Consider the following 121,896-nt stretch of genomic DNA (forward strand, 5'->3'; position numbering starts at 1 on the left):
ATAATATTAAATCTGAAAGAAGTGATTCAGTATTTTTTAAAAGTGAACAAGGGAATGAATAAGCCACCGGGGTCCTTTGAAGGGGTGACTTGCTGGGCAGATGCAAGAGCTAGAAGTCAAGACTGCATCCAGTTTTGGGGTGGTTTTTTTTTCCACTGGCATGGCTCGTAGGCAGAAAACAGACGTAAGTGGCTGGAGGTCCGTGGCAGTGAAACCAGGTAGCGTAATTACTGGCAAAAGTAGCTAATAAGGAAAAGCCAGGCTGTGATAGAAAGAAGCATTGTAAACACAGTAATTAGCCAATTTCTGGAAATATTGATCTTCAGGGTAGAAATGGGGTCTGGGGCATCAGCTGCTGAAGTGCTGGGTCCCCCAACATCTCTGATGGGGAATTCATAAGTTTCACCGCAACTGGGACAAAATAGTGAAAAGCACAAAAAGGAGAGCGGAAAGCTCTCAAATTTGGGTATTTTCCCACTTTTCCAACCAATTTGGTATTTTCTCCCTTGAAAAATCATTTCAAACGTGGAAATCAATGCGAAAGTCATCTTGCTGGGTTGCACTTCTTCTAGCACAGGAGCCGTCTCTGTGCCAAGCTGGGATTTATGAATTCCCCGTTCACCGGAGAGTCCTGCTTCAGAGGCAGATGCTTTTCCGAAAACAACAGATGCCAGTCGAGAAAACCACCCCGTCTTGTGCTTCAACCCGTCCCCACGTCCCAGCCTCAAGGTGTATCGTGCCTTAGAGCTGCAAACTCATCCCATGCCCCAGCCCTCCTCCACGGCACCCCGCTTTCATCCCCCCCACCGGCGTGACATCCCCTTTGCTCTGCCCCCATGGAAGCGCCCGCATCCCACCGTCCGCTGCGTTTTAGGCTGCCCTTGGCGGCACGCTGGTTTAGCTTTTGCTACGGCATGAAGCAAACCACCCCGTGCATGGGAAGCCTTTGTTCCTGCCCTGCTCCCTGCCTTTGCACAGAGGGAAGGAGCCGGGAAGACACGGCTTGCGGGTCCCTTCATCCCGGCTGTGCTGCTCATTGGTGCTCTGGGAACCAAAATTTGGCTCCCTGTTCCCCGTGGCCGTGGGAAAGGCTTCGGTACCCACAGGCATCCCGCACCCAACCCTGGGAGCGGAGCCCCGGCAGCACCTGGCTTCGGGGAGAAGGGGTTGAAAGCGGGATCCCCGGCAGTGTTTCGGCTGTGATGGGCTCCCGGTGCTTTTCTCCCCCCCCCGCCCACATCAGGGAAGCCGTGTCCCGGGGTTACAACTTGCATGTCCAAACATCAGTGGCAGAGGCAGAATTTGTCCTGTGTCCCCATCTCCTTCTTGCAAAGGGCTCTGGGGAGCAGCTGCCCCGGTGCCCCCCCCGCTGCCCTGTGCCTCCTAGCATCACGTCTCACCGGCCGGCCACGGGATGGGGACCGGGACTTCATCCCCGCAGAGTTTCTTCCCACCTTGTTCCCACCAGCATCCATCACCGCCACGCCATGCTGCCCACCAAGGGGCTGCTCTATTTTTGGCTTCCCCTAAAAAACAGCCACTGGGAGAAAAGAGCCCTGGGGGCAGCGCCGGGAGGGGGCCAGCCGTTTTGGCACCGAGTGCCCCAAACGGGCTGGCCCCAAAAGCAGGGACACATAGGGATGTGACATTGAGCTCCGGCCCCGACATTTGTGTTTCTGAGGCGGTGAACACAGATGCCATCCCATCGCCAGTCCCTTTGCTCCCGGGGGGGGATGGTTTTGCCACTCGCTTTTTGCCCCATAGCATCTGGGGGGGGGAGGGTGGGAAGGATGGAGGGGGGGTAGAGAGATTTTGTGCGTGCACTACTTATTTATTTTTTTTAAAAAATGCTTTAAAGTGGTTTAGGTTCTTTTGAATAAATAATAATTATTAAAAAAAGGTGCACATCTTGCTGCTGTAGGGTTCTCAGAGGGTTAATTTCTTTATAAATATATATATATCACAGTAAATATTTGTATAAAAATGAAAGAGAAATAGAGATGTCTTTAAGTAAATTATTGCTTTTAAAGAAACTTCTATGATTGTACAGTGTTACCTGGGAGAATAGAATAATATATACAGATGTATTTTTAAACTGCTGTGTAGGAGGATGTGAACTGGGCTGGGGAGCGCCCGTGGCCAGCACAGCGAGGGGGGGGTTCGGACCCTCCCCGGCCCCCGTTCACGCACCCCCTTCCCCGAACCCCCGCTAGTGAGGATCTAGCTCTGGCGAGTTGTCATATATATACATCATACAGTCCTCGTCCTGGCCATGGACCACGCCGGTACATAGTGTATAAATATTATTTTTGCCTATGTGTGAGTGCTCTGAGCTACTGGTCTTTTTTCCTACCATCAGGGAGCATTGGGAAGGCTGCCCAGCAGTAGTTTTAATCACATGAATTATCAAAGAAAAGGGGGAAAAAAAGAAAAAACAAGGTGAAAAAAGCCCAAAAGTGGTGTTTGTTTGGCACTCAGGTTCCCCGGAGAGGCTGGAAAGGCACAGGGATGCTCTCGGGATGCGAGTTTTGGTGTCGATCACAGCAGGGATGGAGCGAGATCCCGTCGGGAAGGGGCTCAGAGCCGTGCGAGGGGACACGTTCCCCCCCAAAACAGCTGCCGGCCATTTCCTCCGAGCCGAAGCCCGCTCCATCCATGGAGTTAACTCCGGCATTACACTTGATCTTTGGAGGATGGCAAGAGTCCGAGAAAGGAAAGAGCCGCTAATCTTCTTGGCCAGCATCCCGTAGGGATTGCCCTCGGCCGGGGCTCAGGGCAGCCTCCGGCAGCAGCAGCCACCCTGGCTGGGGACCGGGGGCCGGACCCGCTGCTGCTCCCACTTGGCTTCACCCCAAAAAGATTCACGGGTGAGAGCAGAAAGCGGCCGCAGCCCTGCACCCCAAAACCACCGGCTGGGAAGAGCATCCCGTGGCCCCGACAGACGCGCGGTGGCCCCCGCTCGGCCGGGCGGTGGGTCCCCCGGGCTGGGAGCCGTCGGGACGAGCCTTAGCTTCTCATAACCGAATTTAGTGCACTTAGTCTTTTAGGGCTGGGACAATCACTTAGCGCTTAACCTTTTGCGATTCGGTGCCTGCTTGACCTTCAAACCTTTTGTAGGAGATGAATTCAGAGCCACCTTTTCTATCTTTAATAAGGCAGAACAAATACGTTTATTTTTAAACCCTCCTGCTCTTTCCTTTCCTCTCGTGCTGACAACCAAAAGAGTCCCCTGTGTGCGTGTCCCCCCCCCCATTTCTTGCACACCGAAACGAGTGTGTGGCTGCCGGGTCTGGTGCTCCGGCTGGATCCTGCTCTCCCACCGCCCCCAATTCAGGAATGCTGCTATGGGGGGGTGGCGCAGGGCAGGATCCGGCCGCGTTAGGAGCAAGGAGGGGACGTGGGACGGTGCCTGACCCGATGCCACCCATCACCTTGCTGAGCCCCGGTGCTCACCAGCTGTGCACATCTGTCCTGCTGCCCCCTCCCGGGGGCACCGTCTTTCACCCATTCCCCCCCCCCCCCCCAAAACACACCCCGGTGCTCCCCCAGGCTTGGCCCCATGTGGTTTGGGGACCGAGACCCAGCACCAGTTCACATGGGCAAGCTGGCAACTGGGAGCACTGGTTTCCCAGGGGTAAAACGCCAAGTCCGTTCGCTGGGGCGATGGTGACCTGCAGTGATAGAGAAGCTGATGGATGCAATGAAAGTATCTGTACCTTTTCCACCTCCGGTGTTTCTCTGTCTCATTGCACATATATTTGAGATATATGTGACAATGTATATATATATTTGTAAAATGTATTTCAGATGACAAAACTGGCCAATTTTATGTTATTTTAAATATATTATATATATTATATATAAGAGTCTCCAAAAGATATAAATAGACTAGAGAAAATAATATAAATATGTAATAAATGTATTTTGATCTATTTAAAATATCTCGCGTCATGCTGTATATTTTAAAGATCATAGGGAAGTGTCTGCCTGTAGCAAAATTCAAACATGGTTTCGAGTCTGTCAGTTGTCACACATATAATATATACGTGCAGCAAACTTTGCGCAAGACTGGGGGAGCCAGCAGGACAAACACAGGGGTTTTTTTAGGAGCTTTTTAGCAAATGTCCATCCTTCTGCTTCTAGGTAGGAGCAGAAACCCCACATCTGAGTTTTTCTTGTTATCCTGCAGGAGAGGATAATTCTTCCTCTCTGCCAGGGAAGGGGCTGCAGGGTTGCTCAGCGGGACGGGGGCTCTGCAGTGTCCCCCCCTTCCCGCACAGCCCCGTGCGTGGGTACCATTTGCTCTGCTGCAGTGATGGGCTTTTGCCAGGGGACCGGATCGCGGCAGCTCAGTCATGCGGGGAGTCCGGAGATAGGAAAACGTGTCTGGAACCTAGGCAGAAAGAGCCTAGTCATCCAAGACTGACCCAACAAATCTTCCCAGAGTGACCTTTGCTGCCCTTGGGCTCCATGAGGAGCTATTTCCTATGGGCATTGCTTCCTCCAGGGACCTCAGGGGACACCGTGCCGCGGCCAAGTGACAGTTTAAATGTCTTTAATGGTACGTCACGGCTGAAGGAAAGCAGAGCAAGTGCGTGGGATGCTATTTGCGGAGAGGATAATGGCCTGGTGGACACGGAGCCCCTGGATTCGCCATCCTGGATTTTCCTCCTGGCTTTTGCACCTGACTGCTGCAGGGAAGGGGGCTCGTGTACCAAGATAACTTGGAGAAATTATTCATCATCATTTTGCAGGCTGGTCACGGGTCTGAATCCGGGTCGGGCGACTAATGACCGATAGCTTCCACCCACCGATGATGGTCGGTTGGGTCCCATCAGCTCCATCCCTTCCCTCATAAGGGAGTTTTTTTACCCATTAAAAAAAACATCACTGCCAGTCACTCACTCTAATCACTAAAGATAGGGCTGGGGCTAAGCATGATTTAAGAGCACAGCCTGTTTAATTTATCAAAGGGGAGACTGAGATGTGACTTGATTACAGCATTTATGACAGGGAAAATACACTGGTACAAAGAGGTAACATAACCTACCAGGGAAAGGCATAATAACCACCTCTTCCTGGAAGGTGAAGCCAGACAAATCTATCTTGGAAATAAGGAGCGATCTTTTAATAATGATTAGCTATTAGAACAAGCTACCAATATCTATCTCAATGCCTTTAAGTGTGGACCAGATGCTTCTCTGGAAGCTTTTCTCTTGCTGAGGAGAGGAGCTGGGGTTATTGGGGAAGGTAATGGCCTGTTACAGGCAGGCAGGAGGTGAGATGGGAAAAACCTCCCTGCTCTCCTCCAGAACATGGGCTGGATCTCAGAAAGGAAAATGCCAGGGAGGGCGCGGGGGATGCTCTTGCAGAGACCTGCGAGCATCTTTCCTGGGGACAAGTACCCAGCAGCTTCCCAAAGCTCTTGTGCCTCCGCTCTCAGGATTTGCTTTACCGTGCAGCAGTGACTCCTCGCGCAGCAGTTTGCACTACAAAACCCATCGCTTCATTTGTGGAAGCATTTAATGATTCAGGAGCCGGCAGCTCCCCAGGGACGATTTCCACTGCCTCCAGAATTCCTCCCTCAGTGGCTGCTTGTAGCAGAAATCCCCAGGGAGCTGAGCTGACGCTGGCACCATGGGAAATGTGCTACCAGGACGTTTGGTCCTTGCTTTATTTCCACTCCCACCATCCTTGTCTTTGGTGGTTAGAGCTAAACCAACGGGCTGTGGTGGTGGCCAGGAGCAGTGGGGATGGGAAGGCAGTGGCTGCCTCCACAGGGAAGGACCTTGCTTACCCCTTGCAGGCATGCCCAGGGTGTTTTCGGCAGGGATGCTAGCCAATGGACTGTGGTTGGGGCTGTTTCTTAGCTGGTAACCTCCACTTTTAATACTCAAAATGTCTTTAAATGCTAAAACCCTCTCTAAACTCAGCATTACACCAGCCCTCGCTGACTGCCCTCCTGCCTCTTTACCTTTGGCTTCAGGGGACCGGGGCATCTCTCTGTGCCCTTGCAGAGGTTTCTGGTCTCCCCAAAAGCAGGGTGTCTTTTCATCGGCTTGGATGGATTTGGCTCAAACGCACCACCACGGAAATCTGGGTGGGCCAATCCCTCTTGATGAGGCAGAGAGTGGGCAGAGGGGCTGTGAGCTCTGGGTTCCCACCAGATGGAGCTGGCATGGGTTTGCACGCTCTGCTGCCCATCCCCAGGGCAGGACTTGCTGTGTTTTGCTGGCCAAAAACATGGTGCCACGCGGGGAGGGCACCACATTGGTCCGACTTCTGAACTGGTGCAGATCAGTGCCGGGCAGAAACTCTCTGAACCAAATCCTTAGCGTTTCCTAATGAATTTTCCCCAGCCGTGCTAAGGCGATGCACCATATCTCAGAGTGGGAGAGGCAGGAACTTTGCCTTGGCCCCCCAGGAGATGCTGCTCCTCCACCCAGCCTGGATGCAGCCTCTCTCCTGGCTGTTTCAAGAAGCTCAGACCCTACAAACCCCTCCAGATTTGTTCCCTTGTCTACCTGAGTTGCCCCAGCATCATTCTGGGTGGCCGGGAGCAGCTCGGGTACCGCAGGGCGATACCCAGGGATGCTCGGTTGTCTCTGGGGGTAACCATAGTAACGGAGCAGCATCTCTGCTCTCCTGCTGGCAATTTGCTTTTTCATCCTGCATTAAGGTGGACCCTCTCCGACTCCTTTCTCCCCCTCTGCCTGCCCTGAACGGCAACACCAAGAGCTCTCCCACTGAGGGGCCAGCTCTCCGGCTCCTCGTGCCACATCCCACCCCATCCCACGCCGGGTTTCATCCTGCTGTAGAATGGGATACTGCCGGGGAACCAGCCCGCAGCATTCTGAGGGGAGACTGGGAATGTGGCAGCTGGAGTTTCTCCTTAACACAAATTTATAAGTGTGAGTGGGACAAAATTAGGGGTTTCCTTACACTTGTTGTTAAAAGGTCACTGTCAAGGTTAAAAACCTTAAATACTCTTTTTTTCTTAATTGTAAAAGGCCTCTATTAGTAATACCATGCCAGCTTATTAATATGGATTGAATTTTTCAGCGCTGAATGTAATTATCACCCATTAAGTACTTTGTTCACCTTTCACATTTCTCCCCACTCGGGGAAGGCAAACACATGAGTCAGCGTCCCTTTTTCTGTCAGTTTTAGGCAGTTTCGGTGACAAGCCATCGTGAATCAGCACAACGCTGCAAAGTTCAGGTCACAAACGCTTGCCACGATGCTGCTCCTGGAGAAAAATGGTGATTTAAAGGAGGTGAAGGAGACCCCCGTCCTGACCCTGGGCTTCGGGGAAAAAAAAACCACAAATGAATAAATTTGGAGTCAAACTGGGCACAGTGGTACTGCTTTAAGGAAAGATGCGCAGAAGGCTTTCCGATGGGATATCAGGGTTGTGGATGGAGAGGGAAGAGGAGACGTGTCCGAGCTGGCAGATCAACACCCCTTGCCCAACCAGTCGATGCTTCCCCTCCTTTTCCCCTGCAGCTGGCACACTTATTTTGGCAATACCTCATTAGCATGTAATTAAGCCTTCCCCTCTTTGCCAGCACTGCCTGATGACCCCAAGCATCACGCCTGTCCCCCAGGCTGGGACGTTTCTCCTTGTCCTCTTCCAGGGTCCCTGCTCACTGGGCTGCAGCACCCACGCAGGCTCCGGGTGGGGATGCTGGACACTCAGGGATGGCACTGGGGGGGTGGGTGACCCCAAAAGCCTGTTATCCGGGGGCTGGCATCCCTCCCTCGTGGGCTTGCTGTCCGTTTGGGTTCGTGGCTGACTCAGCCCCAGATGGTTGCTGCGAGCGCTTATATAACGGCGTGTTTTGGTGGGGGCCGGGGATGCGGTGTGCGGCGAGGAGGTGGGCGCGGGGGCGAGGGAGGGAACAGAGCTAAAGATAAAGCCTGGCAGCTCTGGCAGTGCTTTGCCAGGCCCCCCGGGAGCCGGCAGGGGAAAGGCTTCTCGGGATCGGGTACCCCGCTCGCAGCCACCGCAGCCGCAGGGACACGGCCCCGCTCGTCGTCCCGGCTGCCCGGCGTGTGGCCGGAGAGAAATAGCTTTTGCATCCCGCTGCCAGCAGCTGCTTTCTCCTCCCTGGTACCCACGGGGCACCGCAGGTGCTGAGCCGCAGCTCGCCCTTTCCGCGTTCACCTTCCTGCAGCCTTTGCGCTGCCATTCGCAAACGGACACTAAACCAGCCCTGTTCATTAAAACAGGTTTGGTTTTTTTTTTCCCCTGGTGTTTCATGACTTGGGTGCAGCAAGAAAGCAATTTTGCGTGATTGCAGGACTGAACCAGACTGCCTAGAGCCCCCCCGCATCCTTCACCCCCATCGCTCCCTCGCTCCCTTCTGTACCCTCTGCTCTGCTGGTGACTGCCGACCAGCACCAAAGCTCGCGATCGGATCAGAAAACTGATGTTTATTTCTCTTAAAGGGATGTTCTGGGTGACCTTTGACCTCTGTAGAAGTCTTCCTCTTTTGCTCAGTTTACAAATTCAATGTAAACACAAAGATGACCCTTGTTTTATGGGAGTTTTATTTTAATGCTCTGGAGATTTGCTAAATAAAAAGGATTCTAATACGAAGGATGCGCTGGGTGTGATGGCTTTTCTCAGGCGGGGCAGCTGTGGGGTTTGGGCCAGGTAATTAATAACTTGAGACCCTGCTCTGTGCCTGGGTGGGTGCTGTACATCCCTCAGCACCGGAGTTAACCATGAACCCCCAGGGATGGCTTTTATTTGCCTGGAGCTGCCCTCCGGAGGAGCTTTCCCCAACCCCAACGGGGCTGAACCCGGATTTAATCCCCAAAGCCCTCTTTTGCCTTGCATCAGGCCAAACACACGGGTACGGGAGTAACCCCAAGAAGCCTCGGAGGCTGCTTGCAAGCCCTGGAGCAAGGCAGATCCCCGTGCCGTGGCGGGGTGTCCTGGATGCTCGAGGGTCCCTGCTGCGGGAGGGATGGAGAAGGTCCCCGGCCATGCCCTGGCGAGCAAGACGTCGTCCGCGGAGCGCTCCATACGGCAGCACCATAATGACGCCGGGTGTGGGGGCGATGGCGAGAACAGGCGCTCGGTGTCGGCAGGAGGAGCCCTGCGGGCTGGTAACAGCGCTCAGATGGTAGGGGGAAGTCCGCAGCTCCTGATAATTAGGAGAAAGACTAAATAAATCCCTTTGAAAAAGACAATGTGGTGGGGGGGGGGGGAGAGAAGCTGGGGCCTGGGCTCCTGCCAGCGATGGATTTGCAGAACGTTGTTGCCCACGCTGGGCGGGAGCAGAGAGGGGTATCGTCCCCGCAAGGTCGGGGTGACAAGGCTGCGGTGGGAGCGGTGACGACCGGCACGCGGAGGGCTAGCGGTGGCCGTGGTGGTGGCAGCGGGGTCGGGTGGTTGCTAGCCCAAGCGGTGGGTGTCTGGGTGCCCCCTCCCGTGCAGGTCTCTGCATGCCCCCTCCCTGCCCCGGGGCAGGTCTCTATCCCACAGCCCCCGGCGCAGGGAGGACTGGATTTATGGGGAGCGGGAATCTGGGGATTACGCTGCCGGAGCCTGACCAGCCCAAAATTGTTAAAAATCAGAATATCCGTAGCTCAAATCCAGCTTAAAAGTCAAACCAATCATCCAAACCATCTGCCTCACCATTGAAGATAATACTACTTTTATTGTTTCCATAAGCTGCTAAGCAGCTTTTCAGCAAGAAAAACCCTCTCTGCTGGGACATTTGCTGTGGTGGGACGGCACGATGGCCTGCCTGGTGGCTTCCAGGTCCTGCTGGGCCGGGGAAGCAGGGCACGATGCGGTGACGTGGAGGATGCAGTGCAGGGACGGGAGAGCAGGAGTTGGTGCTGGGGTGTATTGCATTGCTCCACACCGCGGTGGGGATAACCGCTCACGGCCGGCTGCCATCGCCTCCCCTGGAAACCTGCTGATGGAGGAGGGGGCTGCAGTACCAGCTCTCCTCCAAGACATCCCAAAACTTTTCTGGAGGCTCTGGCAGCCGAGGGTGATGGGTGACAGCCTGTAACAGGAGCTGCCCTTGCTGCTGCCCACCTGACCTTCTCCCCAGAGGTATTATTAGCCCGCCGAGAGCAGCCAGCCTGAGCCACGAGCTTTCCATCTGCAAGCCCTCCCCAACTGCGGGCCAGGGAGAGGAGCTGTGCAGGGTCCTCCCCATTTCCCCAATGAGATGCACCCCGCTGAAGGCTTCGAGCCACTCTCCAAAGTCTGCTCTCAAATACCTGGAAGATGCCTGTGCCCAGCAGAGACACCAGCCTGTCCTGCCTCTTCTAGACCCTCCCTATAGTGTCCCACTGAGGTAGCTGCCACGCAGTCCACCCGCTCCCAAACCATCACCCCTCTCCCAACACCTCATTCTAGCAGTCTCTAAGGCAATATAAGCTGATGTCTCTATTCCCATCTCCGGCTTCTCCAGGTGACAAAAGCATCGTCTACCAAGCTCTTAACTGACATCCTTCCTGCCATATAATTAACACCCCCCTTGGCCCATGGATTTCAAAACAGGACATGTACAGGTATGAAAAGCTCTAAGTCATGTTATTTGCTCTAGACTGAGAGAGCAGGGCACGTGCTTGGGTTGAAGATGTGTCTAGGGTGAAAATTCACTGTTGTCTGTGAGTTTGTACTGATGCAGTAAGAGCCACAAGAACTTCTTAATGAAATTACCCCCGGAGTCACTTACATTATACATTCGTGCTGGCATTTGGATGCTCCTGGCTTTCCTTAGGATGACTTTGCTTGGAGAGATTATTATCCCATGGGAAGACATACCTGAACCAAAACTGAGTTGTCCTCACATGGAAGTAAGGAAGGGGAAAGAGCTGTTAGATCAGCAACCAACAAGCCAACAGGAAACTGCACTTCTAAAGATCATCAGCTTTTACTTTGTCTTATTTTAAGTGCCTGGCAGCGAGCTGGCCCTTCTTTTCCCCTGGGAGAGGCAGAGTGTTGCCAGCTCACACAAGTCTGTCGTGGGATTTGCTACCTCTGCCGCAGAGCCCCAGCTCCCAGAGCCGTATTGTTAGCAGAGACTCACTATTGCTACCTGGAAAGCAACTTTGCAGCTACCACGGAGCATTTCACTCCAGCTCAGCACAATGGCTCAGGGCCGGAGCATCCCCCGGCTGCCCCATGTCCCTGGCAAGGTTGGCTCTGATTTTATTCCTCATTTTGAGGACTCTCCTGGATGCTTGGCTCCTCTGCAGCATCCGACCATGGCTTGGCAGGGAGCGTGCTGGGCTCCAGGGATGAACCCATCCTTCCCTGCCACCCAGCCTCTGCCCAGGGCTCGCCTGGGGGACCTGGCTTGCAGTTGCCAAAGCCACATCACTGACTTTTAATTAGGGAGAGCTGCAATTAGTGGAACACCAGCAGAGTGGGAGGAGAAGCCCTGGCCTCTCAGTCTTGGCTGCTTTACAGTGTTAGACTGCAAGGTCCCTGACACCTTTCCTAATCAGCCCTGACCGTGACAGTCCAGTGACTGGGGTGTGCGTCGGATCCCCGGTACAAATCCTACCTGGACGCACCTTGCATGCAACGCAGCTAGCTCCCGTGGGCTAAACGTCTGCAGAATTTCATCCAGCAGAGCAGTCCAGTAATCTTCCCCACAGAAAGACTGATGGGTGATATCCACAATCTTACTTCTCTGTGTGTGCTTGTGTCCTTTCTCCAAACAGCAATGTAAGGGTTATGCTGAGAGTGCAGAAGAGGACGGTGCTTTGTGCCTGCATCCCTTCCACTGGGTGTTTCCAGTCCTGTGGATGAACACAGGCTCTTTGATCTCAACGTCAGAGATATCCAAACACAGTGATCCAGGGAAACGCAGCTGGGAGGCAGCGGCAGGGTCTGTCCCTTGGAGCTATGTTAGACTCAATGCAACTGTTGCCAGAGGTGCCCATAGATTTCCATATGCCACAAGCCATAAAGCATTCCCTGGAGGCCCAGCGTCAACATAAATCATCTGTCGTACACATGACAACAAGCCACAGAAACCACAGGGAGCAGCAGGTGAGGCCGAGATTGTCACCATGCCTCTGCTGCACATGAGAACTCGGTCATGAGTTCCCGATGTGGGAGCGGGGACCGCTGCCTCCTGCTCAGCGAGGACGGCACCAGGCTGGCGGAGGGAGCTGCGCCCACTCCGTCCATCCTCATCCTCCTGCTGCAAGTAGGATTTGCTGCTCCGAGCTGCAGAGAGCAGGTCCTTGACCGACGGAGTTGTGCTTGGGCTGCAGATCCCACCGGTGCCATTTCCGAGATGCTGGCAAGCATCCCCTCAAGAGGAAAGAAGCTCAGCCAAGCCTGAAAAGACCTGCAGGGGCAGGGTAGGCTCCTTCCACTCTTGCATGATGTGCTGGGATTTATATGAAAGGGGATTCTTTGCAGGATGGCCTGACCCACAGAGGGTGATGTTCGCAGTGTGTTGCTCACAGACCGCAGCTTGAATACCCCCTGGATCAGGGTGAGCCCCAGCCTCTGCCACAGAGCACTTGGCTCCCTTTGAGGTCAGGCTGGACCCGTGCGTGGAGTCACAGGACAGGGCTCTGGGCCGCTCATGCGCGTCAAGTGATGCTACGCATGCCTCTAGCGCTGCCCGGACCCCCAGCTGTGGCACAGCACCCTTGTCCCTCTCCTCATCCCACGCCTGAAAAATTAAGGTCTTGTTTCTCGTGTTGCCACGGTGCCACTCGCTGAACAAACCCCCAGCCCTCCTCACGCCCCATTTTCCCAGACCCCAGTGCAGCTCTGTCCCCTCTCCAGCACAGAAGCCTGTGAGCTACCTCCAGCCATAGCTGCTCCTGTGCACTCTCCAGACTTTGGTTAACTCCAGGCTCCTCTCTCTTCACAGCACCCTGGGAAATAAAAACCTCCAGGGATGCAGGTTGTTTCCAGCTGATGGAGAAAGCAGGGAGTAAACCTGCTCCTGGTGGCCACACTCGCTTCCAAGAAGGCTCTCTGCTGCGGCTGGGGATGAAGCTGGGATGGTTTCTTGTCTGCAGAGTGTCCCTGTGTGGCCAAGGATGCTGGCAGCCAGCGGGGTGTCCCTGGACCCCCGTGGGTACCTTCACGTTGCTTCTGGAGGACTGAGCCCAAGCCATATTGCTGCAGGACATTTTCACTTAGAGCATCGCAGATGCCACAGCCTGAGGTTGGCTCCTTGCTGTAGCAGCTTCACTGGGTCCTTTTGGAAGAAGATATTTGGGGGTCAGGGGGAAGTAGGCTCCAAAAATCCCTGCTCAGGGCCATGATCAGTCTGGGATTGGTTCATCCTCGCAGACAGCTCTGATCCAGGCTTTGAACATGTCACAGTCCAGGGCTGGCATGACCTAGATTTTGGGTTGATTTATAGCAAAGGTTGGGAGGTTCAGCTCCAAATAGCTTGGTTGCCAGCCTGGTCTGCATGGCACAGCTGACCACTGCATACTGGGAATGCACCACATTCCCATGGCACTGAGAGGGAGCAGCGGGGAAACACCCTATTCCAGCATCCCTCAGACTGGGCAGGACCGTGAACCCAGCTTCTGCCCCAAGCCCCTGTGTCCTGGTGCTTTCTGGAGTCACCAAGAAGCTCAGGTTTCTCGATGTGCCTCAGGGACCCTCAGTATTTATTGTTGTGTCCAAGACTGCTGAGATTTGGCTACCTGGCCAAACTTGCCAACTCAAAGGTTACCTCAGCCACATCTACCAGGCTGACTGCTCTTCTGGAACAGCATGGGGGCACCAGGAACAAACTGAGTTCCCAGTTACTGCTCAAACACAACCCAGTATGGAAACCATATGGAAAGGAAGCAAGCTCAGAGATGGAGACATTGCACTGGTCCTTGGGAAGCTGGGCTTCCCCGGCTCTGCCACAGTCTTTTGCATTTCTCCTTGCTCACCTCCCTTAATGCCCATGACTCAATTCCATCAGAAATTGGTTTCCAGGTCCTAATCCCAGTGCCAAAGCACAGGTGCTGGTTTTGATTCCCTAGGCTGAGTTGCAAAGCTATGAGCCGGGGCGATGGGAGCATTAGTGGTCCCTGCAGTGTGAGAGAGCATCCCTTCTCCCACGAACTGGTCACCAGAGCGGGCTAAGCCAAGAGAAAAGGATCCAGTAACGAGAGTGCAGCCACCCTGCCTGATGAACCCCGCTCCATCATCCCTTTCTGCTCATTACTCCCACGGATATTTGCGCACACGGCAGCAGGACAGGCGATGCCAAGCGCTCCTCGGGCACCGTCACCTGATCTCCGCAACCCGCTCCAAGCCCGGACAAAAATAAATCCGGGAGCGCTGCAGCGGAGCTGCTCTGGCAAGGCAGGTCTGGGCTGAGCCCATTGTTCCAGTGATAATGCTAGTTCCAGTGACTGATCGGGGAGAAATGCAGATATTCCCCTCGCGCCTCTCCAGCCTCCTGCTGCAGAGAAACCGTGGCTCAGTGTCCAGGAGCGGGTGGAAGCATTTGCTGCTGAGCAGAAAAGGACATGTTTTTTCCCACCATGTGAATTTTCTTGTTGATAGAAAGTTCCTTCCTTGTGGGCGAGGCTAAAGTTACCACTGGGATTATTTTTTCCTTGGAAGTTCTTATTTGTTTAAGTAGAAGGGCAAAAAGCTCCTCACCTTGTATCCTGAAAATTAAAAGTCTGAAGCTCCAGCTCCCCCCATTCTGGCAGGGCACATCGGCCCTGCTGTGCAGCATCCTTTTGCTACATAAAATTGGCATCTCCTCGCGGCTACCATGGTGTTTCCAAGCACGTAAAGAAATACCCATGGAAGGGAGTGCTGAGGCCTGCCAAACTCATTTCAGTTGTGCCCCAAGTTGGTGCTTGGTTGCAAGGGTACAAAGCTGATGCAGTAGCTGTGGCTTGGGCAGGAGCAGAGCTAGAACTGTGTGGTGACTGAGGGGACAAGTGGCTTCCAAGGCCCCTGCCCTGAGCAGGAGACATCAAAGTCCCTCACATGCACACTCCTTCCAAACAGCCCAGCGTGCTCGCAGCCTGGCACGGCGATAAAACAGGAGAAAAAGCCAGATCTGAGCAGCAAACTAAGAGAGGAGGCTGCAGCAATATGGTCCTGGAGAAAGCAGGAGCACAACCCCTTGGCTTCCCTTCCCTGCTGCTACCCTTGCTTTCCAGTGTGCCTCAAGCTCCGAATGTCTCGGCTTTGCAAAGAGCCGATCTCCTGGTGTTTGCTGGGCCACAGCCCCATCCGCATCACGTGAATGACAGCTTGAACTCTGGTGCATCCACCAAAGAGCCTCCTGCCTCTCCCAGCAACATGCCGGGGAAATCACAAGGCGCGGGGGTAAGCAGGTCTCCTTGTCCCAGCATGATCCTGGGACAAAAACCCTGCCTGTCCCCATCATTCTGGCTTTTTGTCCCAATCCCCCAAGCCTGACTTCACTCACCCCCTCTCCCCAGGCCATACCTGGTTCTTCTTCTGAAGGCGTCATGACTTCACTGTCTATTTTTATCCAGCCCACTGCTAAGTAAAAGCAGAGTTGACACTGGCTTTTGTAAAAAAAAAAAAAAAAAAAAAAAAAGGCATTTTTCTTATTGTGTGGGAAAAGATCCATGGGTTGGGTTTTCTTTTTCTTCCCCCTTAACTTGGAGATCTCCCAAAGCAAACAAGTGCGGTTAACTGGAAAATAGGATGATTCACCAGTCCCCTGGGCAGATGGTACCCGGGTCCTCTATTCTCCAGCTCCTGGCAAGGGAAAATGCCCCCTATAAAACTTAAAATAAATAGATGATCCTGTATCCATCACGGGATCTGTTTTGCAAAGCCAGCATGTCTTCAATGACCTCCTGCATGTGCCCAGACCACTTGGTTCATTCCAGCTTGGTGTCCTGAACCAGAGGGGCACTTTGGGGTAGTGCAGGGACAGATCAGGGGCACGGGAGGTTTCCAAAGGTTGCAGCCTGCTTGTGGATGCTGGAAGCCGAGCAACGCGCTGGGTTATATCCCCGAGTGAAGGGATGGAGCTGCCTTGAGCTGCCGTAGGAGCTGGAGCAGAGCTGTTGCTGCGTAACAAGGTGTCTCCTCCTCCGTGGAGCATCTGCCACACGATGCCCTTGCTCTGGGGTGGTGAGAAGATGCTGACATAGCGAAAAGCTGGCCAGGAGATCCCTGTGGGTGAACGAACAGTGGGGCCAGAGCAATGAAGCAACATTTATCTTCCCTGCAGCCTCTGACATGTGCCACGGAGAGATCGTTTTCTTCGCGGTGTGACTCAAATCCCATCTGGATAGTGCAGGAATCCACTGTCCTTTCCAGAGACGGGGAAGGCCTGTTTTAACTGCCCCCAACTCCTCCCTCCTGTGGGCAATGGGACCACTCAAACTTATTCGTCCTTCTTACGTTCCCCTTACAGATACCCAAATTCTGGCCTCACCAGCAGCAGGGCTGGCACTGCAAGGTGGCCTCATCTCAGGGGCATCCTGAGCCAGTGATGCAGCAAAGTGAAGGGCTTTTGTGGGATGTTAGGACATCACAACCCCTGAAGAACATCCCGCAGGGGAAGTGCTGTCCATCGCCAGTGTCCTTTCAAGGCAGGAGCTGTGACGGTGATGATGGTGCTGGAAAAGACTGGGGTGAAAACAGGAGCTGAGCGGGTCTTGGGGTGACCCGGGAGTGAACCGTTCCCTGTTGAGATGCTGGTTCCTGGACAGCAGGAGCAGGGCTGCGGTCAGGGTCTGCCTTTCCCTGTCTGGGACTTTACGACAGCAGAGGAGCCCGAAGCACAGGCTGAGAGGCCAAATTCCCAGCGCTTTAAAATTTCCCCTTGGAAGCTTTTTGGCTGCTGGAGGCCTGGGTTATTTCTGGCTGCGCTCGGCAGGAGCGTTTTTCTCTTGCTTCGTAGCAGGGCAGGGATGAACAAAGAGCTCAGCTCTCTGCCTCCACGGGGACAGCCCTGGCAGCACCGACTTGAGCTGTGTGCCCTCTCCCAGCTCTCCAGGCCAGGGCTGAGCTCCCCGGCATGGGGATCAACTCATCAACTCAGAAACACACAGAAGTTTTTCCTCCCTCTCACCTTTAAATCAGACCTTTTCAACCCAAAGAGGCCAGCAGCCCCCATTTGTCAAAATGGGCCCAGTCCTGCTCCCTGGATTTGCTCCTGCATCACTGCTGGAGGCAGATCAGAGACATTTGGATTGCAGAAATGCTTCAGCTCCTAAGAGGGCTCCTGGGACAGAAAGAACAAGGTTTCTTAAGCAAGCCAGAGGTGATAAGCCTCAAAACAAGCGACAGCCGATTGTGGTGTCACCTCATTGCCCACACTGCCACAGCTGCTCTGGGCATTTTTATCAGCTTTGCCCTCCTCCTCTTGCCTCAGTATTTTATTCAGAAGCACCCACTCACCCCCCCTCATGCCTTGGGGTGGGCAGCAACCTGCTGCCTTGGTACCCACTCCTCCGCCTCTGCCCAAATATGAGGCTGTGACAGCCACTAGGTCACCTCTGGGCATGCCTGGAGAGGGATCAAGAGGAGGAATCCCATTTTTTATGCCAAATATCTCAAATAAATTGTGCTGTTACAGGTTTAGAAAGAAAATACAGACAGCACCCGGGAGTTCTGGTTTGGCAGCGATGTCGGCACCCTGGGGGCAGGAGGTGTTTGGGTCTGGGGGGTAGGGAATGGTTTTAGGGCTACGATTGCTCCTCTGAATTCCCCCTCCTGCTCCCAGCGAGGAGGCTGGGAAGTACTGGCTCTGCAGAAGGCTCTGATTTTGTACAGAGATGTTCAACAGAGCCAGGCTTGTCCTGGAAAGGTCAAACCCACCCGATGGACCGGTCCCATTCCCCTCCCCAGCGCCCAGCGGTGTGGTGGTCAGCTGCAGCAGCAGGAAGGGAGTTGTAACCCCTGCTCTGCACCACCCACCCAGCTGCTCCTCCCAGCCAGCTGAACAAGCACCCAGCGCCGGGGGATCGTGTTCTTAGTGGTCCCGGGGGCAGAGCGGCGAGGGAGGTGGGAAAGGCACGGGGCGAGGGAAGACGGGGGCGAGAGAGAGAGTCGTGACCTTAGCCCTGGCATCTGGAGCGGGCGGGTGGCTGGGAGGAGGTGGGTGGTCTCTGGTCCACACTACATCCCTGGAAAGGGCAGAGATGTCCACTCCGAGCCTTCCTGCGTGGGGAGCTGGCAGAAGTGCAAACGTCCCAGGGCTGGGGTTTGGGACTTCCAGGATTCACTCTGGCCACAAACCTTTTCTGGCCTGGCTGCAGCTCAGAGCAGAGTGATCTGGCACCCAGGATCCCAAACTGCCCCGCAATTCACTCCAAATTCAGCCCCAGGGACTCCTTGCTTGGATCCAGTCCCCAGCTGAGCCACAGCAACCTGGTAGACACCAGTTAACAGCTTTCCAGAGGGCTCAAGCCAGCTGGAGGGCTCCTTTGGTCATACCACAGCCAGTGCATGGTGGCAGTTCCCGTGGACACTGGGGACAGGGAGCCTCTGTGATGGTGGCTGCTGGGGTGGGAAGGCTGTGTGTCTCCTCTGCAGAGGGGTCAGCATGGCATCAGGCAGCACCGGGCACCCTCACGCTGCTGTTATCACCCCATGGGAGCTGCTCTTTTGACCTTTCCTCTTCCAGACCTTGCTCAGAGGGAAGGGGAATGGCGGGGGGAAGAGAACAGCCTATTTTAGCCCAAGCTCCCACTGCAGACACACCTGGAGGAACCCATTGCTGCCACAGGCTTCTCACAGACAAGGACCTTCTCCCTGTAATAGCCCTGCAAGTCTAAAACGGGGTCCAGCACCAAGCCCCACAAGGTGCCAGGAGACGTGGGCACTGTCCTCCTGTCCCCGCTCCACCACACCTCCTGCCTCTGCCATCAGCTGCTGCTCTCCATGGAAATATGCTTTTTTTCCCCCGATAACAAACCCTGCTCAGCGCTGGGTCTAACTGGACCCCCCTGCAGCACTTCAGCCTCCCAGCATCAATCCATTTCCCAGACTTGGTGTCACAAGCACATCATGGAAAATAGTATTGATTCAGCAAGGTGGCGACTTAATTTGAAGGCTCCAGTGAGGCGTGATTTAACCTTATTACCCAAAGGTAAGTAGAGCTGCTGGGTGCCCTGTGCCAGGGGGACCTGGTTGTGCTGTTGCCCAATTCCTCACGTGGGAAGGTGCCTCCAAGGACACGTTAGTGTTAGGGAAGGGCTGGGGTTATTATGTCCAGAGCTGAGTCAGCACCTCGTCGTGCTGGAGTGTCCAGGCTCTTGATCATGCCCAAAGTCACAGGGGGGGGTTCAGATCCAGCAGACCCTCTGAGCCGCATCTCTTAGCATTGCTCTCTCCAGTGCTTCCCTCCATCTCCCGGCTCCTTCCTTCCCACCCACCTCTAGGAAGCCTCTTAGTGTTGAGTTAATGTACTGTTTCAAAACAGCACGTCCTGGCTTCACAAAAGGGTAGAAAACCCAGGGGAGAGCACCCATTAGGAGACTTCCAGCCTGCCACCAACTCACTTTACAACCCTGATGAAGTCCTTTAACACAATTTCCCCATTAATGCATCACACCAACATGACCACCCCCTAACTCAGATGTATTTGCCCTCCCTTCCCTCAGGCCATGCAGCTTAGCTGTCTGGACATCTCCTTTGGGTCTCTGGGGCCTTTGGGACACAGCCGGGACAGAACTGAGCGTCCCCAGCACTAAAGCACTGCTGTGGGATGGAGCCAAGAGCCCCAGCTGTGCCCAAAAGCAGCAAGGAGGGCAACGGAGGCAGCTGAGGTGCTCCTCACTGGTGAGCAGCGAGGCAGCAGGTAGTGCAAGGAGGGAAGCTACAGCCTTTACTGACCCATAGGCTGGGGAACATGTCCTCTGTGGCCTGGGGCAGCTCACACTTACACCAGCAGCTCAGTTCTACAAATCATCAGGGTGATGACTTCAATTCTGAGTCCTCTCCTGCCGACGGCAATGATTTTTCCAACTGCCCTGACCACAAGCTTGCAATATCAGTCTCTACCATGCTGAGCCCAACAGAGCCCTGATCTTTCCTGGACTCCTGAAACACCACCACCATCCTCTGCTCCCTCCAGAAGCATTTCCTATCCTCAGCTGGAAGCAGGTGCAGGCTCCTGATAACTCTTCTTTCTGTCCACAAAGGAAATGGGGCGTGAGAACAATCCTGTACATGCACAGGGTAACAGCCCTGCTCCCGCTGATCTGAACTCAGACTTGCAGTTGACTCTTCCCTGCTCTCTGCCAGGCCTGGGAAAGTAAGACAGCATGAACAGAAAACAAATGCTTAAATCTCCCTAAACCAGTGATCCCATCGATGTCTCAGCACAACCTAACAACAAGGATCTTCTTCTCCTCCTCCTCACAGCTGGTGGAGGCAGGACACAAGCACATGTTGGTATGACTGTCCCTGCCTTCAGGACTGTTGCTGCCAGCTAGAAGAGGGTCTCAGCACACGGAGAGCAGGCTAGTGCTCTCGCCAGCCATGGCAGGTGCTGGTATCTCTGGGACACTGCAGGACTATATTGTCCTATGAGTTCTTGGTGTAACCAACCTCAGCAGGTTGGTACTCAGTGAAGATACTGTCTTAATGGTCTCAGGAGCAGGTGGCTGGAAGCAACATCCTGAGGTTCATATACTCTTCCCAGCTGTGTACGAGCATCTTCCTGGCTCTCCTGCTCCAGGAGATCCGGGCAGTGAATGTGGATCCCCACAGAGAATTGTACCATAGACCTGGTAGCCACATGTGGGAAAAAAAAAAAACCCAAACAAAAAACAAAACAAAAAACCCAACAACAAAGCAGAAAAACTCCTGGAAACTGGAAAGAATCACAGAGTGAAGGGAAGGAGGGAAAAAGCTCCCTGCCTTCTAGTCCTTCAGGCAGGTGTCACGTGTAATGGACCCAGATCTCCTACAAAACCTGGGCAACTTCATCCCTTCTCACACGTGTACACAGGAAAAGTGGACCACCAAGGAGAGGGTCAGGGAGGGATTGCCCCCTCCACTCTTTCCTCCCACCCATCACCAGCTGTGGCCGGCAAGGACAAGGAGCAGGGTTAGCGGGCTTTCTCTAAAAGCAGGGGCTGGAGACACCATGCTCTCGCCTGGTTAACCACCAAACCCAATCCACTTGTCTCTGCACGTTCACCAAACAGTCACTGCTTCAGAGACACGTTCTCCCAAACACCCTCCCCTCACCGCCTCCTGCATGCAGAGACTCGTACGTCACCGCCTGTGGAGGAGAACCGGTGGGCTGGGGACCGAACTTTGGTCTGCGTGGGAAGATCCCCGCACGCAGCAGTAAGGGCGAAGTTTAACAAGGATGTTCAACAGGATCCAACAGTTTAAGAAACCCCAAGATCTCTCCCATGATGGCTGGACGCTTTAATGCGGCAACAACTCATTAGCGGCATAGGAATGCCAAAAGGAAAGCTGGGGGGATGTGGGAAGGGGGAGAGAGACTAGGAGAGGATAAAGAGTCTGGAGAACTGCCGACCCCTGTCCTTTCTCACCCTTTGACATGCAAATCACATTTCCCTTTCAAGGAGCAATGAAAAACCTCTATATCTTGGCAGGGCTTGGAGAGACCAGGCTAACTCAGATCCATGGAGTAACTGCCCCCTGCAGCCAGCCTGAAATTGTACCCTACAGCGTATCACACTCCTGCCTACATCCCCAGCAACCCCCATTTTAAACCCGGGCAGCACTGGGATTTCTTTGCAACCACAGGAGTTGCAAATAGGTTGCCGGGGGAGACAGATGCCAAGGGAGAAAGGTTAAACAGACATTGCACTCTGAGGGGGAAAAAAGAAGGATCCAATTCAGCTTTGCAGTTTCTAAAACGGTCTCATTAGATCCTGAGTGAAGTGTGCGCAAGCAGTTTTGGCAAGGAGAAACAAAAGACCCGAGAGGAGTTAGAAAAAGGATGAATGAACAAAAGACAGGAAAGCTGCACACGTTTTCAGTCCCTGAAGTTCACTTGTCTCTCTTTTAATGCCCAAGCACTTTTCTTCACGAGGCACCTTTGGGAAAGGTAGGAAATGGGGGGTGGGAGATTTACTACTACCGGTTTTCTCACTAGATCCTATTAAATAAAAAGAATGGGAGCAAGGAGAAATTCCCAAGGCGAGAAAAAATCCATCATTAATTGACGGGCCCCTGGGGGACTGAAGCGGAGATGTTGAGCTGAATTCAATTACAGACCTGGTCAGAATCAGGCAGGAAGATGTGGCTTCTTTCACTATGTCAATTAAAGAAGTGACTGGGAACGATAGACTTCCCTGCACAGCCTCTGACCCATGAATCAAAACATGCTTCCATCCGGCACTGCCTGATGGCTCCGTGGCTCCCACTGGGAACATATGGGCTCATGGACAGTGCAGGGATGCCAGAAGGCATCTTTACAGGCTGGGCACTCGACAAAACTAAGCCTTGTGCCCTCTGCAGAAATTGCTGTGCTCTGCAGGAAGGTGGCATCATTAACAGTAATTAATTTGCAGCCAGTGTCCTTTTCCTTTGTGTTACCTGAGCAGAACAGAGTGCACCGCCTAGCTGCATTACAGAGCTTAGTGCAGCGGAGTGCCCGCAGCTTACTCATGGGATTTGGGTATATAGTTTCTCGGGTCCCTGTTTAGCATTTCCCTTAGGGAACTAGGAAATAGCTGGCCACACTCCCCTATGGCCCTGTGAAAAGAGACAGGGTGGAGAAGCTTTCAAAAGGTATCTATCTGGGCACTAAAAGCATAGCATCAAATCACACACACACCTTCCTGGCTGATGGAAGCAGGTACAGCTCCATTTATACCAGCTGGGTGCTGCCCTGCTTGTATCAGGAACTGAAAGCTGGAGGGTGCAAGAGCAAAAAGCAGATGCCAGGGAATATCACATCTTTTCCCCTTCACCGTCCTCCACCTTAGGCTAGGTTTGGGTATGCCCAGTTTTCAGTCTTCCATCATTTCTCTTGCAAGACCATCACACAGTTTAAGAGCTCCTAGACACACAGAGCTGTCCTGTCTAATCCACTTACCTTCTCTCTTCCTCCTGTGCCTTGATCCTGTCCCTATGGCTCGCCTTTAGCATTTGGAGAACAGGCATTGATAGAAGATAATAAACCAGCAGCAATCCACACCTCAAACAATACAAAACCAAAGCACATGGATGCTCCCGGGCTGAGAGAATTTGCTAGGTGATGTCTTAAATGCAAGGCAGTGTACATATGCTGGGAGAAATAAGCAGGACAAACCATGGAAAAGGGAGAAAAGCAGCAAGGAAATTCCAGGCTCAGCCAGGCAGGGCTCTAAGAGCATGGCCCAGAGAAGAGACAGGGCCAGAGACATCTGTGCTGAGCCCTGATAAATCAGGGCAGAGCTGTGAGCATGGCCACATCCCCTGCTTCTGATTCCTGCTGGGTACAGGCAAGCAGGAGCGTGTCCTTTCTTTGCAGGACCAGAGCACTTCAAAGGAACCTCCACTCCATTGCCACTTTCTCCTCCTACCTGGGGTAACCTGCAAGTCTTCCCATTTTCAGCTAACTGCTCTCATCAAAGGATTAACAATACTACGTTCCTACTGACACCATTTTACACTTTAAAAAGGATCTCTCTTTCTCCAGATTCCCCTTTAAGGGCTGAAAGCATCCTTTCTTCTACTAGTTCCTGCTACTTTCCTTCTCCTTTGAAAACATTTATTTTATCGAACAGTCTCCACTACAACACATACAGCTTATTTCTTACCATCCTGGATCCATCACACCCGACCAGGTCACAGGATACCATGGGTTATTTCAAAGCCTTCCTAGCATCCTCACACACTCCCTCCAATAAAAAGCAAGAAAATTGATGCCAGAAGGGTCTGATTCCCCTCTGCCAGCACAGCCCAGAATGCAGGACTCCTAGCAATAAGAAGGATATGGGCTGACCCTGAGCTCTCTGTGGACTAGCTGAAAGCAGGAGCACCATAAAATTAGCAAGAACAAAAAGGTCCTATACAAGCACTTACATATCTATATATCTATATATCTATATATCTATATCTATATATCTATATCTTGAGTGCTCCTTTCTTGTTGGTGCTAAAGTAGCATTGCTAGCACCCGGAGAAGCAGATACTCAAGAGGCGGGCTAATTGACAGAATTATTCATGGCCAGTTAATGGATAACTGCGAATTGGTGGAAGAGGCTGAGCAGGGTGGTGTGTTGTTGGAAGAACTTCTCTGAGGCCTTGGGAGGGAGAAAGAAGCCAAGAACAAAGGATCTGTGCAGTGTCAGGCAGGGCCTGGAACGGGAGGAATTTCTGTTTCTCGTGTTCTCGGCTTATTTACAAAGATTCCCAAAACTCCTGTGATGAACGGATGAGCAGGATGAGCAATGCTTCATTCCCGGCTCCAGAGCACAGTTCCAGCAGCCAAGGCAGAGGTTTGTTACAGTCAACAAAACTCAGCAGTGTGTAGGAAAAGGAGCTTTTCTGCTGCATCTCCAAACGTTGCCTCCAGCTCTACCTTTGCAGTGACCCAACCCAGACCCTCAGCCTGGGGGAGGCTGATGGTGTGGCTACCATAACTCGAGGTCTGTGAATTCCTCTGACCCCCACCACTGGAAGGGACAGGTTGTGGTTGTAAGTCACAGCTCTGGGGAAGAGCAGAGAGGGAAAATGCCATGCCCCTTCTACCTGGAAGCTTTTGGGCTCATGCCTGAATCACTTCTCCATCCAACAGAGCATCTCCATGCTTCAAGACACTTCCAGCGTCTCTCCCCTTCTTTCCCTGCCTTTCTTAGCTTCCTTGGAGCTCAGAGGGTATCGAAATGTCCTGGAGGTGAAAGAGAAGGCAGCCCCCACTTGAGATGGTAAGAAATGCTCTCCTGCCCCAATCAATAGGCTCATTACTAAGGAGAGGCTCCGGAGCTGAGCAGACACCACGTGTTTGGAGAGAGCTGTCAGCAGGAATGAAAGGAGGGGAGAGAAGGAAGAAGCATGTGCTGTACCCGCTGGCGCTGACTAAACCCTGGGGGTTTGTTTGCTTGGTCTCTCCAGCCCTCATAAAAGTCAAATGAGCTTTTTAGCTCAGAGCCTGTGGGGGAATGGAGAGGGCTGGGGTAAGTGCGGCAGCATGGGCCATCACCTCCTGCATCTCCCCGTCTGGGGGGGCCCAAGGGAGCCATTTCAAGTCCTTTGGTCTTACAGGAATACCTTGGTCTGGAGCTCCTTCTCCTGCAAGTTTCTCCTTCTGGGAGCAATTCAGTAAGGACATAAAAAAGGTGGCCAAATCCTGGATGTCCCAAGAGGCTGCAGAAAGCACTGAACTTCTGAAGGGCTCAGCCTGAAGCTGAGCAGGGACTGAGGACCGACAGAGAGAGGAAGGCAGGCTCACCGACTCCTTCATCTCAACCTTCCCTCCCTGCTAAGATGTAAGACAGGACCAAAGGGCTGACCAAGACGAGGAGCATTTCGGAGCGATGAGGCAAAGAGCGCAAACACTCGCAAACCCATTCCTCCAGCCTGGGAACTACCATGGCAGCAGCTGAAGCAGCAATTTCCCCTGTCAGGAGGAAGGGAAGGAGGAAGGAGTGCTTAGCAGGGAGGTGTAAAGGGAAATCCTATTTTACAAGGGCCCAGACAGTCCTGCTTGTACCAAGTGACAGACCTGACAGGAGCATTTAGTGACAGAACGCAAACAGTGTCTGGCGGGTAAAAAACAACAGCGGGGACTCAGTGATCTCTGCCCCAGCGGGTGTTTGGATGGTGAGAGACAGTTCCCAGGTAACACGTGGGGCTTTTTATTTGAAAACTGCTCCTTTTATTATTATCTTTCCTCCCACTGCAAAAGGCAAAAAGAGACAGGGAGAGGGAGAGTTGTTTGACAAGCTGAAAACTTTTATGGGGGAAAAAAATGAATAAGTGGGGAAAAAAAATGAATAGGGGGGGAGAATTAAAAGTACAAGTCACTTTGTAAAGAAGGAAAAACAAAGTCAAAAGGCTCAGGGCTGAGTCAGTGTGTTGCAGAGTTCGTGAGGGAGACTGACTTTTGGAAATCAGTAATCCAAAGGGCTCTGCGTGTGTGCATAAAGTTATTGACTGACTGCATTACATCCACTTATCCCCCATTAAGCAGCAGGCTTCAGTTTGATCCCAAACAGCAAGGAATTAGAGTAACTCTACCCTGCGTTTCTAGAAAGGTTTCCATCTCTGAGGAATCCAAAGTGCTCCAGCAGCCCTCCGGGGAATGCAGGACTGATATCCAGATGCTTCTGGGGTGGAGTCTGGCAGTAGGACAGGCTGGTGTGTACAGCAGTGATGGGAGGGAAACCCTTGTACTTCTCTAAAAAGCTATAGGATCTCTATTATGCAAGCAGAGTAGAAAAGGGTTGGCTTCCAAGGACATAGAATATAATTAGCCTATCTCAGAACAAGCAGCGATTCCTCCCCTGCTAAGCTTCTCCCAGTTCAGCTTCGAACAAATCATCTCTCCTCTCTGCTCTGCTGGCTGTGTCTCCGCACACAAGAACCGGAAAGCTCGTAAAGTCTGGAAGGGACAAGCGGCTATAGGTCTCCATAAAGTTATAGAAAACATTCAGTGGTAGAGCTGACTTAGAAAGTTTTTGTTCCTTTCTGCACCCATTTCAGTCTTTCACCCCCTCAGCTGTACTGATGCAACTGCTTGTGGGGAAATCAGACCACAGAAATGATCTATTTTTTTTTTTAAATGTCTTTTTTTTTTTTTTTAAGACACATTCACTTGCATCACTTCAGCAGAACAGGTTCCTTGCAGCCCTCAGTCTCAGAGCAGCACAAAGTTTGGTGAAGAGGTGGGAAGAAGCTCCCAGGGGTGAGAAGGAAAGTGAAGGGGCCTGAGGGTCCCTCCGCAGCTCCTGGTACCCCGAGGTGCTCTGCTACGGAGTCACCCGTGATGACCCCTGCAGCTCTGCCAAGCCAGCTCCATCCAGATGTCCCTGCAGCTGGCACAGGGGGACACTTACACTCTCTTGTTTCAAAGATGCTTTGCTTTGTGTCTCTGGCTTCACTGCCATGCCCCAGCTGACTTCCAGTACAGCAAAGCCGCTTTGTAACGGATGCCACTGAAACTGCTGCTTCTTGTGGAGCTAAAGAAGAACTGGGCAGCTCTAAAGGAAGAGGAAACTGCAGCTCCCTCCAGGGGAAAATGAGTCAATTGGAAGTGCAGGGTTTCCAGGACATCTCAGACCTCTAGTGCAGAATTGGGGAAAGACCTTGAAGGAATAGATGAAATCAGAGCATTTAAGCCCTGCTGTGACAGCAGCCATGGAGGTCCCAGCACCTGCATACTTTATGCCTTAGCTGCCTCTTCTCACAATACAGCTGGGAGGCTTCACTTCTGCTACACCATATAGCAGCTTTCCTTGACTACATTGTCTCTGTCCCGCACCACTCTCCAAATCCTCCAGGTGAGAGCTGGGGAGGATTATGTTTATTGCCTTGAAAATAGCTGGTGTCCCAATGCCAACTAGTCAAACAGGGAGCTGTCAAACTTCCCTGGCCACCCCTCTGCACCCTTCAGACAGTGCATGAGAGGCACCTTGTTTATGGGCTTGACACTGGGTATGACTTAACTAGCTTTGACAGGAGTGATCCTATTTATAGGAGGAAGTCCTAATGCCTCTCATGCAATGTCATGTTTGGGAAAAAGTGGAAAATGAAACAGAAATGACCCCTGAGTTTCTACCTTCAGTAATGGAAATTTTAGCTGCTGACCTGGCCAGGATGGGCAGCATTGAGCCAGTTTCCTCAAGGTCACCCAGAAGTTCCCATCACAGTTCAACTTCCCCTCTTTGAATGTCCTTCCCATCTTGGTTTGGCAGTCCTGATACATTTCAACTCTAGACCCCTTGCAGTTTGGAGCCTCCCAGAAATTCAACCCTGGCTCAGCTCATTCCATAAGGATAGGCATATGAGGAGCTGAAGGAGAGGTGCTACTGTCATAGACTACCACTCAGGAGTTGCACAAATGCTTTGCTAAACACCCCTGAACACAGGTCAAGCAGAAGAATATCCAGTCAACTACATTTGTTCCTCCATATACACCAAAGACTTCAGCAGAGATCTGCAAACAAGTCTGGTTTTTTTTTTTCCTGTGAGTTTTTCTAGCATCAAAAAGGATGGCTGGCCACCCAGTTGGCCACCAGTGCTAGCCCTTTCAAAGGCCTACGGTCAATTCCTGCCTCACAGGGCCGTATCCAGAACCCACCAAAGGTGCACTGCTCTGTGATAAGCTGTGCCGGGAGACAGCACGCGTGCAAGGCATCTTGAGCTCCAGGCGGCTAGGATGAGTCAGAGCCAGTCGCCTTTTCCCCTGCGGTGCAATTGTACCAGGCCCTGACAGCATCAGCTGGCTTTTATCACTGCTCCACATCAGAGCTGTCAGTTCTGAAGACAATGGAAGGTGTGTGGAGGGGGAGGAATTGAGCATCTCTGCGCTCCGTTGGCTTCCCAGAATGATGCCAAAGTGGCGAGCAAAGAGTTTTTGATTAGCAGCCTGCTGCCGCAAGAGGATTAGCGAGGACGTCAGTGGCTGTGGCAGCACTGAAATGAAAAAGCAATATTTCTTGAGCTTCCTCCGCTGCTGTTTTGTGGGAGAGAGCTTGACTGATGGTGATGAGCGCTCTGGAGGGCATGTAGCCACTGGAAAATTCGCCCATGCTCATGGCCCCATGGATGGAGAGCAACTGTCTTCAGATCTACTAGCTCCAGAGGGGTCTGCAAAGGATTCAAGTCACCTCCTCAGTGCAAACTCATCTTCCCCTGTGCGTAACTTCTCAAACTCACATGTTGCTGTGGCAGTAACAATGAAGGAGAAGGAAAAGAGCCTTGAAAAGCAAGGTCCAGGGGCATTTAGTGAACAAACAGAAAACCTCAAGTGAACAAAAAGATCAAATCTTGCCAGCTGAGTTCTCTGCCAAGGAGGGGTGTGTTTGTGCCTCCTTCAGGCATATCACGGAGTCTCCTGTCCCCCAGGCTTGCTGGGAAGATCACCCACACGGATTCTCAAACGGCCCCTCGTGTGCGTTGTCCCATGCCTCTCCCTCGCGCTCGGGGGTAGCTTCCTGTGAACGCCCACGGAATGATTCGTTCTCCCCCTGCACATCCCTGACGAGATGCCGATGGAAAGGCTGACAGCAGCTAGGCAGCTGGTGGGCAATGGCCAGAGTCCATTTGCCCATCAGCTCTGCCTTGTTTCATTGCTTCTCAGCAGACCTGTACCTGCCTGTTGTCCCCATCTTGCACTTACGCGCTCAAGTCCCTGCAGCATAGAAATCAGCTCTTTATTCTATTTGTAAAGCACAGAACACAAGGACTTTGATGCCATCTAGTTACTATGTTTATCCTCCTAAAACCAGAGGTAGGGAAAGTGTTGTTATGTTGGTTATTTTCCAGATACAGAAGTTATGTTCAAGGCAGGGTAAGTGATTTGATAAAGGTTTCGGGAAATCTGTGAACACTGTCAGAACAGGGTCTGTTTCTCCTGGATCTCAAACCAATACCTGAAGCATGAGTCCATCCTTCCCTCCAGAAAGTACTTAGAACAAGTCTGTTTCCCTAAAGTGCCGAGGCATTGCGTAAAATAAATTGGCTTGGTCTGTGCAGGGCCAGGTACAATGGGTTTCTAAATTAAATCCTTCTAAATGGAATTTGTAAGACAGGTGTGAGGGAAGATACCTACAGGCTGGAAAGCTTAATCAGAAATGAAAGTTGCTGAACGGTCCAGACATAGTCATTTTAGCAAGAATCACGTGGTGTTGCTGCAAAACAGCAACGAAATGGCTGTTGTTTTAATGATCCCATGCAACCTGCTGTGCCCATGTTACAGAAGTACTCAGGCACTGCGTCACCATGTTCCTGTGGCCTGCTGCAGTGACAGAAGTGGCCAAGTGTCCTAGGGCCCTCTATGGTCCTGGCCTATGGCTTTTCCATCCAGCTCCCACAGGTAAAATGCCTTGTGATGGCTGAGAGGCATTTCACCTCCACAGTGTTCCTCTGGAAATGACACATGGGGGGAAGCACTCATTCAGCATCAGGACAAAAGCTACAAAATAAGCAGAAAGAGAGGAAGTTTAATAATTAATCAGAGCTCGAAGTGCTGTCAAGTTTCTCCTCCTCCCTCCCTGTGGGCACACAGAGCCATCACCAAAGATTAGAACTGATTGACTGATCAGGTCCGGGCAGAGAAGATGTGACAATAATGCAGTTTTCCAGTAATCGGCAGAGAGTAAGAAAAATCGTAGTGCCCAGCATCCTGTGTGATGAACAGGTACCATATATTCATCATGCACTGTGCTGGGACCAGGCTAGCTGAATGCAAGGTCTCAAGCACAGGACAGTCAGAATAGAGGCTTGACTCCCTTTGATAGAACCATGCAAAGCCAAACCTGTCCAGCTTTCAGAGCATGGCGTTAGACTCTCCTAGAAGACAATTTACAGATCTCTTCCTCCACCCTCCCTCCTCTGTAGCTAGTTCCTGTTCCCTTGCTATGAAAAGTTTGGTTGTCTTCTCCTTTTCCTGGCTGAATCTTTCCACGGCAGTTAGCTGCCATGGTGATAGAAGTTACAGAAATTAGTAAGAAGAAGAGTCATAATTAACAATTGACTGACAGTCCCATCTGACCTAAGACAGTAGCTGAAAGCTACCTCCCACTTCAATCTGCTTGCCACAAAACAGCCAGGAACATGCAGATTTGCTAGCCAAGGTGGTTTGGCTATTTGGCTATATTCCTACAGTAGCTGTCCTCAGCTGATTTGGTGCTCAGAGCATCGGTGAGGATGTGTCACCGTTGCCCTCTTCTGGATCGGCAACCAAGTCCGCTCCAAAGCTTGGGAGATGTCACCGTCTAGTGATGGCAACATGTGGTGACTCCAAGGGGACTGTTTCATAGGCGACCGCTGGTACCTCATGCAGGTGCTTTGCATCATTTCATTCAAAGAGCTTCAAGTTCTTCTGCGTTTCTCCTTCCAGCATGGTGACAACACCGCAGTGCAGATTTACAGCAGATAGTGGATTCAAATGGATGGAGAAAGTAGAAAAACTTTACCACTAAATATATGGCTAATTCAAGATCTTTGTGAATGTGTACCACTACTAGCTAAAAGGTTGGTGGTTCAAAACCTCCTGGGAACAGCGGGATTTCAGGTTCAAATGAAAGGAGATGTGTGGTTAAGCTGAGAACTCCTTGCCACACGATGTTGAAGAGGCTAAAAATGTATATGAACTTCAGGGGAATCTAGAAGTTTGTGGAAGAGAAATTCACTGAAGGTTACTGATTACACAGAACTTCTAACCATTTATATAAGTTATATTTCCAAATGAAATACATATTTATGGAAGAAAAGTCTTCCTAGGTGCCCTCTTTGGGGCTATACATAAGACAGGATACTGAATCAACCCTTTGCTGACCCAGTATAAGCACACTTCTGTTGTTATGAATATGGAAAAACACACAGATCTAATCAGGGGTCAGGTCCTCAGCTTCTGCCTCAAGGTTTTATTCAGCTTGAGGCAGGCGGGGACTCAGTAACTGCTTAGCGACACACTTGGGGCCTGGCCCACCATCAAGCTCTTGAGACCTGGTGTTTTTGTAATGCACAAAATTAAGCAGAAACTGCACTGTCTTATATGAGGAAGAAAGTTGGCTAGGCTCAACAAAGCACATTACTTATGGACTGAGCAAGGCAATTTTTCACACTCAGCTGGAAAGTATTTCTCCACTTGTCTGTCTGCTGGAGTACGTGCAATACAGTAACACGGAGCACCAAACCTAACTGACACTGGAAATTATGGGGCTGTTGTCAGCATCCAAGGACTGAAAATAGGCAGCAAATAGGAAACTGGTGAGGAGTTTCAGCAGCTTGACCCAGCTCCGTAATGGACTTCAGAGTCAAGAGCGGGTTGATGACAGCTGTTAATCCCTTCTAGCACAACCCAGCCTTCCTCTCAGGTCTGCCTGTGTTCCCTACTCTATGAATAATGTATCATCTCCCAAACAGGGAAAAAATGCATGGGTGAAAGGAAAGATGGGGGGAATGATGAGCCCCTGACAGCAAGAGAGAAGTCGGGATAATGATGGGTGAGAGAGGCAGAGGATGCATGGAGTGCCTGGCACATGGAAGGAGAATGGTGGATGCTGGGTGTATGAGGACTAGTGGGGACATAGCAGGAGGGCACATATATACCTGAGCCAAGGATATAGGGGAAAAGATGGCACACAGACCTCTGCATTCAAGGGATGGATCAGAGGGATGTAGGGTATCTCTGATATTGATCTGGCAGACTGGGACTATCCAGAAAAGTAAGAATGGAAAGCAAAGTACTCCTAGTCCGGTGCAGCCAGTCCCAGCATGAAGCCCTAAGTCTGAACAGTGGGACAGAAGGGACAAACCTACAGCTGAGAGATCTCAACATCATCTCCAAGGGGTCTCTGCCAAGTGAAGACCCAGGCACTGTACTGCAGAGGTCTAGAGAAGAACTTCAGATGGAGCTGTTCTCTGTCATTTGTCAAGGGTGATAAATGGGATACAGTACAAGTAGCACACAACACACATAAAAGATCCTCTGTAGGGTGTGGATGATAGAGTGCCTGGCAGATAGATCAGGGACTAAAAGTCAGGATTCCTGACCCCTGTTTAAACTTTGGCACACACAAATTTACATTGGACAAAAGATCCTCTTTAGGGTCTGGATGATAGAGTGCCTGGCAGATATATCAGGGACTAAAAGTCAGGATTCCTGACCCCTGTTTAAACTTTGGCACACGCAAATTTACATTGGACAAAAGACACACTCTGTTCCAGCTCCCTGCTTTCCAGCAAGTGTAACAGTCATCGCCTGCCCTAGCAAAATAGCATTCTCCATTCATGTTTGGGGAGCTCCTGGATAGCAGAAACTGTGCAAGTGCAGAGCATTATCTCTTCAGCACCCTGCAAGAGCATACCAGCAACATTTAACCTCCCCTTAAATCCGGTGGCAGGTCACAACGATTGGCGGGTCTCGCATGTGTGTGACTGTGAGTCACCCAGTATTACCGATCTTCATATTAATCTATTGTTGTAAATGACTTGGAGCTGCCTACAGATAATCCTTCAGAATACAGAACAATGGAGAACCTGCACATCTGAAGAAAGCCTCCTCTGCATGGCAACTTATTGCCATCGTAACCAGTATAAACAAGAGCAATTAAGACAATTTCAGAGCATCACCTCCTCCCTCTGGGGTCTTAATGAGAGCACGCTCAGAAGGGGGCTGGAGCAGAAGCAAGCAAGGGCTGGGAGCTAACTTGTGTGGGAAAAGAAGGGTAGGAGAGTTATGGATTCAGAGGATTGCTTCCTCTCCACCCCATAGTGTAATGCAAAGAGCAAGTAGGGGGAGAGATTCAATCATCAGCTCTGTGGTAGATAGAAAAGGCTCAGAGAAGCAGAGCTTTTCTGCTGCCTAACCCTCACAGCAGGTGTCAAGACCCTGCAGAAGTTGCTGCTGACATACCCAGGTAACTAGGAGTAGCTAGAATGGGTGAGCGCCACGGGCATCACTCAGAAGTATAACAGGGTTCAGAGTCATAACTCTTGGTAGAAAACAGGGTTGGATCGGACTGATGGCCTTCTAGAAGCAAGGTGTTAAGGAAGAAGCTTGTCTAAAGGTGGTGATTATCTATCCCAGAAAATAAAGACAAGCCTCAACACAGTGCTGTTGGATTAGTATATAGGTTGTTTCTGCATGCTCCTTAAAGCTTTGCTATATGCTAGTGATCTACGAGCATTCAGATGACTGAAAGGCTGTTTGTGGGTGGCGATGCAGTGAGGAGAGAAGGAAAATTCGGAAGCTCTCCTATGAGGAAACTGCCAGGAGATGAGAGCTTATGTATTAGAGAGGCTGGCCTGTATAAATACTCCAGGGAAGGAAGGGAGACGGCTTCTATCAGTTTGGTGATGACACCTCTTCTTTTGGCAATCTGGACCCTTGCAATGGAGATGAAGTGGATGGGGCTATAGAGCGAGCTTTCATTAAGGTTTTCATATGATCTAATACTGCAGGAACTATGTGATTTTCAATTGACTTTTCTCAGATTGAAGGCATAAGTCAGAAACTAGGTTCCTGCATTGTCACAGTGTATAAATAGCCCTGGTGGAAGCATAACAGGAGCTCGGTTAGGTTTTATCCACTACAGCAAATGGTATATCATGGACTCAAATATTTTGAGGCCAGACAGGACCACCCACCTGGTCTGATACCCTGTATATAAAAAGCCATAGGATTTTATCTAGCTACTCTTGCAACAAGCTCACTAGCTTCTGTTTAATGTGTGTGGAATGACAGCTACCCATGCCTCTGGTGGATCACAAAACTCACCCTACAGCCAAAATGGTTCTTTCCATTCTCTGCAGAGACAATCTTTTCCTTTTAACTTGAAATTTGCTATCACAGATTTGATTGTCTGCCTAAAAAAAAAAAGAAGAAAAGTGGCACATTAACTTGCAGAGAGAAGAGAGGAGCTAAATCTGAGACCTCTTATCTGAATCTTCTCGATGCCTAAGTGCTGGATAATTAGAATTGCTGTCTGAGCCAAGAACGCTGTTTTGCTCAGATCTTGCTAACCTCATACAGTCTTCTCCTTTCTGCTTTTCTAGCACAGCAGAACCCTGGTTCTAGGATCTCAGAAGACACACGAAATCTGACCTTCAACGGAGAGAGATCCTACAGAAACTTCCTATAAACCAGCAGGAGATTAGTGCTTTGCAAAATGAGAAACCCACTCTCTCTGGAGTCAAGAGCTGTTCAGAAGTAAAGCGTCACTCAGCCAAGCCACATGGACCAACTCTGCCTTAGCTAAGACTTTTGACAACCATAGTTCAAGGCCCCCCTTGGCCAAAGGACTTCCTATATTCAGGTAGGTATTTAGGAGGGATGTGCGAAATAGTCACGTTGTTGTTAATAGCAGTTTGGGAAAGCGGGGCTATCTGCTGTGGTCCTCCTTGTCTTGTGCTGGTTCTACGTGCATCAGATTGGATAGGTGGACAGAGCTGGGTCCACCTGCAAAAACATATACGAGTGTATGAAGAGGAATAACCATTAGCGGTTGCTGATATTTAAGACAAGACAGCTTTCCCTACGGATATCTTGTTTAGGTACTGCCTGGAGGGGAACTAGTGACAACTCAGCAATTCTGAACATCAGCTTACACATTTAGGAACCTCATGTCAAATGCCTTCTAAAAAATAGCAAAAAGGCCATTTGACAGAGAAAAATGGGGAGATGTAGACAGCTGAATCTATTCTCCACCACTGACTCACCAAGGGACATGGAGCAAGACACCTTATTTCTCCATGATTCAAACACTCCCTTGTAAAATGAGGCCAACAGAAAAGCAGGTACAGCATTTTCTGTAGCACCCTGGTTTGTACCTGCTGATGTGTGTGTCTGGGTGGGCTGGTTTGCACCAGAGTTTTCAGTTCAGAAGAAAGGCCTGTAGAGAGACATCAATGTTTGTTAACCCATGTTTATAATGTTCTGACATCTGGAGGGGCAGAGCAGAATCATCATTGTTAGGATGATGACCACTGTTTCCCTTATTAAGAGGAAATTAAAAATAGGAAGTGGTTATAATTATCATTTTGGACACCATTCCAGTGGCATCACTCTCAACACGCTGTGGGATTATAATGTAATAGCAAAGTGATTGTCCTCCTACAATTCCTTTTTTCACTGCAACACAAGTGTGAGCCAGTAAGATCCCTGCTATCTCCTTCCCCAACATCCAGCCATGCATTTCCCAATATGGCTAGTTCTCCCTTTCTGAGGTCCATTGTAACATTAACAAAGGCAGCCAAGTGGTATTCTTAACATCCAAATGATGGAAGGGGACACTGAAGAAAAAAACCAGCATCTCTAGAGATGAAAACAATCAGCTTGCACCATTCCAGAGGCGAAGAGAAGAATTTCCCAGGTAAAGATTTATCACCGTCCCCGTCTCCTGCTCTAAGGTGAAGTGTTGTTGCCCGTTCCAAGCTCACCGGTTTTGCTCGCTGCTCCACGCAAGAAAGAGAGAACCTGCCTTTGGAAACTGATAACCTTTTCCTGCATGGAAAACCAAATGAACGCCCTTTGTTTGGGAACGGCTTGCGCTGGGATTCATAATAAGCCATCGTCGACGTGACAGACCTTGTTATTGACTTGGAGCCAAATCTTGAGGTCCTTGCCTGAAGGATCAGAAGGATTTGACCCCAGGACTGTTATTAGCCTTGACATCACCAGCTCCTGACATGGGATAGTTTGCCAGTGAACTTGCTTGAGAATGTTTAGAAATGTCAAGTGGCTGAGCCACGAGGACACAAGAACGAGAAGGTGTCAGATTCGCCCAATTGAACGGGAGAATTTCAGTCCTCCCCCTTGCTCTTGTTGGCGATGGCAGCCCTGCTGACAACGTATGTCAGGGTTACACTGCATTATCAGACCTTCTCTCAGCCCAGGCATCCTTTGTCAGCACAGTCCACGTGTGAGATCCCTGCTAAGTGAGACCAATGGCTCAGAGACCCGCAAGAGCGCTTTTTCAGCTCTAATTGTATTGTGGTGGATGGAACTTGTACCAAACCTGTTTAAACAGAGGATGGACACTGTGTAAGCTGGACAGGAGCCTACAAGTTCTGGTTGTGGTGTGGTAGCATTTTGCCAGAGGATACCTGGTGTCACGTCCCACTAACTGACAGCTTTGAGGGTGAGAAGGAGAAGGGCAGAGGACACTAAAGAAGCCAGATAGCTGTAGGCACCGACGTACTGCTCTTGAGGTGCAGCGATCCCCACACGTTTCCTCTTACTTCATAGAGGCAAGACTTCTGTGTTTGAACTGTAGTGGAGGAAAGGCTGTGTGTTAGTTAAAACCTCTGGCCAAACTCCTTCTTCATGCTGGGAACAGCTACTGCACTCTCTCTAATACTTGCAGAAAAACTCAGCTCACCAGAGTTTAAACCAAGCTTCTCAACAACCTTTTCCATTCTCCATTGTCTTCACTGTGTTCAGTGCTGCCAACTTTCCTTGTGTACACCCACAGCCTCAATTATACAGTAGATCTTACTGCTGTGCTCACAGACTCAAGCTACCATTCTGGTTGCTGACACTAGTCAAGGTCTAACAGGATCTACCATTCATGCCTCCAAAAGACTTATACCATCAAGATGCCATTATTGAGTGATACTCACATTGTATTATGCAGCTAAAATCAGTTCCAACAAAACCAATAAAGGGTCAGAATCGGCATCGATCATATATCCACCCATCTATCTTGCCATCTCTCCATAATTTCCATAATCCTTGAGAGCACCACTTGTTACTCTGCTGCAGGAACTCATCCAAAATGCTTTAAGATCCCTAAATTAATCATGGAGGATTCACCTTCCCTTCCATCAGGGAAAACAAAAGCTTGAAATTCAAGGGGAGGGCTGAAATCTACTCGGCTGATTGGCTGGAGGATGCCTTCTCGCCCACACGTCCTGCTCGGTAACATTTCCAAATATTTTTGAGCAAGCTGAAAACAATTGTGTTGGAGGGGCAGAGAAGGCCTGCTAATACCCTATCGGTTTCACATTCTTAGGAGAGTTCCCAGCCCACCGATCTGCCGTCCTATATCAGGCAATGAGCCTTCAGCTGGAAACTCTACCCTGGCTCTACCTATTGTCCAATGTTTTCCTTCCTGCCAGATGATTGGAATCGCACCAGTTGTTAATTTTACACCTGCTGTTTGTGAATATCCCTGGGTGACCTTTCCGACAACAGCTAGCACAGGGGATTTCTCGGTGGAGAGATGCACATGCATGCATGCGGGAGCAGATAGAAAGGGAACAGGAAGGGGCCTCCCGATGAATGATGAGGGATTAAAATAGCTCTTGTTGGGGCCATAGTGGGATATTGGGCAGCAGGAATGATGAAGCGGATGTTTAAAACAGAATGAAGTGTCGATCTAAGCACAGAGGGCAAAATAGTGTTATCAGATCCCTTCCTCTTTCCAGCTGTCTCCTTGTGCCCAGTTGGCTGAGCATGCCACCCCCAGAGCTTCTTACAAAAGAAGAATGTCTCCCTGAGATGCTGAAGCCAAGGTCTGGAAAGTCTGAAAACTTTTTCATTTGGGAATCTGAAAGGAATATCTGCCCTATGGCCCCATTCATCTCTTCCCTACCTTGGTGTAGCTGACCTTAATGCCATCTCTGGAAGGTATTAATCACCCCAAGAGGGATGTGTCAGTACAGCACGAACAGGAAAAGCCATTGGCTTCACAGTCCTGAATTCTAGCTGGTCTGAGGAAGTCACAGGTGCTCAGATATCACTGTGACCAGCTTTAATACTCAGATTAGGTTAAACAGATCTAGCCCACATTAGAACTGCTGCATTAAGAGCACTCTGGTTATTAAAAATGATTTATGGGACCAGAGATGGATCAGAGGAGAAAGTGGCCGTGGGCTGTAGCCAGGTCACCTCGACATTTCCTACGGCAAGCTGGTACTTGGCTGTAGAAAGTGGAGCTAGTACACATGTAGGAGCAGGAGATGGCACATTTCCCTGTGAGGGAATACTGAATATTGGATAAGTATCTCAACACAGTGGTGGATGACTGCTGAATGGTAGCAGATGTTCGGGAACAGGCAAGCCTGACCCTTGCAGAGGAGAAATCACTGATGTGGGTATCAACACAATTCTGTGTGTACAGAGCTTAGCCACAGGCCTCCATCCTTCCTGGTACAGCAGTGATCAGAGTGCCAAACAATCCCTCCCCCCGCGATCTCAATTCGGCACAATGCACCCTTTCACCAGAGAATGGCTCTGGCTCAAGAACTGATTCCGTTCAGAGATGATGGGGCAAATCTCGCTGTTTGCACAGCTCCTCTGCCCTCTAATCTGGCCAAGCACAACTCAAATGGAAAAAGCCTTCTCAGATCTGAATCCCAGGTCCAAACCAAGCTGGAAGAGCCTGGGGCAGCAGCCCCAACTCCTGTAACTTGCCACTACAGGATGAGGGGACCCCATGCTGTTCTAGGTGCCATCCTGCAAGTGAGGCTTTCACTGCATCTAAGCTAATGATCAGCCGCACTGTATCTTGTGCAAAACAGGAACAACTCTGAGAGTTGGCCACTTCCCAAACTGAAGAACAACATTCTGACAATCTAAACTCCCGCTGTAGTTTTAACCCCAGAAGACATTGCTCACATCATCTTCTGATGAAGTGTGGAAGACAGGACCGTTTCTGCAGAAAGCCTGTCTACAAGCACCAGGTGAATAATCTCAACAGGCATGTGACATGTCTCTCAAAAGAAAGGATGTCCCTGACTAATCGTTTTGCTATGGTGTTCTTGTGATTCCTTCATCTGAGACTTTCAGGCCAGCAAGCCACCACTTCCTAAATACTCTTGGCCAGAAACTCACTCAAATGCATGGACAGCTGCAAATGGTATGAAGCACTGTGGGCAGCACTGCAAGGGGTCTCTGTGTCACGTATCTCCAAACCCCTGCAAACCAGGGGAACAGCAGTTGTTATCTCCCCAAAATGATCCCTCAGCTAAGTGAAACCCATCTTTGAAGATCTGGGATGGCAGATGAGCTTCTCTCTGCAGCCTCACCGACATGCTAACAGCCATCTGCAGCTCTGGATTCAGTCCTGTCCTTGGCCAACTCAGTTTAGAAAAGGTTTTGTTTTTCTTGGGCTGGTTTTGTTTACAGCCGCTTGACCGAGGCAGAGAGTTCACCAGCAGCTGAATGCAACCCAGGCTCTCCCAAGTGTAAGTAAGTTCTCCAGTGAAACATCTGGTTACAAGACAAGGTCAAATGGGCCTGAAATGGGAGAGGGCCATAGCCTCTCTCTACAGAGATGCAGCCAGCTGGGAAAAGAACAGGCTTTTCTGGGTATGTTTGAGCATTTGGCTGGGAAAAGGAAAAAGAAAAAGAGAGAAAGAAACAGATACCGCAAAAAAAGCCAAGGATCAAGAGGCTGGTTCTTTTATTGGTTAAAAATCAAGACCACCCTAGTTGCCACATGAGTTGCTGAGTCTTACTTAGCAGGAATTCTAGTTGTTCCCAAATAGACAGAAGGTCTCTTCAAGTCCCTCAGTTATACATATTTACTAGTGTATATATATGAATCTCTCTATTCCCCACTATCCTGGAATTACCTCAGATACACGTCTTGGGCAGACAACCTTCTTCCCACTCTGTTCTTTCTATTATTTACTTCTCACAATTGCACTAGAGCTGGAAGGATAAAGACAAACCTGACCTGCAGCACACTGCAAACCTTGATGTCCTAAGTAAGTTCCTTAGGACAAGGACCACCCAGTTGCTCTGTGTTTGGTGTGCACCTAGCACCACTGGTGCCCAAGTCAATGTCTGGTTGCAATAACAACACAAATAACAACATCGTTCATGAATGGTGCGAGAGCTGCTGAGAACCAAAGAAACTATTCAGGAAGCCTAAAGAATGAATCCTTCCACACAGCCCCAGGGAATGTTAGCAGCAATCTAACATTTAGGATTTCCTTGTTTTTAAAAAAAGCTTCATTCCTCAGAACAAGAATCAGGAAAACCCCCATGTGAACCAAATGACCAACCAAGCACACAGAACACCTACCAAGAGAGAAAGTTTATCATGGACACACAGCAGGAACTGTTTGGTGAACTGAGGTTGATTCATGGACTACCAAAAAATAGCGGAAAAGACTAAATTCACGTTATAGTTATTCTATGGCATAAGCTGACCAGCCGTACTAACACTAATCTTTAGTACATGATTTTCAGAGAGAAACAGGTGAAGAATAATTGAGCATGGGAACAAGCACTACTTCTGAGCTCTGATGGTTCCTCCTTTAGGGACCTTCACTAAATCTCTCAACCTTTTCGTGCTTGAGCATCCTCCTCTAAAAGGATAAGGACAACAGTCACTCACCTACTTCACCGGGTAATGAATGATTCAGATAGCTCTCATCGACCTCTTCAAGTCCTATACACAATATCCGATGTGTCATGCAGCAGTTCACATCAGCCAGAAAGTTATCGTCTCTTAATGGGACTGAGTTTCAAGGGTGATGGACAGGGCAAAGCCTGTGGAAGGACCTGGCCTCTGAAACTTTTTCCTCTGGCATCTCTCTGTCCAAGCTGGGACTGGTTTGCAGAAGGATCCACTTTCCTGGGGAGGGAAGTACGGAGGGAGTGGGGGACAGCTTGCGCTGAGTGTGTGACTGTCATTGCACTGGGTCATGCTGGAATCCGGACGTCAGGAGCAGAAGCATCTTTTGAGGCACAGCACATCAGCTGCTGCCTTCATGCACCAGAAATAAAGGACTCCAAATCCGAACCTGGAAGCCAACCAAAATACCAGAAGACTGTCATGGTTCGCATGTACATAATCTGATGCCTAATTTGCATGCACCACTTGTGTATCTTAATCCCAGCTTTCCAGAGGATGCTGTCCCATCCCTGATCCCATCAGCAGATGGACTACATCTGCCCAAATGAAAGCCACAGTTTCACCCTACTCAGATTTTTCCCACCAAACTACTGGATGCAGCTGTTACCCAGGCCCCTGCCTTATGCAGTCTTTGGTCTGAATGCGGAGATTTTCTTTCACAAGCTCATTACCATTTCAGTCACCCTTCAGGCTGCCTGGACATGAGCAAGCTCTGATCTGGAGTCACTGTGCTCCAATGAACACAATCAGCACTTCTGAGCACATAGTACTGGCTAGCGTTGGCTTCAAAAACTTCTTTGCAATCCTATTAAAAGCCAGCCATGTAACTTTGCAACTCTTTGCACCCCTCATCCTGTAGGTAGGATCCAATGCAAACAGATGTTTGCTCTGACCCTTTGGTATCTGCAAATAGTATTGGAGGGATAAAATGGAACCTGGTCCCATGCTTTTCCCAGGAAGTCTGGGGGACAACCCAAGACGTATTCCATCCCCTAAATAACAAGAACACACAAGAGTAAATAACAAGAATAACAAGAGTCACACCCTTATTCCCGAATTAGTGTCTCCCAAAATTGAGACAGTGGCATTAGGAAAAGGTGTATTTGCAAGCCCACAGACTTAGATTTTCTAGGACAAGCTGAATAGTTAAGGGTAGGTAAACCCAATTTAGAGCACTAAGCATGCACATGTTGGAACCCATTGTAGAAACTGGGCTTGAGAAGCAACATAGTAAAATATTGATTCATCCTCATCCCTTTCCTTCTCTTCTGTCTTTTCTCTCACAATGGGGAGAGTCTCTCTAGAAAATCTCATCTTATATCTTTCAGTTGTGATAAAATTACCTTCCAGCTGCCTACCCCAAACCTACGTGTGAGAGCATTAAGAGCGGAGTTTTGCCATAACGTAAAGGGTCAAATAGTTCCTGTCTCCCTCTACTTATTTACCTCCTGGTAGGTGGATTCAGGTCATTCCCATCCTCTACTGGGCAAAAGGGTTTCTTTGCTTGTTGAAGTTGTACCAAAGTAGCCAGCAAAGTTTGGCGAGGAGTCCCCTCTCTCTGCTGCCAGGAGGGAGTGAACCACACTGACAGAAACTGTCTGTGACTTGGGCATTTTTCTTCCTCTTCCTTTAAGCAGAAGTGTTTCGTTTAAATTAGTAAGACTGTTCATTTTCTCTGGTGCTCCTTAACTTTATTTTTGTTACGTCTAGCCAGCTAGAAACATCCTTTCCTAGGTAGCGTTCACCACAACTGTCTCAGAAGCCAAACCTGCTGCCTCCCTGCACCCAAGCAACAGAGGCACTCCTGTGCAGTCGGATCTGGTATCGGCTGGGGAGCAGGAATGAATCCATCCATCCTCACTTCTCTGCAGTGAGCTCCTGCTGCCCTCCGGTCCTGGGAGGTGACCGTCCTCCAGCACTGCATCCCAGCTGGGAAAGGTCCCTGCCCCACTTCCCACGGCTCTCATTTAGGAAGCATCATCCCTGAGCCCCTGAGCTGAGAAGAGGGAGTCCTGTGGGTACACCTCCATCGCCTCCCCGTACCAATGGTTTAAGGGTGCTGACTGAAAGCATCCGCTGTGGCTGGGCAGCCGTCCAAGCACGCTGAATGCAAGCTCAGTTGCACTTCCACGGGCTAGGATCACACTCCTGGATTGCCAGCCCTTAGATTGCACCGGGCAAAATACTGAACCAGAGAAATGGTCCTTAAAGCTTGTTCCCTCTCTAGTTATTCACAGCAGGGATAAGTAAGGCCTCATCTATAATCACCTAAAAACATCACATGATTCATGCTCTCACAGTACAACAGCTGAGCACGCTGCAGGATACACAGCAACATACATTGGTGATGCACCATTACACACTTTCCCATCGCAAGCCCTGTTGAAATGCTGCCATCAAATTATTTCAACTGATCAAAGTAGGAAAAAAATAGAATATTAAAGCCCCAGATAACAAATTAATAAGAATAAAAGCATGTAGGTGAGAATTAAGAAGGCATTAACATTCTGATGGCATCTGCTGCCTAAATTAAACTACAGGGAAAAAAAATGAGTTCAGCTGACGCTCAGGATCAGGACAAATAGTTCTCAAATGGAAATTACAGTTTTGAAAATTATGCACCAAAAAAGGATCCAATTTAGGACATTTCTGATTTGTGAAGTTCTTTCTCCAGGTGGGGATCTCAGGCTGGAGGGCTGGCAACATGATTGGCAAGATGCTGGAGTTGCTCAGTTCCTGCATCCCACAGCAGGACCAAACTGGCCCATAGCCCTGCTGGGCCAGTGTCTTGTCACCTCTCTGGTCCCTCTGGGGCTCTGTCCCCTTTTGGAATTGGACCATATGGATATGGTGTGTAAAGCGTGTTTCGTTCATGCGGACACCGACATGGAAAAGGAGTAGGAATTAGGCCTGGATTTTCAAAGAGGCTCGGTGTTAAATTATGTGGATAACTGCATCTGTAATTTACATGAGCAGTTACTGTGACAACTAATAGTGAACGTCGTAAGTAGCCAGTTGAGCATGTAATGACCTGAGTTATATGCACCATCATGTCCCTTTGGCACACCAAATTAGGTGTGCATACACATTTTGCATGGCCCAAAGGACTTCTACCTCAGCAAAGAGCCTTAATTTCACATCACAAGCCTGATCTCAGCAGCCTAGCACAGCACAGACAGTTTATGCAATGCAAAGAGCTGGCACAAACTCCATGGCCCAGGTCGGAATGGATCCTCAGACAGTTAATTAATTTTTACTGCTCCTTTGTGAACTGTAAATTACCCTTCATTTCCTAGATTTCTGTCCCATTTTTTGCCTGCCTTTCTCTAGCGAAGCAGTAAAAAGGGAAAAGTGCCAATAATGGGCTCTCGTTGTGATAAAAGCAGCCACGACTCACTCGCACTTTGAACAATGCTCTGCTTATGACCAGAATACAAAGGCAATTGGGTTTCAAGAAACTGTCCAGAGATAATGACTTTTCCTGGAGATGGGAGGATATGAGGAATATTTTAAAAAAAGAGGGGTGCGGCAGAGTGTCTGGTTTTGCAGGACAAACACAACCAAGCTCCTCTCTTGCAGAGGGTTAAAAACAAGATAAATAATCTTCACTTAGAGACCAAGTTCATCAGTATTGCCTGCACAAGAGCAGAGGGAAACTGCTTACAACGCTGAACCGCTAACAGCCTCCCCTTCTCACTCAGACAGGAAAGAAGAGCCTCGCTCCGAGAAAAAGTGACCTTCAGACCACACACACACCAGAGTCTTTAGAGAGCAGCCCCTGAGCAAACGGTGCCGGAGCAAGGATGGGCGGCTTTTTTTCAATACTGCTGTGACCCACTTCAAAGACTAGAGCTGCTGATTCTGTTGAATCCAGATAGCAACACCCTGCCAAGGAAAGACCTACTAGTATATACAAACCTGCCAAGACGTGGTTCCAGTGTATGTTCTTTGCTGATGCCACTGTTATCCAAACCCGTTACCTTCAGCAGCACACCTATCAGAGGCAGAAGTAGCTGTAGGGAAGAGACCATAACACACCTGAGACGAACTTTGCACAGGCTCTGCTGAAATTCAGGACAGCTTCAGCATGGTGAGAATCACTTCACCCTTGTGTCAGGACACCACTATTTGCATTAAATCTGTGAATAATAAAAAGGTATTACTGGAATTTTTTTGTGGTTGCATCTACCAAATGCCCCTTGAAAGGCCATGGTCACAAGAACGTATGGAAGATCTCCGGGTCCATGCTGTTGGGATGCTGCAGGAATGAGAACACAGCATTGCTGGGGTGCGTTTACGGGGCCTTCAGCATATTAGATACTTACATTGCGAAACACCGCATTCTTCAGCTCTGACAGAGCCTCTTTTATCTCAGCTGCAGATTCCTGAGTCGAAATCGCTGCCAGATGACTGTGCACAGTGAGTTAATGGCCACAAAACCTGAGCTCCTCTTGCCTCAAGTCATTTACCCATAGCATCAATGACGTTATCATGTTCAGCCTATATTTACTACAGCTACAAACTGATTCAGAGAAACCTGGAGTACAGGATTAATCATTACTCTTGGGATGTTGAAAATGGATACCAGAACGGACTTCCAAATTAGGTATCTAAAAGTCCTGCATCTCCCAGGAGAGCCCCATTACATCTCCCTACTCGTTCTAATGGAATCTATAGTATGTGAGCACGGCTTTGCCTCCCACAAACCCTCCCTGCATAATTAGCCCCAGCTCAGATTGCTGCTTTCTGTAATGGCTGGAGAACCACTTTCTTCAGGCTACTGAGATGTAAAGAGGAAATGTTTATTGCAAAATGCAAGTCAACCACAGCCAGTGGGTCTGGGCCATGGTGGAGGGATACAGAAATGGCTGCTTCTTCTTTTTTTTGCCTCAGAAATAGAACTCACTAAAAATAGCAGTTCCTCAGGAACAAGACTGCCTGAAAATAGCTGTTTCTCAGGAGCAGGGCTGGCTGCTTCTGAAAGAAGTAGCTATTAATGTATAATTGTCCCTGAGGCTGGTTTCTGAGAAAATGCTGTACATACAGAGGGCTGTAAAGAGATATGTTCACAGGCAGGCAACACAGGCACCCCTCTCTTGTCAGAGGTCCTGTGAACTCCAACAGCTCACGTAAGTGCATTTGGTTCACTAATCTTAGGCACCGTTAGATCCATCACAGCACTGGGAGGTATTTTCCTCTGTACTGGTTAAAGCAGCGCTCTGGGATGCTCTTATTATCTAGACCAGTAAATGACAAAGCCTCCATCGCTCTAACCAAACCCACACTGATTCTTCTCTCAGGACTGAGAAAGCCTTAAAATCTAGAGCCAGCTTTGAAACTCCAGCACTCTCTTTCTACAGAAGGTCCAAGAACTTTGTTGAATTGCAGGTTGTGCAATCTACTTCCAATTTCCTGCTCTACTCAGCACTTAGAGTTTTTTCACACAGATGCTACAGGGCAATAAATCTTCTGAAGAATGGCCCTACATTTCTCCCACTATGGTGTTGCCTTATAATGAAGAAAGACAAATTGCTTGTGAGAGTGGTTGATTGGTTGGTTATTCCCTACAGTGTCTCACTCATCCCTCTCATATCACCATGAGTTCAACAGCTCATTTCTTGTGTCTTTTTTTTCCTTCCTGGCACAGCCAGCCAATATCTGCACAGAGGTCTTTCTCCTCCTCTTCTTCTCCCCTTAAGGAAATCTCCAGCTGACCAAAAGAAGCAGAGATTATCAAAGGTCCAGAAAAGGCAAATTTTGCAAAGCGGCAGCTTTAAGGAAACGGTTGTGCAGATGACGTACAGGGGACTCTGACTGATTGCTGCCACTGTTTCAATCCCACACCACCAGTGCCAGAAACCGTAGTAGCCTCTGCTGAGAGCATCCTTGGATCCCAAAGACTGGGTAGGACTGGCCTGTGTCATCACTGGATGGAAATCTATAGACTGCTTCTTCCAGGCTCTGCTTTAAGTGCTTCTTCAAGTCATATCTCTCCTCTGTTCACCAGTGATCTGATACTTCAGCATTCTGATAACAGCAGAAACAGCTTTCTGGAAGAAGTGTAAGGCTGAAGTTCTAGCCACCGAGTAGCCCAAGGCAGGTCTTTTAGCTCAAGAAATTACTCTCTTTTTTCCTGACCAAATTCCAGCAAAAGAAACCACACTCTGCTTGCAATTACAGCAGGCTGCAATTTTCTGTATGGAAACTACCTTTAGTTCTGTGGATCGGCTTATATTGCAGTGTACAACAAAGACAGACATTCCCAGACTTCATTTTAACCTTGTTTGCTTAGGAGGGAGTACCAGAGAAGCTGCAGCCAGGCTGATTTCACATCCCCACAGCTGTGGGAAACTTGTAAAACACAAAATATATAGTGCCAGAACTCTGGTGCCTGGCACGGCCAGGCAAAACTAGGGCAGGTATACATACCCCTGCCACACAGCCATGACATCTAGCCACACTGTTAGCAAATCTTTCCCTTCCCTATTGCTAAGCGGTATTGTTATATAATCTAAACTGCATACATAAAGGGAGAGATCTATAAAATACAGGTATATACATATACTCCTTGCCTTTTTGTTTTGTTAAAGTTTCAAAAAATGCCTTGGGACCCTCAGATCAAATAGCCTATGCAAGACAGAGTGCTTGGCAACATTTCTGTTTGATAGCAGCAGGGAGAGAATTTTTGCAGCTCAGATCGGTTTGATTAAACAAGCATTTTGCTGCAGCCGTCGTACAATGCTCATTAAAAAATACTCTACATTTGTGTAGCATTTATCATCCAAGAACCTCATCATGTTTTACAAAATGTAATTAATTAAACTTTACAACTCCCCTCAGAGAGGGATAAGGAAAATGGAGAGTTGCCTTAATCCATCACCGAACTGCAGCAGACACTGGGTTAGAGGAAAGCAGCTGTTCAACAGCATGCAGCAGCACTAGAACAAGAAGAGAAGATCTCCAGGCAAAGTCACCCAGGGAATGTACCACACACCTTGTTTGCCTGAACTGTGCACTTCCACTATAGGTTAAATCCCAATTCTTGCAGATAAGAGGGTGATTTTTCTCCCCCACCCCGTACCCCAGGTTTATATCTGAGACACCTGGCAGTACACTATTCCATCTATTGAATCCCCAACAGTGATAAAGACCAGGGGCAGCCGCAGCCCTGAGCAGAACTGAGGGAGGCAGAAGATATAAAGCCATACAGCCACAAATTGCATCTCACAGTGCTGGAATGCTGTGCAAGCTGGTGCTTAAAGTGGAGGGAGGGTAAAGTCCCCTTAATCCCTCGCTTACTTCCCTCTCCCCTCCCCATCAGTAAATCCACACCTGTTAAAGGTCACCCTGAAATGAAATACATTTGAATACTTCCCGCTGCAGCTTGGCTCCCCTGTCCCAGTCCCCTGCGGTACCTCCCAGTTCACGCTGCAGAGCAGGAGAGGGAAGGGGGGTGCCCATGTGCCCTGCCTGAATGTCAGGGTCGCATGGCTGAAATCCCACCCGACTCTTAGCTGATCTTTAGTGAGGAATCTCTTTCTCACCCTGGCTTTAAGATCCTTTCTTGCCGAGCGTATAGGATAACATGGCCACGGGGCAAGCCTGATTAGACAGATCTGTTATGCCACTTCCACTACCTTGGAAAAAGCTAGAATTTGATCTGGTGCAAGTTGGGGAGGGGTGCAAAGCATCGCTCCTTTGTGAGTGAAGTATGACAACAAAAACACAGAGGTACGTGCGGGGGGAGAATGATGTGAACAAACACACATGCATCCACGCTGCACCATAGAGAAGCACTGAGAAAAGGGAGAACAGATGGAGGAGCAGGTATCTTACCAACTCACTCACCAACTAATCAAACACAGCTTCAGATTCAGCTGGGAAGGTCAGATAGACAATTTCCACGCAAAGCTACGGAAGTGCTGAGTATTTTCATCAGACATAAATGTGGGAAGGGAGGAAGAGTACAAGGATTGTGCTGGAGGAACTGACAGTGGATTCAAAGATGGTAACAAGGTGATTTTTTTAAGCCTCTGTCACAAAATTTAATTAGTCTCCAAATCCTCCCGCGATAATATGAGGCCCATTTGTACAACCCTCCTGCTGGGCCACTCACACTTAGCCAGACACATTGATAAGATGGGATTCATCACACCAGTCTTTCCCATGCTCATGAAGGCAGATCTGCTCGCACAGATCGAAGATGTGTTCAGCCCTGCCCTTCTGGATTGATACCACCATGGTTTTCCCAGTGGGTACATCTCTTTCCTCTTTTTAGCATGAAGAAACTGTTTTTTACTGGTCCCTGGTTTTATTTTCATGTTTGTCTGTGGGAAGCAGGCAGTCGCTGCAGCAGACTTATCTTAGTGAAAATTCTTGCTTTGGTTTTGCAAGTGTTTTAATTAACGTAAATTATTTTACAACACTTTACTACTGATAGCATGTAATTATCTCCCCACAGGTATATATTTAGCTAACCAGCAGGCTGATCAAAGACCTACAAAATGAGGTACTTTTGCAACTGACACTAGATACAAGCAAAGGCCAGCAAGATGCGACCAAAGGAGGTGGGAGGAATTCCCCCTCCCCAGTCCTAAACACAGGGCTCAAATTTCTCTACTTGAAAAGATAATCATAACATTAACTTACACATTGTATCAGAGGAGCATGAAGGTGCACTGATACTCAAGTGCTGTGAAGGAGAAAAGAACTATGTACATGCTGAACTATTAATCATTGGTAAGCAATCTCCTTTGTAAAGTGTTTTGAGGTTGACTAAGGCAAATGGCTCCATAATAATGCAGAGCAAGCAATCTGCTTACAATCATAGGTTAACTCTCTCAACTGCTTTTGCTGGGTCAATCCCTAGGTGTTGTTATCTATGCAAGGCAGTTCACTGTTTTCCTGAGGAAGTCTGGCCATGGAAGAGATTCCAAACTCCACACCCCTTTCTCATCCTATTCTACTCGGGAGTCTGGTTTCCACTGCAAGTACAATTTTAGATGAATGAGGTTGAGACCTATGCTGAGCAGCTGCCCTGCTCTCACGACATCAAACTGTTCATACAATTAAAAACCAACAGACTGGATCAAGATACCTGGGACCATAACCTTTCTCCAAATTACTGGTTGATAAAACATGCATCTCTCCATTGAGCTTCTGGAAGTGCTGGTAGCCCATGATTTGTCTTTCTCCTTGACGGCTGCAGCCGCTTAACCTGTGCTGGTGGGAAGACATCAGATTGAAATAAGTGTTTAGGAGCCAAGAAGCATCCTGTGCCAAACCTCAGGCTTCAGAACCGTATCTGTCCACTTGTGTAGGTTTGATCCTTTATTAAAAGCACTGGGTGCTTTGTCATCAGTTTCAGTGGGTGCAGGATCAGTTAGGTAAATCCTCGTCTCTTGACCTTCTTGAAGGCCACTTTGTGCTACTTTACACACCTATGGACACTGTGTCTGCATATGACTGTAGCATCACTGACCACCAGGCCCAGGTGAGACCCCAAGTTTTCAAAGGATGGCACACAGAACAGAAAAAATGATCCCAGCCTCTAAGATCTTACAGTCTGACGGAGGTTGTGTTATGCTTTTTACTTCTCCTTTTCAGCAGCTTTAATGAAGAGTGTTACTTAACTTCTCAGGCTACGACTGAATCTTTGGACTGAAAGCTGCAATATTATGTGTTACGGTTGCTACCGGAAAAAGGAAACCTCTTTCGTATCTATTGACGTCTTTTGCAAAATACTCTGGGTTTTTTGAATGATGTACTCCCTATTATTTCTATGCCATTACTTATAAACTTCACAGCATTTTCTAGAGGGGTCTTCAGTAAGATGAAAACCTCAGGGCAACACTCCATTAGGCTTTTATTTTTATAGGTTGGGTTAAACCTTCTTGAAACTGGTAGGTTTAACTGCATTCCTTTATTTAGGGTAGCTGAAGGAGACATTAAGTCTGTTTCCACCCACAATGCAAGATTGCTCAAGTACCTGAAGGCTCTGGGAGGACAGTTTTGGGTAGGATATTAAAAGGAAAGAAGGTTATGTGTGGATGGACAATACAGTTCAGGTGGAGGAGGAGACAGAAAGGCAGCTTATTGAAACAGGCAGGGAACGGAAACTTCAAAGAGCCTGAACAATCATTGATATAAAACCTGGACTGAATACAAGAAACAGAGGGATTTGGGGTCACATTGCTGCCTGGAGCAGGTCTGGAGCTATAAGCAAGGAAACTGGCTCTCAACTGCGTGATTTCTTCTGTGTTCAGGAAACAAGGGCTCTGAGCATTCTTGTAAGCAAACAGAAATACATTAGAAATACCTTTCTTCATCACTCCTCCTCCCCTCTGGATCAACCAACAAGACCCTGAATTTTGGCTAGCAGCACGGGTCAAAGGGAGGAAACATGTGCTGCAAAACCTCCTGCACATCTGTACCATTTAACTCTTCCTGCTTGGTTCAGGATTAAGATGGCATAAAGACAACAGCACTATTCCTCTCTTACTCTACCAGAACGGGCAGTTCAGGCCAAGTTTAGGTCACTGCTGTCCCTAATTGCATTGGAGGTATATCCTTGTTATGAACTTCCATTCCTACCCTAACAAACCAAATTTCCCCAGACCTTGCTACAAGCAGTTTGAGCAACTCGATGTGCTCTTCTGCTCTGCAGGGAACTCTTTAAAATGAGGCACCCACCATTGGCTTTTTTCCTGTAGGTGAATTAATCTGCCTTGCATGAGTAATCCTATTTAAAACAATAAGTTGCCTTGCAAGAATGAGGGAAGCAAGTTTGAAGCATGCTTTTATGCAAGTACTGTAAAAAGGCCACATAGTAGTTCATCAGGGGACACTTCAGCAATAAAATGACGGTTACCGGTAAAGTCCAACAATATAATAAAGGATAATTTAATAAGGGGATTTTTAACCCATTTAACAGGGACTAAATTTGGACCCCTTTCTTCAAGTGATCAGGTACACTATACTTCCCTAATCCTACTTTCTGTTAATAAGTGAAAGAAAAAATAGGTGGTAATCTATTCCTTCTGCTTTTATTTTTATGTTATGGGAGAGCACTATTCAATATAAATAAATTAATTTCAGTAAAATAGAGGCTGAAGCTAGACATGTAGACCAGCCTCTGAGTAAGATGCATTACAGAGTACCATACCTCTTGAGACAACAGAGGTCCCATGCCTCAACTCATTTAATACCAAGTAAGACAAACCCTACAGATTATAACGCAAGAATCCTGCAGTGGCAGGAGGAAGGCATGTGGAATAAGACTCTGCGACCTAAGAGAAGTAAAAGCTGTGGAGATTAGTAGCTCAGTGTCTATGTAGGAGCCCTGTGGGCCCCCTTCAGCGTCCTTACTTTAGTCTTCATCGTCTCTGATCCGTTCTAACAGTCCTCTGTGGGATGGAGATTTAATATCTAGGAAATGTGGGGTCCTGGCTGACCTGTCAGAAACAGCGGTGGATGGCTGCTCCCTGTTTACTGCTGTATCACTTTGCTTTTCACATTCACCACAATAAACAACAACAAAACCTGACACTATTTTATGAACCTGAATGATAACGCTTTAAAACCTCTAGAGGTCAGGCTAATGAGAGCATCCTTCCAGCAGCTGCATTCTGCTAAGTGCGAGTGACACCTGCTGGAGTCCTCTCCCCCATAACCCACCCTGCTCCCACCACAGCCAGCTCTGCAGGTGTTTGGTCTGCCCAGGGGAGGACATTCTGGGGGCCTGTGTGTGCTAAATCCCCCAGAAAGACGCTTGGGAACAAGAAATAGGTCTGGGTGGCTCTTTCCTATTGCAGGATGGCAAAAGTTGTCTTTATCCACGCGTTACCTCTTTCACCACTCTGGTTATGCAGGTTTACTTCCACCATATACCCAGACCCTGCCTCTCCTTTTGCCTTTGACATCCTTCCAGAGGAGCTGTAGTAAAACGCAGCATATTACCACAGGGAAAAGTCCTGAGTGGGCACTGAAATGGGACCACACAATACATTATTCACCTGTCACCTAATCCCTGTGAAAAATACAGGCTAACATTCCTCCTCTCGCCTTGAAGCCACCTAAGAAGACTGCAGGAGAGGGCAGGTGACCCCTGGAAGAGGTCTGAGAAGCCCTCACTTCTTATGTTACAATATACAATAACAAATTTAAATGTATGTTGCAGTATATGTTATCTGTGAAGGCACATTTACAGTGTTAAGAGTTGCCACTTCTTCAGAGCACGTTGGAAAAGGTTGATTCGTTGGACATCAGCAGCCCCCGGAAGACTGCTGATGAAGTCTCGTGACGGTGCTGATGAAGACCTGTGAATTTTTCTCTCTGCTGTTTTCACAATCTGCAGGAGCCTTCACCTCCGCAGCCCTGGCAAGCGCTGGCACCCGACAGACCGCAACGTACAGCGGGGATGAAGAAGCAAGGCGCTGGCCTGCCCTGGGGCATCGGAGGACAGCCTGCGCAAGTCATGGAGCGTCGGCTGGGCCAGCGTCTCCTGACAAGGGTCCCGGCCGCTGAGGAGGCCTGCTGGAGCGGGACAGGGAGGGAAAACCCCTCAGGGTGCCCCCAGCCCTGTGACAGGCCCTCAGACACAACAGGCCTCGACGCAGCGCCTGTGGCAACTGAGGCAAAGCGTGCAGCCCCCGTTGGGGAACCGACCCCCCCCCCCCTCGGTGAGGAGATGGGGAAGGGGACAAGGCGACAGCGGGGCCAACACCTCCTCAGCGCGACCCGCCCAACATGGCGCCAGCCCTTCGCCACCCGCCCCGACATCCGGGAATCCCGCCTGACCTTCTTCCCGTGAGCCTCAGCGGCCCGCCCCTTCCCGCCTTCCCCCCGCGGCGGCGCAGAGCAGCAGCGGCAAGATGGCGCAGCCGCCGGGTGAGTGAGGCGGGCCGCCAAGGTGACCGCGGCTCTTTCCCTCCCTTCCCCTCTGACCGGGCTGTGTCTCTCTCTGTGCCGCAGTTCCTCTCAAGGACATGAAGCTGATGGACGTGAAGCTGGGCCAGCTGCCCACCTGGCTGGCCATGAGAGACTTCACCCCCCGTGGCATCCTGGGGGCCCTGCGAAGAGGTGAGGGGGGCTGAGGGGAGGGAGCCCGCCCGCCCTGCCGAAACAGCTCCGCACCCCCTCGGCCGGCGAAGTCCTGGAGGGTGTGAATCCCTTCTCCTGACGGAGCTAGGCAGATCAGTGCATAAGCATCTCTGGCTGCTGGAGCGGATCTTGGCCGTGGCAGAGGGATCCGGGAGTAGAGGGGCTGCTTCGGGGAGATTTTTGCTTTTCCAGAATAGTGCCTCCTGTTGCGTCTTGTGCTCCCATCCGTAAATTTGTTTCTCGCGTGGGCTTTATCCACCAGAGGTTTGTTTTCAGTATTCCTTCTGGTATAACGAGTAAATATGGTGACCTTAGTCCTCAACCTACTTGCTGAAAATCTTGAGGTTTCCCAACATCACAAGTAAATTTAAGAAGAAAGCAAGTGATCCCTAAAGATGGTAAGAAAGGACACAGGGCTTTTACAGATCACTTGGCAAAAGTTTTGACTGATGCCCTTTGCTATAGTTACAGATATGGCATTCGGGCAGATTTAAACACACAATATCAAAGGCCAGTGTCTACATAACGTATATACACTAGTGTGAAAGAATTAGATAATTCCAAAGAATTAGATAATTCCAAAGCAGCTTGATCTCATGATGGTCACAATAATGTTTAGGGAAAAATGCTAATGGGCTTTTTTTTCCTTTTTTAGGGCTTAGTGCTACTAACTTGAGTTCACCTTGCTTAACTAACACACAGGTTGTCTTCTCTCAGACTTGCTTCTGAGACCCTCAGATGTTTCATTAGAAAGAATTTCCTGAAGTTCTGTGAAATCAGTCTGCTGCTTTCTGAGACAGAAAAATACGCAGCTCATCTGGCTGCTATGAAAACTTTTCTCCTACACAGGTTACGACAGATACTACAATAAATATATCAACGTCAAGAAAGGGGGGCTTGGTGGTATCTCGATGGTGCTTGCTGGCTATGTTGTTGTCAGCTACATCTGGAGCTACAGTCACCTGAGTAAGTAAAAGCAATATGGCTGAGTGCATATAGTGCAGCTTGAAAGAGTGCTTGGGGCAATAAAAACAATTAATCTGCTGCTGCTTTTAGAAATAAAATGAAAGACTCTGCTAACCATTGCTGCTTGAATCCGAGACTGTGGGCAAGCAAACTTCTTTTAGCCATAGGGAACCTGAATGCTTACTCAGGAAGTTATCAGATGGCCAATATTTTCTTGGTGACAAAGAAAACTGAGATCTTGTTGCCTGTCTGACCTGACAGTACTTAGAAACTACACGCTCTGATTTTTGTGGAGTGCTTTTTTTCCTGTAATTTCAGGTGTGGTGGTTTTTTTCTTGTGACTTCAGTAAAATTAACTTGCTTTACTTTGAATGATACAGAGCATGACCGCCACAGGAAGTACCACTGAAGTGTGAATTTCAGAAAGTGAAGGTACAGCTCTTGAACAGACTTGGCTACTGGAACAATTACCCTGACAGAAGACATCAGAACTATTCATATTAAAAACTGTGCTATTATGACCAATAATAAAGTGCATACACGCTATGTTACTGAGCTGACACTCATAGCTGGCTTGTTAATTGTACTGTGCAAATGAGTTTGTTGTCTTAGACTTTCAGCCCTGAAGGCTAAGTTCAGAGATGGCTGGGAACACATCTGCTACTTGGGTTACATTATGAACTGGGGAAAACTATTTAACTGTTTAATAAAAGTAAAAAAGCATTGGTTTGCTTCTTAATGGCCATTATGTACAGGTTGGACAACTAGCTGAAAGGAGGTAGTATTTTGATTTGAAAGAATATCTGAGCTTTAGGTGGCTTGTTGGTGTGGCCATGTTTCTCAGTCAGGCTGTCTCCTGGGGACTGTAGGTGTTTGGGCAGTTTTCCATCATTTTGGAGCACCGTCTTGAGACGAGATTGGTTTAGCTTTAAGGAGGTCTGCAACTCCCATTCTGTCACTGGGATTCTAATGCTTCTTACCTCCGATAACCCAAAATTTCTATCAAAACGCTACCTACTTTCATTGCTAAAAGAAGCTCGAAGGTTATTCTGAATGCGTATGAGCTTAAAAGAAATTTAATGGTCCATGAAGTTAAAATGAAGGAAGACTTTGCTTCTTGACTTAAACGCAGCGGTGAGAAGTTTAACAGGAGACACGATGTGGTTAAATGGAGCTTAAAGGAGCATCTGTGGCTTTGGCCCCTGCTGAGAACCTTCCTCGAGCACCCCCCTAAGCAAGTGCATCCCAGTGTCCCAACACTACCTGCTGACACTTGCAACTGCAGCTGGGCATTGCAGGTACAGCCTGCAGGATCCTTTTCTGAATAGGAGGGAGAGTGAAAACCACTTCTTGAGGCATATGAAGATTCTCAAGAGCTTCAGTGGTAACAGGAAAGCTTTCAGTTTCAGAAAACATCTGTTCAGATAGTGAAGACCAGAAACTCCTGAACTACATCGGGAAGGTAGCCAGACACCGAAGTGTCTTGGTTCCTTTTACACGTGCCTAGTTAAACACAGATAATGCATCTCAAATTTTGGCCACTGTGAGAAGTGTCTGATGGTCTGTCATACCATAGTCACTTAGACGTGAAACTTCTATTTTGACTGACTCCGACTCCCCACAGTGAAATAACCACAGTCATTCAAACCAACATAGGCTCTGGTCACTTCTCTTAATCTAGTCATATGACCTTGTTCTTAAAAAAAATAAATTCACAGCCAGCTTTTTCCATCAGTACATGTCAATAAAAACAAAGTATAAAGGCAGTCAGCACATGAAAGATGGGTTAGAATCAATAAGGCTCACATTGTAGGTGCACTTTTTTTTTTTAATTCACATTTTATCATTGGCCCTTTTGAAATAGTCTTCTCACAAAATGAATGGGTTTTGGCTTGGAAAAATTGCTCTCAGAAGAATGCTCTACCACTTTTAAAAGCAGTCTTCTCTAAGAATACACATCTCCACTTCTTGGTCTTCTCTAGGCTATGGAAATACCTGCTCAGTGTGAGCTGGACGATGGGGGGGCCGAGACAAGGCTCTTCTATTCCTACTCTTCAAGCCGTGTTCATTTCCCTCCTTGCTTTTTGCAAATGGAAAATGAGCACAGATGCGGCTTTCCTACAATCATTGTTCCTATTGTTTGGCTAACCACAGAGATGCCAATTTATTCTCCCCTCGATCGGTTCTCACCCAGAAGATTAATTTCTAACCTTCAGTATAGCAAGAAGCACAGAAACAAAGCAAGTGGACGAGAGTTTTACAGCCTGATGTACATGATGTGTTAAGTCAGCCACCAGGACAAGCTTATCGACTACAACAGGCTGGACCTGGGAACACAACTTCGGTTTTTAAGAGCTACGGGACAGCAGAATCCCTGCTTCCTCACTGAAGGGAAGGCATTTCAAGCATTAGCTTTCCCAGTCAGTCTTCCTGCTTCCACAGGGAGGGCTGAAACGCTGCAGGTTCTCCAAAGAGAAGTGGCAGAAGGAAAACACTTTAAAGAAACACTGGCGTAAGACGCGTTTACGTAGACTGCTGCACCGGTGGGGGGTTTGCGCATCTATTGGCTTTTAGATCTACCTTTCACAAGGGCTCAATGAAAATAGGCGGAGGCCAAAATCTATTTTAAAAAGGTTAAAACATAAAAAAAAGTTGTGGACAATTACAAAAACGTTGCTTAGCAGCAGCCAGCCTCTGACCAGTTCTTTCAGTAATGGCATTAAAAAACAACCTGATTAATAGTTCAAGACATAGTGCTAGGCAGAAACCTTTTCTCAGTGTTAATAGCTCCCTTGCACTCTTCGTTTTGCTCTTTCACTGTCCACTGAGAAAGGCCAGATGTCCTTTGGTGCATCTGTTGGCATAATGACCTTTTTCACCACACTAAGAGAGAGAGAGAGAGAGAGAGAGAGAGAGAGAGGAATTATTACACATTTACAGCTTTTTTCCTCTAGCTGCCTTTATTAAGGTAGCTGGCAACTGTCCCGATTTGGAAGCTTTTCCGCATATGGAATATGCAGTATTTAGCGGGTGAAATGAAACATGGTGTCACAAGGGACACCATTTATGGGCTATTTCCACTCCTTGGAGCAAAAGCTGCTTCTGTGCTGAGAGCAACCTGATGCCATGTTGTTATAATGCACTACAAAGGAGAGAGCTCTCAGCGCACCGCTACGAACAACAAAGGGCTGTAACACAAGAATTTCAACACTGGAGGCTTCCAAGACTAGTCCCTTTGATAAGCACTACATCAGAGATCTATGGGGACTCTCCTGATCGGTTATCCTGAATTAGACAAAGAAAAATGCATCTGAACAAGAGATTCATGACTTTGCACCTTGAAGTTATTCAAGCCCAGAGAGAAATGCCAGGGTCTGGTGCAACAGCATGCTTCAGATATGTAATTTACTTGCAGCTAAAATAATAAGCAGCTACTAAAGGTTTTCAGTGAAATGGATTCAGCTACTTAATATCCCTGTCCAATCACAGTAATTTTTACCCAAACAAGCACTAAGGCACAGAAGTTGGCATGTACAACGATGTAACTGTCAAAGCTGATGGGACAGGAAGATTCTTTGCCCTTTTCTAGTGGCTAGGGTTGGGGCTTTTGTGGAAAAAGAGAGAGATGGAAGCTCAATGTGTCAAAGTTTTACTGGTGCTCCTTAATGAGCAACCAAGGTGAATAGCTCATTCCTTGGTTTGACAGCAACGGGGTGCATTTACAGCTGAACTGCTGAACAGTCTTTGCATATTCAATTTCTGTTACTCGCAAGGACCTTCCAGGCTAACAGGGGAGATGAAAATCTTTCTACAGTCACCAAGTGTAAGCAAATTAACTCATGAGACAAAACTAGTATTAACTCTTACTTTGAAATGTACAGTTCAGCAGTCTCCTTTAACTGTCATTGTGGTAGGGTTTCCTATTTATTAGCAGACAAGCAAAGTCTGTCCTACAACAGCCTTAATTGTCACAGCAAGTCCGTGAGCTGGCAAACCAGCGACCTAGAGGCCTCAGAACTCAATGCTAATTCCCACAGCTGTATCCACGTGCCAAAACACAATGTCTATTGAGCAGAGCGCACATTTCATGAACCTGTTTACACAGCGAAAAAACCTTTTGCAGGACCAACACACCATGTTCCTTTGCCCGTGACAAGCAACCAGCAGGAAAGCAGCATGACGTAGTCCAGGTGACGTGCACTCTGTACTTCTTAAATCTAGCACCCTCTGCTTTCCCTCCTCGTCTCCCTCCTCTCTGAATTACCTTGTAGCAGGTGACCTGCTCCAACGGCCGGGGTCCTCTGTTCCCAGTGTTGTTATTTTGAGACTGCATGACTCCAATGACTTGGGGTGTCCTCTGTTGGTTAGAAGAGTTCTGACTTGTTAAGTGCATCGAGGATAAAGACCTTTATGGTTGTTATTTTGTTAAGAAGGGAAAAGAGCACCCCATATATCAAATGATCAATTTTCCTCCAAATCTGTGTGTGGGTGCTCTGCCAGCTGGAGCACCAGAGAGAAGAAATCAAGCAGTGAGGCTTACAAAGCCCAGAGATCCTGCTTTTCTTTGGAAAGCAGATTTAGAGAGTAGGTTTAGGCTGCTAAAATACCACTGCTATCCCTGAGAGATGTCACGCAGATTACAAAAACTAGCAGATTGCTGCACAAGCACATATGATGTGCTTCTATGTAATGTGGGAGCATTCTGTGACTACATCTCCACGTAAAGTTGGAGCAATTGTAGGGCTTTCATCACTATAATGGCACTTGGGGTTTCTCACTGCTTAATTCTTGCATAGCACCCTCCCTTCCAGGCAGTGCCCCAAGCAACAGAACTGCCACTGCTGGCCTCTGAGCTGGAGGACAGTACTAATGACTGAGAAGGTTAACCAAGGCGAGGGGAGCAACAGAACAAAGCAAAACACCACAGTCCCAGGACAAAGGCAGCAGCAGTCCGTTGTGATCAGACAGCGGACATTAGAGGGCTGGGAAGAGGAAAGAGAAGGGACAGTGCTTTGCGGTTTATTAGGATTTGTCTCCAAGTTCTTAATTACAAAAGACTATCACACCCTGTTGTAAAATAGGAAAGGTTTTCCCTCATTCAGTGAGTCTTTCTCCAAGACTTTCCAGCAAACTGGATCCAGGTGTCCAGTTTTGACCGCTAGACAATATACCCTCTTTTAAAGCACTGTGGGAAACGCTTTGAGGGTGGGCGTGTAGGGGAGGCAGGGGAATTGTGTACCTTTTGCTGTGTTTGTGTCGGTTGAGGCAGTGGTGGTTGCTCTGTGGTTCCCATTGGCAGTTCAAACCGAGGGCTGGTTTAGATGGAAACAAGAAAATTGATTCTCAAATCATATGCCAACGTTTTACCATCAGCTCAGTCAAGTAACTCCAAACAACAAAACAAACATTCAGACAATTAAATTTGGCTCACAGGAAATGGACCTCCCCCTCCCCACTCCTCTTTGCATTCTGATGCTCAGCAATTACGTACACAAAAATGACGATCCAGTATGTAGCACATCCCTCTACCTGTAAGGTATTCTGGAATGTAAACCCATGTGATCCCACTGCACTAGTGGCATCTGATCACCACTCTAGAGTCTTACTGGTAACTCCCTGAAGAGGCGCTGCCCCATATCCTCAAATCGCTACAACAAACTAAACATTGGCCAAATCTCCAACGCCATTGGGAAGCACTGGAGCAGCCTCATTTGACATACACCGGATTACAAGGGAAACACGAGATTACAGGACAAGCCTGGAAGCATACTCACTGCATGAATTTACAGGTAGGCCCCTCTGGACAGAATCCTACTAGGTAATTCACACAAATGACTCTTCGAGTGTGTCGGTGTCTGCAGAGGGGACCTGCAACACAAAGCTCAGTAGTTCACGTTCCACATATACGTACCCCAGCACTCAGTAGTAGCAGGTACACAAGCAGATCGCGCAAAGAAAGAATAGCAACACCCTACCCTTGATTATAGCCACAGAAGCAGCAACTGTGTGACATACATACCATGTTTACAGAAGCCTCTGTCATACCAGGGACAGTCTTTGATCTTAGACTCCGGGTCAATGTGCAAGAATGGACATTCTTTGTTACTGCATTCCCCTGTACCAAAGGCAAACACACTTCTTAGTCAATTGTGCAGGTTTGAGATCAAATGACTCTCAAAACATTACCTGGGTCATGTAGCTCCCACAAAGCTGTTACCAACATTTATAAATTCAGGCACAACAGTCTTACTGCCTGCCTTAACCTAGATGAAGAACACCAAGGACTCGCCCCTGGTGGGTAAAGTTCTACCAGACTGGATTATTTATGTGTGCTTTTAAAAACAATGCGGAAACTAAATTTGAAAGAGCAGTCATGATAACAAAAACCAAACATTTAGTGCACCAGAAGTGTGGAGAAACTACAAATTGCGCACTAACCTCAATCCAAGGAAACCTACAAGACTGTAAGTTTCTGACAGCAAGTTGCCTCATTATGTCCAGATCTCCAGAGCTGGAAAGCAAGTGCATAAAAGTTTTGCACCCCCATGCCCTCTGCTGCTCATCAACTCCCCAAAATAAGAGTCATGCAAAGACCAACTGCTCAGCCTACTCATCTCATGCCCAAAACAGAACATAAGGCATAAAACCCAGTAAAAACTTGGAACTTCCCCCCTCTTTCCCCAAGGGACAAGCTCTTGAGAGAGAAGACATCTACGATAAGTCACAAATTTTGAGGGATAATAAGGTGAAGGACTAAGCAGATCTGAAAAATTACAATCTAACGATATCATCGGACACAGAAGAACTGTAATGCTCTGAAGACGGACGAGAGGGATGTATCAGGATCCTCTTCACTAGACTCCCACGCTAGCAAGGAACACTAAGTAGGAGCTACAATGCCCCTTACCAAATTTGGAGTAGAAGTAACACTCAGGCATCTTGGTCATGTCATACTCGTGCAGAAACTCGCACTGGTCTCCCTTTTTGCACAGTCCTCGTAGCCAGTGTTTGCAAACAACTGTCTTTTCCCCGCTGATGTGTCGGAACGGGCACATGCCTCCTGCAGAAGGATGGGGCAAGGAGAAGGCAAAAAAGAACAATTAAAACCAGCGGCACAAGAAGGCACAGGGCAACAGCAACACTTTTTTCCCCTCTGCAAGAGGTCTTTCAGAAGACATCACTTTTTCTTATGAATTCAGCCTTTAGTGGCAGTAGCAAAACTGGGAGTTCCAGACAAGTCTTATGTTACTCTCTAACAAGCTAAGCAACGTAGTCTCCAGCTCTTAATTCTGGCAACCACGAACCACAGCAGCTAATACAGGCACATCCACAGCAACATCTGCGTGTGGTAAGTTCAAGCCTTCCTTTACCGGTAGCTTTTTTTATTCACCTCCCAACTTCTTGAAAACACCACCATTATTTCACAACTGCTGCAGTTATTCCAACATCCTTCAGTTTTATCCTCAATCTAGGTTATCCCCTCATCTTTACAAAAAAGAAGAGTACTGTAGACAGTGCTAGAAAATCTAGTTCCCCCCCCCCAGTCGTATTGGAAATATTACTTGCCTTTTCCACAGGCCGCTTTTAAAAAAAATTCACAGACAGCTGCGCCTGATTCTGCAGAGAGAACAAAGAAACATAATTCACTTTAACAAAGTTTCGTGACAACTTTTAAAATACTTCCTTCCCCAAGACACTCTGGTCCTCAACATCAAAAGAAAAACAGCGTTTTGGTTTGGGGAATTTACTTTCCCGCATTAAGTTCCTTGTTCAAGTCTGGCCCTCACAAATACCTGTATTCTTCTTGGGGGACACCAAGGGGAATTTGCAGAGGTGCTTGTTTTGCTTTTCAGATACTTAGGTTTTGTTGACTGGGTTTTCCTGCGCTGTTAGGTCAATCATGTCAGTGAACCCTGTATTTACAGCCCTGGCAACAACAGTCTTAGATTTTTTGACCAGAACAGCCTGAAACAACCATTAGCGTGTTATCCCTTGCTGATCCTGACCAACAGAAGCCAGAACATTTGAGGGAGTTAAAACACAAGTTTAGTAGCCTGGCCAGAAAATTTCAGCAAATGGCGAGTCCCCTAAGACTACCCGTGCCAGATTATTAGACTGGAGGAAAAGGTTTAGAGACCGGGCCAGGGATATACCTAAAGACGAAGTCTCCCTGCCATTGCAATGCCTCATCTATCAAAAGGGAATGAAAAAAAATAATAAAGTATGGTGCAGGACAGCGATGTTTATTCATGGTAATGCCTCAACTTTCATTTTCCAGCCTGGCTGGCTACTAACTATAGCCTTCATTAAGTAGGAAAGACAAACACCCGGATTAAGACGGAAACCTCGCAGGAAGCGCAGAAGTTGGGGCGGATCTACGCAGGAGACCTGAGCAAGGCGCTCCGATCCCCTCAAACCTCCCTCCCTCCCTCACCCCCCCTACCCACCCCCGACAGGCACCAAGAGCCTGCCCCGAGCACCCCGGGGAAGAAGGAGCCGCGCAGCGCCCGCTGCCCGCACGCACTGTCCATGCCGGGAAAGGGCAACGGCTGCGCCCCCAGCTGCTGCTCCACGGCCAGTTCCAGGTCGAACTTGATGTGGTCCACGCTGGCGATGAGCTCCTGCATGGTGGCGGCTGGGGGGCGGCGGCAGCGGGAAGGAAGGGGAGGTATGGTGGCGGTGGTGGTGATGGCGGTGGTGGTAGCGGTGGCAGCGGGCGGCCGGGCCCGGGCTGGCCCGGCCCGGCCCGCTCCGCTCCTCGCCGGCAGCGCCTGAGGTGAGGGGAGGAGGCGGCGGCGGCAGCACCTCGCCGCCCCGCGCCGCCCTCCCGCGGAATGCCGGGAGTCACCTCTGACCTTACCGCCCGGCGGGCAGCGCGCGCTGCTCCCCGCCCCCCCCCGGCGCTCTCCGCCAACCAGCTGGGCGCAAGCTCGGCTTCGTTCCCGCCCCTTCCGTTCCGCGCAGGCGGCGCTGGTTGAGGGGAGCGGGGACCGGGCCCGTCCCGTCCCCGCTCCGCCGCCTCCTCCCGCTGGCCACGGACACACCATGAGGTCTGTGCGGCTCCTTTTCGCCTCGCGGTGCCGTTGGGTCTCCTCCGGTCTCCCGCCGGGGCGGTGGGCAGGCTCCGAACAGCCCGGGAAGGCGCCGCGCCTGCTCCGGTCCCCGGGGGAGGGGCCGCTGAACGGCTGGAGGCCGTTCCGCTCCTCACAGGCGTCCTGCAAGCCGCCCGGTAGCGACTTGAGAGAGGGCGAAGCCGGCAGCAGCGCTGAAGCTGTTGGGGAGGAGGAGGAGGAGGAGGAGGATGAAGGCGTGGAGTTCGGGACGCTGTCTAATAAATTTTCTTCTCGAAAATATTATCACAAAACCACACCACGCTTTCAGAATTTAAAGCTTCAAGGAGAGGGAGAGGAAGAACCGGAAAGAAAGCCTCGACACGGTCCCAGGAACACTCCGTACTGGTACTTCTTAAAATGCAAAGCCCTCATCAAAGACGACAAGGTGCGTTCCCAGCTCTTTGCTTAATTGGTTTTTAATAGCATCGATGAAAGATGCAACTCTGTCCCATCTGTATCATCCTATCGCTTAGTATCTTCACAGAAAGAAGTAAAATAAGAACCGGTGAGGAATCCCGTGCTCTGTGGGCCTTCTACCGCAACCGGCCCACAGCTGCTTATGTTAATATCCATTGTAATTGATTCTCATCCTGGATTTTCCTCTTCCCTGTAGCTGGCGGAGGCTCTGGAGCTGTTTGAGGTGCAGATGCTGAAGGAAGAGCGTGTGTGGCCGGAAGAAAGCAATTACACTGTTCTAATTGGCGGCTGTGGCAGGGTTGGCTACGTGAAAAAGGCATTCAGGCTCTACAATGATGTAGGTTTACGTTCTCCCTTCTCTCAGACCTTCGTTATGTGTTCTAAACTGAAACCGATTCAAGCGTTTGGTCACGTTGCTTTGTGTCCAAAATGCCTTTGAGTTATCGTTTACACCTTCTTAGCCTGAAACTCTAAAAAACAAGTGAAGAAATTCTACAAGTTCTTTCCTAAAAAGCCAGTTCAAATTTTTCTTCTCTTCCCTTAGATGAAAAAACGAGGCTTAACTCCCACTGAGGCCACTTACACAGCCCTGTTCAATGCCTGTGCCGAATCGCCGTGGAAAGACTCCGGCCTGCAGAGCGCTCTCAAATTACGGCAGCAGCTAAAGAGCAAAAACGAAGAGCTGAACCTGATCACCTACCATGCGCTGCTGAAGGTCTGTGCCCTCTGCTCAGATCTCAGGATGTGCTTCGATGTACTGAAGGTAAATACGTGACTTTTCTCGTATTAAGTGTAGTCTGCTCTGGTTAAAGCTCCTGGAAGTTGCTGTATTGCGTAGAGTTTTTTTATTTCATTTCCAGCAGAGGTGGTTACAGGTCACGTGTTTACATTTCATTGATCGTTGGCCTCATACAATGGTACATACAAAATACTAAGCTTAAGTACATAAAAGGAGGCAGCTGCAGAGGTTGGCTTTTAAACTCTGGTCAGGTGTGTCAAAGACTTATCAAAGTTTTTGTGGGGTTTGCAGCTACTGTGTCTCTCTCCGTCCTCGTTTTGAAGACCCATATATTGATACCTAGCTCCTTTTAGAGCTCTTACAGCAGCTCTTCTCGGAAGAATAGCTAAAAGGATTGCGGTTCCTGCTCCAAATTCCCTGTAGCTCCCATCAGGGAGAAGCTAACGTTTCAGGGCTCCCTTTCTGCTGGAGCAATCGTTCTGCTCACAGCACTGGGAGTTCACCCAATGCTTTGTTGCTGCTGTATCCCCAGAAGACAACAGCAGTATTTGAGCTTCACAGCCAGCTGCGACAGACTCTTTGTCTGGTAACTGGGAAGTTTAATGCTCTCTCTGCTCTTTTAGGAAATCGTGCACAAGGGCCATGTTCTCACAGCCGAGACCTTCAGCTTCCTTCTCATGGGCTGCATAAAAGACAGTGAAAATGGCTTCCGATATGCCTTACAGGTTTGTGTTCATGTTCTAAGTGGGAAGGAAAAAGTGCTTCTGTATTGTAACTTGTCACTTGAACGCACAGGAGGCAGCGGGTTGCTCAGAGCTGATGAAATAGGAGGAGTTCAGCTCTTCCTAGAAGTTCTGTAAACTAGACTTCCATCAGGATGTCTCGTACGCTGGTAAACTGCCCTGGGTGATCTTGCAGGCCTGTACTAGCTCGAGGTGGCTGTTCACTGTCCAGTGGCATCTCACCTCATCATGCTGTAAACTCGCTCCTTTTCTGCAAGCAGATACCGCTAACAGATATGCTTACTTCTGCTAGAAGTGCTCCTGTTACTTAATATCACGTACATCTGGTGTTTATCTTCCCCTCTTCAGGTTTGGAAACAAATGACTAAACTTGGAATAAAGGGCGACAGCCACGCATACAATTTGATGCTGCGTGCTGCGAGAGACTGTGGGATAGGCGATCCAGTCATGGCTTCTGAACTCCTGCTCAGGTCCACCGATGAGAACTCATCTCAGCTAAGGCTTGCACCCGGGACGCAGAAGGAAAAGGTGAAAAATCGGAGGAAGAAGGGAACTGAGAATGCAGCTGCTGTCCAGCTAGATGTGGAAGCCATGGAAAAGCAATTATTTCAGGAGAGTTCAGTGGAGGCTGAAGAACTGATCCAGCAACAAAATAAAGATGTGAATCAGACTGAAACAGAACCAGCTGCTCTTGACAGCCCCAACATAGCTCACAGCAGGATGGGAGCGTTGACGAGGAGAGGCCAGAATGAGATGGAGCAGGAACAAGCATGCCTAAGCCAGAAGCTGCGTTTCTGCAACCTGCCCAACTTGCTGGATTCCAGGATGCCTGACGCAGCTGTGGTTTCCCTGGGGACAGTGGCCACACCGTCCGATCGACTGGCTTTGATGGGGGACGTGGAGGGCTTCTTGAATAAAATGAAAGAGGACAATGCAGAGCCCAACATTAAAACATTTACGTTACTGGCTGCGCTGGTGGAGCCCCAAAGCGCCTCAGAGTCCTCTTTGCTGGCATGCTTAGATGAGTGTAAAGTGAAAGCAGATGTGACCTTCTTTAACACTTTAATAAGGAAGAAAAGTAAACAGGGAGACTTGGAAGGAGCAAAGGTGAGAAAAAAAACCCTCAGCCCTGTCACCATCTCCTTGCCTCAGGCCTCTGGCAGTACCTGTCTTTTGCCGAGAGACCCGTTTCTCTCTGCACGATAGAAACGGAGATCTTACACTGTTTTCCACAAACTAGCGCTTGGTTTAATTTCCAAGTATTCATGGACTCCGTTCTAGCACATTCAGTGCTCTGTCTGGAAAGCTACAGTGAGACTTTTTGGAAACTGATGTCAACCCTTGTATCTTGCAGAGCGTGCTGCCAGCCCTAGTGAAGAGGGGACTATCGCCTAACCTCCAGACCTTTTGTAACCTGGCAATCGCTTGCCACCAAGAGAAGGATGGACTGCAGTTCCTCTCGGATATGAAGGTAATCAAAAAACCTCTGCTGCTTGCGGTTCGAGCTGCAGGAAGAGGCAAAGCGAAGCGTTAACGCTTCCAAAAAGACCTGTTGAGGTTTCTGTGGCGAGTGGTTGTGTTCTCACTCCAAAACCATGCAACTCTAGAATAGCTGCCAGCTCAGGTGGTCTGTCATGTGCCTGTGCTGGGACAGGAGAGGGCTCACAGGAAGGCGTGTGCTGGCACTGGCAAAGCTGCTACACGGGTCCCAGAGTGAGAGCTGTGCTCCTCGTGTAAGAAGTGCCTGTGCGCCTTTTCCTTCTCTAGCTAGCAGATGAACAAGTTTAACTGTAGTGTTTGTTGTTTCCAGAGGTCTGGAGTAACTCCCAACAAGTATATCTACAGCACCCTCATTGCTGCCGCTGTGAGGCAGCTGGATTACAGTTACCTCACAGAGATCCTGCGAGACATGAGGAATAACCAAGTGCCTCCCAATGAAGTTATCATACGCCAGCTGGAGTTCGCAGCACAGTACCCTCCGAAATTTGACAGGGTAAGTAGCCACAACTGGTCAGTGTGAAGGCATCGGGAAGGACACCAACAAGGGAGGGGAAATGTAGATATCTGCCTAAGTCTTCTTCCTTTGGGTTTGTCCGATCTGGCTGACAGTTGCTTGATAGCCATTTCTTTAGTAGCATACCAGTAGCATGCTGGTATTGAAACGAGTTCTGTTCTAATAGAAACTTGTTTTGTTGGATTTCTGTTTGCAGTATAAGTCAAAGAACCCATACCTGGAGAAAATTGACGGTTTCCGTGGCTACTACTATCGGTGGTTAAAAGTAATGGCAGGAGAGGAGACCCCCCACCCCTGGGAAAAATACAGAACAGTGAAACGTGCGGTAGATGACAATAAGGAAGAGGCTGTGCAGGAGCAGCCAGGGCAGAAGTAGCAGCGAGCAGGACGCTGAAGTCCTGCATCTTCCTTGTGCTTAAAGGACTTGCTCCCTTAAACTGTCTTGTAGTAAAGCTGCTTTGTATTTCCATGAACCCAAGTATAATAAAATACTTGTCCTTTGTTTTAAGGAGAAGCAAATACATTCTCAGGGAGTTTCCTTAAACTGCAGAGGATTAGATAGGTTGTAGTTTAGCAAACCCTGTGCTCAACGAGGAAGAAGCAAAATCAGATTTAACAGTGGTTTAGCTCGGTGCTAGTTTTGTCTCTTTCCTGGGTGTATCTGGGCACTTAACATGTGACCTGTAAGTCTCTATAGGCTGCTGGCATTCCTGAATGGATCTGCGCACTAATTACACTAATAATTACAAACCTTAGCAGAGAGTTCCAGTGAAATTTAGCTTCCTTCTACACAAGATCAGGGGTGAGTCCGAATCAGACTGGACATTTGAGAACTGTATTACTTCCTTTCCACACAGCCTGTTAAATTCAGTTAGTTGAGAAAGAGGGATAAGAGCTGGTTAAAAAACAACCCACATTTAGAACACCTCAGAGTATGTAGAGCAACCTTACAACAAACCAACCAAAACACATCCACCAGGAGAATAGGGGCATAGAAGTGTTTTGTCAGAAGATCGCACCACTCTCTCAGGAGGGCAGACCTTTATTTTAAAATAAATGGCTACACAAAAACCTACTCCAAAACGACCACCATTGTATATATGATCCAGACGAATACGTTGCTGTTTTAATTGCTATACACAAATATCCAATCACACAGAAGGTGGCTGTAACTGCACTAATAGTCCGCTGTGCAGGACAATATCCCTCAGAGTTCAAAAAGTAGTCTTATGGCTAAAGGCTTCACCCGGAACAGCCTCTGCATCCACAGTGAGTGCATTCAATGATTCTCCCCTGGAAAAGAAACACGAGGAGGGTATTTCAGCCAAGCTACGTGAACAGACGGACCAGCAGGCTTGGGCCTCAAGGCAGAGAACGGGTCTGCGTGGGAAGGGTTTCTATCATCTAGTTTTCTGTCGTCTCCCATACTTTAATGACTTTAAACGACTGCACGCCAAAGCTAACAGTAACTTTAGAAGCAACTAGATACCAACTCTACCAGCAAAGATAGAAAATGTTAGAACTGGAGGAAATGACCAGGAATAACAGTGCTACCTCCTCAGCTGTCCCTGAGCTGGGAGGAGTTAGAATGGGTACTGCAAGGGTCCAGACAAGTAGAGGAACAAGCTAAAAAACTCTCACCACTTCCAGCTTGCTTTTGGGGACCCTGCAGATGCAGTTGGTTCCAAAGTTGGTGTCCCGTGTCTGGATACACCGCAGGCAGCAGAGGTTCTCGTATCCCTGTTTTTTCCACTTTGCAATCAGGTTTTTGTCAGCGTATCCTTCCTTGATGCAGTACTCGTACAGCTCTGTAGAGGAGCAGACACCATCACAAGTAGCTCTTGGGAAGCATTAGAAGACTCACTATCAGGAATTACTAGCTGTAGTAACTAGCAGTTAAAGCCAGGCAGCTGCCAGCCTTCCCTCCCCAGAAACCTTATCCTTCCCACCAATGCCCCAGTTCAGGCGCATCCACAGGCGGACATCTTACTCTGTTCCATTTTCCCCTGCCCCGGGTAAAGCATTTGTGTTCCTCACCTCTGCTGATAGCTTTTCTTTTATAGAAGAGATCAAAGATGTAACGTGTTTTCTGGTGATGAATTCTGAAGATAGGCCAAAGGGATTCCACTTTCCTCTTCCCCTCGTGAGGCTCAGTCTCCGCTGGGAGGGAACACAAGCACCAGGTTTCAGCTGACCATTCCAGGCAGCCAACTTATTTCCTTAGTCACTTTGCAATAAACTGTTGCAAGAACGTTCATAGCTTTAATACCTTACGGAGATAAGATTGACCTTAATGGGAGAAGATTCAAACAAAAGGGACCTGACCTGGAACAGCTCCTTTAGGAAATAAAACCAGAATGATAGTGGGGATGATGTGACCCGCACTGGGACAGCGGGTGACTTCATGGCTGCCCTACTCGTCAGACCAGAGCAACGGCACGGACGAGAACCACCCGTCCATCCACACACTGGCGAGCTTCAGCCAGGGTTCGGCCACGGCGTGCCCTAAAACAACCGTACACCAAACCTCTGTGCTCTGTAACCAGTGCACACCCAGAAAAAAGCGACCAGTACCGGCCCCGTCTCAGTCTGCGCTATCACTGCGAGGCAGAGATATAAAAACCGTCAATCTATATTCACAGGGAAAGCTGTGCTTCGTGAAGCGGTTAAGGATTAGCTTGTTTCAGAGTCGCATCCCTGAAAAGACCCAGCTCTGCTGCTTACCTTCTCTCATCTTCTGATCCAGCTCATCCAGCGTTGGCTCAATCAGCTCCCAGCCATCCGGGGGAGGCTTCCTGCTCCTCTTCACTTTGGGCATTGCCTCAGGAAGGAGGAATGCGAAAGGCAAGGGGACGAGGCTTTGCCAGCACTCAGGCGTGCAGGTGCTTCAAAGTCCTGACAACCACTGGAAAAAAAAAAAAAAACGCAAAGGAAAAGAGTTGTCAGAGAGATTTCTCCTAAGATTTCTGTGCCCCATTGCCGTTTTGCACTTCGATGATAAAAACAAGCTTTATCGAGCTCGTGAAAGAGGTAAAATCTCACCCAATGCAGCCCGGTAGCCCCGGGGTGAGCGCTGCACCCCCCTCACCGTTAACAAATCTTTTTTTTTTTTTTTCTCCTCCTCAGCAAAGTGAGACAACAGCCGCCCCTCCCCCACCCTCCGGACTACCCTGAAGCAACAATTTCCCTCAGCTCCCACGGAAAATACCGGACCGGGACACCGGGCCGGGGCCTAGCGCGGCCCCCGGGACTCGCTGAGGCTCGGGCCGTGTTGGCGGAAGGGGAAGAGGAAAAGGAAGGGGGGGGAGAGGCCCCGTCCCGCCGTCCGTCCCGCTCACCTGCCGAGGAGCGCAGCTTCCGCTCCGCCGCCGCCGTCACCCGTGGGGCCTCTCGTACCGGGACCGCCCCGTGGCCCCGCCCCTCTGGGCTGCCCGCCGCAAATGCCTGAGGGAAATCCTCCCCGCCGTGCGCTCCCCCCGCCCCCGCCTCGCCCGGTTGCAGGGCGGTAGAGCGCGGCTCGGCGGAAGGGAAAGCGACCTCGCTGTCCGTTCGTTGCTGGGAGATCCGGAGGGGGGATTTGCGGACGGCGGGAGCGGCGGCGCTGAGGGCAGCCCCGGGGAGGCGGGGCGGGCTGGTGACTGGGCGGACACCGAAGGCCGCGCTCCGCGGGCGGGGGGTGGGGGGGAGCGGCTTCCGCTTCCGGGTCGCCGCTCGGGGCCGGGGGGGGGCCTCGCTGCAGCTGCCGCAGCCGCCATCGCCGCCGCGATGCCGAAAGGAGGTGGGGGCCGGACCGGGCGGGGGGGGGGGTTCGCCCCTGAGAGAAACAGCGGGGGGGGAAGAGGGTGCTGAGGGGGTGTGGGCACCTCGGGCCTCGGGAGGAGAGGAGGGGCGTGGGGGGAGGCCCCGGCTGTGGAGGCTCGGGGGTTTGGGGGGGGGGCAGGGCTCGTCGTTCCCCCCCATCTCGGCTGTGGAGGTGCTGGGGCGGGGGGGGGGGCAGGTCTCATTCCCTCGGGTCTCAAAGGAGGTCTCTTTCCCCGCTCTCCCCGGGCTTGGGGGGCTCAAGGTGGGGGGGTGTCTTTTTTTTCCCTCTTATCGGCCGCGGAGGGTCTTGGCCTCAGGGGGAGGTCTCGGTTTCTTCCCCCAGCCCGCTTCTGGAGGCCTTCGGTCCCCTTCCCTCCCCTCCTTCGAAGAGATGGCAGATTCTCCACGTTTCTCCGAGCTGGGGGGCCGATTCTGTGCCCCCTTCCCCCCCCCCCCAACAAGTGCTATGAGATCTCAACAGCCCCTGAGGGTGTCCGGCCCGTGGGGTGCCAGGTTCCCCCGTGGGACCGGGAGCGGGCTGGGCCCCATGTGCTCCCCGCTGGGCTGGAAACGGCAGCCGGTTCTGCCGGGTCAGGGCTTGGGGCACACGGATGCCCGGGGAGGGGAGTTTACAGCTACACCGGGGATCCCGGGGGGTTCTCCTGGGGAGCACAGACGGTGTGTGGTGACCGACGGCCTTCCCGACCCGGTGGCGGAGGTCTTTGGGGCAGGGTATGGGGAATCCGAGCGGCTGGGCAGAGGGTCCAGCCCTGAGGATCAGCGTGGGGGGGGATGCGGAGGTGGTCGTGGGTTCAGGGGCTCCAAACGCGGCTCCTTTCATGTGGCTCCGGCAGCTCCGCATCTGGGTGTTATGGAGCGGGTACCGACTTGCTTGTGTGATTAAGGAGAGGTAATGAGGGACTGACAGGCTGTCAGGGCTGAGCTGGATCCACCCAGAACCTTCTCCAGATGCACCATCTGCATAATTGGCTCTTGTGCGAGCGTCTGTGCAACCCCAGTCATGTACATTAATGTAAACCAGCCTTCGTCATTCATCTTCTCTGTAGTTTGCTCCAATTTATTTCATCAGCATTTCCCAAGCTTTAGTACCAAATCTGCTTCCCTATTTAGATTTTCTTTAAGCACTTTATTTTGTGTCCATTTGCACAACGTTAGTAGATAGGGCTGAAGCTTTCACATATTTTTTTGTGACGGCAAAGAACTGTGGTGAGTTATAAGCCCGGTTGCCATATTTAAATGCCCCGTAACTCAGGATTTCCTGCTCTGTATTGCATTGTAGTTTTAAATGTTTGTTTCAAACCTTTTGCTTCTTGGGAAAAGAGGGATCTTTGCTCACCTACCCCCCAGGTCAGTAGCAGTTATTGTACTGTGAGCAGAAGAGTGGATTTTTGCACTCACTGTTTAATATAAAATGGAGGGGAGGGTTAACCAGCCAATAATAAATTTTCTTGCAGGATTATTTCTGATTATTTTTTGAATACCTTGATTTAAAAAAAAAAAAGTGATTCTTTCACTATTCTTCCATTCTCTTTGATTTAAATTCCTTAATTATGCTGTTTAAAGCTGAAGACAAATGTATTTGAAAGTGTGCCTGCCTTAGGCAACAGTGGTCTTTACTGCAGGTGAAATCTGCAGGTGATAATATTTTAAAAGTGCTACACAGAGGAGGACAAGAATCATTATCCCTATTTTACAGATGGGGAAACTGAGGCACAGAGCTGAAGTCAGTTGTGCAGCGTGATGTGGTAGGTCAGTGGCAGATGTAGGACGGGCACTCCGCTTGATCAGGCACTGCGGGTTGATCTCCCTGTGAAGAGCAGAGCCCCATCCCTGCCCCGTGCTGAGCTCCCCACAGTTCCTCCAGCTGCTGAGCCAGTGGCACTGCTGCTCCTGCTCAAAAGGGGCCTTACTTCTCTGTGTGCAGACTCAAATATAAATGAGATTGATTCACTTTTCCATTTGCTTCTTTTTAGGCATTTAATGTAAGATAATTCCTCTTGAGCTGCTTTCCCCTCCTTATTACTGCTGTTTATTTGCAGTAATAAGGCTTTCGTGTTCTTCAGTTCCGAGCCCAGTGTAAAATTCTGAGCCCAGCTGGACAAGAAGGCTGCCTGGCATTGGCTAAGCTTGTAGCACAGCGTTGGTTTGGTTTATTTAGGTTTCCTTGCTGTTATGTAGTGTGCCAAAGATACTACTGTTGTTCCATTTAGAGTGATGTCGTTTGCTGGGCAGTGAGGTAATGTCTCCTGGGCTAGAGCGTTCCTGTGGCAGATCTTGTTCCCAGAGGGGGTCAGTATTGCCACGTGGGACGGTTGGGAACAGATAAACAGAAAACACACTGTCTTTGCGTGCAGCAAAGCTTTTGGTTGTGCTTATGGTTTGAATGCCCACAAGCTTCCACAGCTGAGCTCAGAGAGAAGAATCTGGTCTCTGCGCTTCCCCATTTCATGTGAGAAAAACATCTCAGGAGTCTCTGTAAGGCTTCACAGCGGGGGTTTTGAGATAATTTATTCCACAGCTCAGCTTTTACTGTGCTAAAACTTACGAGAGTTTGTTTCTGCTGAGGCAGGAGGACTGGTCAGGAAACATTGAATTTGTAAAGGTCGCAGCCCAGAGAGGCTGCCTGTGCTGGCGCTCCCTCTCCCTCCAAGTCCAACAGCGCAGCCAGGTGTGGCCGTGGCACAGGGGTACAGTAGTGACAGATCTCCCACGCATCCTGCGCAGTCCTGAGGAAGGAGGGACGATCCCCTCAGCCCTCTCTGCCACCGTAAGGTTTCCGTTGTCCTCGGCAGGTGAAGCAGGGAGGGTGAGAGAGGACATGAGGATTTCCTGCTCCTTCCATCGGACTTCAAAGGCTCCTGCAGTAGCAGAGAGCTCCCTTGCCTGAGCTGTTTGCTTTTTGTCAATCTCACATACCAGTTGTACCTTGAGCTACCTAGCTCAAGGCTAGAGACTGACTCTATTCAGCTTGCTTTCCAGCAGTTCTTTGAACTGGAAGAACATAAACAGAGCGGTCACTTGCAGGAAGCATTAATGGCTTCAGCAACTCATTAATGAACAGAATTTTAAACTTGAGAGGAGATCTTAGCCAGGCAGCCCAGCCAGCTAAGCTGATTCTCTCCTCTTCCTGGTTCCTAGAGCTTGTTTTTATTTTTCCTTATAAAGCAGTAAAACATGGAGGCTCCTTTTAGTAGTTCTTCAGCTCTCATTATAATTCCCAAAGCTTTTGTCCAATTAGCTTCCTATTTTCTCTTGGCACAGCCTTAGTGTAGGGGAGGGGTTAAGGAGGCAAGCTTGTTGGAGAGTTGGTTGTGACCGCGGCTGCCGCAGGAACATGCTGTGATTCCTTCTGCGCAGGAAACGCAGAGAGCGGCTGTGGGACTGAGCGGCCCTTGCCAGGCCGGGAAGTGAATCAGAGAGGCCACAAGCGTAGGCATGGGTGGGCAAGGAAGGGTGGCATCACCGAGAGCTGAGGGAGCACTTGGAAGCTTGTTGCCTCATAACTGGTGTCACGGCTCTGCGATGGTTGAGGGATGGGGGTTCCCCCTTTGGGGAGTACCTTCCTGGCTCCCTCTCTGTAGGACAAACCTGTGCTTCATTTGGAAAACACTGTACAGCTGATAGGCTGTTCTCCATTCTGGTGTCTCCAAAACCAGCCCAAGGGGAAAGAAAGAATTGACTCTCCAAGTATCTTTCTATGGATCAATAATCCCAATTTTCTATGTAACCTACCCAAAATTTTTTGAGTGTTTCACTGAGACAGGCAAGTTCAATGTGTCCTTTTTTCATTGTTGTTTCGATCCTATCAGAGGAGCTATTTTGGTTTGTCCTATCTGCACCGAAAATCCAGAGAGAGTGCTGCAGGAGGAGTAGACCTTTCTGGAAGCTTATCACTAAACCATTTATTCATTTTATTTTTTTTGTACAGGTAGAAAAGGAGGCCACAAAGGCCGAGCAAGACAGTACACAAGTCCTGAAGAGATTGATGCCCAGCTCCAAGCAGAAAAGCAAAAGGCAAGGGTATGTGTTTGCCTATGTTACGTGCTTACTGTCGTAGGTTATGGCTTGTACAGCATGCGTAACTTGCAGTTCGTGAGAAATGGCAGCTTAGTCAAGTGTTTCAGGTCATTCTGTCAGTGGTCACAATATGAGTTCTGAATATCTCTGTCTGGGGAGACTGCAAGGTGTGATCCAGTCTGGTTCCTCGCAGAAGTGAGGCCAGGTAGACCATCCAGTTCACAATTTGAAGGTTAAAGGATAGGGAATGTGATTACACAGCAGCTCTAGACATCTTTTCCCCCTGTATTTCATCATTCTAGTCTCCAGTGTCAGCTATTTTTTTTTATCCGTGCTCTGCAGCTTGGCTGTGGAGAAAAAGGGCTCGCATCTTCACATCTTATTGCATACTGAAATTATTATATTTGCCCTCTTTCTCTTCAGACTTAAAAGACCGAACTCCTTTGACTTCTTCCTGTACACATGATTTTCTTGTTTGCCTCTGACTTGTAGGGAGAGATAACAGAGTCCTTTTTTGGGCGTGTTCCTGTGCCCCAACATAGGATTGTAACAGCTCCCCCCACTTCTACAACTACCTGACTGGTGTTATAAAAGGCATGGCTAGTTTTTGCAGTACTTGCTCTCTTGTATTCCCAAATTATCACAGCTACGATGGCACTCTCACTGCTATTTTTCTGTGACTTTCTGAAAGTGCTGCCGAAGCCTAAATACACTATTCCAGCTGAAGCTTCACAGCACTGACTACAGTAGGATAATTATACCCCATATAGGAAATACTGATGAATACCTCTGAGAAGGTGACTCTTTCAAGCAGTTACGAGCCATATTGTTGACTCCTTTTTAATGTTTTGACCAGCTGTAACTCAAGATGATTGTGTGGTTTGCTGCTTAGCAACATATTCCGACTTTGTGTTGGATTTCTTCTTCCGAAGTATAACTGCTCGGTTTGTTTTCTGATTCCACCTTCTTGGTATCATGCCATCTTTCCAAATTCTGAAACCACTTATGGGTCTGATCCTGTTTTCCAAAATGATTCCAGCTCCTACCAGTGCGTTGTCATTCACAAACTTTACTTCCAAGTTGTTAATAAAATACCAACTGCAAATGGAACAGAACAAGTGGGACCCCACTTGAAATGTCTGTCTTGTTTCAAAACAAACCAGAGAACTGCTCTTTGAGAAGGATTTCTTTTTTTGGTTTTTTCTGATAATCCATACCACATAGTGATGGTTACATCTAATGCTACTTTGTTAGGGAAAGCTTAAAAAAAAAACCCAAACAATGAACAAAATTACTCCTCTTACTGCCCATAGCTCATACACTTTGCCAGTTGCTGTGATGTGGGATATTTGGCAATGGGAAAGCAAGCTGTGCGCACCCATGTTGGTTCTTCTTATCTTCTAATGATTTACAAATTAATTCCTAGACTTCGAACTGGTAAAAGCTTCGCTAAGAAGTCTGTAATTTCTTGGATAATAGTGTTCTGGTTGATGGTTGTCAATTTGCTCTTCTCTAGGTTTTTTTTTTATCTAGATCTAGGATGGGATCCAGGTCTACGCTACATCCGTGTAGTTTCCAGTCTCTGAGATATTGTGCACTGGAAACCCAGGCCAAAATGTCTCCTGGAGATCTTTCATTTGGGGAAAGTAAAGTGCTAGTTCTGTCTTTTACAGTCTTTTCCCTGGCCTGTTACAGAGAGAGAACAGCAGAGTTGTTTAGAGGTAATCTGCTGGGGCAGGTGATGCATGCTTATGTGTTGAGAATGAGCTCCTGTTTTGTAACAGCCAGGCACCCTTGGTGTCATAAGGGCCATGTCAGGAACACCACTGCTCTTAGAGTTCGCTCTCATCCCTCCAAAATTATCTCATTTAAGAGTCACTGTTGGATTTGGGATTTTTATTGACATCCCTTTTCTCTCATTTCGTGTGATTTTGTAGGAAGAAGAGGAGCAAGAAGAAGGAGGTGAAGGAGCAACAGGGGACCCCAAAAAGGAGAAGAAGTCTTTAGATTCAGATGAGAGTGATGAAGATGATGAGGATTATCAGGTACTGTCATTCTCAGGGCACTTAATGCATTTGCACCACCTGGATTCTTGGGGCAGGAGAGAGATGCACGCCCTTGATTCCCGAGTTCTCTTTGAGAGCTACCTATAGTAAATTTTTTATGGAAGACCTATTTTTAGAAGGCCAGAAAACCTTACTTGACAGCATTTTGTCCTCAGAATGAAAACTCGTGTATTTTTATAAGTGAAATGCAAAGGCAAGATTTCAAAAAAGGCTGAAGATGCCTGGTGGTATAAATCTTGGTTCGTAAATAGGTTTGCTGTCTGGTAGTAAAAACATCTTGACTTCTGCCTTTGCGGTGTGTTGCAGTGTATTTGATGAGCTCTGATACAACACAATGTTGGGTATGAGAGAGCTTCTTAACCTTCCTCTTGTCCTTGAACCTTAGCAAAAGCGCAAAGGAGTGGAAGGGTTGATAGACATAGAGAATCCCAATCGTGTAATTCAGACAACCAAAAAAGTAACTCAACTGGACCTGGATGGACCTAAGGAACTCTCGCGACGAGAGCGGTGAGTCTTTCCTGCTGCCTTGGCAGGAGTTAGTGTGTTCCTGGCATTTCATCCTTGCTGGTGGCAGCAGCTTAACGCGGGGAGGTTTTTCCCTGGTGTGTATGCGTTGGGAAGCCCTTTAAGTATGTTGCTGTCTAAAGCAGACACTGAACAGCAGCAAACTGGGGTGCAAAATGTCTTTGCTTACAAACTTCACAGAAGCTGTCTGTCCTCTGGGAGTAGCTATGGCCATCCTGGAGCCAGACAGCTTGGCCAGGTGTGCTAAGAGAGTGAAGTTTGTTGCTGTGAAGTGGATGTAGGCCATTCATTTCCTGAAGTTTTGTGCCAAAAATCAGACATAACTAAAATCCATTAACCAGAGGTCACCTTGGGGGCCGCTTTAATCTTGCTACAGGAGGTGCCCCAGTGACAGGTAGCAGTTTCCCAGATTGCAGGCGTCATGGTGAAAGCTTTGTCTGAGCAGATGAATAAGATGAGAACCAAAGTTTAATCTTCTAGTCTCGTTTAGCAATGGAGAGTTTCAGAGTGAAAGATTTAAGCTCGCTTATTTGGGATAGATTGCTTCAGCAGAAGTACACCTTTGAGGGTAAGGCTGGGAAAAACATGTCATGGTGCTGTGCAGTCGGGCTAATTCATTTGACCTCATTGTGTGTCAATATCCGTATTTAGCCGAATGAAGATAGAAATAATCTCTCTCATCATCTGTGTTCAGACCCTGCAATAGATATAACCTCTGCTTGAAAACTGGTGACAGGGCCCCCCAGTCTCTGTGGGCAATCCATCTCTGTCTTCACCATCCTCCCCAGTCAGAAAGCTTCCCCCTCTCTGCCTGTACCTGTGTGCTTCCTTGGATACTCTGGTGACTGATGTGTTTCACTCAAACAGAGAGGAAATAGAGAAACAAAAGGCAAAAGAAAGATACATGAAAATGCACCTAGCTGGCAAAACAGAACAAGCGAAGGCAGATCTTGCCCGACTAGCCATCATTCGGAAGCAAAGGGAAGAAGCTGCCAGAAAGAAAGAAGAAGAAAGAAAAGGTTAGAGAGTAATTAATCATATCCTCTTACTTCTCTTTGCAATGGCTGTACTGCCAAGAGGCATGATTTCTCATATCACACATAGTAATCCCTCACCTCCTGAGATTGCGTGGTGTTGCTGAGTGTCATCACAATTCCTCTCATCACAACCAGGTTCAGCTGTTTCATTCTTACAAAGTCCTTGCTTTATAAAGCCCTAGGACATCTGAACAGGCAGCAGGAAAAGAGAGAAGGGAATTGCCCTTGATAACCATGTTGTCCTCAGCCTCCCAGGCAATGCTTGCTCCAGTTTGGGGGTTTAGCGGGTTCCTTGTGCTGGGTGTGATCTATCTGCTTTGCATGCTGGGGATCCAAACTGCCCAGGGCATTTGCAGCACTCCTCCCCTGCCTGGACGTTCTCTTCAGCTCTGATAGATGTGAAGCAGAAGTCTGATGAGCGTGTCTTCTCAGTGGCTTCCACTGAGGAGCTTGTGCATCAGCATCAGGGTAATTTGTGGATGCCTGAAGAGAGGCCAAGGATAGAAGGGAACGTGCAAGGGGGGCTGCTGCTCTTAACTCTGGAGGGGAGCTACCAGGGATTGGCAGGAAGGGTTGGATTTTTTCCCGTTACCTCACTGTACATGGCTAGCAGGATTTCAGTCTCTGGGGCTTTCAAGCCACCACCCGTCCCTGATATATGCTGTGAAATGACGACACCTCTGTTCTTTTCCTCCCCCAGCAAAAGACGAAGCGGCTATGGCAGGTAAAAGACTGCAGTCACTATCCCTTAACAAGTAAGCACAGGACATGCAAGAGGAGGAAACTCCAGGGAACTGTGCCTGGTGCCTGCCAGGAACTCTGTCGTGTTGCATACCATAGATGCCACGTAGGGTGTACTGCGGCATCGAAGTCACCTTCACCTCCAAGAGACACTGACGATGTGTTTGTCCTCATCCTGGCACAGATTTCCATTTGGGGTTAGGGGCAGCTGCTATCTTCGGTGCAGAACTGTGCTGAACAGCAATTCTCTGTAACAGTTTGGAAATCTGAATGTTTTTGCTGATTTTAGGATTCAGAACTCATAGACGGGGCAGGGCGGGAGGGAGCTGTGCGGGAGGGGAGCTGCTTCAAATATTAGATTGCAAGAAAATAGATTGTGGGGTCATTGTGGGGTGGGGCATGGGGTGGGGAATTTTGACTTGCTAGTGAAAGCCCAAAGGATAATGTATCTGAGGAATCCTTTTTGGGCAAATGGCCCATCAAATTTTGCTGCAGGGTGTTGCAGTGTAAGCTGGGAGCCTGACTTCATGGACATCTGGAGTGCCGTTTCTTCCCGGTTTCATCCCTCCTTTCTTGCAGCCAGTCTCCCCTTTTCCCTCCTCTTCATTTTTTTTTTTTTCTTCTCCTTATTAGGGATAGTGCCAGTTTTTAACCACATCATCCTTTGTTTAAAGGAAAAAAACCAAACAACATTAATTGTATCAGACCCAGATGGAAAAAAAAACTTGATAAAGTTTAAAAAACGACAACAACAGAACTTGTATATTTGGCTGATTAAAATGTAAGTTATCATAACTGCTCTGTCCTCGTCTTGTGCGTGTGTAAATGAACACAAGTGTACAGGCTGCTGCTGAGATGCAAGGTGCAGTAGCAGTCTGGTGGTGTGGTGACTTCTGCATCTGCTGCTTTGCTGGTCTGTGTTGTTTGTGGTGCGGAGTTTGGCTTGAGGTTCAGGAGCTCCAGATGCAGCCTGAAGGCAAAAAGCTTTTCCTGCTGTCTCTGATGGACCGTCTTGCACAATCTGATTACCACAGTGGAGATAACGGTTACCCTCAGGCTGCTGTCGGACCTCGTCACTGTGTCAGAAGGCCGGTCCCCGAACTGTCACCCCTGTCAGATGTCCTGTCTCACAGTGTAGGGCTGCTGGAGCAGGAGATGCTCTAACCCACTGCGCCCCAGGAGGTCCAGGGTGTCCTGCTGTCAGCCTGTGCCAGGGACACCAGCGCTTCCCAGACTCGCTTACCAAAGGCTGGAGGAGATTCAGCCGCAGAGCTGAGACGAGAGCGCTCTCGGAGTCGCTAGCAGAGAGGTTACAGTCGTAGAGGTGCAGGGTGACAGAACAAATGACATTTGTGTAATCCTCTCCGTGCCTGGCTGTGGGGGCTCAGGCTCATATGAGGGTGTGCTACGGGGAATGTCGCTGTGAGCTGCCTGCCCAAACCGCGGTGGGGAACTTGCTTTCCTGGTGCGGGAAGGCCGGGTCATCTCTGCACATGGGTGAAAGTGTAACCCCTAGGGCTGTTCCGCCAGCCTGTGCTTTCGTGCCCCAAGGCATGATTTGAGACGGGAAATATCTTCAGGGAGCTACGCGAGATGAGTGGTACCAGGAGAGGTGCCCTTGCTGTCAGCTCCAAGAGGGAAGAACTGAGCCGGTGGGGACAGAACTGACACGGAAAGTTTGGGGGGTCCTTGGAGCGCAGGGAGGCGGATGGAGCAGGGTGGTGGGAGGCAGCGGGCTGATGCCTGGGACAGAGCAGGGCAGGAGGATGGGGCTTGTTGACACAGGGTGAACGCGCAGAAGTGGATGGAAAAAATCTTTTCCCAGTAGAACACACCTCCTGCTAACTAATGGCTGGGCCAGAACCCAAATGTCACCGTCCCTCTCTGCCAGCCAGCACTCCCCTCCCGGGCCGTGGTCAACGTAAGGGCTGGTCTGCTTCGAGGGGCACCACCAGGATCAGGGTTTAACCCGAGCTGTCACAGCGAGGTCTGATCCCTGGAGGAGTAACCACATTGCACTGCACAGGTTCCTTTTCCTTTTGGTGACAAATGTAGGATTTCCTCTGCAGAGATGCTCATTTTAAGACACGGCAATGCTGGAGGAGTGGCTGGGCATCTTGCCTGCCCTAACACACCTGCCTGGGTACTGGTTCTTCTTCTGCCTTTGCCAAAGCCCTTACCAACCACTTCATCATGATTTCATACCCTCTGAAATGTGTGACCCTGCCCGTTGTTTACCACATGCAGTTAAACCCTGCTCTGAAATGTAGAAAGATTTATCCGCTTTCTTACAGCTTCTTCAAAGGCTCCTCGGCACTCCTGGGAGCAGCTTTGTCCTTTGTGAGATGGGACTGCTCGTAGCCCGAGTTAGAAATGAGGAAGGTCGAAGTTGGAGGTGCTCTGATCAAAATGACCTGGCAGCCTGCGATAACAGGCTGGAAAGCGGCAGGATTGGTTTGGCAGCCCAAGGTTTCCGAGCTGGCTCCCAGGGTGTGGAATTGCACACCTGGCGGGACTTGACCGGGGTCCAGGAGGAGCTTGGTGCCTGGAGCAATGTGGGAAACCTGCGCTGCCATGCCACCTCCATCCTCGCCCCTACCTTTTCTCTAGTACCGATCCTGTTTTGAAATCGTGCTGAAACAGGGAATGGGGAGGTGACGTTCCCCTTATCCCCACGGTCCTGATTCATCCTCAGATCTGGCAGCAGAATGGACCCATGGTGAGATGCGGCACAGCAGCCGTGATGTGCTCTAATCACACGCATGTTCACCTTGAACTTGTTTTTAAAAAAGCAAAAAAAAATCATTGAAGTTATACAGGAAAATCCTTACTTTATTCTTGATTTCTTTAAGCGATGTATGACCAGCATCGGGTAGGATGGTAACAAAAATAGTAAAAAAAACCTGTTTTCTTTGTCTGAGAGCAGCCGCCGGGGCTGGCTGGCAGCCGAGGAAGCATGCTGGTGGCACCGTGGCCGGCTCGCGTGGCACGGGGGCTCGCGGGGGAAAGCAGGCAGGCGCAGCGTAGCAGGGGTGGGCTGGCAGCCGGGACACCCTTCCCGGATGGCTCCTTCATTTGATCTTGAGATCCTTCAGCGCTGACTCCAGGCTCTAAAAATGAACCCGGAGCTCATTCATCACCAGCTTTTTGTTTTCCAAGGCAACTGGAGGTGGTTGGGGAGTTGAAAGGGGGGGGAAGCTGTCCCCTGGGGTGCTAACCCATCCCCGTGGGGAAGAGATCCCAACTTCCACTGGTTTTGGCTCATTTTTCAAGCCACGTGGGCAAACCTGAAGCCAGGAGAGGGTGCTGGATCCCTGCACAAGGCTAGCATCAACCCCCCCTCCGACGGTGAGCTGTGAAAGTGCCACCCAGGGGTGTCCCCCACCCAACCCTGCGTTAAAGGAGATCCCACCCAGGACTGTGGGACCCCCGTGGGCAGGATGGGCCCCACCACCACAGCAAAGAGCTGCGCAGCAGCGGGATGAGGGATTGCAATCAGAGCTGTGGCTAACGAGGGTTCAACGCTGGATGCTCCCAGCCTGGGGGGACCGTGGCACCGTGGGGATGCCTTACCTTGACATCCCAGATGCTCATGCCGCCGTCCATCCCCGTGGTGCAGAACTGCGAGCAGTTGGCCTTCCCGCCTGCCAGCACCGAGATCTGGCTGCGGGGCACAAAGAGACGGCGGGGAGTCAGCCCCAGGTCCCTGCCGAGCCCTCAGGGCTTCCCGGTAGCCGGTGGGTGGGATTGGGGCTGGACCCCTTCATCTCCCCCATCCATGTATAGGGATGCTCCGGGGCTGTCCCAGCTCCTGGGGTTGGACCTCACTATCTCCTCCACCCACGTGCAGGGATGCTCTGAGGATACCCAGGGATGCTCCAAGGATGCTCTGGGGATGCTCCAGGCTGTCCCAGCTCCTAGGGCTGGACCCCTCCATCTCCCCCACCCACATGCAGGGATACTCAGGGATGCTCTGGGGATGCTCCAGGCTGTCCCAGCTCCTAGGGCTGGACCCCTCCGTCTCCCCCACCCACATGCAGGGATGCCCAGGGATGCTCCAGGGCTGTCCTAGCTCTGAGGCCAGACAGCAACACTGCCAGGGGATGCTTGGGGACCAGCACCCCCAAGCAGCCCCCAGGGTGACCCAGCCGAGCCCGTCCCTCCACCCACTCCCCCCCCCCCAGTAAGCACCTGATACTGTTCTTGTGCAGGGTGTCCAGCGTGGCGTTGGCAGTGTCCGAGCTCGCTTTCTTGTCCAGGTTCTGGAAGCGCTCGCGGGCGGTGAGACCGCGCTGGGAGCTCTGCTTGGGGACGTCCAGCTTCCCTCCGAAGGTCAGGGTGCCCTGGCTCTCCTCGTAGGTGAACAGCATCGGGTAGCAGTCGTGGCCCTGGGGAACCAGGTCGCTCTGCTTAGCACCCTTTTTGCCGGCTCCCGGCACGGCTCCTGGCACACGTCCCCAGCCCGGACTTACCGCGGCCACCAGGCTGTTTTCGGTGATGAAGGTGACGGCCAGGAGAGGCAGGGTCTCGGTGCACAGGGAGGCGACGCTGTGAGGGAGGGCAGGGTGTTAGCAGCGAGCAGAGCTTCAGCCTCTCCGCGCTGAGACTGGCACAGCTCGTAACACAGGTGGAAGCCGCAAGACTACAAGGAGAGGATGTGCCGCCTCCGTCCGTGTTTGCTTGGCCCAACCCAAACCCAGATGTCTCCATCCCTGGGTCAGTTTTGGGGTCAACCCCCCCCTGCCACGACAGTATGGCTGCCCCAGTCCCCCCCACAAGCCCCCTCCTCTCCCCAGCCCTGCTTACGCCATCTTCTTGTTGGCATCGGCGAGGCAGAGGGTGCTGTCGTGGCTCACCCAGGCTACACGGGCGCCGCTGGCCGAGAAGCAGATGCTGTGCACCCACCCGCAGCTGCTGCTCGACTCGAACATCAGCTCCCCGAAGGGCATCTTGGAGCCCCACGGTGTGGGGCTGGGTCGCTCCTCCACCTCCTTGATGTAGGCTGAGAAGATCCTGGGAGGGGAAGGGAGAGCCTTGCCGTGTGTCTCTGGACACAGCACCGGAGCTGCCTCCATCCCTGCCCCTTTGCGTGCCTCAGTTTCCCTGCCAGAGCCCGTGGGGTGCCCCGCTGCCTCTCATGCCCTGCTGGGTGCTGTAACGCTGGGATGGTCCCCAGGGCACCCCGCAGCCCTCCCCACATCTCCCCTTTACCCCGTCCTTGGCTCCCAGCAGCACCCAGAGGGGTGAAGCCTGCCCCATGGGTGAGCCAGGGTGCTGGGCTACCCCACACACCTCCGTGCTGTGCCAGGGTGGGACCCCAAACCCTCCTTGGGGCATCCCCCCACCTCAGGTCCTCCCAGTCATCCACCCCCGCTGTTCCTCACCGGCACTTGAAGTCGCAGGAGCCGGCGGCCAGGAGAACATTGTTGGGGTGCCAGTCGAGGCTGAGCACCGTCGAGCGGATGGGCTTCTTGATGTGCTTGCAAACCCACCTGCGTGGAGAGCGGTTGGCATCGGTGGGGGAGCATCACCACCCCTGGGAACCACCCTGGGCTTTCAGGCAGGGCTGGCTGAGGGTGGCCAGGGCTCCAAGTGCCCCAGGAGCTGCCCTGGGCCACCATCCTGCAGTAGCAGCTCGGGTACGGGGAGTACCTCCCCCCATCTCCCCATCTGTCTCCACCTCTTCTTCCAGCTCCTCTCTGCCTCACCTCCAACTCCTCTGGTCTCCTATCTCCCAGTCCATCTCCACATCCATCCATCCATCCATCCATCCATCCATCCATCTCTTCTCCATCTCCCCTCCATCTCTCTCCCCTCCATCTCCCCCAGGACAGACCCAGCGAGGCCATGGCAGACCCTCACCAGTCGTTCTCCTGCTCAAAGTAGCAGATGGAGATGAGTCGGGAGCCGCTGCCCACGGCGAACTTGTTCTCCTTGGGGGACCACTTGACACAGCGGGCGGCCCGGTTGATCCGCAGGATGACCAGGGTGGGTTTCCAGACGTTGCCCTTCAGTGTCCAGACATAGGCGTTGCGGTCGGTCCCGCACGTCACCAGCCGGTTGCTCTCAGGGGCCCAGTCAATGCCTGGAGGGCAGAGAGGGGTGATGGTGGCCCAGGGAGCCATGGGGATGGGGATGGGTCACTCAGGGCTGGAGGCCATTTGAAGGCAGAGCTGTTCTGGGTGGTCTCTGCTCCAGAGTCCCTCTTTGCCCTACTCCCACGTGGATCCCAAACCATCCCACCCCATCCCTTCCCATCCCTCTGACCCCAAAGCATTCCATCCCAACCCATCCCACTCCATTCCATCTATCTCATCCCTTCCCATCCCATCCCTTCCCATCCCATCCCTCCCACCCCATCCCATCCCATCTCTTCCATCTATTCATCCCTTCCCATCCATCCATCCATCCCACTTGACCCCAAACCCATCCCATGCATCCCATCCCATATCATCCCTCCCTACCCCATCCCTCTCCATCTCTCCCATCCCATCCCACCCCTGGGTGCCTTCTGACATGCTGGATTAGGGCCAGGAGACAGACACAACCTGTTCCCCCTCCTCTGCCCGCTGCACAATCCCCATCCAGACGCTGCCGGTGCCACCGAGCGGGGCTGGGACCGGCTCTGGGGCAGGACCACGTCCCCATCCCCTCCGTCAGCCAGGACTCACCCGTCACCTGCCCGTTGTGCTCCTTCAGCTCGTGGACTTTGGCCCACTTGGCCCCATCCTTGCGGTAGATGTGGACCTCGTGGTTGTTGGGGCAGAGGGCGATCTCTGCGGGGCGAGAGCAGCAGGGGCAAAGCCCTCCCCTGGGTCATGGGCTCTGCTGGGAGGGGAGCGGGACCACCCAGGGGTGACCTGCCCCTTCTTGTGTTCCATCTGCACAGTGGGGTCCCACCAAACCCCCCAGCCCTGGCCCCGTGCTGTCCCGAAGCTGGCCCTGCTCCTGCAAACTCCCCCAGACCCGACAGCCCAGCATCCTCCCTGGCCCAGCGCGTGGGGCTAGTGGGATGGAATGGGATGAAACAGGATGGGATGGGACAGAATGGGATGGGATGGGATGAGATGGCTGCGGGTGCTCAGCTCCCATCCAACCCCATCCTGCTCTGCCTGCCCAGCACGCCAGCCACAGCAGAGAAAGCCCTTTTTGTTCTCTCCCACATCCCCTCCGCTGTGGCCGGGAAATGCCATCGGCCGTGAATCACCCAGCTCTGCTCTCCTCTCCGTGCTTCATCCGACTGCCGTGGTGCCTCAGGGCTGGAAGCTGTGCTGGCCCCCCACTGCACCAGGCTCTGCCCTGGCAGCGGGACCAGGGGGATGCAGGGGGGAAATATGTGCTGTCCCAGTCCCAAAATGTGTCTGTGGCGGGCCCTGCTTCCCCAAACCCAGCCCTGCCCCACCTTGGGGGGGCATCGCCTGCTGCGGGGATGTTCAGCCGGGACAGTCGGTACTTTGGGCCATGCCTGGGGATTTCGGGTTGGGGTGCCCCGGCCGTACTTACGGGTCCGGTCCTTGTTCCAGGCATGGCAGCTGATGGGCTCCAGCAGGAAGCTGTGGTAAGCCATGGCTTGCGGGCTGGGGACAGGGCGAGACCCCCGTGGCCATCAGGACATGCTGCTCTGGCCACGGGGACAAGCACCCAGCAGAACCCCCCAGCTCCCAGCCCCACCGAGCGTTCCCTCCCACCGGGATCAGCCCCGTGTTGCAGCCCACCGTGCCCCCCCCTCTGCCAGGGAAGGGTTTTCCCGGAGGATTTCCAAGCTCAGAGACTGCCCAAGCTCTGGGGGGGTGAGAGAGGGTCCGGACTGAGCTGGAGGAGACGTTCCCCATGCTGCTGCCCTGTGGCCGGACACCCCACGCTGAGCGTCCCATGGCTGGGTGCTAGATGGGTGCCCATGGCCAGATGCCCACAGCTGGGTGCCCCATGGCCAGGCACCCCACGGCTGGGTGTCCCATCACCAGATGGGAAGCAGGGACCGCTTGGGGACTTCCAAACCACGCCGTTATCCTGCCCTGGCCGGCTGCATCTCGGTGGGCAGGAGCCAGCCGGGTACACAGGGACCCCGGTGCCGGCACTGCCAGCCCCAAGCGCATCCTGGGGGTCCTGCCATGGGCAGCACCTCCTCCCTCCGGCTGCTCCCACCAGCCCTGCAGGGCCCGATCCGCTTGCTCCTTCCTTAACTCTCATTTAGGAAGAGCCAAAGCCCCGTGCAGGCACATCCATCCCATCCCATGCCATCCCGCCCCATCCCAATCCATATGTGCTCAGCCCCAGCGAGCCGGTGACTAATCCCTTCCCCTGGCTGAGCTCCCACCGCTCCTGCCAGCACCCACCGACTGCTCCGGGCACCCACCGACAGCTCCGTGGGATGGAGCAGCTTCCTGCAAGTCCCCTCCGGGTGCCACAGGACCGGGAAGGGCTTGGATCAGCGGCACAGCCCCTCGGCCATGCGGCCGAGGTAACGCACGGATTTAGGGAAACACCTCGCCAGGGCGTGACGGATGGGGATTACTCACAGTTTGCCTCTCAGCTATTTTGAGAACTCCCTGAACGCTGCCCGTTTTCTTTGGCAGCTAAAAAACGGTACAGGGGAAGGAAAAAAGTCCCTCCCAGCAAACCTCTGTCCCCGGGCTGGTGAAAAGAAAATCCATGGAGATCCATTGGGAGAAATCCCAACGCCAATGCACGGCACAGCCCCTGCCGTCACGTATCCCACGGCCGAATCCCTGCCCAAACACCCGTCCCTGCCGGCCAAGGACGTGGGCATGGCTGAGCAGGCAGCTGCCAACCCCAGCCACACCGATCCCACTGGAGTTTAGCACGGGGTGACCCACGGGAGGGTACAAAGCCGCTGCTGCTCGGGCCACCACGCCGGGGAGAGGCAGCCGTCCCCCAGCCGCTGCAGTAAGAAGCCAGGGCTGCTCGGCCGTTCGAGCTCCGATCGCTCCCTGCAGCGGTTTACGTTTTATTTCCCCAACCGCCGGTTTATGACCAGTTCCCTGCTGACGCCCCGTGGGCTGAGCCGTGCTCCCGCCTGGGGTGGGGGAAGCCGTGGGGTGACCCACGGGGAGCTCAGCAGCCCCTTTCCCAGCCGGGAAGAGCATCGGAGGGGTCGTGGCTATCTCCCCGCTCGACATGGATGCTCTCGAGGGAGGAAAAAGGGCATTTTGAGAAGGTCAGACAGGATGGGACTGGGACCCGATGCAGCTCTGTTATCTCCCCCAGCCAGCCCCGAGCAGTTCGGAAACATCCTTGGAGGAGATAACCAAACCTTGGCAGGAGCCGAGCGCTGGGGGCTCCTCCCGGTCCCAAGGAGAAAGCCACGTGCCAGAGGAGCTGTATTTTCGGTTTTGCCGAGCCTGGCGGGGCGGCGGGAGGTGGGTTTGTACCCACCAGTGCAGGGACACGGTGGGCTCCCGCGGGACCCCCACGAATAGCCTGGTCCTCCTGCGCCACCGAGCCCCCACCCGTGGGAGCCCCTCTGCTCCCCACGGAGCCTGCAGGGTGTCACCCCTCCGTCCTCCTGCCAGCCGGGTCGGGGACACCCACCCTCGGTCCCCGACGTGGGTGTGGGGTACCCCGAGAGCCAGCCCAGTCCTGGGGGGGACATCGCTGCCCCAGGGCGGATGGAGGGCAGCTCCGACCCTCCTCTTCCTTGTGCTGGGTAAAATCCGAGGCGGTTGATGCCCGGGGAGGAGAGGCAGGCAGATTGCAGGGAGCTCTGGCTCTGCCCGCACCAACCCCCATGGGACCCCCGCCGGGGGACCCTTTCCAACACCCCGCAAGCTGCCGGGCCTCCGGCAAGAGAATAAAACTCAAACTTGCTGCCAAAGCTGGAAAAACAAACGAACAAACAAACAAACAAAAGCCCAAAACGCAGCGACAGCAGAACCCACGAGCGGCGAGGCGTTGCCCGCACCCCCCTCGGACCCCAAAACAGCCCCGGCCGGGGGTTCCCTGCCTCCCCTCGAGGGGTGACGGCCACAGCCCCCCCATGGGACAGACCGAGCTCCTCGTCGGGCTGGCAGAGCTGCCTCCCCGGCTCCTTACCTTGCTGGGCAGCGCAGGCAGGGCTAGTTCATGGACTCTGGGCAGTCGACACGAACAGCAGCCCCTGAGCGAGCGGTGGGAGCTGCTGGCTGCCCCGCCGAGGCAGTCCGACTTCCCTTTTCCTCTCCGAGAAATGCAACCACTTCCTTACGTGGGCGTTGGGGGAGCGCAAAGCAGCTCGGCGGCCGCCCTGCCCCTGCCTGCCTGCTCGCTTGCGAGCCAGGCCTCTCCGCCATGGCCGCACGTGGACAAGCCACCAGTCCCGGGATGCTCCCGGCAACTCCCGCTGTCCGGTGGGATGCGGGCAACTCGCCCCGGGTGCGCCAAGGGAAGGATGCAGCCGGGAGAGCTGAAGGGAAGGATTCTCCCATCCTGTCCCTCCGGCAGCGGGAGGGTTGCTCACCCCCAGGTCCCCGACGCGTTTCGGAAGGGGACGGATGCAGCCCGGAGGTCCTGCTTGCCCGCAGCAGGCGATAGCTGCGGTCGGAGCCCACCCGGGGCGAGACGTGCGTCGGCATCGCCTCCCACGGCCGGGGAGATTCGCAGCTCGGCAGGACCCCACGGCGCCCGGATCCGGCCGCTGCTGCCGGTTCCTGCATCCCACTGAGCCCAGTGGGACCCAAGCCCAGGCTGGCTGCGGTCACAGCTCTGCTCGCCCCAACACACCATGCGTGTACCCCCACCTACCAGCCACGCACCCCTCTGGGTTTTTTCCCCTCCTGCTTCAGAACAACTAATTTTTATCCTTTTCCCAGCTGGGCAGGGTAACTCCCAGGGACTCAGCTCCTGCTGGAAGTGCTGGGAAGGAGAGATGGGCTTCAGCTTCTCCCTCCCCTGCTGCGAGCTGGCTGCAGTCACGCGTGGAGGGATGCACTCACCCCTTCCCTCCCCGAGGCATGTCGCAGAAGCGGGACAGCAGCGCACGGGGGTCTCATACAGGGCCCCGACGGGGTTTTTCAGCTGCAGGATGTGGATACGATAACCTCATATTTGTTGAGCTGCAGAATTAATCCCCATGCGAGGGGTCAGCTGTAGATAAAGGCTCTGCAGGGTGGCACTGAGCAGGCAGCTCATCTCTCCCTTGGGTCCTCAAGTTCGTTAGCCACGCTTCCCTTCACAATTGCAGCAGACACACATGGAGATACCGAGATGTCCCCGGAGGGTGGTGGGTCTCTGCAGCTCTCATCAGGAGTGAATCCCCATGGAGGGACAAGTCCCCCTCAGAAGCAGCGAGCTGCCCCATCCTCCGGCACCAGTTTGCCCATCGCAGCACCCAGCCTCGTCCCCAGCATCGCTGCTGCCCCAAATGCAGCAAGAGGGACGCAGCTCCCACGCAGCTGAAAGCTGTGGCTTTTTGAAGTTTTTCCTGCTGCCTGCATGTTTTCTCTAGTCCTCCTTTGGCTACGAGCTGCTCTGCCTCTGCTCTTCACCAGGAGGGTTCGGGCTTTCCAGGTGTCCGACCACTGCCTCCAGCCCTGCACCAAGACTGGCAACTCTCATCCGTGTGGGCTGGGAGGACGCAGGCCAGGAGACCATCCCTCTGCTCATCCCTTCACATCGGATCCCTTCCAGGCAGGGATGCGAATGAACGGTAGGTCAGTTTAACTTCTGCAGTAGGAATTGGGGGATGTTATTAAGAGATGGGAGAGGAGAGCGTCCCCCCCAGCACTGCCTGCTGAGCAATTCCTTGCCTGCCATCGCGTTTCCTCGTCGCTTCTGGTCTCGAGGCCGCTCCTGCTGCGGCTCCTCTCTGAGCCTGCGCTAATGAGTGCAATGGGCTGCCTCTGCCAGGGACACACTGGTTTTGAACACTGCTTGGGTTTCCACCAGGCTCGACAGCCCACGGGGGGAATAAGCCAGTGCTGCGGAGGCCAGGGATGAAGGCTCAGCCCCGCTGGGTCTCTTGCCAGATCCAACTCGAGGTCTGGCTAAATCCTTTACCTGCTTTTGCCTCCGTTTTCTGAAGTGGAAAGATCCTCCTGCATCCACAGCAGCATGTCTTGTAATGTTCAGGGCCTCTGCAGAAAGGCCGTAGAGAAACTATGCCACTGCAGAGATGCTGGGGACACCAGAACAGTTTTTTCCTGGGGTTTTCTTTGAAGGTGGGGCAGAGGGGACGGAAAGCGGCAGCGATTCCGCAGCTTCTTTCAATTTAGAGGCTGGGGAGTTTTTCAGGCAGGCTCCAGTGAACGGTCCCTGGCATCCCTGCTTGTGTAGCGCCCCATTTCTTGCCCCTAAACAGTCTGTTAACTGGCGTGTAACGTCAAGCATACGCAGCCAGCAGCTATCCTGTAATTAAGACTGCAACCACAAGCTTTACTGTGAACGTCGCTTTCAAAGGCACCGTTAACCCGAGCACACACAAGCACGTGCCAAGAAGGCTGGTGCTGCGGTTAGCTAAATATGCTACTGAATTCTCACCCACGCTGGACACAGAGGACAGTGTTACAGACGGGGGAGGCGGCCAAGGAAACGGTAGAGGTAAAACAACCACCTACCTTCACCGCGGTTCAGACACCGGAGGTGGGATGGCAGCAGAATGTCCTCTCAGAGCGGAGTGATGGCCTGGAAATCCAGAAAGCCATCATACCCCACCGTGGGATGGGGCACAAGGCGGAGAGCTCTCCTCGGCCCCTGCGCATGGGGCGGTTTTAAGTTGAATTATGTCTTGAGTGATGGGTGTTTATATTCCCCTTGCTCAGTCCTTTTCTATATAAGCACCTCCAATCTGTTTTTAATCTCAGACTTCTAGCATACATATTGCTCTCAGGCAGTAACCTAGGGCAGTTTCATCAAACCTCAGTCTGTTGGCTTTTTGGAGCAAACAGGCTCATTTTACCTTCTCCAGCTCTTTCACACAGAAAAAGAACAAGGCATAAACATTTAGAGACCCATTTTCTCCATTCTCTCATTAGATGATTTTTTTCCATCCTTTTATGTTATTTGGACCATAGATTTTAGAATTTTTTTTTTTTTTTAATACTTTTTGGAAATAAACCACCACACTTTCAGAAGTGACTTCAAAACCAAAATCATTACTGTCTGTGAGATATATGGATCTAATAGTACGTACAGAGATGGACAAAGCCAAACCCGTCTGCCAAGGCTGGCAAGACCACTTTGATCCAGAAGACACTTAACTCCTTTAGCATTGTATTCTAGCTGATAAACTCAACTCCACCACAAGTCATCGCACACATCAGGTCACTAGACTGCAAGAGTAGAGGTTAAATGGTCATTATTTTATGTTTAGAAGGCAGAGGAAATTGCAAAGCCACGCTTGGCTGCCAGGGGAGGAAGGTGGGAGACACAAGAAAACCTGAAGGAACTGGAAAAACAGTTCATTCTCTGCACGCAACCAACATCGCACCTGAAAATGATCCAGCTCTGTGATGGACACAGTTCACTTGCAGCAGAACAACAGCAGTTGTCAGCTTTGTGAGCTTATCTTCCACCCTCCCTTTTCAATCACTCAGAGCTGAGAAGTGAGCAGTATATGAAGCAACTCTCGTTCCAGAGGAAGTGGTAAATTTAGTCACTGGGGTTTTTTTAAGACACTTCTGCATTTTCAACAGAAATGTCACAGTCTTAAACCTTGTAAAGCAATGCTGTGAGCCAGATAATCCTCTCCAGAGCACAGCCTGCCTCAAGCCTCAAGGCAGGAATACAGTTAAGAGTAACGAGATCATGTGAATAAAATAAGTTATGTGCAAATGCCTCCGTAAGCTACCGAGGCTCAGAACTGAACTTCAAAAGTTACAGTCACCTGGAGACAAAGGATCTGCACAGAAGCCAGACCACGCTGATACCTCTAAGTCCGCTTCATTTCTCCACCAGTCATTATAAACACAGAATTTTACAGGCTGAGCACTCAGCTCTAACACAACATGCAGGCCTGTGTAGCTTCATGGACTTACAAAGTGATTTGCTTTTAATTTGTCCTCCTAAGATTTGGCTCAGCAGATTTTTGCCTCAGTTTCCACATGCAGCCTTCCACTCCATATCCTAGGCACTGCGCTGTGAGAAGTCTTTGTACAAACCTTAAAAAGTAACTACAAATAATTCTGGTCATTCACCTTTGGAAACTATGAGCCACTAAACAGACAATAAAAAAGATGTTTGGGTTAATTTGCTATTATTACTGGATTAAATGCTAGGCAGACAGAATTAAGAGTAGTAGGACAAAATTATTCATCCTCCAAAATCATCACCTCAAGGGAACAATTCCCCTGAAAGAAGCCCAGCTGAATCTGCACATCCAGATCGTCAGAACTCCAGGTCTCCATCTGTCAACTTTAAGAAACTTTCAGTTAAGATTAACTTTTCCTGTTTTAAGACCATAAAATATCAGTACAGGGTTTTCCCGCTCTCTCTCTCAGAGTTAATTCCCTTAATATCCCTTTTTTAATCACTGCTAATGAGTATCAAAACAAATAATCAGTTTTTCTTTTTTTTTTATTATTATTATTATTTCTAGCAGACAATTTACATAAAATTCCCCTTTTAAGTTAGTGATTCACAACTTCCTGCAATAAACTACTTAAGGAGCAGCTTTGGTAAAGAATGGAATGAAACAACCAACCGGAAAAAAAAATAAAAAAAAGAACAATCACAGCTGATTTTGAAACCAACACAATTCACCAAATTTAGATTCAAAAGAAAATCTGTCAAGCTGTATTTTCTCAGTGTTTCCAAATATTCCACCTTCCTCCTCCCTTTTCGGGCTTGTGCAGATGTAGGAGCTGCATTCTGTCAAGCAGTTTGTCCTGCTAGATCACAGAAATCCATCTTTACATGATTCGTAGACCTTGAATAGAGGACTCTAAGGTCTTGAAAGAGAGAAAATCTTAATCACAATCTGCTACAGTATCCTGTATTAAATAATTCAGTGTAAATGCTGATGCTAAGAAAAACAAGTAAAAACCCTGAATACTTGAGATTAGACTCCTGTTCAAGAGCCACAGATGACTACAGTCATTCATTTCAAACTCATGCAAATATAGACCAATGATTCCACCCCCTTCCCCTGAAACTGCATTAAAGCAGCTTATATGTCACCTCAATTTCTTATTTGGCTCCTGTCCCCACCAGAGCTTTCTGGCATCATAGAATACAGACAAACTATTCTTTTTCTAAAAGGCAGTGCACAGCTCTCAGCAGCTTGGGGAGGCCAGCAGAGACCTCTGTTGGACAGTCCTCAGCAAAGCAAGCACTTGCATTATTAAATCCTTTTACGGTTTTCAGTACAGTGCTTACTGCATTTTCTGTTTGAGGTAACTTCTTACTACTTTGGTAAGTTAATTATGAGAGGGCAGGACCATGTTCGGCAGAAAGACAGTGAGCAGAGTCCAAAGGGATGGGAGCAAGAAGATGCAGCGGGCTGTGTCGTACCAATGATTGTTCCAGCCCGATTGTGGCTGAGGTAGAGGTCAGAGAAGGAAAGAATCAGTGGGATTCATTTCTACAGGGACATTAAGTGATTCCGTTAAAAAATTAAGTCTGGATTGGCACCATCTGCTAAGAAAAGTATATCTGCATTTACACTGAATCTTGGATCTGTCTTCCTTATGGATTTCACTAACGGTCTTGAATATTCCAGTCTGGATTTCCTACTGCTAATAAAACCTGCATTAGGGCTGAGCCCCAGAAGTTGATGCTAGAGATCAAAAAAATCCCACCACCGCACCCAGTTCACATAAACATGGTAGTAAAAGCATACCTTGAAATCCCAGATGGTCATTGCTCCATCAATGCCGGTGGTGCAGAATTTACGACAATCTCGTTTGTCTATCTCATAAATAGACACTTGGCTGAAAACAGAGAGTGGTAGCTGTAACACAGACACCCATTCCAGAGAGCCAAAAAGCTGGGAAATTTGGGCGGAATTCAACTCCTACTCTCTCAAAGGGAGACATGAGTATAGCGGAGCTTATGCTAGATTTTTGGTACAATGCTTCAGAAAAATAAGCAAAGAAAAAGCATGTTGAAAGCTCTTTTATCACTTGGTGACTGTAGCCTAAACATTTTCCTCGAATAAAGACAAATTGCTTCAGAAATGTTAGCATCCTCTGGGGCTCACATACGTTTTTTAAATCCAGGGATATTTTACTCAATTAACCTGAATCAATCCTTTTGATGAATAAATACACATGGAAAAAACATCTGAAATAGGAAGCAGGTATGTGAATTCCTGCTTCAGGTGAATTTTGCCGACTACATTTTGCACAGTGCTACCAACCTCTTGTGAACCATCTACATATTTGATAAGATAAACTGTGTTCAAGTAACAGAACACATTAAAATGAGCAAACAGCAGTAGCTTGCATGCCATATTAATGATTAACTTTACCAGCTTCCATGTAAGTCCCAGAAATAGACAGCTGTTAGTGAAAGACTAAAATGAAAACGGGATACCAGCTAAACCCATTTGATATGGCAAATTTCAGCTCTCGTAAGTTTGCAGCACATCCTGGGAAACCAAAGTGATGTGAAGAGCATTCCTTTCCCTAGTATTGGCGGCCAAGACACTCACGTTATACTGTTTTGGTGCAGTGTCTCCAGGGTAGTGTTACGATCTTCTGTAGTGGCTCTTTTATCCATGTTTCGGAAGCGTTCCATAGCGGAAATATTGCGCTGGATGCTCTGTTTTGGAATGTCTAGTTTGGAAACGAAGGTCAGCAAGCCACGGTCATCACAGTTAAAGAGCATCGGGCAGCAGTCATGGCCCTACAACCAGACATCAAGAAAGCATGTCAGGAAACATAACCAACATAATCACCATTTCGTTTTTCTGCTGCTGTTAATTGCAGAAATGCAAATACTGACACTATGGAAGAGCTTGCTTATTACTAACTTCGTAACGTGTGGTGTTTCTCCCTCTTCAAAACACTACAACACTCTACAAGGAGAAAATAATAGACACTTACAGCTGCCACCACACTGTTCTCAGAGACAAACGACACGCTCAGGAGTGGGAGGAACTCTGTTTTCAGCTGCGAAACCCTGAACACAAGAACAATTGTTAGAGGACTTCACTGAAACCTCTCATCTTTTGCTCCAACAAAAAATAGAGACCGTTCCCACACAAGGATTATTGGAAAAGAAGTCAGTGTAGCTCAGTTGTCCTGACGTGACACCAGAAGGTTGTAATTTGTAGTAAAAAGTTTTAACCTAATGAAAGTGTCCTGGAAGATCTATAACAAACACGGAGTATTCTAGGTGAGAGGCTGAAGTTATCTAGTATTTTGTGTAAACGGTGGCAAAAGTTTAAAAAGAATACCCCCCAAAAAAGGTTCAAACTGATGAAGCTATTAATTTCATTTGCATGTAAAAACCACTTAACGTCAAGTTTTAGTGCTTGGCATCATCTTTTCAGGAGGAAAAAGCCTGTGTGGTAAATTAAGTCAACTTTTGTTATTTTTTAACAAATGAGAAAAGAATTCTAGAACACTTTATACTTAATGATGTCCCCGGCCAGGTACTTATACAGCTGTAGCCATCAGAACCATAATTGAATATAAAGCACAGCAATGCCTGGATGATCCACTAGAGATCTCTGCTATCAAAATATATGGGGAATCTCTTCCTTCTTGCTTAGGCGGCCACGGACACTGAAAAGGTATTCAGATCAAGATGAGGAGCAGAAGGAGGGATTCTTAATAAAATATTTTTTGGGACTGGAAGGTGTAAGTTGAAATCTTGCAGCAATAGTGTCTTAAGGACAGTGATTGGAATTAACAGTTCATGAAATGAACAACTTACTTTCCAGATCCTCTTTGGGCATAGGGTCTTACTAGTTATGGAGTGAGCATGTTTCTGGATTCTCATTAATCCATTTACAGGGAAATATTGTTTCCCCAATCACTAGAGTGGAATGTATTTTTTTTCCAATGCTTTTTTCCCTGCCAGAGTAAATTCACTATAACATCAATGAAGAATTCTTGTAAGAAATTTAAATTGTATAACCTAAAATTCTAAGAATCTACCTTATTTATATAGGCCTCAAAGAGACTCCAGGAATCTACAGTAAAATTGTCAAAACTGGAAACAGCAGCCCTGGCTCTCGTTGTTGCAAGCACAATATTCCACATACTGCTTCCCTCTATGTCAAACAGCTAATGACTAACAGAAAGAGCATACTTACATCATATTTTTTGAGGCATCAGCAACTGACACAGTACTATCATGACTGACCCAGGCTAGGCGGTTACCACTGGCAGAAAAACTGACACTGTGCACCCATCCGCCACTTCCAGCACCCCCAAATTCTGACATCAGCTGCCCAAACGGCATTTTGGAGCCCCATGGTGTACTGGCTGGTTTTTCATCCACTTCCTTAATGTAAGCAGAAAACACCCTGCAAATAAAAGATTTCAGCATGAACAAAGACAGAAAAAACCTCCTGGGAGCTGCATATACATTTCACATTGGAAGCTCATAGATGCATTCTAATAACCCCCCCCCCCCCCCCCCCAAACTACGGTATCTTTAAACAAGAAGCCACTAGTGGCTTGGAAGCTTCAGTATACACAGAGAAAGCAATAGTACAAAGGGTGTGTGTAATGCACATAGGTTTCTCATAAATGCCATTCCTGTATCTCTCTCCTTTTTTTTCCAGAAGATGGCACAAAAACATACATTGTCATTGCATTATCCACTGTGCTAAGACTTCCCTTTCATCCTTTTGCGGTGCTAATAACTCTGAGAGTCGATTCTTCAGTTAGAGAAAAACTGCGAATTGCACTGTATAATCAGAAGCTAATACAAACACCTACAAAATTACCCACTTTTTAAGAACATTCACTTTTTAGCAGGATTTCAAAGAAAGAAAACTGATGTTCAAATGCCAGCAAAGGGGCTCTGAGCCACCTTATTCTGGCTCGTTACTGAAAGAATGTCTTGAAAACCTGAAATACCACAATGTTTTTACAGTTTTTTTTCCCAGCACTACAATTTTCAAGATATGTTTAAATAGAAAGCCTCCCCCTTTCATCAAATTCCTTCTGCATGATTCAGACATGCCGCAATATGGTGTTCTTGACTGTTACCATGGAAGTTACTGGGACGTCACAAACATAGGATTAGAGTCCATTGCACAGGAGGAGCAAGTGAGCTACGCCATACTACTACCAGAGAAACATTTCAGTATAAACGAAAACCCATGATCAAATATTCATGGTTGCAGTCAAACACAAAAAGGAATTATTCTACAGTGAGTTTAAGGAAATGATGCCCCCCCCTCCCTGTTTTTTAAATCTTTTACATGTATGGGGTATGCACTTCAAAAGGTACCTATATTCAGCTTATTCAAATAAAGCTGATCATTTGGAACAAGAAGGGTTTAACTTCAGCTATATTAGGTACAGATTTTCAGAGAATTAAGTATGAATTTGTATTCGGCTCTATCAGTTTAAATATAATCTAACGATAATCCTTCAACAAACTTAATTGTATAGAGACATCTAAAAGGACAGTTCTCTTAATGTATGGAAATAGGACAAGATGTTTAAAGCAACAGCCTTTGACACAAGGCAGAAAAATCATTCCTAAGTAGCGAAAGACCTTGAAGATAACTCTTAGTTAAAAAAGAAAAGTCTTTTCCCTTACCAAAGTCTCCCTCTCTTTTAAAACCAAAATCATCTCAGCTTGAAGGCCTCAGCCTTCAAAGAACATTGGGAAATGACTTTCATTCCCACAGCAACATTGTTCCAGCCAGAATGTAAAATTCACACCTATGCGGTGCTGTTAGGTATATATATATATTTCTAAAGACAAACGTAAGAGGAGCTCATCTAGGCCAGCCACCGAAAAAACTCTGCTGAATACCTATCAACTTGGAGCCTCTTCTGCCCTCTTTTTCCAAAATGTCTCCCACTTAGCTGCTTATTAGTTGGCAGCAGCTCTGGCAGATCCATTTCATACTTTTCTTCAGAACCACCTATCAGAATAGATGCATACTTCAGGCCCAGATATCTATTATCTTTAATTTGTAACTGAACATTCCCTAGAACTGGAATTCTAGAGATCTGCACTCATCATTTACCAAAGAGAATATTCTTTCATCGTTTTGGGGAAGAAATAGAAACATAAACCCAGTACCAATCTCCACTACTTTTCCTTTCTTAAATGTTTCCATATGGAGATTTCTATGATAAAAACAGTAAAATTATTAAATGATTAATCCTAAAGTACAATGTTAAGGAAGAGCAGAAAGTTTCCCAAATGTTTTAAACCAAGATCTGTTTTTTTTTTTTCAAAATACACCCCATTTTCAGAGAAATAAGATGCAGGACAGAATGAGTTTTCTGATGGGAAACAAAAAACTAAGCAAGTCATCTAGAGAATGCTCCTAGGAAATTGACTGAACTACACCTTGACTTTCTTAAAAAAAAAAAAAAAAAACACAACACCCCCCCCCCCCAAAAAAAAAAACCCCAAAACCACACTGAACAGAAAATGATGCAAATCTAACTCCGCAACCAAAACAGGAAAGAGGAGATCATCAGGAACGCAATGTACATAACAAGCACCAAAGCCTGGAGACAAAAGAGCTCAAGTCCAGATTAACAGAGAGAGAGAGCGAGCGACAGAGAAATATTTATAAATATATCAGCTGACCTAATGTCAAAGTCCCAAGATGCTTTACGAACATGCATGAAAAAGTTTGCACATGTGAAAAGCAATTGCTTCTGGAAGATGAATGAGTATGTTTTACGACACATTTTTTTGCGAAAAGAAGCGAGTATGTATAGTTTATCTAATTAAAACCGGAGCTAAGGCAGAAAAGGGACACAACTCTCCTCTTCCTCCCAGCTTCCATTTAACATCTCTCCTTACATAAAAAGGTATCAAAGGATAGAATTTAGATGCATGGGTTTCATTCTGAAATAAGGAATGTAATAATTGGTCCCACCTCCCCCTCCCACTCCTTCTTAGTAATTTTTAGTACACACTTTGAAGCTTAAAAATTGCCCTATTACATAAAGAATTTAAGAAAAGAGGCTTTCATTATTATTCAAGGTACAAGTGATTAAGTAAAATATGAATTAAAGTCAACCACTCTGCAGACAGCTCCCCATGCAGACTTCATTGCAGTGACCCCAATCACTCAGCACAGAGCAACTTGCAGGACCTATCCCTCATGCTGCAATTTCATAAACAGTTTGAAAGACTACCCCATCCATCTCACATGCCAATCTGATTCTACAAGCCTTTTTCTTATTGTTCTTCAAAATGTTATGCTGAGTTTCAGGACGATCAATTCCTTGACCCTGCTCACCACAGGGCTGCAAGAACATTAAGGCTAGCACAGGCAAAGGGGAGAGAACAAGTGACTCAGGAAAGAAAAAGGTGAGATACCTCCTTTGGAAGCACCGAGTTACCCTGATTTTGGAACTGCAGCACTAGGATATTGGTTTTTAAACTCTAAGTAACAGTGATGTTGTTCTACAAGATAGCACCTGTTAGTCTAATTTCAGCTGAAAAACTAGATCTCATCACTCAGTGCTGAGTAGTAGTACTTCCAGGTACTCCTAGTAAAGAAACCCACCAGTTCATTAAATTCAGGCATGTCCCTCAACAGATAAATGTTAGTAGTCCAAAGTCAGCATGCAGCAGCACCAAAGCCAAAGTCTCTTAAGCTGGATATTTTATTTTGGTAACAACAACAGTATGCAATGAGCCATCTTCTATTCTAATAGCAAATGCATGATCAACATGCTCATGCCACTGACTAACTTGAACCAGTAATCCAAATTGATTTACAGATGCTTTATTTTCTCTCACCTGCACTTGAAGTCACAGGATCCCGCAGCCAGCAAAACATTGTTGGGGTGCCAGTCCAGGCTAAGGACAGTGGAACGAATGGGCTTTTTAATGTGTTTGCTCACCCACCTAAATAAATAAAATAAATAAAAAAAAAAAAGAGCGAGCGAGAGAAAATTTATATGAAAATATTTTACCAGACTCCCCCAAATCCATGAAGTACTCCTCAAAAAGATCACCCCTTGCCAATGACTAAACACATCAGTTTTGCAAAACACACACTACGTCCAAATCTTTCATATTCCCTTGTACAGCCTGTGAACTTTATATGGTTATCTTCATTAAAATTCTAAATACTATGAAGAAACTCATGTTAAATATGTATCTCTTCACCTGAGTCCTATTCCCCTTCTAACTAATTTTTATAATGCATCAGACGGAACTCCTTAATGTGAATTTTGCACAGTAATTGCCTGGTCCCTTACATCCTATGAATAAGAGCTCAGCTTTGACTGTGATATTGAGCTAAGCAGCACTATTTTCTTAGATCACTAAGTACAAGTCCTCTCCAGCTCCTTCTAATGAGTTTTACAGTCATCTCTCTTGCCTATTGACTTTTCTACTGTTTAATAATACAGTAACTATAAAACACAACAAGTAAATGGGTCAACTGCCAATTATATGACCAGCGTATACATCTCAATTATTTGAAGTACAGCGAAAAGTGGTCCTGATGTCGAATGCATCAATATTAGCCTAAATATGTCTCAGCAGATTTAGTTTGTTTGAACTATTTACAAAATAGTTATGAAATCTGTTATTCACTTGATGGCCTTTGGGATGATGGTGCTTTTTCTTTGAATTTACTTCCATCAGGCACAAGCAGTTTCAAGGATCGCATTAAATTATCTGTCTTCAACATATGGGGGTTTGATTCTTCTGCAGACAAGTGAGGCAGAGAAAATGTTAATAACTGAGTATGTTGGAAGGCATAAAAGTCCAAAACGATCTTTAAAATGTATTTTGCAGATGGTCTCATTGTTTACCATCTCCACATGGAAGACTGAATACAGAACAGCAGGCACAGACACCTGTATTTTTATGCATGTGTATGCAACACAAAATAATAGATACTCAACATACTGATTTCACGTACAGATGATGGTAAATGTAGCTCCAACACGTACAGCTACAAATGTAGATCCATTAAAGATCAGAAGCACTACGTTTAGATGCCAAATAGAAAAAAATGTTAATGGAGGAAATAGCTATGATAGTCCTGTCTGAAATCTATAAACTGTGATAACAATATATGACAGAATATAGAACAGGTAGATGACAAGCTCAAACATCTTCTAATCGGCCACCCTGGAGATAAGTGACAGACTTGAATTCTTTAATGACAAGAAATGGCCCAAAATAATCTATACGGAAGAAAGACTCGAGTCAAGGTTTCTTCATTCATTCTGGAAGGAGGTGGGGGGAGAAAACATTTCTCTTATTTCAACCATACAGTTGTGCTAAAGAAATTTTTACTCTGCAGAAATTCTTGCACTTTTAGAAAAGCAACATATGTTTGTGGCAGTCAGCTGGAACACATCCACACCAACACGTATAACCTGAAAATAGGCTAAGTCCAAGGCCTTTAGGTGTTACACCAGAGTAAAGACGTAAAAGAGGGAATCCTCTCCCTAAGATGTAAAAAGTCCATGAAGGAACTGATGAGGCCTATCCCTCTTACACTTCCTGAAGATTTTAGGAATTAAGAAAGCAGTAACCTAGTTACCACCTAAAATCCAGGCTTTAGCTTTCCCATGCAGACATTAAGGGTATAAATGGAAATTAAACTGAAACAGCTCACCAGTCATTTTCAGATTCAAAGTAGCACACAGATATAAGTCGAGCTCCACTTCCCACAGCAAATTTATTCTCCAAGGGAGACCATTTTACAAAGGTGGCTGCACGATTAATTCTCAGGATCACAAGGGTTGGTTTCCACACGCCGTCTTTCTGACTCCAGACATAGGCATTACGGTCTGCACCACAAGTTACAATGCGATCGCTTTTGGGAGCCCAGTCAATACCTACAATTTAGAGTTCACATTAATAAACTTTTCCCTTTACATACTGTTTGCTTTACAGTAAGCCAGAACAAAGACAATCTCACAGCCTTCTACCATAGAGACAGCCATTAATGTTTTGTTAGTATTCCCCTTGTTCACTTATTCTCCAGGCACCATTTTAAACTGTTAGGGATATCAGTTTGTCCCTCTAGCTTTCATCAAAATTGCAGATCCCAAATTTCCAGGTTCCACAGAGAATTTGCCCGCTAAGGAAGCCCGCTCTGAGGGCTGGCCAACAGGTGGAGCTCTGCAGACTGGCGAAGGCCTGTCCACCCGCAGGCTGCAAACCACTGACTTCTGCAAGAGACCCGTTTCAACAGCTGAAACCCAGCAATTCTAAAACTACGCACAAACCTCTAACATAGTTGTCTGCTTGCTGCCAGACCGCAGTCATGATCTAAAAGTTTAGATAGCAGGGGGATTTTTTTGGTTAGAAGTTATCAATCTTTATGTACTGACAGAATCCTGACATTTTTTCCATGCCTATTAAAGCAGTGCCATGAGAAAGAAACGTTTACCAAGCAAAAAATAACAAATTCAAGGAATAAAATGAAGCCTTTGATAAGCCTGCCATTGCTTCTTTCCCCTCGTATGTAATGAGGGATGCTCTTAACTGGAAAGTCTTACGGCAACATTATTTTTCATCTTTTCCTTAGCATCCTTCTCGAGATGCAGAGTACAACCCTGAACTCTCCTGCCACAAAATTATATTTCAACGGTTTTCCATAACTGCATTTGGTATTAAAAACATTCCTTAAGCACACAAACTGAAAAAAAGGATAAGATATGGAAATAATTTGTAATAATTTTACCATATTACTTATATATGGTCTACTTCAAAATAGGCTTATGCTTAAAAAGTTCAATTTTAAAGAGGCTGGTAGTCTGAAACCATAGTTACACCAGCCAATCTAGCACTGCTTTTGAAAGGGCGGACCATCCTGCCTCTCTACTTCTATTGCCCACCACCTCCCTTACACCAGCACTGGTGTTCTTCTGACCCATGGCAAGTTCAGCTTTTTAGCTCAGCAGAAAACTACGCCAGCAAAAAGAGTGAATAATGCTCTTCCTGTAAGTGAACAGAAGCAGCTCACCACAAATCTCTGAATCAAGACACAGAAGGCAAGACAAGGGACCTTGTCCCTTGTGATCAGAAGCTGGAGGGGCAGCAGTTGAATCACTCCCATCAGAGGCAACAAGTGGTTTGATCAGTCCATCTCCTGTGTCTAACCACAGTTTAAGCCTACTCTTTACAACAACCACAGCGTTTAGCATTCCAAAGGTATATGCTATGCAGGAAAGCAGGGAGGGCTGTTTTCCCAAGTCATGAATATTTGGCTTCTAACACTAACAGGTACAAGTAAAATGCAGAGAAATGTCTTTGGGGAACAGCATGTCATTTGTAAATTCAGCCCAAGCGACTCCTCACAAAAGAGCATGTACTGTTGTGCTCTTTGACAGCAAGAATCAGATAAATTGAATAAAGTTCCTGTAAAGCTCTGTTGGGCAGATACTTCTGCCCATTAGCAAGTTGAGAACAGAATAAAGGATATTGATGCTTTGGGCAAGTGCTTGTATTCATTACTTTCATTTCCTTAGAGAATAAAGCCCTTATTAAAATATCACCATGAAAAAAAAATAGTAATATAAAAGACTACCACAGGACAATCATATTTTAAAAATAACACCTTGTGACTCATTGTGGCAGCTCTTCTTACATTTTCATTGTGCATACAGATACTGCAGTAAAATGTGCTCACTGATGGTACGTCATAAGTCCGGGACTGACCACTTCAAGTCTTTATACAGTCCCTAAAAAAGGGTATTTATTGCTGTTGGAAACCACAAACCAATGCAACAGTTGTACACTTGATGAAGTTTTAACACTAGCACTTGAAAGGGAGCAGTATGTATCACCAGGAGAGTTTGAGACACAACAAGACTGAAAATTTATTCTTATTATGTCATTACAGATGAAAAATAAGCAATAGATAAGAAAGAAAGGGTGAATAACTCTACCGAAACATCTGGAAATGAAATAGGGCTTTCCTTCCTAACATTCATTGCATGCAGTCCAGAAAAATGCTGCAAAGCTCTCCGTAAGTGGGCATGCCAAGCTATAAAAAGATCTATTTACTCAACACTTGCAGATTTCCTGTTCAGATTCTCGACTGGGGAAAACAGGGGGCGGACAAACTTCATGTCTGGCACAGCACAATCTTCTCTTACCTGTAATGTGTCCATTGTGTTCCTTTAGCTCATGAGCCTTTACCCATTGGTTCCCGCTCTTCTTGTAGATGTGGACTTCATGATTATTAGGGCTAATGGCAATCTCTTGAAGAAGAAATAAAACAATCCAATAGTACAGAAGGCTTTTTAATACCAAATGTTTTACTTGGAAAGACTTTCCAATCTAAAACCCGCATTCTCAAATTTCAGAGCATTACATGGGTTTTGTAAACAAAGGGCCAACATCCCTGCATAATCTCAAATAATTATGGTCATAACATGGTCATGAGTATACTGCACAGAAAGACAATACGCTTGGAACATAACAGTCCACATTATAGTGGAAAGCTAGGCTATTAAAAGAAAGAGCTGGTTTGGGGTATGGAAATAGAGGGTCAAAGAGGGTAAGGGCCAGGTCATTCTCACGAGGTGCAGACCAAGAGGCAAAGCTTTCTGGAACACTAGCAAGACTAGATTTGCTCATATGCCAGAGTTCCAGTAATGGGTTTAGAACAGCTCAGATTTAGAAGACGCATGCTTTTTGCATCAACGTGCAACGTTTAACATGTGGCACTATGTATTTGACCATATCCTCCCCAAACGTGATCCAGAACATTACAAGATCACAAACTGACAGCAAAGAGAAAATAGCAATTGAAAAAAAATTAAAAAATAAAACTAATGTATTACTTACGAGTACGGTCTCTGTTCCATGCATGGCAGGTGATTGGCTCTAGTAAAAACTGATGTAGAGACATTCTGAGTTAAAGATATTCCTATGTTGTAAAAATTGAAAAAGCTGAAAGGTGTAAAATTGAAAACAAAACACTTCAAAATTAGATAATTATTAAAACAAAATCAGCCTTCAACATTTACCAAGGTTGTTTCAGTCCAGTATTACAATTTACTTACAGAAGATCACAATTTACTCAGTAAATAAGTTTAGGCCACTAAAGAGCTACCTTTGCCATACAGCCTGATATGTTCAGCAGGCTGATGAATTTTAACTGTCTTGCTTACTAAAGCTAATTGCAGTTGCCCTAAAAGCCATACACGCGTGCTTCTTAGTACATCCTCACCGGCAAGACAGCAGGTTCTTAGGAAATCTAACAAACCTAATAGTTTTACTATAGAAATAGAATACTTGAAAAAAAAAAATTCTAGTGGCATATCTCAGTGAACTGATTCAAAATCCTGACAACTATCAAGGCTCACAGGCAGCACTACAATAAAATATTTTTCTTTTTTTTTTATATATATATCAGGAGGTTAAATTGGTGTGTCCAGAACATTGATATGCAACTGTAATCTGCTGATGGATTATTTGATAAATCCATTTATATGTATCCTAGGGAAAAATTATTAAGATTAGTAATTGACTAATTACTAATTTCTTCAAATTAATTCTAGCACTAAACAGTTTTGTAGTTAGGCTTTTTCCACCACGAGATTCAAACACTAAAAGAACAAGCTGAATCATTCTAGTTTGTAAATATTTTGTTTAAAAAAAAGCTAGAGACCTAGTTTTTTCTTTAACTTATGACTGCTACAAGAGACAGTGCTGAACATCTGCAACTGGAGGCGCACCAACCTGCAAATACAAAGTTGATTAAAATATTATATCATATTCTATGTCCTGCATTAACCAAGGGCAGCATAAATGGACAGAAGGTAACATCGTAAAAACTTCAGGTCACCTGTAATAATTAAAATGTGCATAATTCAATACATACAACTTGGATTTGTCAATTCCTTCCATATATTCCACTCATTTTCATAGCAATTTAACCTTGGCTGACGGATCAAAGTCTTTTTACCCCTACATATACATCTAAAAAGAAATACCTCTGTGATGTCATTCCAAGACATCCACACCCATTATAGCCTGAAATTACAACATACCCAAGTATGGCCATGTTAGCAAAGGGTGGAGACTTCAGGACAAGGTAGGAATTTGGAAGCAAACAGGAAATGAATGGCAGTCCAACAGAAACTCAGGAGTGAATGAAAGATGAGTACGTTCTTACGGAGCTTAGCCATTACTATCACACCACTAGTTTAACAAATGTGTTGAAAGTGCTGAGTCTTGGAGCAGAGATGATACAGTACTTTGCCAATCCAAATAACTGGAGAGACTTTTTCTTTTCTCCCTCCTTTTTTTTTTTTAAAGAAATCAAGCACTGCTATTTTAAATAAATACAACTTACAGATACATTTCAAATGTACTTCAAATATAACTATACAAGCTTTAAGTCCAGGTCATAATTTTAACCAGCATGATTTTCATGGTTTTTCTAATAATCATATTCTACCAATCAAATGAAGCTATTAAATATATGCAGTCCTAAGCAAAAGAATTAATTATTTTTTATTAATGTGAAAACGTTGACATAATCCAAGTTACCTTTGACCTTGGACAGCCATGATTTGAGATTCCATGTGTTAATATAAGCAAAACACAACTGCAAATCGCTTTTTCCACGATCTTGCTTTAGTACATGCCAACATTCAGTAGCCGCACATTTCCATATACAGGAAAAGTTTCAGAGCTGTTCTACCAACAAGGAATGCTCAGCCTTTTCCACTCTTTCCGAAATAAAATGTAAAAATATCCAATCTCCCCCTCCCCAAGGAACGCAGCTATTTTGAAACACTTTCTAATACAACCCTGGTATTTTCTTCACAGATTGGCACTACACATAAACAATATGGTCCCATCCTAACTTCCAGTTCAGAGATTTTTACTAACCTACATGCTGTTCCCAAAGACAGCCTAGACAAGCAATATGATCCATTCCTTCCCACTGGCTGAGCTTCTTGAGCACCATAACTTGGAGCAAGCGACTGTTTTCCATTTTGGTTTGGTAACAAACTCATAAAAAACAACAGTGATGATAATCTCAAAAAGTACTGCTATTTCTGTCATCTGATAGTTGCAGTGCTATTTTCTTCAGAAAGATAAATCTCAGTTAAGTCTTCCAGTTATATTTATCCCTTACCAATACACAGACAAAATCAAACTCACATTTCACTAGAGAAAATGGAACTGGCTCTACGATTCCTGGTATAATTCATATGTAGTAAACCCCTCAATGCCCTCCTTTCAGCCAGCCTCAGAATCTCACACAGGGAAGATACTGTTAGATAACTCTGTTAGTCAAGTACTTAACACAGCTATCCCTCATCTTTTTCAAATGCAAAGTAACTGTCCTTGAGTTTCAATAAGATTTAAAACAAAAAAAGGAAGGGGGAGGGAGGAAATCTTGCACCTTTGTACAGCAGGAGTTCTTTCAGCATGTAGACTGAAAAGATCAAGGCTGGGAAGCACAGGACTCAGCTGCTGTCATCTCTCAATGGGGTGAGAAATACGTGGTGTAAGACCATCCCTGGACAAGCAACTAGCAAGGATGCAGACTCAGAAGTGGAGATAGCACGTGCGTGAGAAAGAGAAAGGGATCTTTTTAATCCTTGCCTATTTCCAGAGCACCTACATTACTTCCAAACATCTGGAAGAGAAGCGCCTATAATTAAGGACTGCCTCCTACTACTGTCACTCCCTCCCAAGTCACTCAGCGCAGCTTTCCCAAGAGGGTGACTCCTCACAGGCAAGCCTACTGACACAGGACACCATTACCATTATAAAGCCGACCGGTTTGGGATGGATTGCGGGCTGCGGCCCTGCCCCGCGCTGATAACACAGGTGCACAGCGCTGCTGCGGAGGCCACGGTGGGGCAGGAGGCAGGGCTGGAGGGGCCCCATCCGTCCCCCCCCAACCCGGGCGGCCCCCTCCCTTCAGGGCGAAGGGGCTGAGGAGATCCCCACCGCCTCACCCTCAGAAAGGTGCCCTCCCCAACCCCCCCCGCCCAGCGGCAGGGCCGGGCACGGCCCCCCACCCCCGGGCAGGCCGGGGCTGAGGTGACTCCCCGCCGTCCCCTCAGCACCGGCGGGCCTGCAGGCTCCCCCACCCCCCCCAATCCCTCTCGGGGCGGAGGCAGGCCGGCCCGGCGGCACCGCCAACAGCCACCCCCCGGCACGGGGAACTCACCTGAGGCGAGGGGAGCGGAGCGGGACTCGCGGACTCTGGTCAGTCAACGCGACTCCGCTCCGGGCGGCGGGAGAGGGAGCGGCCGGCGGCGGAGGCCGAGGGGGGGGGGGGGGGGAAACCCGGCACTGACAAGGGAGCCAGGAAACGCGCTCTGCGCCTGCGCGCCGCCCGCCGGCCGCCCCGCGGGCTGCGCCTGCGCCGCCGCCGCGCTGCAGGGGCGGGGGAAGCCGGGGCGCGCCAGGGAGTCGCTCTGCGCCTGCGCGGCGGGAGGGCGGGGCGGGGGGGGGGCGGGCGCCGTGCCCGCGGCTCACACAAAGGCGGCGGGAGCGTGCGGTGTGGGGAGGGCGCATGCGCAGTGAGGTGTCGCCCCCCCCCCCCCCCCGTTCCCCTCCCTGACAGAGGGGAAGGGAGATCGTGTTAGCCCTGGTGGTTTGTAGCCTTGTGAGGTGAAGGAGGCTATGGCTGCTTCTGTTGGAAGGGGCAGGAGCTAGGTGTCTGCGGGCTCTCTGGGTTTGGGGAGGCCCGAAGTGCTGCTGGAGGGGCTGGTTTGTGTGAGGTCTCCTGAGGTGGGGGTTGGCAGGGGAGAGCTGTAGGCTTGGGGAGGAGGTGGTGAGGAGTTGAGGGGAGATCGTTTGGGCTTCTTCAGTGTCGGTTGACTTACAGGGACTTGGAGAGCTACCACGCTAGGAGTCTTTGTGACCTGCCTTTTGGAGGCTGAAGGATGGAAGGAAGGCGCTCTCCATGGCAGAGGATAACAATCCTATCCTAACTCATTCAGATGCTGTAGGACCTTCTCTCCTATCTGGCTGGAATATAGAATGAAGTGCATTTGTAGTACTTTGCCCTACTCTTAATGCCCTTGAGGAGCTGCTTGCTGTGAGGGGTCTCATGGTTTGGCTCCTGTAAAACTTTAAACTCCATTGCCTGTGAGGTTTTGTGAGCTCAAGTATAACAACAACAACAAAAAAAGGCAAGTCTGGGGGAATGAGGAGAGATTATTGACTCCCAGATATACTGAGGAGCAATAGAGTAGTGAGTTTAATTTCAAGTCTGAGAGAAAATGAACAATTTATAAGCCTCTAGAAGGAAACAAGAAGGTGAATGCTAGCCAGTATGGTTCTGCTGTGAATGAATTGAGCCAATCTAATTTCCTTTTCTGGCAGCATAACAAGGCTTGCAGATAAGGGAGAAGCAGTATACGTCATATATCTTGATTTTTTAGTAGAGCTTCTGACACTGGCTTGTAGGATATTCTAATAATAAACTGGGAAACCAGTCTAGATGATACGGCTCTAAGGGAGTTGCAAAACTGGTTGAGGAAAAATGTACTTGATATCAGTGCTTGTACAGGGAATTACCTTGGGTCCATTACTCATCCATGATGAAATAAAGAATGTAATTACTGCATTTGAAGATGAGATCAAGTTTGAAGGCAGAATAAACACAGTCATAGAACTAGGATTCAAAATGGGAGCTCTATGGAAAAAATAGGATGTGGTTCAGTAGCAGGTGCACTGCTGTATGCTTTAATGTAATCAACTTCAGAATTACAAGGCTGGGAAGAATTGGGCAGCCGGTTGTGCTGCAGGAAAGGATGGAAGGGCTGCTGTGGATCGTAAACTGAACAGGAGTCCATAATGTCTTGCTGTTGCAGAAGAGGCAAACACCATGCAGCTCCACATAGGTAAGAAAATGCTAGTAATACTCAGGAATCCTGCTCTGCCGAGCTGCGCTAGAAGAGTATGTCCAGTCCTGGGCTCCGCACAAGAGAAATATGAATGATTTGGAGAAAAAGGTGGCAATAATGATCAGAGTCTGTGAACACATGACTTTAGCTGAGCCTGTTGAGAGGACAGAAAACTGAGGAAAGATGTGGTAAGTCTTCAAATAGATAAAAGGCTGCTGCTATGAGGAAAGGAACAATTTGTCCTCTTATGTCCACTGGGGGTAGGGCGAGAAGTCATAAGCAAAGATAACAGCAAGGCAGATCTAGGTTACAGTGAAAAAAATTCTCAGCGATTCCTTTGAAGTAGTCAAGCCCTGTGCTGGACTGACTTGGCAGGATGTAGGGCTCTTTCTAGAGGTTTTTAAGTATGGATCAGACAAATATTTGTCAGTATGGCAAAAGTGCAATACAAGATCTTATATTCAGGAAGGAGGCTAGAGTCGCAGGTCTCCTAAATCAGTGTTACTATGGTTCTGTAACTGTGAGATATGTAATCATGCAGCCCTTATTGGCTTAACGATAAAACTAGATCAGCTGCACAGATTAAAGATACACAACTAGGCCAAGTAAAATTACGTAACAGGAATGAAATTACGTTTAAGTATGGTTTTATGTTTACAAAATTATTTTCACCAGATGGAGTGAAAGTATCTAAATGAGGAACTCTGCAGAGCTTTTAAGCATTAAAAGCTAAGGCCCTGTCTCCAGCAAAGCTTTCCAGAGAATTTTCCACCATTGTTCCTGCTCTATTGCTGATACAATTATGCTGTGCTAATCCAGAAAGGATGCCAATGTTTTTGAGATTAAGGCCTCGGAAGCAAGGCTGAACTGGTCTTAGTGAAAGTAGTTTAGATGCAGTCTGACCTTAAGATATATAAAAAAATTTTGAGCTGGGACATCCTCATGCAGCAAATGCATGCAGATGGGTAGCAGCTAGTCAAAAAGAGGTCTTTTGGAAGCACGCTGTTATATATACAAACAGGTAATTGTGGATAAAAATACTTGTTGTGAGAGGCATTGTAGATGTGCATTGTTCACCCAAGTATTTGAAAATACAGCAGTTGCCAGCACAGTGTCATATCATGCCTGATGCTTAAAAGATGCAACAAATGTCATTTTTTCCTCCTAATTGTAGTCCCTGCTTCTCTAGAACTGCCATCTAGATCACAGTAATTTGTCAAAATCGCTTTTCATCAGTAATGTCCTTGAATTGTCAAGAACTTTGCCTTAAGATCAGATAAAGTCCCTGATGATTTAAATAACTGCAAATCTGGGATTTTTAAGCAGGGAGAATCCATGTATCCAAATGTCCTGCTTTTTTGCTACTTAATACTGTGTCCACCTTGCCAACTCCTGTTTTAACTTTATGTGGAATGTGTGCAGCGGTCATAATACAGAATGAGAAAAAAGGAAGACTGCTCCCACTGTGTGCAGCTTGACCAGACTTTTACTGTGCAGTCTTTTTGCATACTGGCTTTCTAGGTGATGATGAGCTTGGTGCTGACTGCTTTTCCCCTGCTGCCAGAGAAGATCTGTGGTGAAGCAGGTAGAAGCCTGCGTGCTCAGGCCGGCAGGCCCCTAGGCTCAGGCTCTAAATGACCACCTTCAGAGCAAAGTGTAAAGTGTGTGACATCTGGCAGCATCTGTGCTCTGTTAGCCTGCTTTTCAAAGGTGGTATGCCTAAATGCATTTGTTCCAGTTGTCCAAGCAGGGCTTGGTGAACAACAGCAGGATGTTTGGATGACAGCAGTGTTTTACTCTAGCTCCTACAGAAAATGATCACTAGAAAAGAAACAGCAGCAGTGTTTATCACCATTTTTTTAGATTATGGCAGCAAAATTGTACAGTGGTATTGTTAACGTTGGCTGGTTCAAGGCATTCTCTAAGGGTCAGCACTGCTAGTTCTGGAGTAATTCTCCCGCAACCAACAGAGTATCATGTCCTGCAGACTGTACCCCACTGTGCTGCCACAGGAGCTGTTTCTGCCTCCCAGCTTGTTTGAATTTGCTCTTTTTGCGCTACTCTACCCTCCTGTTGCAGCACCCTGCTATGTCTAGCATCTTAGGTTTGAGCGGCAACCCCAAACACTATGTTCTGCTGTCTTGCTGCGAACAAATTCATGTTTTTTCCCCGTACAATAACCTTTATTAAGACTATGAATGAAGGCTATTGATGAGGGGGATTATTTGCAAGAGGTGGCCCAGATTGCACCTTCTATCCTTGACTTGAAAAATCCCAAATCTGTGTTTGCAGATCCTTTTCAAGTAGTGTTGGATATCTTCTATCATTCCAGGTATACTTGAGAAGTATATCTGCAAGTTTCCAGGTCTGACACACAGATAATTCTTCTATCTGCAGATCATTGTACACTTTTTCTGTCTTCTAGTCTTTTTCACAGGTAGGCCACTTCTTGATATCTGAGACCTGTTGTTTTAATCAGTACTACAGCAATTTTTCAATGGGCAGCTTTTGGCAAGATACACAGTACTCTGGAAGAAAAGAGGAGACTGAAGCTGTGTTGCAGTAGCATCTTATTTACCTTTCAAAACCTTGCTAAGAAAGAATGTAGAAATGCTGTAATATCTAGGCACATTTGATAAGCAATGATGTGCAACCCCTTGTTTTTACCCCAGGGAAAGGAGGAGAGGGAGTAGGAATTGCATGGTACTTGCTTTGTATGGTTTTGGTCCCTGTCTTTCCTGCTAGACTGCTGGAGTGTACAAAAGTGTCCTGGAGTACCATGCCAGGATGAGGTGGGCTTTTTCCTAAGAGAAGTCCTTGCTGTGCAGTTTTGGTGCCCTTGAGAAAAGATTTAGCCCTTAATGTGCATCCCTTTTGGAAGTAGAGGGATGCTACTCTTTTCCCCCTGTCTGTTTTACCATTAGTGAAAACACATCTGTAATTGTGTAACCATTACCCATTTCAAAACTTATCTCTGTGCGTAGAGAGACTTGTGGAATATCCCTGTTCCCTTTTGTAGGGAATTGCATGAGTCAGCTGGTGTTGAGAACATATCTATGTTTTCCTCATTGCCATCCCACACCCTTTTCTGCTCTAATAAATTCATGGCAGGGGGGTTCAGACATGTGAGCTCCAGCTTCAGTGGCTATTCCTGATCCACGGACACAGAGGAAGAGGATTGAGGCACTTGGATAACCTCCCCAGAAAGCGAGCCCTTTGCTTGCTGAGACACCATGCCTGGTATGCAGTTTGTTTAGAGCTGATTCAACCATCCCATCTCCCTCTCCTCTGCATCATCCAGTTCATGTATGGTCTTCCTTTACTTGGCCAGGCTCTGCCTAGCCTCCTGTTCCTGTACCAGAAATGGTTTGATTTAACAAGAGAAATCTTTGCACTGGAAAAAACTATCCTGGAACATGTCTGATATCTGTGCATAATGACAACAAGGTGAAGAGTACAGTCATGACTCTAAAGAATGGTAGTTAATAGGTGCTTTTTAAATTGCATGTTCATGTCTGTGCACATATTAGAGACTATTTGAGGGCAGGAAGTGGCTGCAAAGAAGGGAGAGAAGAATCCTTTGCAGAGAATGGTGCACACTTTCGGGTGACTGTCTCAAAAGGTGCATGCAAGTCTACAAAGGACTGTGTGTCTAGGGATGCTGCTAGTATAAATTGAACGTGTGCTTCCTGCAGTATGTGTTTTGGAGAGGCAAAGTGCCCCTGGTGTGCACAAGGTGTGACTGTGTGATCATAAACTATCTCAAGTTGGAAGGGACCCATAAGGATCATCGAGTCCAACTCCCAAGTGACAAAACAGTGAGCTGGAGCAGGGAATACATACAGCTTCCTCAGGTTGCCTCTTCTAAGTTTACAGTTTGTTCTGCGTCTTTTCCAGTTGCTCCTGCATGGTGCTAGTTGGTTTTGTAGCCATCTTTTGTGGAAGGCTGGCTCCTTGAGAGGCCTCTTGTTCTTGTGCAGACCTTTCAGTCTCCACATGGCGTTTCTATTTGGAGTCTAGCTCCATTTCCAGTTCCTTAATTTGAAAAGGAGCAGAAGGATAACTTATGTGCAATTATGAGGTTCAGAAAAAGAAATAGGAAGATAGTATCTACCCCAGGAATTTGAAGCTACTCATGCTGTAGAGTTTTGTTGCAGTTGATAAATAAATGGCAACTCATGCCGCTGATGACAGTACACCTTGCGGATTCTCCCCCGTGGGTGTAGATCAGCTGCTCATACCAGTGGCTTGTTACTGCTACACTCAAGCACCATAAAGATTCTGATCGATGAGTTCTGCACAGGGTGCAAAGTGCTGAAGTTCTCTTGCGCTCCAGTGGCTTGAGAGTGTCCTACATGCATCTTTTCTGCCTAGTCTGGATTTCCTTATATTAGAGCATTCCCTTTGGGACATGTTGGTTGTTAAATGAAAATGTTCCTTTTCAGGTATTTGTGCTGAATGTGGAAACTCAGGTGCAAGAAAGAGTTTCACAGCTGCTCTGCTGGAATGATCTTTCTAATATATTTGTTCATGTTCTTCTTACCCTGGAGTTTCATGATGATGCTTTTTTTCTCCTTTCAGGGCTAACTGCTCAGCCAATTCCATCTTGACTTACAGGTCTTTTATTGCAGTTTAATAGTTCTTCTTAATCTTTTCCAGGTGCATGTAATGATCCTGCTCCTGACACAGATCTTTTGCCACACAGGAAGCCTGTGAGGAAGGTATGAAACAGATTGACAGCTATTCATACAGATCATTGAAAGCTAGGATATGTAGACCTGATATCTGTATGTTACCTTCTGAGAAATTTTGCCATATCTTTAATTTTTCTGTGTATCATAGGTTGCCTTTCTAAAGACCGGATCCACAGTTCACTGAAATCAATGGAAGTAATCCCAGCTGACTTGGACAACTCTAGATCAGATCATAAACCAGGTGGTGGTATGCTTGCTTAGTACCACTGGACTAATCAAAGGTATTATCCCCACCTATTATTAAGTCAATAGCTTTAGTTCTAATGACACTTCAGGCTTTTATTTCTACCCTTCAGTGGAAAGAGGGTGGCTGAGAGCGTGCTGTAGGTGGAAGGTGAAGATACTGTCTGAACATGCAGTAGCTGAAAGCACAAAGGTGGCAGAAGGCTCAGCCTCACTCTGGGAGGAAATGCTGTGCATTAAATCCACAGCTAGCTATGATATTTCTGAAGTGCCAGTTGTCAGCACAGTGCCAAAGGAGCAATCTGCTCGGTGCTGGCAACTTTTCTCCCCTCTGTGCCAATTACGAATGCCATTGACTAGCTAGAGAGGGAAGCCGGCCTACTCTTTGTTGGAGGCCTGATAGGTGTGATGAGTGGAGTTGTGTAATAAGTGAAAGAAAGGACAAATTGAGAGGAAATGGAGGAATTCCTCAGGGTGCCATCTGTGATGTAGATTACCAGGGAGGCAGGGAGGAAGTGGATTTCTTCTTTTGTGGATTAATTTTGCCAGGCTGCAATCAGTGAGCTAACATGCATTCTGCTTTTCAGGATCATAAAAAGCAATGCAAGTGCTAACATGTATTATTATCACTGTGCTTTAAAATCAGCACTGGAGAGAAATAATGGAATATACACCTTAAGGTTTCCAGCTACCAATGTAAAGGGCAGAAAGGTGGGGAGGTGACTTAGATCAGCCACAGCTTTCTTTGCTCTCTCATCAGCTGCTCAGTACTCACTGATGATTTCCTCATGCTTATTAGTAGTGTGTTGAAGGTCATACTTCAGCTTTCATTTAATAGTAAGCAGACTGATTCTAGAGGGCAGAAAGAAGTCTTAGAGACCCAAAATGTCTTACCTGCTCAGCTTTTCCATTTGGCTCTCAAAGAGATGATTTGTGCATCACAGTTTTCTGTAGTTTGGTTTTTCTCTATAAAATTGTGCACTGTTAAGCCAAGTAGGATTCATCCGCACTGGATCTGCATTATGGAACATTAGGACCTATGTTATTTACTTGCATGCTTAAATGAGAGCTAAAGTGATGATACACCTCTGAGGCAGAAATAGATCCTGTCGTTCATGAAGGCCTTGAGTCTGAGTCTGTTTTCCTGAATTTCTCTGTGTACGGATTTGAGTTTATATACCAATATTATTTATTTCAAAGTTATGCTGCAGTAGCAGCAGCTGGCTTTAGACCCAACTGAAACTGTATTTGATTGCATTCTCAACAAACACAGTCTCTGCTCCACAGTTTACAATATGTATGTGTGCCTCTATCTCATGGAAAATATGAGCCCCACAGCTCATTTAGTGCTTACTGTTTACTGATATGAATCATTGGAGGACTGCTGTTGCTGCTGTAAAAATAATAAACAAACAAAAAAACCATTCTAAGGAAGGAGAACTACAAAGGCTTTAATAGAAAAACTGCATTCTAGCAACACAAGCTGCCTTTCGGCAAAACAACATCATGTTAATGTGCCATTGTGCTCCAGAATGCTGCACAAGTTGTGTGCTATGTAGGTTTTGTATAACAAATAAGTTTAAAACCTCAAATTTGGTATGGAGGTAGCAGTTCACCTGCTAAAAATTTATCCTTTTATTATCAGTCAATTGGAAGTGAATGTATTGGTTGCGTTTTTTAACCTATTTGAATAAAAGCCACATTTACGACTCAGTTTTTATAACTGATGTCCCATAATTGCAACTGAGAAATGCTTCTTTTATTATCAGTCCTTTCCAGAAGTTATACTTTTCTCCTTGGAAATGTTAGCATGTGTGGTCTTTAGGGAAAAGAACCCGCAGACTGTAATGGTGAATGTTAAAGTAGCTTCTTAAATCTATGCACAGAATGAAATGGTAGGTATGTTATTTCATACTGCAATCTGTAACACAAGGATGCTTAAAATTTCACTAAAATGGATCTCACTGTGGGCTACAGTCTATGGAAGAAATCCGAGCACCATGGAAACAACTAGTAAAACTATAGTTTCAATGGAGGCAGAATTTTACACTGTCCCTTTTAAGGTGGGTTTTTCAAAAGTGCTCAGCACTGTCTTAACTCTTCCACCAAATTTGCTAGAAGTTTTCATAGGCCTTGCTATGAGCAAAGCTGGGCCAAGATTGTGCTTTTTTAAAAATCCTGCTATCAGTGTAATATCTCAAAAGGCTGAGCTCTTCATGTTCCATAGAGTTATCAGACCTATCTTACAGACCACTGTTAGTTATCCATTATTGGCCTAATCCTGCACTTCTTACCCAGAGTTAAGATTTAATGTTAAACCACTTGCATGTAAACTCTCTGACAAGATAGCTGTTGCATAAATAGTTCTACTTTCTCTGTACATGGACATTGAGTTCATTGTGCCTTCTCCATCACATCTACCTGCTCCTAGAGTTTGTGAGAGTGCTCACTGCCCTCCAGGCCAGTCTGCACTTCTTCCAGCTCTCTCTGTAGTGGGCTGAGGCAGTGTGTACCGCTCCTGCAGCTCCTCCTCATGCTGGCAAGCATCCTCATCTATTTAGATCCGAAGTTGAAAGATTAAAGTAAATAACAAAGGGAGAGAAAGCTGAAAGATGTAGGAGGTCTCTCTGCAAAGCTGTTCTTTAAGGTGATGCCAAATTTAAAAATAATTTAAAAAAACAACGCCCCCCCGCCCCCCAAAAACCCATCGCTGGATCCCAGTATCATGTATGTCTGTCTTGTATCATTGTAGCCACACTGACTTTAAGAGAATTACTTCTGTGAGACTGATGTAATGGAGGACAAGTTAGGTTTGAGTGTGTATATGTATATATACATGTGTATAGAGGGAAAAAATCTTTGTTGTTACTCTTTAAGTTACTAAAATTGAATTTTTGGCAGCAGTTGTATCACTTTATTCCAACAAAGAGACTAGCCTTTTACCAATTTACTTACTTAGTTTTATTTTAGAAATGAAGAGCCAGAGGAAGCTCCTTAGTTTTAAGTCTCTGTTAGTTTCTAGTCCATTTCTGTTCAAAAAGCAATTACAACTTCTCTTAAAAGCAGAACTTTTTTGTTTTAATTACATATGAATAGTTCTTTGGGTTTCTAGTTGGACAAAAGCTGATAGTAATGCTTGTCTTGTATAAGGTTTGTTGGAACTACTGCAGATTGAAATTGGTATGAGTGGGAGAACCAGGGCTTTTGAATATAAATTCACAATTTGTTCAAGATGTCTGCCCAAACAAGAATACATAATCTACTGCTTTGTTGCTTAAGCTATAAAATAGAACTGGTATGCTTTCCCATCCTGGGACCTGCTTCCACCCTCTCCAGTTTACCTTGACATGCTGTTGCAGTTTATCCAGTGTCCTGACAAGCTCACTGTTGTTCCTGTTAGCAGGATCCAGTTGCATTTCCATGCTGGTTAGGTCAGTGTCCGTCGTCTTAAGCCCGAGAGCTTCAGCACTCCCCTTTGCTTTAGTCTCCAGACTCGCCTGCAGAGACTCAATTGCATGCTGGTGATTATTTCTGCAGAGTCCAGTGAAGCATATGGTACAGCATTCTGTTGTGTTGAGTCTGATCCAGCCTTTGTATGAAATTATTGCCCACCAAGTAATAAAAATACAGTAACTTTTCAAACCTGTTTAAAACTGAGATACCAGGATTTTGCACCAAGCCATTCATGAATACATTCTTTTAAAACGTAGGGCTAGGTGAGCTTTCAAAAGGTCATCTTAAAAATCTACTGCCTGAAATCTGGATCACTTCCTGCCAAACCAGTCCCACTAGACAACGTGTGACCAGACTGCACTTAACTTCCAGTGATGGAGACTCTACAACCTCCAGACAATCTGGTCCAAGCAGTAATTCCTTTTAATGATTATAAAACTTTCCTAGTGTCTGCAGCCTTTGCCTGTGGCTTAATGTTATATCATCGCTATACCTGGTTGGTTCAAGTTCTTCCTTCTCGTGTTTTCCTGTCAATGTCAGCTTTAACCTGAGCCACTTTGAGCTGCATGCAAATCAGTTTACTTTCTTCAGCCTGCAAGGAAGAGGGCAACAGATGGATGAATAAATGCCCTTTGTGGGGTTATACATACAAAATCCATCTGATGGAATGTGGGCAGCAGGCACCAGGCTGGCATGTAACTCGCACATCTGTAGCATTTTTAACCTCCGGGGAAGACTCTGCTTCCTCCAGTGCCACCTGCAGTTCATCTTTCTCAATCTCCAGTCTCTACCTTTTGCAGCTCATGAATGCTCTTCCCTCCATCCCCCAGCTGATTGATTAGATCCTTAATTTCCTCTAGGGAAGAAAACGGATATTTCATATGATAGGTTTATTTCAGGACTGTGAACTTTACCAAGTGCACAGACAGATTCTTTGAATGGAAATGGCACGAAATGGTTCCAGTCACTTTATATCAGCTGCCCTTTTCTTTTGTTGCTAAATATTATCCTGGATTTCTGAATGAACCCTGCTAGCTGCATGTGTTCATGGAGGTGGAAGAATGAAGCCCATTAAATCAAGAGAAATTTTTTCCCAGTTTTTATCCAGCCTTCCCCTCTCCCACTTTTAGATGGTTGCTCTTACAAAATGAAAACAGGACACCGCATCATCTCTCTACAGCAGAATGGGGCTCTCTGCCAGCTGATGTAGGCCAGCACAAAGGGTTGGGGGAGATAGCCTAGAAAATACTGGGTCTGTGCCAGGGAGGCCATCACTGTTTTCTGTTGGCCGCAAGGGCAGCAGATTGTAGCATCTTCTAAATATTTACAGTGTCATCTTCCAGCCTCCTGTAAGAGATCAATTTTTGCAATTTACAGA

General features: G+C 48.4%; 7 protein-coding genes and 1 long non-coding RNA gene across 17 annotated transcripts; 3 read left to right on the forward strand and 5 right to left on the reverse strand.

Moving 5' to 3' along the window:
* Nucleotides 1–8,925: 8,925 nt before the first annotated feature.
* On the reverse strand, nt 8,926–41,308 carry LOC128134857 (uncharacterized). Of its 2 annotated transcripts, XR_008232857.1 has the most exons (3): nt 40,906–41,308; nt 10,710–11,781; nt 8,926–9,155 (listed from the first exon to the last, which is right to left on the reverse strand). It is a non-coding gene; the product is annotated as an uncharacterized LOC128134857 (long non-coding RNA). The 2 variants fall into 2 exon arrangements; XR_008232856.1 differs by lacking the exon at nt 10,710–11,781.
* A 12,414-nt stretch (nt 41,309–53,722) lies between these two features.
* ATP5MF (ATP synthase membrane subunit f) lies at nt 53,723–55,539 on the forward strand. The gene is made up of 4 exons (XM_052772755.1): nt 53,723–53,814; nt 53,899–54,006; nt 54,877–54,993; nt 55,374–55,539. The coding sequence occupies exons 1-4, from the start codon at nt 53,799–53,801 to the stop codon at nt 55,400–55,402; spliced, it is 270 nt and encodes an 89-aa protein (XP_052628715.1). The 5' UTR covers nt 53,723–53,798; the 3' UTR covers nt 55,403–55,539.
* A 508-nt stretch (nt 55,540–56,047) lies between these two features.
* CPSF4 (cleavage and polyadenylation specific factor 4) lies at nt 56,048–63,830 on the reverse strand. Its single transcript, XM_052772754.1, has 8 exons — nt 63,518–63,830; nt 62,560–62,610; nt 61,901–62,053; nt 61,013–61,108; nt 60,768–60,861; nt 60,233–60,305; nt 59,258–59,350; nt 56,048–57,876 (listed from the first exon to the last, which is right to left on the reverse strand). Exons 1-8 carry the CDS (start codon nt 63,618–63,620, stop codon nt 57,808–57,810), a joined length of 732 nt encoding a protein of 243 aa, XP_052628714.1. The 5' UTR covers nt 63,621–63,830; the 3' UTR covers nt 56,048–57,807.
* PTCD1 (pentatricopeptide repeat domain 1) lies at nt 63,664–68,395 on the forward strand. Its single transcript, XM_052773407.1, has 9 exons — nt 63,664–63,693; nt 63,958–64,491; nt 64,720–64,860; nt 65,068–65,286; nt 65,886–65,987; nt 66,354–67,112; nt 67,360–67,476; nt 67,816–67,998; nt 68,216–68,395. Exons 1-9 carry the CDS (start codon nt 63,664–63,666, stop codon nt 68,393–68,395), a joined length of 2,265 nt encoding a protein of 754 aa, XP_052629367.1.
* A 652-nt stretch (nt 68,396–69,047) lies between these two features.
* On the reverse strand, nt 69,048–71,495 carry BUD31 (BUD31 homolog). 8 transcript variants are annotated; one of them, XM_052772756.1, is made up of 5 exons: nt 71,358–71,495; nt 70,744–70,924; nt 70,057–70,179; nt 69,661–69,827; nt 69,048–69,312 (listed from the first exon to the last, which is right to left on the reverse strand). In XM_052772756.1, exons 2-5 carry the CDS (start codon nt 70,835–70,837, stop codon nt 69,262–69,264), a joined length of 435 nt encoding a protein of 144 aa, XP_052628716.1. In that variant the 5' UTR covers nt 70,838–70,924; nt 71,358–71,495; the 3' UTR covers nt 69,048–69,261. The 8 variants fall into 8 exon arrangements, with proteins under 8 accessions (XP_052628716.1, XP_052628717.1, XP_052628722.1 ...); XM_052772757.1 differs by having other exon boundaries at nt 71,362–71,463; XM_052772762.1 differs by having other exon boundaries at nt 70,744–70,914; nt 71,358–71,442.
* Nucleotides 71,496–71,715: 220 nt separating this feature from the next.
* Nucleotides 71,716–81,022, forward strand: PDAP1 (PDGFA associated protein 1). The gene is made up of 6 exons (XM_052772812.1): nt 71,716–71,797; nt 75,770–75,861; nt 77,796–77,903; nt 78,310–78,431; nt 79,317–79,468; nt 80,187–81,022. The coding sequence occupies exons 1-6, from the start codon at nt 71,785–71,787 to the stop codon at nt 80,243–80,245; spliced, it is 546 nt and encodes a 181-aa protein (XP_052628772.1). The 5' UTR covers nt 71,716–71,784; the 3' UTR covers nt 80,246–81,022.
* Nucleotides 81,023–83,032: 2,010 nt separating this feature from the next.
* On the reverse strand, nt 83,033–90,491 carry ARPC1B (actin related protein 2/3 complex subunit 1B). Its single transcript, XM_052772811.1, has 10 exons — nt 90,281–90,491; nt 87,731–87,804; nt 86,899–87,003; nt 86,090–86,312; nt 85,612–85,719; nt 85,034–85,240; nt 84,700–84,775; nt 84,419–84,615; nt 83,801–83,891; nt 83,033–83,337 (listed from the first exon to the last, which is right to left on the reverse strand). The coding sequence occupies exons 2-10, from the start codon at nt 87,792–87,794 to the stop codon at nt 83,299–83,301; spliced, it is 1,110 nt and encodes a 369-aa protein (XP_052628771.1). The 5' UTR covers nt 87,795–87,804; nt 90,281–90,491; the 3' UTR covers nt 83,033–83,298.
* Nucleotides 90,492–94,717: 4,226 nt separating this feature from the next.
* Nucleotides 94,718–110,612, reverse strand: ARPC1A (actin related protein 2/3 complex subunit 1A). Of its 2 annotated transcripts, none has more exons than XM_052772784.1 (10): nt 110,442–110,612; nt 107,090–107,171; nt 106,396–106,500; nt 103,905–104,127; nt 102,065–102,172; nt 98,424–98,636; nt 97,207–97,282; nt 96,813–97,006; nt 96,000–96,090; nt 94,718–95,109 (listed from the first exon to the last, which is right to left on the reverse strand). In XM_052772784.1, exons 2-10 carry the CDS (start codon nt 107,151–107,153, stop codon nt 95,071–95,073), a joined length of 1,113 nt encoding a protein of 370 aa, XP_052628744.1. In that variant the 5' UTR covers nt 107,154–107,171; nt 110,442–110,612; the 3' UTR covers nt 94,718–95,070. The 2 variants fall into 2 exon arrangements, with proteins under 2 accessions (XP_052628744.1, XP_052628743.1); XM_052772783.1 differs by having other exon boundaries at nt 107,090–107,194.
* Between the last annotated feature and the right edge of the window lie 11,284 nt (nt 110,613–121,896).

Source organism: Harpia harpyja, chromosome 21 (genome assembly GCF_026419915.1).
Source record: "Harpia harpyja isolate bHarHar1 chromosome 21, bHarHar1 primary haplotype, whole genome shotgun sequence".
NCBI classification, from domain to species: Eukaryota; Metazoa; Chordata; class Aves; order Accipitriformes; family Accipitridae; genus Harpia; species Harpia harpyja.

Coding starts and splice junctions, on each gene's coding strand:
- ATP5MF (XM_052772755.1), top strand. Junction 54,007..54,876: donor CCTGGGGGCCCTGCGAAGAG/GTGAGGGGGGCT, acceptor TCTCCTACACAG/GTTACGACAGATACTACAAT. Junction 54,994..55,373: donor CTGGAGCTACAGTCACCTGA/GTAAGTAAAAGC, acceptor TGAATGATACAG/AGCATGACCGCCACAGGAAG.
- CPSF4 (XM_052772754.1), bottom strand. CDS start 63,620: ATGCAGGAGCTCATCGCCAGCGTGGACCACATCAAGTTCGACCTGGAA. Junction 62,611..63,517: donor GCCCTTTCCCGGCATGGACA/GTGCGTGCGGGC, acceptor TTCTCTCTGCAG/AATCAGGCGCAGCTGTCTGT. Junction 59,351..60,232: donor CGACACAAACACAGCAAAAG/GTACACAATTCC, acceptor TCTAACCAACAG/AGGACACCCCAAGTCATTGG.
- PTCD1 (XM_052773407.1), top strand. CDS start 63,664: ATGGTGGCGGTGGTGGTGATGGCGGTGGTG. Junction 63,694..63,957: donor TGGTGGTGATGGCGGTGGTG/GTAGCGGTGGCA, acceptor CGTTCCGCGCAG/GCGGCGCTGGTTGAGGGGAG. Junction 64,861..65,067: donor CATTCAGGCTCTACAATGAT/GTAGGTTTACGT, acceptor CTCTTCCCTTAG/ATGAAAAAACGAGGCTTAAC.
- BUD31 (XM_052772756.1), bottom strand. CDS start 70,837: ATGCCCAAAGTGAAGAGGAGCAGGAAGCCTCCCCCGGATGGCTGGGAG. Junction 70,180..70,743: donor GGATCAGAAGATGAGAGAAG/GTAAGCAGCAGA, acceptor GTTCCCTCCCAG/CGGAGACTGAGCCTCACGAG. Junction 69,313..69,660: donor CCAAAAGCAAGCTGGAAGTG/GTGAGAGTTTTT, acceptor TTTCTTTTCCAG/GGGAGAATCATTGAATGCAC.
- PDAP1 (XM_052772812.1), top strand. Junction 75,862..77,795: donor CAGAAAAGCAAAAGGCAAGG/GTATGTGTTTGC, acceptor GTGATTTTGTAG/GAAGAAGAGGAGCAAGAAGA. Junction 78,432..79,316: donor GAACTCTCGCGACGAGAGCG/GTGAGTCTTTCC, acceptor TCACTCAAACAG/AGAGGAAATAGAGAAACAAA.
- ARPC1B (XM_052772811.1), bottom strand. CDS start 87,794: ATGGCTTACCACAGCTTCCTGCTGGAGCCCATCAGCTGCCATGCCTGG. Junction 85,720..86,089: donor TTTGAGCAGGAGAACGACTG/GTGAGGGTCTGC, acceptor CTCTCCACGCAG/GTGGGTTTGCAAGCACATCA. Junction 84,616..84,699: donor AAAACAGCCTGGTGGCCGCG/GTAAGTCCGGGC, acceptor CTGGTTCCCCAG/GGCCACGACTGCTACCCGAT.
- ARPC1A (XM_052772784.1), bottom strand. CDS start 107,153: ATGTCTCTACATCAGTTTTTACTAGAGCCAATCACCTGCCATGCATGG. Junction 102,173..103,904: donor TTTGAATCTGAAAATGACTG/GTGAGCTGTTTC, acceptor TTATTTATTTAG/GTGGGTGAGCAAACACATTA. Junction 97,283..98,423: donor GATGCCTCAAAAAATATGAT/GTAAGTATGCTC, acceptor TCTTGTGTTCAG/GGTTTCGCAGCTGAAAACAG.